The sequence below is a fragment of the Hordeum vulgare genome, chromosome 6H, assembly GCF_904849725.1.
Source record: "Hordeum vulgare subsp. vulgare chromosome 6H, MorexV3_pseudomolecules_assembly, whole genome shotgun sequence".
NCBI classification, from domain to species: domain Eukaryota; kingdom Viridiplantae; phylum Streptophyta; class Magnoliopsida; order Poales; family Poaceae; genus Hordeum; species Hordeum vulgare.
In genome coordinates this window covers 101,523,156-101,667,334 of record NC_058523.1, presented here as the reverse complement: position 1 = coordinate 101,667,334, position 144,179 = coordinate 101,523,156, and the positions used below count along the sequence as shown (strand labels likewise).

At 44.0% G+C, this 144,179-nt stretch overlaps 2 protein-coding genes across 2 annotated transcripts; one reads left to right on the top strand and one right to left on the bottom strand.

The window, feature by feature from the left end:
* The first annotated feature begins 59,598 nt into the window (after positions 1 to 59,598).
* Positions 59,599 to 62,500, top strand: LOC123401463. The gene is made up of 6 exons (XM_045095288.1): positions 59,599 to 60,176; positions 60,293 to 60,488; positions 60,586 to 60,666; positions 61,423 to 61,530; positions 61,609 to 61,878; positions 62,237 to 62,500. The coding sequence occupies exons 1-6, from the start codon at positions 59,707 to 59,709 to the stop codon at positions 62,324 to 62,326; spliced, it is 1,215 nt and encodes a 404-aa protein (XP_044951223.1). The 5' UTR covers positions 59,599 to 59,706; the 3' UTR covers positions 62,327 to 62,500.
* Positions 62,501 to 64,466: 1,966 nt separating this feature from the next.
* LOC123405164 (probable aldo-keto reductase 2) lies at positions 64,467 to 115,358 on the bottom strand. The gene is made up of 7 exons (XM_045098961.1): positions 115,089 to 115,358; positions 102,828 to 102,848; positions 102,145 to 102,160; positions 65,420 to 65,523; positions 65,112 to 65,284; positions 64,888 to 64,990; positions 64,467 to 64,814 (listed from the first exon to the last, which is right to left on the bottom strand). Exons 1-7 carry the CDS (start codon positions 115,353 to 115,355, stop codon positions 64,467 to 64,469), a joined length of 1,032 nt encoding a protein of 343 aa, XP_044954896.1. The 5' UTR covers positions 115,356 to 115,358.
* Between the last annotated feature and the right edge of the window lie 28,821 nt (positions 115,359 to 144,179).

The following is a 144,179-nucleotide window of genomic DNA, read 5'->3' as shown; positions in this document are numbered from 1 at the left end:
CATGTGGTCAACCCTCAACATGCAACAAAGAATCCATCCAAAGTTTCTATTAGCAGGGAACATAATAAGAAGTTGTTGTCGGTAGCGAGCCACCTCAAAGTTATTCTTACCAATCGATCTTTTGCGTTGTTCCTATAGGTGTCACAAAAAGCCCTAGAGTTTGTGCTAGAATAACACCTATGATACATATCAATCAACCCTAATGTCACCCAGAAACTCGAATGTCACCACAAGTATCCGTGGGTTAATTATCAGACATGCATCAAACAATTTTCAGATTCATCATATTCAATCCAACACAAAGTACTTCAAAGAGTAGCCCAAGATTTCTACTGGAGCGCTCACGGAGGGATGTGCGTCCTGTTGGCTTGTGGCCCATTTATGCCCCACTCTGGTTGTTCTTCGCTCTAGTATTTCTTATTTTCTCTCTAAAAAATCATAAAAAAGTTTCAGGCAATTCTAGGAACTTTTATTTTCTGCACCAAAAGAACACCATGGTAATTCTGTTGAAAACAACGTCACTAAGGGTTAGTTCTAAATAAATCATATAAAGTGCATCAAAATCATATAAAAGTATTGTAAACATAGGCAGATATATCATGAATACTTCATAAATTATCGATACGTTGGATACGTATCATCCACAAGTATATGAGATCAATTGTAGTCCTTTCGATAAATAGGAGTGTCGAACCCAAAGAGGAGAAGTAGGAAATGCTAAGAAGTTTCACCCAGGATATTCTCTGCTAGTGCTATGAATAACAATGATAAATAGTTTGGTAGCAAGATAATTCGTAACTAGTGAGAAGTAACAACAGTAACAAGATAGCCCAATCCTTTTTAGGCAAAGGACAGGCACGAAAGTACTCTTATATGAAGCAAGGGCTCTCGAGGACACGTGGGAATTTCTTTCTAGTCATGTTCATCATATTGAGTTGATTCACATTTGTTACTTTGATAGTTTGATATGTGCGTGGGCCGGTGCTAAGGTGTTGTTCTTACTTGAACAAGCAGTCCACTTATGATTATCCCCTCTCGCAATCATCCACGACTATGAACGAAGAATTAATATAAATATAACCATAGCATGAAACGTGTGGATCCAAATAAGCCCCTTATGAAGCAACGCACAAACTGGGGTTGAAGATTCTATCACTCTCGCAAACCATCATCTACTTGTTACTCCACAATACCTTCCCTTAGGCCCATATCATGGTGAAGTGTCTTGTAGTCGATGTTCACACGACACCACTAAGAGAAGCAACAACATACACATCATCAAAATATCGAACGAATACCAACTTCACATGATTACTTATAACAAGACTTCTCCCATGTCCTAAGGAACAATAGTAACTACTCACACCTCATCAACATGTTCAAGATCAGAGGTATAATAATGGTGATCAAGGATCTAAACATAATATCTTCCACCAAGTAAACCAACAAGCATTAACTACGAGATGTAATCAACACTACTAGTAACCCACATGTACCAATCTGAGGTTTGAGACAAAGATTGAATACAAGACATGAACTCGGATTTGAGATGAGATGGTGATGTTGAAGATGTTGATGAAGATTGGTCCTCCCACGAAGGAGGAAGCATTGATGATGACGATGGCTTCGATTTCCCTCTCCCGGAGGGAAGTTTACCTGGTAGAATCTCTCTGCCGAAGAGCAAAAGGGCCTCTGCCCAGGTTTTGGCTTCGAGACGGCGGCGCTTAGTCCCGAAAGTCTCTTATTATTGTTCTTGTAGGTCAAAACATACCTTGTAGTAGAAGGAAGGCTAGGGCACCTACGAGGGGCTCACAAGCTAACAAGGAGCGCCTAGGGTTGGGTGGGCGTGCCATCTTGGCTTGTGGCCAGCTAGTGCCCCCTCTAGTATTTCTTTGGCCCAATAATTCAAATACATTCCACAGAAATCCACCGTGAAGTTTCAGGTCATTCGAAGTGCAATGTTTTTCAGCCTTTTTCTTGGTTTTCAGGTTCAGAATTCGAGTGATATACCTTGCATATTTAGAGAGAAAAGATAGAAGAATTGTATCATAATGAGGAATAATGGAGAAAAATAACATAAATATCAATAAGAATTCATGATGCAAAATGGACGTATCAATTCCCCCAAGTTTAAACCTCGCTTTTCCTCAAGCAAAAGCCGAACTCGATAATAATGACCACATAATTTGAGAGAGAGGTGTCCATAAAAACATAATACCATCATGGGAGCATCATGAATATTAACACAGCAACAAGGTTTTCATCATATAGCTTCTCATAAAAAAGTAACAATCTATTCATAATTGTTGAAGTATGAAGCATACGCTTTATTGACAATCAGAAAACTATATCTTTAGTCTATATAAGAGCTTTCATTCTAGCAAGTTCATATACTCAACTATCATTTCATCTTCTAAGATTGCTGACATTCATTGCATATTTTTGGAGCTAATGTTTCCATCGGACACATAGGGAGATGGGGGCTTCATTGTCTTTGCCACCCAACTCATTTTCCCGAGGGATAATGTCAACAATAATGAATCATGATAACCTACATCCAACTGGATATATATATTTGGATCTTTCCCTAACACATGATGCTTGCCAACTAGAGAGTTAATAGGTAGGAATGAGGACAAACATTTATTGACTCTTGCATAAAAGTAATACATGAAAGTAAAATATAGGCCCTTCATAGAGGGAAGTAGAGGTTGTCATGTGCCTTTTAATTTTGGGACGTGCAAACTCTTAATGTAAGGGAACGTCACTTTATATTGCCCCTTGTGATAGCAAACTTTATTATGTAGTCTCTCGCTTTTATTTCTTTGCCATCAAAAGACCATACAAAGCTTATTTTCACTTGCAGTAAAAGATCATACATATTTAAGAGAAATTTTTATTGCTTCACGCATTGATGACAACTTACTTGAAGGACCTTACTCAATCCATAGGTAGGTATGGTGGACTCTCATGGAAAGAAACTGGGTATAAAGGGTTACAGACGCACAAGTAGTATGTCTACTTAGTGCGGAAAGTTTTTGGCTAGCAAAAGATCTAAAGAAAGCACCACATGTTAAACGATCCATGGCCATATACCTTCTATGTGAATGCAAGCAATCATGATCATTATGTTGTCTTCCATGTCCAACATCAACACTTGATAATTATGTAATATTTGGCGAGGGCTCACAATCATAAAATATGTCCAAGATAGTGTATTTGCATGTGAATCTCCTCTTCTCTATCATAATTTGCATGGATTGTATCAATGACTAACACTATGTTTCTTAACTTCCACAACTTTTATCACTTATACTTTTTTCTTTGTGAAGTCATTACTCCCCATGGGATTATGATATGCCTTTTCTATTTCTTTTATTCGAATGCTATGATTGATGCATGAGAATAATGCAAGCAAACTCAAACTAATCTTTATTATATAACTCTCATACTTTATTACAAGGATAAGTAGATCTCAAAGCAAAACTCTAAGGAAAGAAAATCTGAGATTTTATTTCTCTAAATCACGACATAACGAAGGATCGAACTAAGATAGATGATAAGGGTAAAAGTGATGGTGATATGATATCGCGGCACCACCCCAAGCTTGGAACAAGCTAAGGGTGGTGCCCATACCAATATACTCAAGCGTCCTCCATGGGTGATGATGGTGATGAGGTAGTAGGTTTGTCCTTCGCAATGGATAGCAGGGAAGCTTTTTAATTCCCTCATCGCATAAAGTAGCTGCTAGATCATTGCAGCGTTCTTTTGCACTCCCACCATAATGTGCTTATTTCTTGGTCCCCAAGAGATTCTTCTTGCATTACTTTCACTTGGACGAGAGATGTCCCAATTGGTAGGTATGTGCAAGCAAAGAATATTCTCAACTCCGTAGTTGTGAATCAAACTGTGAAAGTTTTGTGCATGTAACCTGTCGAGGGGCCCCCTCTGAGTAGCTTCACCTTACGCTTCCTGGGCTAGCTGAGCTCTCCTCCCCATTGGTGGGAAGGGATTCACAGAGGTGGGGATGCCTTCTAGTGTTCTGCATTACAAAGCAGGGGATGCACTTCCATAGAGTCCATAGGTCCCTTCATTGATATAACTTCCTCATCTCCTTCTCGTTCAAACTCCATCTGCAATAGCCAAGCCTGGTCCTCGATATTGTTGGAGGAGGACGAACACATAGCTTCCGCACCTTGAGAAATCTGTCACAAAAATAGCCTGAAACAAGAATAGAGGAGAAACTCGTGATGCGGTGGTCAAAAAGACGGGAGTATATACAATGTTTTTTCTAAGTCACAATACGTGTGCAGGAAGAAAACAGAGTGCGAAAGGAAACATGGGGCCCACGAGCTATCAGTTTGCGCCCACAGGGTGGGTGCTCCGTGTTGACTTGTACCTCCCTTGTGTGCCCCTTCGACTCATTTTTATTTTTAATTTTTTTCTAAAATACCAAAACCAATAGAACATATTGTTTTGGAATTTTCGGAGTCGATTTACTTAGTATCACATACCTACTCCTTTTCAGCTTTCTAGAGTGTTTCAGAAGGTCTCTCTTATGTGTTCTTCCAGGGTCATATCTTGAATAATATTAGTTTCAACATTGATGGGCGCACGTGAGATATATTGTTTAATTCTTTGCCCATTTACCACTCTTGAATTTTGGCCTTGGAGTTGTTAATTTTGATAGCACCAGAGCGGTGGACCTCTTCAACGACGTACGGGCCTTCCCATTTGGAGAGAAGCTTACCTGCAAAAAATCTAAAACAAGAATTGTACAAAACAACTAGGTCTCCTACATTGGATTCCCATTTTTGGATTCTTTTGTCATGCCATGTTTTAACCTTTTCTTTAAACAACTTGCAATTTCATAAGCTTGCGTCCTCCATTCATCTAATGAAGTAATATCAAATAACCACTTTTCACCAGCAAGTTTAAAGTCATAGTTGAGTTATTTAATTTCCCAATAAGGCTTATGTTCTAAATCAAGAGGTAAATGCTTTTCCATAGATCATTTTATATGGGGACATTCCCATGGAGTTTTTATAAGAAGTTCTATAGGCCCATAAAGGATGATCAAGTTTCTTAGACTAATTCTTTCTAGATCTATTGACAGTCTTTTACTGGATCAAATTTATTTCTCAGTTACTCAATTCAACTTGACCACTAGACTGAGGATTATAAGGTGATGCAATTCTATGGTTGACACCATATTTAGCTAGAAGTTTAAGAAAAGCACCATGAATAAAATGTGAATCACCATCAGTCATCAAGTAACTAGGGACTCCAAACCTCAGGAAGATAATATCTTTAAGAATTTTAATATAAGTGTTATGATCAACACTACTAGTTGGAATGGCTTCTACCCACTTAGTAACATAATCAACAAAAACTAAAATGTGAGAGTACCAATTAGAGGAAGGAAAAGGTCCCATATAATCAAAGTCCTAAACATCAAATGGTTACATTGCAAGTGAATAATTCATAGGCATTTCCTGGCATTTATGAATGCTATCATTTCTTTGACATTCATCACTTGAGAAGTCATACTTACGAGCATCTTTATAATGGGTAGGCCAATAAAACCAGATTGTAATACCTTGTGTGCAGTTCTGTCACCAGCGTGGTGCCCTCCAAAGGCCTCGGAATGACACTTCCGTAGGATCTATTCATGCTCATGTACACAACATCTAATAACACCATCTACTCCTTCTTTATAAAGACATGGGTCATGCCAAAAGTAATGTCTTAAACCATAAAAGAACTTTTCCTTTTGTTGGTAAATGAAACTAGGTTGTATATATTTAGCAAATGTAATTAACATAATTTGCATACCAATGAGTACTACAGGAATAATTTATAATAACTAATTGCTCATCAGGAAAATTAGCATCAATAGGCAGTGGGTCATCAAGAACATTTTCCACTCTAGACAAATTATCAGGATTTCCAGCTCCCTTTCTATCAACAATATGCAAATCAAACTCTTCGAGCAAAAGCACCACCTAATTAGTCTAGGCTTAGCATCATTCTTTTCCATAAGGTATTTCATAGCAGCATGATTAGTGTGAATGGTAACTTTGGAATAAAGAATGTAAGGTCCAAACTTATCACATGCAAAGACAACCGCTAAAAATTCCTTCTGAGTAGTAGCAAATTTCTTTGAGCACTCTCTAGAGTTTTACTAGCATAATGTGTTATATTCAATTTCTTGTCTACTATTTGCCCTATCACAACACCAACATTATAATCACTAGCATCACACACAATCTCATATGGTAAATTCCAATCAGGTGGTTGAACAATAGGTGCAGAAATCAAGGCTTTCTTGATTATTTCAAAGGCTTCTACACAATCATCATAAAAAAACAAAAGGAATATCTTTTTGAATAAGATTAGTTAGTGGTCTAGAAATCTTTGAGAAATCTTTAATAAAGCGCCTATAAAACCAGCATGACCAAGGAAATTTCTTATAACTTTGATATCTTTAGGACATGTCATTTTCTCTATTGTATCAAGTTTAGCTTTGTCTACCTCAATACCTCATTCGGTGATTTTATGCCCAAGTACTATACCTTCATCCACCATAAAGTGGCACTTCTCCCAGTTCAAGACAAGACTATTTTCTTCACATCTCTGCAAAACTCGATCAAGTCAAGCAAACATCAAAAGAAGTCCCATATACAGAAAAATCATCCATGAAAACCTCAACAATCTTTTCATAAAATTTAGAGAATATAGTAGTCATACATCTTTGAAAGGTAGCATGTGCATTGCATAAACCAAAAGGTATACATCTATAAGCATAACTTCGAAGAGGGCATGTAAAAGTTGTTTTCTCTTGGTCCTCCTTTGACACGGGTATTTTGGAGAAACCAAAATATCCATCAAGAAAACAAAAGTGTGTGTTCTTAGATAATCTCTCTAACATTTGATCAATAAAAGGGAAGGGGTAAGGATCTTTTCTAGTAGCTTTGTTTAATTTCCTGAAATCAATTACCATCCCATAGCTAGTTACTGTTCTTTGTGGGATAAGTTCATTTTTATCATTAGGAACAATAGTTATACCTCCTTTCTTAGTGACACAATGAACACGACTTACCCATCTACTATCAGCAATAGGATAACTTATACCTGCCTCTAGAAGCTTTAGTATTTTAGTTCTTACCACTTCCTTCAACTTTGGAGTTAAGCGGTGTTGATGATCAACAATAGGTTTAGCATCTCGTTCCATATTAATCTTGTGTCGACATAGAGTGGGACTAATGCCCTTAAGATAATAAAGAGTGTATACAATAGTAGCCATGTGCTTCTTCAGAGTTTTAAGTAATCTCTTTTATTCATGCTCTAAAAGGTTAGGACTCATGATAACATGATATATGTTCTTTTCATCGAGATAAGCATATTTTAAAGTAATAGATAATTTCTATAGATCAAACAAGGGATCTCGCTTGGGTGGAGGCGGATCCCCTAAGATATCAATCGACAAGTTGTGTTTAAGAATAGGCATTTGTCTCAGAAATATATCATCCATCTCATTTCTTTCATTCATATGTGTATCATTTTCATGGGCCACAAAATACTGTTCTAATGGATCGATAGGAGGCACGAAAATAGAAGCAGGACCAATTATTTATCCTTATTGGGTAATTCTTTCTCATGTTGTTGTCTCCCAAACTTAGAGAAATTAAATTCATGAAAGACATCACCAAAGCTTACTTTGACCTTCTGAGTAACACATTTAATTTCAGGATGAACAGTATTCAAGAAAGGTCTACCAAATATAAAAGTTATCTTGTTCTAAACCAAGTACCAAAAATGGTAGGGTACTTAATTTTTACACCCAAGACTTCAACATCTATAACAATCCCAAGTGGTGAAATAGTGTCTGCGTTTGCAAGTTTAATTGTGACATCAATATCTTCAATCTGAGAGGGTGCTATGTCATTCATAATTTCTTGACAGAAAGTAAAAAGGTATAGCACTAACACTGGAACCCATGTCACACAAGCCATTATAACATTGATCTCCAATCTTAACAGAAACAATAGACATGGCAACAATTGTTTTATCTTTGTCTAACTTATCATCATGCTTTCTAACCTGTTTAGCAATTCTAGCAGCTTCATCATAGAAGTAAATAACCTGACCATCAATGTTATCAACTAGGAGATCTTTAACCATAGCAACACTAGGCTCAACATTTATTTTTTCATAGGGTTTAGGTATTCTAATATAACTTTTATTAACCATAGTTGTAGCTTTAGCATGGTCCCTAAACCTAACAGGAAAAGGAGGTTTCTCAGTATAAGCAGTAGGTACAACTGGATAAACATGTGGATGGTATTTAAACTAATTCTTCTTAGGGAGATCAACATGAGTTACTTTAATGGTTTTTCAATATGTGGATGGTATTTAAACTAATTCTTCTTAGGGAGATAAACATGAGTAGAAAATGATTCACAGAAAGAAGCTACTATCTCGGAGCCAAGCCCATATTTATTGCTAAACTCATGGAAAGTATCAGTCTCCATAAATGGTTTAACACAGTCAAACTTAAGCTTTATACCTAACTCTTTAAATTTTTGGAATTCCCAATATTCAGAGTTGCGTTTAATTCTTTCTAGAAGATCCCATCTGAATTCAATAGTACTCTTCATGTAGGAACTAGTAGAACAAAACTCGAGTAGTAATTGATCACCACGAGAAAGCCAAGCATAATTTTTTTGTATAATCATTTCTCTTGAGAGCTCATGGTTGGGGAAAGTGGGCATCACATATTTAAGCCTCCCCCAAGCTTGAGTGATACTTTCTCCTTCATGGGCCAACAATTATATATAAAGTTCCGATCACGATGGACTAGATGCATAGGATAAAACTTCTGATGAAATTCCAGCTTCAAGCGATTCTAGTCCCCTGATTCAATATCATCCAATAGCCTATGCCATATCAATTCCTTTCCCTCCAAATATAAAGGGAAAACCTTCTTCTTAACTTTGTCTGTCGATAAACGTACAATCTTAAATTGTCCACAAATCTCATCGACATATATCAAGTGGTAATCATGATGAGTTGTACAATCATAAGGATTAGCCAGCAGTTATTCTACCAGACCCAAAGGGATCTCATAATAAATATTTTCAGTAGGTTCACTAGGTTGAAATACAACCTTTTCCACTTGCTTTCGAGGTGAATATGCCCTGAACAAGCCACTCAAAGGGTGACCATCCATAGTAACAAGCGACAGTAAATTTCAGCACATATCGGATTTTTTCCCTTCCCAAAGGCGCTTAACTCCCCGATAACAACGCCATAAAAGAGTTTTGATGACTCACAAGTATAGGGGATCAATCGTAGTCCTTTCGATAAGTAAGAGTGTCGAACCCAACGAGGAGCAGAATGAAATGATAAGCAGTTTCAACAAGGATATTCTCTGCAAGTACTATGAGTAGCAATCATAAATAGTTTGGTATAAAGATAATTCATAACAATTGACAAGTAACAATAGTAACAACTATGCAGCAAGATAGCCTAATTCTTTTTATAGCAAAGGACATGCCTGAAAGTACTCTTATATGAAGCAAGCGCTCCCGAGGACACATGAGAATTTCTATATAGTCATGTTCATCATGTTGAGTTGATTTGTGTTCGTTACTTTAATAACTTGATATGTGGGTGGGCCATTACTAAGCTGTTGTTCTTACTTGAACAAGCAACCCACTTATGGTTACCCCCTCTCACAAGCACATGCAACTATGAAACATGAATTAAGATAAATCTAACCATAGCATGAAACGTGTGGATCCAAATCAGCCCCTTATGAATCAACACATAAACTAGGGTTTAAGCTTATGTCACTCTCGCAACCCATCATCTACTTGTTACTCCACATTGTCTTCCCATAGGCCCATAGCATGGTGAAGTGTCGTGTAGTCGACGTTCACACAACACCACTAAGAGAAGCAACAACATACACATCATCAAAATGTTGAATGAATACCAACTTCTCATGATTACTTATAACAAGAATTCTCCCATGTCCTCAAGCACAATAGTAACTACTCACACCTCATCAACATGTTCAAGATCATAGGTATAATAATGGTGATCAAGGATCTGAACATAATATCTTCCACCAAGTAAAACAACAAGAATTAACTACGAGATATAATAAACACTACTAGTAACCCACATGTACCAATCTGAGGTTTTGAGACAAAGATTGATTACAAGAGATGAACTAGGTTTTGAGATGAGATGGTGTTGGTGAAGATGTTGATGAAAATTGGTCCTGCCACGAAGGACGAAGCGTTGGTGATGACGATGGCCCTGTTGGCCTATAGGTGCCCCCCTATGGTATATCTTTGGCCCAATAATTATTTATGTTCCTTAAAAAATTTCCCTTAAGTTTCAGGTGAGTCGAGTGAATTTTCAACTATTTTGTTGGTTTTCAGGTCTAGAATTCCAGTTTCATGTAATTTCCCTCTTTGTGATATACCTTGCATATTCAAAGAGAAAAGGCATAAGAATTGTATCATAATGAGGAATAATGGACAAGAATAAAATAAATATGGATAACAATTCATGATGCAAAATGGACGTATCAGAACCCTGTCCAACACCGATTGGACAGGGTGTGACATCCTCGACTTTTGCTACAGTGATGATTGTAATTAAGCGACAGTGATCCCGCTCTAATGATGTCACGTCATCGTGAATTATATCAATGATCTCGTGTTGATTGAAACTGAATCAAAGTTCGAAACTTAAAATTAAAGTCGGACGAGAAAGGTCTTATGTTGTTAAAATAAAAACGTTGGGGAGTTATAAAATGTCTCTAGCAAAGTATAAAAGCGAATCAGGCACTTTTGGAATTATGGATAACCCCTATATATTTAAAAGTGGAGCTTTAAATCAAATAAATAAAAGAAAGATAGGAAATGAAAATAAATAAATAAAAGAAAGAATTAAAAGTATATATAATAAATTATAAAAGAAAGTAAATAAGATTTAATAATAAAAAGAACAATAAAAAAATTAATATAATATAAATAAGTAAAAGACCCCCTGGCCCAACTAGGCCTAGTGGCCCAGCCGGCCAAGCCACCCACCAGCCCCGCAAGCAAATCCTAGCGAGCGAGACTCCGAGCTCCCTCGCTGCCGCCGCCGCCAGGGGCTCCCGCCCTCGATCCCACCACCAACCCCTCGTGGGGGCCCCACCCCACCGATGCCTCCCCTGCAGCCTCCACGAGGCTCCCCGCACCAACCCCCACCGAGAGGCTCCCTCCCTCTCCTCTCGGTAACAACCACCGACACCTCTCGGTCTCCTCCCGCACCTACCCCTTCCCCACCCCACGAGCACCCCACGAGCCCACAGCCCCTCTCTCTCCCGCAACCCCCAGCTCCTCCCCTCGGCTCCTCTCCCTCCCAGGAGCCCCAGATCGGCCTCCCTCCACCAGATCGGCACCCCTGGCCCGATCCTCTGCCCCCCACTTCCCACCGATGAAGCCCCCACGGGAGGAACACCTCACGACCGAGCCCCTTCCCCGCCGACCGAAGCCCCCACCCCCGGAACCTCGTCTCCCGTCGGCCCCCCGCGTCGGCCGGAGCCCCTCTCGGCGGCTCCATCCCGGGGGCCCTCCTCACCGGGGCCCCTCTCGGCACGACCTCGCCGGCACGTCCTCACCGGCACCACCGTCACCATCGTCACCGCATCATCCTCCTCCTCGCCGTCACCTCCGTCTCACGAGAACTCCGGCTTCACCGAGCCCTCTCATCAACGTCGGTAAGCCCCTCCTCGGGCTCCTCCCACCATCTCCTTCCTTGCGCCGTCCCGGTTCCGTTCCGACAAACGGCGTTCCGATCCGACGCCGTTAGGTTTGCGTAGGTGATCTTGGAGGTGTGTCCCTCTCTGTGTGATGTTGAGTTCTGTGTTAAACAAAGAGGTTAGAGAGAGAGTCTTTGAAAGAAATAAAACAAATGTTGTATTGCGTATGTATGTATGTATAAACGTCGTACGTATTTTGTATGTATGAGATGCACGTATGTATGTATTTGTGTATGTCGGTATATGGCGGAATACATTATTTGTACAGATACGTGTAGGTAGGAAATATGTCTATGTGTCCTAAGCCACTTACCGGTGGGGCCAACTCCCCCCGTTGTCTATGACACGGAGGCCCCACACCCCTTCTTTGAGTAAATGTAAAAATGAAAATGTAAATATAAATATAATGTTTTATTAAATAAATAAATAGATATATTATTTAATTAACTATTTGGGTAATTAGAATAATTAGAGTATGACACGTGGGTCCCCCACTAAATTAATCTGATTAATTACTATTTAATCTTAATAAAAAACTTGTGCCTATGACGTTCGGGACCCACTGGTCAGTTGACGAGTCAACTGTTGATTTCAGCATGACATCATGTTGATGTCGTAATTGCTTTTAATTAAGTTAGTTAAATCTGTTTTAATTCCTAATTATTGAATAAAACTTTAAAAATTAATATTATTTAATCCGTAAGTCAGATCAAAATATTTTCAACATGGAAGTTGATAAGCAGAACGAGACGAACCCGGATACACGGTCCATTCGTCTGTCACGCGTCCCTATCATAGCAAACATGGAACATTTCCATCGTTTTCCATATGTCCGGTAGTAGCCCGAGACCCGGAAAATATCGTCAGATATTCTTCCGGCCCGTCTATGACGGATGTTGCTGCATTAGCTCATGTCTAGCCTGCATCTTGCCATGTCATGCTTTGTGTTGCACCGTTGCTATTATTTATTGTTTCTTCCCCATCTTCTTACCGGTAGACCCCGAGACTGACGCTGCTGCCGGGTACATCTACGACCCTGCCGATCAGTCCTTTGCCACAGAGCAGCAAGGCAAGCAAACCCCCATTGATCATTTCTATATCGCCTATGTCTTTCTTCCTACTGCTTGCATTAGTATTTTGCTACTATTGTAGTTAGCTCCTATATCTGATGCATAACCTATTTTTGATGAACTGCTACTTTCGGTCATGTACCTTTAATATGTTTAGTATAGGTGGAGCAGTCATCCCCTCTGACCCCGTAGCTCAGTTGCCCCGCTTGTTTTAAAATCTCGATCCCTGATCGACGAGCCAGACCCGACACAGCACACACACACCCCTTAGTTGTACGACGCTACAGGGATACTATCGGGTACCGAGCGTGACACCTCGCTAAGTACTCCTGATGATATCTTTGTAATATAGCTAGTCGGTCATGGTTATCGAGGGTGATTCCTCTTTCACCATTCCTGACGATGCCTCTGTCGTGCAACCCCTCAAGTGTGGGACCCCCGAGGGTGATTCCTCTAAGCCCACCTTCACGGATACATCGTTCGGAATCCAACGAGGGTGATACCTCGGATTCCCCCCGATGTTACAACCAACAGTTACTCGACCTTGTTACTGGGATCATTGGTGATTAGATGTAAGACGGGTGGGTTCCTGCGAGACTGTGTCGATGGCCAATTTAAAATGTTAATGGATTTGGGTATTTGATCTGGATTGGTCGGAGACCTTTTCACACAAACCGTGTGCGTGGGAAGAATTATGGGTACTCGGCATCGCGATATCAGCCGAAGCTTTTCAGATGTCAGCAACGTAGTGGCGCGCGCCCGAGTGGTCCCGAGATGCATTGCGCTTGTGATTAAGGGATGCTAGGACTGACGTCGACCGCCCTCGCATCGTGCAGGAGCGTGAAGGGGAACTGAGCCCATGAACCCTTTGCGCTTAGGATTTAGACCGGCGGGCTGGCCTCTCTGATTAGTCTTAGGTGGGGCTGCGATGTGTCGATATTCCGAGGCCGGGCAGGACCCAGAAAAGTGTGTCCGGCCAGAGTGTTATTGAGCGTGTCTGGACATGTGGTGCACCCCTGCAGGGATGAAAATTAACTATTCGAATAGTCGTGCCCACAGTTACAGGACGACTTGGAGTTGTGCCCTGATCTTATACAACTACAATGGTTACTTAACTGGAATTAGTTGCCTCAGGATTGCTTCCTCGCAGGGAGTCGAGGGAGGATCTTTGGGCGTGACCTCACTTTAATAATGCTGCAACAATATGACTATTAATGTGTTACACCTGTTCTACTCTCGTCTATTGTTGCAAGACCCTGAACATGCTAGTCTTCGATAGGACTAGGCCTTCTCTCCCTATTCTCGCATTGCTGCAGTCAGTCCACATATAAACCCCCCCCTTCTTTGATACTGATGCATACTTAGAATAGTTCTGATGTAAGACTTGCGAGTACTTTGGATGAGTACTCACCACTGCTTTGCTCCCCCCTTGTCCCCTTGATCCGTCGGCTGCAACCAGATGATGGAGCCCAGGAGATGGAGGTCCCCGTTGACGACGACTGCTACCCCGACGGTGCCTACTACTATGTGGAGGCCGCTGATGACCAGGAGTAGTTTAGGAGGTTCCCAGGTAGGAGGCCTCGCCTCGTTCGATCGTTGTATCTTTTGTGCTAGCCTTCTCTAAGGCACCCCATGTTTATGTCTGTACTCAGATATTGTTGCTTCCGCTGACTCGTGTGTTTATCGAGCTTTCGTATTCTAGCCCTCGAGGCCCTTGGCTTGTAATATGAAGCAGATATTGTTTTATTTGTGTCTAGTGTTGTGTTGTGATATCTTCCCGTGAGTCCTTGGGTTTGATCGTACGCATTTGCGTGTATGATTAGCGTACGATTAAACCGAGGACGTCACACATGGTCAAGCTGGTGATTAGACCAAGTGAAATGGGATCCAACCATATGTAACTCACACAGAGAAAAGTTGATAATAAAGTCGTTAAAACCCTCGGCCCTAGAGCATGAGAAATTAGCATCGTCCTTGTCTGAGGGAAACCTAAGAAGGTAAAGGTCACCACCAATTCGAAATGGAAGGGAGGCATAACCAATTTTAGAAGCTAGATCCACAAGAAAATCACGAGACAAGTGATCAGGCGACCCATAAACCCCAATAAATTCCCAAGATTGTCGATGACACGATGGTGAAGGACCACAATAGCAAAGTAAACACCCGAGTTGAAGGACACAAAGTAAAGAATATCCAGATGAGCACTTAACAAAATCCCGCCCATGTGACCCCACCACGGGAGCCACTTCCAACAAAAAACACTAGCCCCTACTAGGGAGGATAAATTTGACGAAGAAAATGTATCCTTAATCACTTCCTGAAGGCACACCATATCAATATTATTAGTCCTAATATAATCCATGAGAAGGTAACAACGCTCATAGCTCCAAAACCATGCATGTTCCAAAAAAGATCTTTCATTTGAAAAAAAGTTTCTTGATGCAAAGGCTAGGTCTAGAAGGCACAATAGTAGGGGCCAGCTTCCTACGCATGGACTTTCCCACTAGATTAGAAACCAGGCCCGAAGCCGCAGGCATGCCCCCGTCAGCCACTACTGAGGTGGAGGCGAGCTCCCTGGGCTTACATGAGTTGATCAGAGTTCATGGTCATAAGGGCGAGAAGGTCACCAACGAGGTTGTGGGTGAGGCCGAAAGACGTGCCAAGGGAGGCCGACGAGTGGCGCATTCAAAGTGGTTTGTTTTACTCCAGGTGGGCATAGACGAGTATATTTACTCCTCGCGGCGGCAATGGAATACTTTTTTCTCCTCTAGTGCGAATAAGGGATTGACTGGTGCGGTTTAGAGGAGCAAAATTGGAATTTTACTCCTCTAGAGCTTTCTAGGCGATTGGTTAGATATGCTCTAAGACACAATGTTACGATGCTCCTTGAACCAATTAAAACTCAACATCACTTACATACAATACTTAAGACCAGTGATGAAGCAAGTTGAGGATGGGTAGGGAGGAAAAAGTGAGAATATGAATCCTTCATAATTTGTTCGCCATCATACCAAGGCTAGCCCCCACCCCCATCCTAGCAATGCATACCTCCACCATGGCTTAAGACAATGCATTGATGAAAAAGGGTTCCACCCCCGCTTTATATATAAAGCAACCACCATAAAAAACAAGCCGATACAAACACATGCCACTACCACACACACACTCAAGGCTAGATACATAGAGGTTGGAACAACAACACTACCCTAAACCGCTCTAAGAAACAACACTACAGAGTCGCGAGGGTCCTCACGTGTGGACTAGCCACCGCAATGAGACGAAGCCGTGAATGACGAACGATGGGCTTCTTGACGATGCCTTCAAGAAGGGAATGATACCAGAGCACCATCACCGCCAAATCCAAGGATCGGGGTTTCTCCCAGAGCAACATGACGACCAATGAGCATCATGGTGATGCCTTCAAGAAGGCGAGAACGCCAATACGCCTCCATCGCCGGCCTAACAAGTCAAAGCGAGTTTTCACTCTGGTCAACACTCACCACCACATCACCACCGAACGACACCCCTAGGAACCACGCCGCCCACATGGACATGGTCACCGCACAACGTTCGATGTGAGTACTTCATCCATGAGCACATCGTCTCCCACCACCAGGGCTACCGCCCAGCATTCGAGGTCGTCCTCCATGCAATGACAGTATGACACACCATACAGTTGTGGTTGACCGACATGGACATAAGAACTCTCTTCCGTCCCAAAGTGGCACCTTGGCTAGATTGCCAGTCCCACGGGCTAGATAGGGGGAGGAGGATCTTCGGCAGCTGCAAGCTCCAGCTTCCAGATGAAAGACACGATGTCAACGCGGAAGGATGCACCCCTGTCGCCCTCCGCCAAGATCCCTTGTAGGCCAGCACTTCCGGCCTGCACTCGTGAGTAGAGGGAAGAGCCACCAGATTGGCACCATGGCCCGCCCCAGCCAGCCGAGACGCATACCTATATCAGCCAGGGAGGAAGATGCCCCATGCGAACCGACGCAGATGAACCACCACCGAAGAGACCTGTTGTCGCCGCGTGCTGACTGATTAACCATCATGGCCACAGCAGCACTGCTGCAGATCACCCCATGTAGGGCCCATGATGGACCTAAGCCATCACCTCGTGCCTCCTGCCGCCATACAAGAGCTAGATCTGGGTGGATCTGGCCAGACCTGCACCAGCATGCCACCACCCAAATTGGGACCTCCCACGGCAGCCACACCAATGGCATTCCTCCTGCTCGTCGATGTGTCCCCACCAGGCACCCCCGCCACCGAACAAAGAGCACGCCGGTAAGCTGCTGGCCCCATAATAGCCAAGTGACCCCTCTCGGCCATATGCCTGGCGCCACCCGTAGTTCATGAGGTGAGGGGAAGAAGAGGCCTCGCCGCCGCCACTACCGGTCGGGCTTCGCCCAATAGCATCGCTAGGCGGCGGCGAGGGGGGACGATAGAGGGGAGGGGGGCTGAGTTATGGCGTCTAGCCTCCCTCCCCCCCCCCCCCCCCCCTGGCCGCTCGTGAGAGCGACATGGGAGGGAGGGGAGAGCCTTAAGACAATGTGTTGGTGTGATTTTCTATTTGAATCTTCCGCCACCGAGCTAGAGTGTAGGAGGGCACTCATCGACTCTACAACATCATCGTTGGACCCAATGGTGCCTCCCCTAGACGTTGTAGATACCCAGACCAGTTGCACGCTGAATTTCTACTCCATCATTGCAACCGAGCAAACAATGTGCTCCATCCTCACGAACAACATTGGAGGGCATTCCGAAGGGCTGCAAAACTCTCTTCTCCCAAGTACTCCATCCATTTTTTCTTAGTCCCCATAAAACATTTCTTTTATGTCAAATTTTATAAACTTTTACCAACTTTATAGAACAAAAATTCAAGATTCACAATGTAAAATCAATATCATTAGATGGATCATGGATTTGATTTCATATTGTAACTTCAGTATTGCAGATGTTGATATCTTTTATGTAAGGATGATACAATTTTACAAAATTAGACTTCACGCAAATCATATATGCAGAGTGAAAAGGAATACTCATTTTTTAGGGTGACACGAAGATGAAATTTGAAAGGAAGTGCACCACACAAGTGTTCTCCCCGGGATTGGTTGGGACCAATGGAGTCCCTATATGTGCGTTTGGTAGCTCGGTTTTTCATCAATCAGGCCCGCGCGGGAAGATTATGGCTCGTTTGTTACCTGAGTTCCTTATTGGATCTGCATTGCACGGAACTCAAATCACCTATGGTCCTATCTCCTTGGTATGATCAGATTGACAGTTTCTTCAGAGCCAGGCCCGAGCGATGCACAATGAACACACATGGATGGGACCCTTGCACGAAAGGAGGCAGGAGGGATGCAAGCTGTTTACGCTCTTCTTTGTCTACCTCCACTAAGCTCCTCCCTAATCTCCTTTCTTCCTTGTCTTCTCGAATCTACACAATGGTGCTTCGATTCGAGATATGCTCTACATGAAAAAATGCGCATTGACGCTAGGTTCCTTTTTTGTGATCAATTCAATGTTTTGTCGACCGTAAATGCTCAATTTCGTGTTCGTGTTTGGAGCTATTTTGGACGAATTTTGTCAAATTCATCGCTTATGGTCGATAGTTTGAAATTTCCTTTGACCGGAAACTTCATCATGTAGTTCCACACGACATTCATGTTATAAGTTTTCTGTTTCCACCATCCTACTGCTCTGGAGTCGTCTATGGCGTATTGTATTTCTTCTGCTCTGTCCTCTGCCTCACAGCCCTCCTATTCGTCCCTTTCAATGCTGGCGCCATTCCTCTTGACCTCTTGATGACCCACAAGTACAGGGGACCTATCGTAGTCCTTTCAATAAGTAAGAGTGTCGAACCCAACGAGGAGCAGAAGGAAATGACAGGCGGTTTTCAGTAAGGTATTCTCTGCAAGCACTGAAATTATCGGTAACACATAGTTTTGTGATAAGGTAATTTATAACGGGTAGCAAGTACCAATTGTAACAAAGGTGCAAAAAGGGGGGCCAATCCCTTTTGTAGCAAAGGACAAGCCTGGACAAACTCTTATATAAAGGAAAGCGCGCCCGAGGACAGATGGGAATTTCTATCAAACTAGTTTTCATCATGCTCATATGATTCGCGTATGTTACTTTGATAATTTGATATGTGGGTGGACCAGTGCTTGGGTTCTGCCCTTACTTGGACAAACCTCCCACTTATAATTAACCTTTGTCGCTAGCATCCGCAACTACAAAAGAAGAATTAAGATAAATCTTACCATAGCATGAAACATATGGATCCAAATCAGCCCCTTACACAGCAACACATAAACTAGGGTTTAAGATTTTGCCACTCTAGCAACCCATCATCTACTTATTAATTCTCAATGCCTTCCCCTAGGCCCAAATAATGGTGAAGTGTCATGTAGTCGACGTTCACATGACACCACTAGAGGAGAGATAACATACATCTCATCAAAATATCGAATGAATACCAAATTCAGATGATTAATTATAGCAAGACTTATCCCATGTCCTCACGAACAAGCATAATTACTCACAAAGCATATTCATGTTCATAATCATAGGAGTATTAATAATCATTAAGGATCTGAACATATGATCTTCCACCAAGTAAACCAACTAGCATCAACTACAAGGAGTAATAAACACTACTAGCAACCCACATGTACCAATCTGAGGTTTTGAGACAAAGAGCGGATACAAGATATGAAATAGGGTTTGGACAGGAGATGGTACTGATGAAGATGTTGATGTAGATTGACCCCCTCTCTATGAGAGGATCGCTGGTGATGATGATGGCTTCAATTTCCGCCTCCGATAGGGAAGTTTCCCCGGTAGAATAGCTCCGCCGGAGCTCTAGATTGGTTCTGCCGAAGTTCCGCCTCGAGACAGCGGCGCTTCGTCCCGAAAGTTCTGATATGATTTTTTCCAGGTCAAAACCCTTCATATAGAAGAAGATGGGCACCAGAGGCCTGCCAGGGGCTCACAAGCCTGCAGGGCGCACCTAGGGGGGTAGGTTGCGCCCCCTGGCTTGCGACCACCTCGTGGGTCCCCTGATGTATTTCTTTCACCCAATATTTTTTATATATTACAAAATAATTCTCCGTAAGTTTTCAGGATTTTTGGAGTTGTGCACAATAGGTCTCTTAGATTTGCTCCTTTTCCAGTCCAGAATTCCAGATGCCAGCATCCTCCTTCACGTAAACCTTGTAAAATAAGAGACAAAAGGCATAAGTATTGTACCATAATGTGTATTAACACCCCATAATGCAATAAATATCGATATAAAATCATGATGCAAAATGGAAGTATCAACTCCCCCAAGCTTAGACCTCACTTGTCCTCAAGCAAAAACCGAGATCGATAAATATGCCGACAAGTTTAGAGATAGAGGTGTCGATAAAATAAAATAAGGACATGAGGGCATCATGGTTATCTTTAGAATGGAAACACATATTGACATATAATTCATTATGCTAGAGTAACAATTCATTCACAAGGTAAAGTATGAATCAAGAACTCTATTGAGAACTAACAAACTATGATTTCAGTCATTGAAGCAATTCCAATTTATCGCAATGTAGGAAAGAGTCAATATAAGAGCTTGTAAAGCAGATCCACATACTAAATCATGTTATGGTCTTTCATAATTGCTAACACTCACGCCGTACCTATGAGGTCAAAGATTCAATCGGAAACAAAGAAAGATAGGGGCTTATAGTTTTGCCTCCCAACTATTTATCTCAAGGGTAATGTCAACAATAATAACTCATGATCACTAACATATGAGTGGATATATTTGTCTAGATCATTCCCCAACACATGACACTTGCCAAAAGATAAAGCCGAAATAAAGGAAATGGTGAAGATCACCATGACTCTTACATAAAGGTAAGTACTAGAAAGTAAAGGTAACAGATAGGCCCTTCGCAGAGGGAAGCAGAGGTTTTCATGCGCTTTTATAGTTGGATGTGAAATCCCTTAATGCAAAAGAACGTCACTTTATATTGCCCCTTGTGATAAATAACTTTATTATGAAGTCTATCGCTTTTATTTCTTCTATATCACAAGTTCGTATAAAGTTTATTTTCCTCACACTAATAGATCACACACATTTAAAGAGCATTTTTTATTGCTTGCACCGATGAAAACTTACTTGAGGGATCTTATTCAATCCATAGGTGGGTGTGTGGACTCTCAACGCAAAACTGGGTTAAAGGTGTTTGGATGCACAAGTAGTATCTCTACTTGGTGCGGAAGTTTTTGGCTGATATGGGGTGGAAGCAAGCGACACATATTGAAGGATCTATAACCATATAACTTCTATCCAGAAATAAGCAAACACAACTCATTATGTTATCTTCCCTGTCCAACATCAAATTCTTAACATATAATATTTTAATGAGTGCTCACAATCACAAAAGATGTCTAAGATAATATATTTATATGTGAACCTCTCTTTCTTCATTACTTCCTTTTAGCTGCAACAATGACCAATAGCTTTGTTTGTCAACTCACAACAAATTTCAATGGACATACTTTTTATATGTGAAGTCATCACTCTCCATAAGATCATTATATATACTCTTTTGCTTTTATTTTCTACTTCTTCCTATTTCTATTTCTCAAGATCATAGCAAGCAAGCAAAGCCCTCAACTCAAAACTACTCTTTATTATATAACTCCCGGAATTACTTACATAGGGGGGACATACAGCAAAACTCAAAACTAGATCACACTAAAACTTTATTCTACTAGATCAAGATATAACCAAAAGGATCGAACGAAGAAAAACGAAGAAAGGAAAAGGTGAGATGGTGATACGATACCGGGGCACCTCCACCAAGCTTGGCACGAGCCAAGGGGAGTGCCCATACCCATGTGTTTAGTTGTCTTTCTTCAGAGGTGGTGATTATGGAGTTGTTGGTGACGTTGAGAGCTTGTCCTCCTTCTTCCAAGGCATGGGCTTACCATCGTAAAAAGATGAACGAGTCTCCGGGATCCTCAAATCTGTAGCCAAACTCATTCTCTTTAATCCGTATTCATACTCACAGTTTGGTTTTGCTGGTCATAGATGTGTGATAACCCACAAGTGTAGGGGATCGCAACAGTTTTCGAGGGAAGAGTATTCAACCCAAATTTATTGATTCGACACAAAGGGAAGCGAAAGAATATTCTCAAGTATTAGCAGCTGAGTTTGTCAATTTCAACCACACCTGAAAGATTAGTGTCTGCAAGCAAAGTATCAGTAGCAAAGTAGTATGATAACAACGGTGTCAAAAAAAAGATCTGTTGACGGCAGACTATTCCTAACTTGTTGTATCAATGGCGCCAGTAAATAGCACGTGGACGGGGAACTATTCTTCCCCGGTAACTGTGTTGGAAAAGTTTTGCAACAGGTAACAGCAAAGTAGCAAGTAACAGCAATAGTGACAACAGTAGCAAGGAACAACAGTAGTGACAGCAGCAGCAAGTAACAGCAGTAGCGACAGTAGTAGCGACAAAGTAACATAGCAAGGATCAGTAGTAAAAGACTCGTAGGCAGTGGATTGGTGATGGATGAGTATGACGGATGTGATTCATCATGTAACAACTATAACACAGAGAGATATGTAACTGGCTCCCGTTCGTCAATCTAATGTAGGCATGTATTCCGTATGTAGTCATACGTGCTTAGGGAAAAGAACTTGCATGACACCTATTGTCCATCCCTCCCGTGGCAGCGGGGTGCTAATGGAAACTACGGGATATTAAGGTTCTCCTTTTAATAAAGAACCGGACCAATGCATTAACACTTGGTGAATACATGAACTCCTCATACTATGGTCATCTCTGGGAGTGGTTCCGGCTATTGTCACTTCGGGGTTGCCGGGTCATAACACATAGTAGGTGACTACAACTTGCAAGATAGGATCTAAAACACACATATATTGGCGACAACATAATAGGTTCAGATCTGAAATCATGGCACTCGGGCCCTAGTGACAACCATTAAGCATGGCAAAGTATTAGCAACATCAATCCGAGAACATAGTGGATACTTGGGATCAATCCCCGTCAAAACTAACTCGATTACATGATAGATCTCATCCAACTCATCACCGTCCAGCAAGCCTACGATGAGATTACTCACGAACGATGAAGAGCATCATGGAATTGGAGATGGAGGAAGGTTGATGATGACGATGGCGACGATTTCCCCTCTCCGGAGCCCAAAACGGACTCCAGATCTGCCCTCCAGATGAAGAACAGGGGGTGGCGACGCCTCCGTATCGTAAAACACGATGAATCCTTCTCTCTGATTTTTTTTCCAGGCGAGACGGAAGATATAGAGCTGAGTTTGGAGGCGGTGGTGCCACGTGGGCCCCACAAGCCCTCACGGCGCGTCCCGGGGGGTTGGTCGCGGCGTGTGAGCTTGTGGCCCACTGGCACACCTCCTCCGGTGGATCTTTGCGCATGTATTTTTCATTTATTCCAGAAAAATTCTCCGTGAATTTTCAGGACATTCCGAGAACTTTTATTTCTGCACAAAAACAACACCATGGCAATTCTACTGAAAACAGCGTCAGTCCGGGTTAGTTCCATTCAAATCATGCAAATTAGAGTCCAAAACAAGGGCAAAAGAGTTCGGAAAAGTAGATACGACAGAGACGTATCAATGTGGGCTTGGAAATGCTTGATTTTCTCGTAAAGCTTGAAGACGTGATCCCATATGTCCTTGTCGTCTAGCTTGTGCTTATGGGTAAACTCCGCGATCATCATGTGATTGGCATTGAGTCCTCGTTCCACCATCCCTTGGCACTTGAAGACTTGTTGCTCCATTGCTTCGAGCCTTGTCTCCACGCTTTTGGTCTTTTTTGGCCCCTCAACATCACGGATGTGCAGCACCCCCTCATGCATCTCAATGGTTTGAGGGTGTTGAAGCACCTCCACAAGGTAGGGGTTGATGACCCTCTCGAATAACTTGTCCTTCAAAGCACTTGAAGACGTCATGTTGATCTAAATCTGCTGCAAAAACAGCTCAAAACGAAAACACGAGATACTACCATGATACAAAGGTCAAAACCTTCGGGAGTTTACATAATCAATTTTTACCAACTCGAAAGAGTATACCACAAGAAAACGAACTCCGGAGGGTACACGGGGTGGCCACAAGCCACAAGGGTGTGCCCAGTGGGTAGGTCACGCCCCCTGGCTTGTCGCCTAGTCGTGCACTTTTCAGACTGCTTAAATTTTTCCTAATTTTTTAAATATTCCAAAATTGATAAATATTGCCATTGGAAAAGTTTTGGAGTCAGTTTGCTTACCGTAACACATACTTATTCCTTTTCGAAGTTTCAAACATTCTGATAGGTCTCCCTAATGTACTCCTCCGGGATTATGGTATTGATAATATTGCTTTCAACATTTATGGGAGTACCGGAGATATAATGTTTGATTATTTGCCCATTTACCACCTTGGGATTTGTGCCTTCGGCATTTTTGATCTTGATGGCACCAAAACTGTGACGCACTTAGTCGGAATAGAATTTTCTGGCCTTTCGACTATAGGCTGCTCAGTTCCACGGCGCCCTGATCATGAAAAAATTAGGTATTTCTCTTATCCTGGGTCCCTGTTTTTTGGTTCCGCAGAACCAAATCATGGTAACCCAGTTTCAAGAAAACCGAGAGACTTCTGTAACAACTCTTCGCTATCAAATGGTTCAACGGTCATAATATGCCTTTTCCCAGTTTTTAAAAAAGTATGGTTTCCAGTTCTTTACCTGACTGCTCCGCGTTAAGGGAAAAAGATAGGAAAAGTGCCTTTCCTTTTTTTCGGTTAAAGTGCAAGGCACTTGCAATAGGGTCCTACTTGTTTTTTTGTGGAACGCGTTTGAAGGCAGATTCCTTTAAGAAAACAGGTCGCTCGATCAAACAAAGGGAAAAATCATCAAGAATCTGATCTTGCTCTGAATCATCTACCAAGGGTTCGCTGTCAATGCAATTTGAGTTGGCCAACTCCGGTGCCTCTAAGTCAGAAGTATCTCTATTGGCAAGCTCTCATTGACATAATCCGGTGTAGGTGTAGGGAGCTGACTCTCATGTGGATCAAGAAATATCTCCGTAGTGCTCAGGACAGGCTGTGAGCATCTTATCTGCTTGGATCAGGTAACAGCTTCATTTCTTTTCAGAAGCTCAAACACAGTGTTTTCCAATATAGAAGCGGAGTAGTTCTTGTGCAATCTAGGCATAGGGCTACTAGAATCCATCACTAAAAGAGGAGTTTTCCGAGCTCTATCGACACAACAGGACTCTAGATATTGGCAACAAAAGGGCACTTACCCCTAAACTAGATTACTCTTCTTCTTCCTATGATAAAGCGGGGGCTGAAAGGGACTCTTTAAAGTACTTCAACGTTATCACTGGACTGATATACTTCCTCGATAATGTAAGGCCCTTCCCATTTAGAGAGAAGTTTTCCTGCGAAAAATCTTAAACGAGAGTTGTATAGCAAGACATGACCACCTACATTGAATTCATGCTTTTGTATCCTTCTGTCATGCCATATCTTAACCTTTTCTTTAAACAACTTAGCATTCTCATAGGCCTGGGTTCTCCATTCATCAAGCGAGCTAATGTCAAATAACCTCTTCTCACCACCAAGTTTGAAATCATAGTTAAACTCTTTAATTGCCCAATAAGCTTTATGTTCTTGCTCTAGAGGTAAGGGACATGCTTTACCATAAACCATTTTATATGGAGACATACCCATAGGGATTTTGTAAGTGGTTCTATAAGCCCATAATGCATCATCAAGTTTCTTAGACCAATTCTTTCTAGAACTATATACGGTCTTTTGCAAGATCAATTTAGTTTCTCTATTGCTCTATTCTACTTGACCACTAGACTAAGGATGATAAGGAGATGCAATTCTATGACTAACATCATACATAGCAAGCAATTTACGGAAAGCACCATGAATAAAGTGTGAACCACCATTAGTCATTAAATATCTAGGGACTCCAAATCTAGGGAAAATAACTTCTTTCAGCATTTTAATAGAAGTGTTATGATCAGCACTACTAGTTGGAATAGCTTCTACCCACTTAGTAACAGAATCAAGAGCAACTAGAATATGAGTATACCCATTGGACTTTGGAAAAGGTCCCATATAATCAAAACCCCAAACATCAAATGGTTTAGTAACAAGAGAGTAATTCATAAGCATTTCCTGACGTCTACTAATATTACCAACTCTTTGACATTCGTCACAAGACAAGACAAACTTATAATCATCCTTGAAGAGAGTAGGCCAACAAAAACCAGATTGTAATACCTTGTGTGCAATTCTATGTCCAGCATGATGTCCTCCGTAGGCCTTGGAGTGACACTTGTGTAGGATCAGTCCCTGTTAATGCTCAGGTACACAATGCCTAATATACCATCTACTCCTTCTCTATAAAGGTGTGGATCATTCCAAAAGTAATATTTTAAATCAGAGAAGAACTGTTTCTTTTGTTGTTATGTGAAACTAGGCGGTATAAATTTGGCAACAATGTAGTTAGCATAATCAGCATACCAAGGAGCACTGCGTGAAGCATTTACGACAGCTAATTGTTCATCAGAGAAGCTATCATCAATAGGTAGTGGGTCATCAAGAACATTCTCTAATCTAGACAAGTTATCTGCTATGGGGTTATCAGCGCCCTTTCTATCAACAATATGCAGATCAAATTCCGGTAGCAGAAGAACCCATCTAATAAGCCTAGGTTTAGCATCTTTCTTTTCCATAAGGTATTTAATAGCAGTGTGATCAGTGTGAACAGTTACTTTGGAATCAAAAATATAAGGTCTAAACTTATCGCAAGCAAACACAACTGCTAAAAATTCTTTTTGAGTGGTAGCGTAGTTTCTTTTAGCACTGTCAAGAGTTTTACTAACGTAATGGATGACATTTAATTTCTTATCAACTCTTTTCCCTAGAACAACACCAACAACATAATCACTAGCATCACACATAATTTCAAAAGGTAGTTTCCAATCAGGTGGTTGAACAACAGGTGCAGTGATCAAGGCTCTCTTAAGAATTTCAAATGCTTCTACACAATCATCATAAAAGACGAATGGAACATTGATACGTCCCAAATGTATCTATAATTTCTACTTGTTCCATGATCTTTTGGGTGACATTGTTATCTGTTTTGCTACACTTTCATATCACTTTACACATATTTGGACTAACCTACTAATTCAGTGCACCCAGTGCCAGTTTCTGTGTGCTGATGTCTACTTTGCAGGGGATTTTACCCAATTTTCCGAAGCCCGAAAAAATCCAGAAAATATATAAAAAATTCAGCGAACCAGAAGCTTCGGGATCACCGAAGGAGGGCCCGGGGCCTCGCACGCGGCCTGCTGGCGCGGCCAGGGCCCAGGCCGTGCCAAGAGGTCGCCTGGGTGGGCCCCACCTCCTCCGGTGCCCTCCTTTGGCCTATATTTAGTGTTCCGTGAGAAAACCCTCGCAGACTTTTTGGAATCGCGAATTTCTCCATCGTTCCGCCGCCGGAGCGCTTCCAAGATCGGGAGCGTCAGGAGACCTCTTCCCGGCACCCTGTCGGAGGGAGGATTGACCTCCGAGAGCTTCTCCACTGCCATGGACGCTTCCCGGACGTGTTGTGAGTAGTCCTCCTTGGACCATGAGTCCATGACCAGTAGCTATGTGATGTCTTCTCTCCAATCTTGTGCTTCAATGGTTAGTCCTTGTGAGCTGCCCATCATGATCAAGGCATCAATGTAATCCTCTTGCTTTTGCTATGCTCGGTTGTTGGGATCCGATGAATTATGAGATTATGTTCAGATTGTTATGAGTTATATATTTGATTATCCTTTTATATTATGTTCCTTAGTGATTCATGCATGTTCTCCGTTGCTTTTTATTGCTTTGGCCAAGTAGCAGATCGTAACTCCAAGAGGGAGTGTTATGCATGATTGTGGGTTCGGGCCCCTCGATGTCTAGCTTGAGTGACAGAAACATGAGACTAGGGGATGTGCTTGTTTCCACTAGGGAGAAAACAACGGTGCTTGTGACCACGGTTGCAAGGATTGTTTACCTTAAGCATAGTTCGTTAATGCAGTTGTCCGTTGCTTTGAGTTTACACTTTGGGTGGGCTCGCAACTTAATACTGGAGAGATATTCTAGATAGATATCTGAAGGTGGATGATTAGTAAGTAGATGTTGATGAATAAATGGTCTACTTGTCTTGGCGTACTACCCACTACTATTGAACCTCTAACTATCAAGGAGCATAATTAGCATTGCGGTGCAATCATAATTCTGTCAATTGCCCAACAGTGATTTGTTTACCCAAGCATAGTTGTTTATCGTCTTTTGGGAGAGAGACATCACTAGTGAACATCATGTGACTCCGGTCCATATCACCATCGTTGTTCACACTTCCATCATTTACCGCTTTCATTTACTTTTCCGTTGCAATCACTATTACCTTCCCGCTTGTGCTTTGATCCTTTGCAAACTACAAGGACGGAGAGATTGACAACCTCTCTGTACTCGTTGGGAGCAAATTTATTTGTTGTGTGTGCAGGTCCATGTCTTCTGCTAGCGCCAGGGTGGAATACACCTACTTGTTGAGCCTAGGAGTCCTCCTGGTTCGATAAACCTTACAGTCTCTGTGTGAGGGAAATTTGCTGCTGACTACATCTCCACCTTCCACTTGGGGTATCCAACGAGGGGTGAGAAGTATATACATCAACTCGTCATCAAGCAAATTTCTAGGGCCGTTGCCAGGGACTCCACTCTTCAAGATAGGGGAGTTGCACACCATCTTTTACCTTTGCTTTTTAGTATTATTAGTTTGCTTTCTATTTTTTATTTAGAGTCCTATACCAAAAACCACAAAAAATAGTTAATTTGCTTTTAGTTGTCAAGCATGTTAAGGTTTGATGCTTGGAAGGAATCTGAGGTCCTATATTTCCATCGAAGGAATGGAGAAAATGTGAAGGAAGCATGGGATAGAATTTCTGAAGCACACAAAAGAATTATGTCTTGGATAACTATTAAAATTGTGCTTAGAATTTTTTATCATGGTCTCTTTATATGGTGCAAACACTTTCTTGATATTATAGCTAAAGGAGATTTCTTAGAATGTGATGAGGTTAGAGATCTTGACATCATACATGGTCTATCTAATACTATTGTTTATAATCATGGTTATGACACTATTATAGATAGACTTGCTACTATTGAAGGGAAAATAGATGCTCTAGACTTAATAGAAAGAGAGAACCCCATGGTTGATAAGGAACAACTTTTGAAAATATACGATGACTGGGAACCTTTTGTTAGAATTACCATCTCTAACCAAGACTTCCTTGCCTATTGTGATATTGGATCCATGGTTTCTACTACACCAAAAGTTGTTTATGATTATCTCTGGTTAGACATGGAATTTTTTTCATCTTATCATGAACATGCTAATGGTGATATTTCTGAAATCTAGGGAAATGTAAAAGATGTCCAGTTACATTCTCTAAAAGGAATGCGACGGTTGATTTCTTCATCATGGAGCCCAACAAAGGGAATATAGTGCTTGGAAGGGACTCCCTCCGATCCGTGAGAGCCTTCATCGATGTAGGTAAAGGACACATACGCTTACGTGGGAAAGCAAAAGGTATGTACCCATTCCCTAGGAAAAATAAGGCTGAACTTGTTGAGGATCCGTTTGAAGGTTTTTACAATTCCGATGTCTTCGGAGAATATTAATCCTCCTTCTTGCATTGTGCCTAGCTCAAAGACATAAAAGAAAGTGCTTGTTGGGAGGCAACCAAATTTGTTTTTACTTTCTGTTTTAGTGGTCTTGATGTGTGTTACTACTGTAGCAACATCATTGTATCTTTATTTTTAAGCTTTGTGCCAAGTTATAGCCTCCAATTGCAAGAAAGTTCAAAATTTGTGACATGTTGTCCAGAAACAGATTATGTCTGCTTGACGGAAAAATTCGCCGAAAATCACCAAGTCATCTTTTTTATCTGAATTTTTTTGACAGCATGATCTATATAATTGTATTTCTGGAATATGTTCTGAGTTTTTGATTTGAGTTGTAGAAGTGCCCCGAATATATTATTTACTACCTGCTGTTCTCTTTTTCACATATTCTGTCATGTTTTGTGTTCTCATTGTTTTGCGAATCCTAAGCTTGCTTTTTATTTGCGAAAAACCCTTGGCATTCATAAGAAGCAGTATATTTTCATGAAAATCTTTATTTCCAGCAGGTATTGAATTATTGTATCAAGGAAACTAACTACTCTGATCAGCTTATGATGAGTTTTGTATGAAGAGAGTTTTCAAGTATGCGATGGGAGAGATGATGAAAGAAGATAAAGGAGTGTCAAGTGCTCAAGATTGGGGATGCCCCCATGCACCCCAATAAATATTCAAGGAAACTCAAGCTTCTAAGCTTGTGGATGCCCCCGTGCATCCCCTTCTCTATCAACAATCATCAGTTCGTCCATCTCCATGCTATATTTTTATCACTTCATATGATATGTGCTATGCTTGGAGTGTCCTGCTATTTGCTTTTTAGTTTTGTTTTAGTTTTGTTTTCTAGTCATAACAAGTCGGAACCTAGCCTACCTTGTTTGGGAGAGACACACGCTCCATTCCACTCTAGAACACAACATAGCTTTTCATGCTTATCTTTTTTGTGTGTTCTTCATCTTTTCGTAGCTACTATCATGCTTAGCTCTTAGTTTTCATGCTTATCTTTTTAAGAGCTATTACTTAGGTTGATTTTGGAACTCTCTTAAGTTATCATGCTTATCTTTTTTAGAGAGTTGGCTCGTTGCACTGAGTTGTGTGTCTTGCATGAGTAGGTAATTGAGGTTGCTATTTAAGTATAGTAGTAACTTGCAATAGTTTTGAGGTATTGATTTTAGCAATGTTTGGACTATTGGTTCCAAGAGCTTGAGCCTATTAGTGATAGGTGTCGTATTTTGGGAAATCCATGTGTTTTTCCAAAAACTAAAAGTTAGTTGAGAACTCTAGCTACTAAATTGATCGCTAACCTCTGGAGGGGTTGGAATATATAGATTACCCTCACATTACCATGAGTCGAGGATGCGCAAGGATAACCAAACCCCCAAACATTCCTCCTCGGGATACTTGTCTCTTTGTGAATTTCCTAACTAGACAGAGAGTTACCAATAATAAGTGTATGAGTTCCTCGGACTAATGTGAGTATTCGATTGTTGGCACTTCCACCATCCATATTTTGCTAGCCTCTTCGGTACCGTGCATTTCCCTTTCTCACATTGACAGTTGGTGCAAACTCCGCCGGTGCATCCAAACCCATGAGATGATACACCCCGTCATACATAAGCCTCATTATATCTTCCCTCAAAACAACCACCATACCTACCTATTAAGGCATTTCCATAGCCTTTCCGAGATACATTGCCATGCAACATCCACCATCTCATGACTTGATCTTCATGTCATACATGCTTTTGCTTGATCGTAGAGACACATGATAGTTGGGCCTTGCCCTTATTACTGCTACATGACACGCTAGTTTCATTGCATATCCTGCTACACTGGTAGAGGCATGCATTTGCATGCATCATGATAGTTTTCACTTGTCTTTATGTTGAGTACTTCTGATAAAGTGTGATGATTTTTCTTTCTGTTCATGTAAAACATAGAGTGTTGCCCTTAAGTGAGGAAAAGATCCCAAAGTGGACAAAAAAAGATCCCAAAGAGGACAAATGAGAGAAAAAAAAGAGCCAAAGAGGCCACAGAAATAAATAAAAAAAGATAAAAAGAAAAAGAAAAAAAAGAAAAAAGAGACAGAAAGGGGCAACACTACTATTCCTTTTAAAAGACCCACACTCGTACTCCATTACTATATTGGTACTACACAGAGATTATCATTCATGCATAATTATGTGGGGACTCTTACACTATAGAGCTTGGTTTGCATATTCGAAGGATGAGCCTCCTCAAATGAGCTCTAGGTCTTCATGAGCAAACAAGTTGGATGTACCCCCACTAGTTCCATTGGAGAGCTTACCTTAGCTCATATGTGCATCCGTTACATGGCAATCCCTACTCCTCACAACATATCTATCATTTGGCTTTCTCTCGCCTATGGTTGTCCTGATTGATGTGAGCCTTTCACACCTTTTTGTCTTCCTTCCCCATCATTATTCTATTTGCCATCCTAAGTGCCAACATATCTTGCTTACGCTCATCCATTGCATGAGTGCTCAAAATCGAAAGGGAGACAATCATTTTGACTTGTGCGTGACAAGTGGTCTCGGGATGAGTCAAAATAAGATTCCACAAGAGACTAAGTGTGAGATTTAGTAGATTGAGTTCTCAATTAAAAAAATATGTTATCTCTGAACCCATCTCCCACTTCTTGCACGCAAACACCATTTCGAGACATTCGAGTCACGGACAGCGAGAGCTCTTGCACCTTTATGTTCTTACTTTGCTAAATTCAATACTAGATATAGACTCTTGGTTGCTATTGTCTTGACTTGAATTGCATATCTCACTTGCTTTAGTTTGAAGTTCTTATATGTGTGTTAGCGTGTCACCACAAAAAATATTGTGTTATCATTTATCTACTCGAGGACGAGCATAAATTAAGCTTGGGGATACTGATACGTCCCAAACGTATCTATAATTTCTGCTTGTTCCATGATCTTTTGGGTGACATTGTTATATGTTTTACTACACTTCTATATCATTTTACACATATTTGGACTAACCTACTAACTCAGTGCACCTAGTGCCAGTTTCTGTCTGCTGATGTCTATTTTGTAGGGGCTTTTACCCAATTTTTCGATGTCCGAAAAAATCCGGAAAAATATTAAAAAAAATCAGCGAAATAGAAGCTTCGGGATCACCGAAGCAAGGCTAGAGGGAGGCCAAGGGCCTCCCAGGCAACCTGATGGCGCGGCTAGGGCCCAGGCCACACCAGGAGGTCGCCTGGGTGGGCCCCACCTCCTCCGGTGCCCTCCTTTAGCCTATATTTAGTGTTCCGTAAGGAAACCCTTGCAGACTATCTAGAATCGTGAATTTCTCCATCGTTCCGCCGCCGCAGCGCTTCCAAGATCGGGAGCGTCAGGAGACCTCTTCCTGGCACCCTGCCGGAGGGAGGATTCACCTCCGGGAGCTTCTGCACCTCCATGGAGGCTTCCCGAACGTGCCGTGAGTAGTCCTCCTTGGACCATGAGTCCATGACCAGTAGCTATGTGATGTCTTCTCTCCAATCTTGTGCTTCAATGGTTAGTCCTTGTGAGCTGCCCTACATGATCAAGGCATCTATGTAATCCTCTTGCTTTTGCTATGCTCGGTTTGTTGGGATCCGATGGATTATGAGATTATGTTCAGATTGTTATGAGTTATATATTTGATTATCCTTTTATATTATGTTCCTTAGTGATTCATGCATGTTCGCCATTGCTTTTTATTGCTTTGGCCAAGTAGTAGATCGTAACTCCAAGAGGAAGCGTTATGCATGATTATGGGTTCGGGACCCTCCATGTCTAGCTTGAGTGGCAACAATCACATCCCCTAGTCTCATGTTTGTGTCACTCAAGCTAGACATGGAGGGTCCCGAACCCATAATCATGCATAACGCTTCCTCTTGGAGTTACGATCTACTACTTGGCCAAAGCAATAAAAAGCAATGGCGAACATGCATGAATCACTAAGGAACATAATATAAAAGGATAATCAAATATATAACTCATAACAATCTGAACATAATCTCATAATCCATCGGATCCCAACAAACCGAGCATAGCAAAAGCAAGAGGATTACATAGATGCCTTGATCATGTAGGGCAGCTCACAAGGACTAACCATTGAAGCACAAGATTGGAGAGAAGACATCACATAGCTACTGGTCATGGACTCATGGTCCAAGGAGGACTACTCACGGCACGTTCGGGAATCGTCCATGGTGGTGGAGAAGCTCCCGGAGGTCAATCCTCCCTCCGACAGGGTGCCAGAAAGAGGTCTTCTGACGCTCCCGATCTCGGAAGCGCTACGGCGGGGGAACGGTGGAGAAAATCGCGACTCTGGATATATCCTTAGGGTTTTCCGTCCGAGGGGTAAATATAGGCCAAAGGAGGGCGCCAGGGGGTGGACCCTCCACCCAGGCGGCCTGGTGGCGCGGCCAGGAGGGAGCCCACGCAGGGTGGCACCTGGGTGAGGCTTGCCTCCCCTGTGGCCCACCTTGGTGCTTTGTGAAGCTTCTGTCACGCTGATTTTTATATATTTTTATCGGGATTTTTGGGGCTCTGAAAATTGGGGTGAAGTCCCTGCAATTAAAAGACATCAGCAGACAGGAACTGGCACTGGGTGCACTGAGTTAGTAGTTTTGTCCAAATATGTGTAAAAAGGTATAAAAGTGTAGCAAAACATATAACAATGTCACCCAAAATAGCAGGGAACAAAGAGCAATTATAGATACGTTTGGGATGTATCAGAAGCCGATAGGAATGATCGCCGAAGATTCCATGCTCGTCATGTCCGACGTGGCTCCATGACCACCTTCCACCTTCCACCGCACTCGTCATGGTCCACCACTGCATTTATGCTCCCCCATCATGTGCCTCAGTGCTCCTCCGCACAGGCTTTCTCTGCAGCGGTGATGTTAGCAACTAGTTCTCTGCGGCGTCGGTAAGAACGCTCGCTAGAGACTCCATGCTCATCATGTCGGATGCGACACCGTGGTCACCGTCCACTACAACTATGAGGCATAGTGTGTGTGCTAAGTGTAAGTGTTATCTCTTAATCATATCCCACGTATACAATCAAACATCGTATAGTTGCATGAGCCGAGCCAATGCAGGCAACAAAACGCGATGCGAAAATTGGTCCCCTAATGTGAGAAAACTAAATGCGGATAATCAAATAATATGCAGGTGTTGGTTTAAATCCTGCATTTGCTTAACTAGTCTCTGACGAGCCAGGCTTTAGCTAGCCATCCCCGGCTACTACGGGTGCCAAACACGCCCTATGCCTATCACCATCTAGAGTCCCTTAGATTCAAGATGATCTCCGTGCTGGATGCTCGGATAGGCTAGCTTGGTGAGCGCTTGGTATATGATTCCGGTCACCTACAATTTATGCGACTATCATATGATATACAACTTGCAGTCCATTTGCATAAATATGATGATAGTACACGTTATTCAATGAAAACGACGTTCCAGTATATAAAACATATACTAACATTTACAACTTATATATCATTTAAAGTTGATAACTAATTAATCTCATACAATATATTGCTATTCATATATTGACTTAGAATGGAGTATACACATTAAGCCACATCACTTGAAAAAACCCTTTGAATTATAACTAGGATGAATGAAGTTTGTTAAATTTTGCCGAGAGTTGTTGACAGCAGATTATGCCAAACAGATCCAGGCATCTTTTTTTATGAATTCAACTTTCTCTCTTGGATCTTCGTGCATACATTGGTATGGATATAACTATATTTGAATGCAGGTGCATTTGGACCCAAAGAAACGATAAAATCTTCACATAAATGCCCTAAAGACCCTTTACATGGAAAGACAACCATTTGAGCTCCATTCATTCATGCTATTGGGACTGAAGACTGAGAAAGCAGACCAGCTCAAGAATTGGTGCTCTTCGATGTGTCTGAAGGATCCTTCGTAGCGACAGTGACTCGTGGCTGCAACTCCTTCAGGCAAAATACCTAAGGGGTACGCCACTCCCAGCGTGTTCGCGTACGGGAGGCTCACAGTTCTGGCATGGTATACAGAAGATAAAATCTCAATTCGCCTCGGAATCTCATTTAGTATTGGGAATGGCCAGGAGACCCAGTTCTGGCTTGATCCATGGGTCGGGGATGAGCCACTCAGGACGACATTCCCCACCCTGTTCTCCATCTACACCGACCCCTCGCTCCTAGTCTCGAACGCATTCCACCAGGCCCAATGGGAGCTTAGGTTCATGTGAACATTCGACCCGATTGAAATGGCCGAGTAGGAACGCTTGCTAGACGCCTTGCCGTAGGGGCTACAGGGATACCCGGATTCAGTGGCCTGGCGTCTATCCCCTTCGTGGGAATTTTTAGCCAAGACGGCATACCGTGCGCCTCCAATGTCTTGGATGTCTCCGCTATGGAAGGCGCCCATTCCGCTAAAGATAAAGGTCTTTGTGTGGCAGCTTCTATGTAACCGACTCCCCTCGGGGATAGAGGTCCGTAAGCGGCGGGGGCCATGCAATGGCCTATGTCCATTATGCTCTGTGGCGGAGACGACGACCCACATCATGTTCTCATACACGGCGGCATGAAACATGTGGGAATTCATACGGGAGGCCCTTGGCCCCGAGCGGGAGGCCCAAGACCTCGCGAAATTTCAACACTGCAGGGCCAACCAGACTGGCCGTCGTCGCCGTGTTGGGGAACGTCGCATGGAAAACAAAAATTTTCCTACGCGCACGAAGACCTATCATGGTGATGTCCATCTAGGAGAGGGGATTTCCGATCTACGTACCATTGCAGATCGCACAACAGAAGTGTTAATAAATGCGGTTGATGTAGTGGAACGTCCTCACGTCCCTCGATCCGCCCCGTGAACCGTCCCACGAACCGTCCCGCGATCCGACCCACGATCCGCACCGATCTAGTGCCGAACGGACGGCACCTCCGCGTTCAGCACACGTACAGCTCGACGATGATCTCGGCCTTCTTGATCTAGCAAGAGAGACGGAAAGGTAGATGAGTTCTCCGGCAGCGTGACGGTGCTCCGGAGGTTGGTGGTAATCTAATCTCAGCAGGGCTCCGCCCGAGCTTCGCAGAAACGCGATCTAGAGGAAAAACCGTGGAGGTATGTGGTCGGGCTGCCGTGGCAAAGTTGTCTCAAATCAGCCCTAATACCTCAATATATATAGGAGGGAGGGGAGGGGCCTTGCCTTGAGGCTCAAGGAGCCCCAAGGGGGTCGGCCGAAGGGGGGAGGTGGAATCCTCCTCCAATCCTAGTCCAACTAGGATTGGAAGGTGGAGTCCTTCTCTTCCTTCCCACTTCCCCTTTTTTTCTCTTTGATTTTTTCTTATCCTACGCACGGGCCTTCTTGGGCTTGCCCACCAGTCCACTAAGGGCTGGTGCGCCACCCCTAAGGCCTATGGGCTTCCCCGGGGTGGGCTGCCCCCCCCCCCACGTGAACATCCGGAACCCATTCATCACTTCCGGTACATTCCCGGTAATTCCGAAAACTTTCCGATAATCAAATGAGGTCATCCTATATATCAATCTTTGTCTCCGGACCTTTCCGGAAACCCTCATGACGTCCGTGATCTCCTGCGGGACTCCGAACAACATTTGGTAACCAACCATATAACTCAAATACGCATAAAACAACGCCGAACCTTAAGTGTGCAAACCCGGCGGGTTCGAGAACTATGTAGACATGACCCGAGGGACTGCTCGGTCAATATCCAATAGCGGGACCTGGATGCCCATATTGGATCCTACATATTCTACGAAGATCTTATTGTTTGAACCTCGGTGCCAAGGATTCATATAATCCCGTATGTCATTCCCTTTGTCCTTCGGTATGTTACTTGCCCGAGATTCGATAGTCAGCATCCGCATACCTATTTCAATCTCGTTTACCGACAAGTCTCTTTACTCGTTCCGTAATACAAGATCCCATGACTTACACTAAGTCACATTGCTTGCAAGGCTTGTGTGTGATGTTGTATTACCGAGTGGGCCCCGAGATACCTCTCCGTCACACGGAGTGACAAATCCCAGTCTTGATCCATACTAACTCAACGGACACCTTCGGAGATACCTGTAGAGCATCTTTATAGTCACCCAGCTACGTTGCGATGTTTGATACACACAAAGCATTCCTCCGGTGTCAGTGAGTTATATGATCTCATGGTCATAGGAATAAATACTTGACACGCAGAAAACAGTAGCAACAAAATGACACGATCAACGTGCTACGTCTATTAGTTTGGTTCTAGTCCATCACATGATTCACCTAATGATGTGATCCAGTTATCAAGCAACAACACCTTGTACATATTCAGAAGACCCTGACTATCCTTGATCAACTGGCTAGCCAACTAGAGGCTTGCTAGGGACAGTGTTTTTTCTATGTATCCACACATGTATTGATGGGGTTATAGTCCTAGGGTAGGGTCATAGGCCTGCCCTATGAGTCCTACCCAAGGACTACCCTTCATAAGGGATAAGGCCCTTAGTCAGTTCCGACTGAATTAAGGACTTCCCATCATCCAGTCGGTGACGAATCCTCCATCATCCAGTCGGAGATGAGCATTCGGAGCGTATCAAACTTACCGACTGGATTCCACTCTGTACATCGTAACCCCCCTGGAGGGCAACGGTCATACGTTTCCATGTACCTTTATTAGCATTTAAGACATACATTACCTGTAACGTAGGCATTTATTCGCCACTACTCCACCCATGTGCACCGAACCGTTGTGAAGGGCAGCGCACTCTATATAAGCCGCCCTTCCCCACTGGTGCAGGGGTTAGCAATTCACTGTAATCCATATTCCACTCGACAACAAGCTCCCAAGAGCACTGAGACGTAGGTCTTTTACCTCCACTGTAGAGGGGCCTGAACTCATACAACCTCGCCGTAGCTAAGGCTCTGCCCATCCTTTCGTACCCTACACATCTACTGTCAGACTTATACCCACGACAGTTGGCGCCCACCGTGGGGCAGGCGTCTAAGCGCCTTCCGGCGAGTTTGCGACTACATCTTTTCGTCATGTCATCCGGTGGAGATTTGAGCATGGGTCACGAGATCCTCTTTGGCGCTCTCTCCTTCATCGTCGACGATTCGGCATGGCTTCGGGACGCCCCTCTCGATGTCGAGGCGCTCCCCCGTCGCGGGGCTACGCACTTCCGTGCCGGCGCCCGCGGTATTCTTCTTCTCCAGCAGTCGGCTCCGGTGTCGACCTACGCCGCCGTCACGCGCCGCAACAAGCGGTCCCGCCGTCCGCGGCTCCCGCGTTGGGTGCAACACGCCCAGGCGCGCCACAACGCGTCGTCACAAGTGGCGGTCCTAGAGTCGGTTGTGGTTGCGCCGCCGTCCCAGCGCTCGGACTCAGTTCCGACTGAGTTTCCTTCTGAGTACTTGGGTCGCGGGCCTGCGGCTGAAGTGCACATGGCCAACTCCCATGAAAGTCCCCGCCAAACTGGCCGGAACGAGCACGAGGTCGGCGAAACATCCGACGCTCGCCGTCAGCCCCGCCGTTCTGCCAGTCGGCACACTCGGCGGAGCAACGTGGAGGTGTTCCGCACACCCGTCCTCAACCTGACTGCCGCTGCCAAGATAGCCAATTCCCTCCAATCGACTGATTCAGAGGCTGGTAGGGGGATCGAGCAAATCCACGCCCTACTGCACACGGCGCAGGAGCAAAATTCGGCGGTCTCCCAGTCGCACAACAGGATCCACAATAGTTCTGTTCATGCGAACACGCATCGGTCAGTTCACAGCCCCGGCTCTCATCTGCGACGCAGGGGAGGCAGCCGTTCCATAAATCCCGAAGATCGTCGCCGTTCATGCACCCCTCCACAGGGTGGGCCCTACGGGCCCCGACATCATGATGATCGGCGTTCAGTCGGTGACACTTACGATCCAAGGCCCGACGTGAGAGGGCATATCACCCAGAGGAGGGTCGAAAGGGGCCGAGCCCACCGCGATGGTCTCGATATGGACCGTCCGAGTGGAAGCAGGACCATCGTCTCTGGTCCCGAGTGTTTCAGTCGAGCCATCCGTTCGGCTGACATCCCTCCCAACTTCCGATTGGCGACGGGGATCAGCAAGTTTACAGGAGAATCCAAGCCAGAAACGTGGCTAGACAACTACCGAGTGGCAGTCCAGATCGGAGGAGGAGACGACCACGTCGCCATGAAACACCTCCCTCTGATGCTCGACGGCTCGGCACGAGCGTGGCTGAACCAGTTGGCTCCCTCAAGCATCTACAGCTGGGCAGATCTGGCCCGAGTCTTCATCAGGACCTTCGAAGGGACATGCAAACGCCCTGCTGGCCTCGTGAAGCTCCAGCACTGTGTCCAGAAGCAGAATGAGCCCCTGCGCGATTTCATTCAGCATTGGACGACCCTCTACCACACAGTGGAGAACGTCACAGAGCACCAAGCAGTCTGCGCCTTCAAGGCAGGCGTGCGGTACAGAGATCTGTACCTGAAGTTCGGTCGAACCGGTGACATCTCCATGAGTAAGATGATGGAGATAGCGGCACGCTATGCAAATGGCGAAGAAGAGGACCGCATCCGTAGTGGCAAGCACAAAGCAGTCACCGATGGAGATGGGAATAACACTCGGAAGCAGAAGCAGAAAGCTCCGTCCACTCCGCAGGCAGAAGCCGCAGTTGTTACCAATGCCAAATTCAAGGGCTAGGGGAAGGCTCAGTTCACCCCCAAGAAGAAGCAGTTCAGAAATCCCATCCTGGACCATCCATGTCCGATTCACACGAAGATGGATGAAGAGGGCAACGCCATATATCCGAAGCATACCACTCGGCAATGTTGCCTCCTGATCCAGGGGTTCGGCGAAGGGCAACCGAGTGAAAAGGGCAATGAACAGGATGAGGAGGACAAGGAGGATCCGTTCCCCCAAGTCCATGCAACACTGATGATTTTTGCTGACGTTGAGAGCAAGAGTCGACTGAAGCTGGTGAACAGGGAGGTGAACATGGCCACGCCGACCAACCCCACGTTCCTCAAATGGTCTCAGACTGCGATCACCTTTGACCAGTCGGATCATCCAGCACACGTACCCACCCCAGGGAGGCAGGCTCTTGTCTTCGACCCGGTGGTGGAAGGAGTCCGACTGCGCAAAGTCCTCATGGACGGCGGCAGTGGTTTGAACATCATGTACGCTGACACTCTCAAGGGGATGGGCATTCCGATGTCCAAACTTAGTGAGAGCAGCATGCAGTTCCATGGAGTCGTCCCTGGACGAAAGGCCAAGTCACTCGGCCAGATCGCGTTGGACGTCGTCTTCGGCTCCGACAAGAACTTCCGCAAGGAAAAGTTGACGTTCGAGGTGGTGGACTTCCAGAGTGCGTACCACACAATTCTGGGTCGCCCGGCGTATGCGCGTTTCATGGCCCGTCCATGTTACGTGTACCTGAAGCTGAAGATGCCAGGCCCGAAAGGTGTGATCACTATCACAGGCAATCGGCAGCGGGCCGAGGAGTGTCTGCAGCAGGGATCGAGGATCGCCGATCAGCAGATGGCTGTCCTCGAGCTTGACGAGTACAAGAAGACAGTCGACCCCGCTAACTTGATGCGTTCGAAGAAGCCAGCTTCGGAGTCCGCATTCCAGTCGGCGGGAGAGATGAAGAAGGTCAGCATCCACCCGACGGACGACACCGCTGCCCCGATGAACATCTCCACCACCCTCGATCCTAAATAGGAAGCCGAGCTCATCCAATTCCTCCGTGAGAACTGGGACATCTTCGCATGGAAGCCCGCTGACATGCCAGGTGTACCCAGGGAGTTGGCTGAGCACCGACTGCATGTGGATCCCGCCGCTCGGCCTGTCCGAGAACGCCTGCGTCGGTCCGCCGCGCACAAGAGGTAGGCAATCGAAGAAGAGGTGGCCAAGCTTTTGGCAGCCAACTTCATTCGCGAGGTAAACCACTCCGAGTGGCTCGCCAATGTTGTCATGGTGCCCAAGAAGGACAAGTCGCTCCGAATGTGCATCGACTTCAAGCATCTCAATAAGGTCTGCCCGAAAGACCATTTTCCGCTCCCCCGCATCGATCAAATTGTCGATTCGACTGCGGGTTGCGAGTGTTTGTCATTTCTTGATGCCTACTCGGGCTATCATCAGATCCGTCTGTATGGCCCCGATGAATTAAAAACAGCCTTCATCACCCCATTCGGGTGCTTCTGCTACATCACTATGCCATTTGGTTTGAAGAATGCAGGAGCAACCTTTATGCGCATGATCCAAAAATGCCTCCTCGACCAGATCGGTCGGAATGTGGAGGCGTATATGGATGATATCGTAGTCAAGTCACGCAAAGGTTCCGACCTGCTGACTGACTTGGCAGAAACATTCGCCAACCTTCGTAGGTACGATATCAAGCTCAACCCAGCCAAGTGTTCATTCGGCATTCCCAGCGGAAAGTTACTCGGTTTCTTCATTTCCGAACGAGGGATCGATGTCAACCCCGAAAAGATCGGGACCATTGTCTGAATGGAGCGGCCGGTCAGAATACACGATGTTCAAAGGCTCACAGGTTGCCTAGCGGCTTTGAGCAGGTTTATCAGTCGACTCGGCGAGAAGGCACTTCCTCTGTACTGACTCACGAAGAAATCAGATACTTTCGAGTGGACAGACGAAGCCCAAGTCGCATTCGACGATCTCAAAGTCTTACTTTCCACCCAGTCGGTTCTTACTGCTCCGCTCAGTAAAGAGCCCCTTCTTCTGTACATCGCGGCTACAAATCAAGTCGTCAGCATTGTTCTCACAGTCGAACGGGAAGAAGAAGGCAAAGCATACAAGGTTCAGCGGCCAGTGTATTATGTCTCCGAAGTCCTGACTCCTTCCAAGCAGAGGTATCCCCACTATCAAAAACTTATCTACGGGATTTACATGACTGCGAAGAAGGTGGCTCATTATTTCCAAGACCACTCGGTGTCTGTCGTCTCTGATGCTCCGTTGTCAGAAATCCTCCACAATCGGGATGCATCGGGTCGAGTGGCGAAGTGGGCAATGGAGATGTTATACTGCGACATCAAGTTCGAGGCCAAGAAAGCTATAAAGTCTCAAGCTCTGGCTGACTTCATAGCAGAATGGGTAGAACAACAGCAACCGACCCACATTTACTCGGCTCATTGGACAATGTTCTTCGATGGGTCCAAGATGTTGAATGGCTCCGGCGCTAGCGTTGTGATCATATCGCCAAAGCGTGACAAACTCAAGTATGTGTTGCAGATACACTTTGATTCCTCCAACAACGAGGCTGAGTATGAAGCTCTCCTTTATGGACTGCGCATGGCCATCGCACTCGGCGTCCGTCGCCTGATGGTCTATGGCGATTCGGATTTGGTGGTTAATCAAGTGATGAAGGAGTGGGACGTCAGGAACCCCACCATGACCACATACTGCAATGCAATGAGGAAGCTCGAGAAAAAGTTTGAAGGTCTAGAACTCCACCATGTTCCGCGACTGAAGAACCAAGCAGCTGATGAGTTGGCAAAACTCGGATCCACTCGGAGACCAGTCCCGAGTGACGTCTGCCTCGAGCACCTCTACCTTCCCTCTGTTAAAGAAGATCCTTTCACAGAGGAACCAGTACAACCAAAGAGCTCGACATATCCGACTGAAGTCGAAGTACCTGCTGTGGTTGATTTGATCATGGAGATTCTTGCTGTCATCCCCGATTGGACTGTGCCGATCATTGCATACATCCTGAGGCAAGAATTACGAGAAGACAAAGTCCAAGCCAGACAGATCGTCCGCAGGTCAAAGTCGTTCACTGTCATTGATGGCCAGTTGTACAAGGAAAGCTTTTCAGGCGTCCTTCAATGATGCATCTCCCCTGAGGAGGGACAGTTAATCCTGGAAGAAATTCACTCGGGAACCTGCGGTCATCACGCCTCTTCAAGAGCAATCGTCGCCAAAGCATTCAGAGCTGGCTTCTTCTGGCTGCAGGCGAATGAAATGGCGAAAGATATGGTCGACCGATGTGAAGGCTGTCAGTTTTACTCTAACAAGTCCCACAAGCCAACATCTGCGTTGAAGACAATCCCTCTTGTTTGGCCGTTTGCGGTATGGGGATTAGATATAGTCGGTCCATTCAGGACAGGCCAAGGGGGATTCACACATCTGTTGGTGGCAGTCGACAAGTTCACAAAGTGGATCGAAGCCAAGCCCATCAAGAAGCTCAACGCCCTAACGGCCATCAAGTTTGTCAGGGACATCATCTCCAGATTCGGGGTACCTCATAGCATAATCACTGACAACGGAACAAACTTTGACTCGGACAGATTCAAAGGTTTCTGTACAGGCCAAGGTATCCGAGTGGATTTTGCATATGTGGCGCATCCCCAGACAAACGGGCAAGCAGAGCGGGCGAATGGACTTATTCTGCAAGGTTTGAAGCCTCGACTCCTGCGAGAGGTGGGACATGCCGCTGGCGCATGGGTCACCGAGCTACCTTCGGTGCTTTGGGGTCTCCGCACAACCCCAAATAGATCTACAGGGCGATCCCCGTTCTTTCTCGTTTACGGAGCAGAGGCAGTCCTTCCGAGTGACTTGCTTCACAACGCTCCACGAGTTGAACTCTTCTCCGAAGCTGAAGCAGAGCAAGCAAGGCAAGACAGAGTGGATCTTCTAGAGGAGGAGCGCGAGATGGCACTGACTCGCTCAACCATTTATCAACAAGATCTGCGGTGCTTTCACGCGCGACACGTCAGGAGTCGTACATTCCAAGCAGGCGACCTGGTGCTCCGAGTGGATCAGCACAGACCTCACAAGTTGGCTCCCGCCTGGGAAGGACCCTTCATCATCTCCAAGGTGTTGAACAACGGAGCATACCGACTCTACAACATCGACAGGGAAATGGACGAGCCGTGAGCATGGAACGGAGATCTCCTGAAGCGCTTCTACACGTGACCGTCGACTGAAGCAATGTAAAGAACAAGTATCGTTGAAGTAATACAAAGCAGATTGAGTTTTTGCAGATTCAAAATTCTTCCGCGGTCGCAAACTCCTGTCTCAAAAAAAAACTTAGCTGCGATCAAGAATCGCCTAAGTACAAACTTTCTCCGAGTGTGCACTAAACGTCGCACTCGGGGACTTAGCTGCGATCAAGAATCGCCTAAGCACAAACTTTCTCCGAGTGCGCACTAAACGTCACACTCGGGGACTTAGCTGCGATCAAGAATCGCCTAAGTACAAACTTTCTCTGAGTGTGCACTAAACGTCGCACTCGGGGACCTAGCTGCGATCAAGAATCGCCTAAGTACAAACTTTCTTCGAGTGTGCACTAAACGTCGCACTCAGGGACTTAGCTGCGATCAAGAATCGCCTAAGTACAAACTTTCTCCGAGTGTGCACTAAACATCGCACTCGGGGACTTAGTTGCGATCAAGAATCGCCAAAGTACAAACTTTCTCCGAGTGTGCACTAAACGTCGCACTCGGGGACTTAGCTGCGATCAAGAATCGCCTAAGTACAAACTTTCTCCGAGTGTGCACTAAACGTCGCACTCGGGGATTTAGCTGCGATCAAAAATCACCTAAGTACAAACTTTCTCCGAGTGTGCACTAAACGTCGCACTCAGAGACTTAGCTGCGATCAAGAATCGCCTAAGTACAAACTTTCTCCGAGTGTGCACTAAAGGTCGCACTCAGGGACTTAGCTGCGATCAAGAATCGCCTAAGTACTAACTTTCTCTGAATGTGCACTAAACGTCGCACTCAGAGACTTGTCTGTGATCAATAATCGCCTAAATAGAAAGCTTCCTTCGAATGTATCTTACAGATCCACTCGGAGGCTTAGCAAACCCTCATTGAGGCTCATGTAGATGTCAAGACAACTCACAATTACATGAGTGGCAGAACCTCATTGAGACTCATGTGGATGTCAAGACAACTGACAATTACATGAGTAACAACTCGCTCCGAGTACGACCTGACAGTCGCACTCGAAGACTTAGCCGCGATCACGAATCGCCTAAGGACACGATTGCCTTCGAGTGTATCCTACAGATCCACTTGGAGGCTTAGCAGACCCTCATTGAGACTCATGTAGATGTCAAGACAACTGACAATTACATGAGTGGCAGAACCTCATTGAGACTCATGTGGATGTCAAGACAACTGACAATTACATGAGTAACAACTCGCTTCGAGTACGACCTGACAGTCGCACTCGAAGACTTAGCCGCGATCACGAATCGCCTAAGGACACGATTGCCTTCGAGTGTATCCTACAGATCCACTCGGAGGCTTAGCAGACCCTCATTGACACTCATGTAGATGTCAAGACAACTGACAATTACATGAATGGCAGAACCTCATTGAGGCTCATGTAGATGTCAAGACAACTGACAATTACATGAGTAACAACTCGCTCCGAGTACGACCTGACAGTCGCACTCGAAGACTTAGCCGCGATCACGAATCGCCTAAGTACTCGATTGCCTTCGAGTGTATCCTCCAGATCCACTCGGAGATTCAGCAGACCCTCAGTAAGGCTCATGCAGATGTCAAGACAACTGACAATTACATGCTCCGCATGTTTGCCATTGGCTTCACCAAGAAACGCCAAACAAAAAACACGAGCCAAAATCGTGTCAACAACTCTTTGGCAAAGGAAGAGCAAAAGATCCGATTCAAATTCAAAGTTCGTCTAAAGATAGTTGGTTTGGTGTAGATCAAGCTTATCCACACCGAACCACGAATGTGACGGCCAACAGCAGTGGCCAAAGTTTCATACAACTAACACTCGGCATACCGAGGTAAAAGTTTTCTTAAACGTCATCAGGACTGGCACTTGGACTGGCAGGCTCCACGAAAGTGTCGAGGTCGATCCCGTCTGCGATGCGAGTGGCGCTCTCAAGGAAGGTCTCCATGAAATCTTCGAATCGAAGCTTTTTCGTGTTGGCGACTTGCAACGCCTTCAACTTCTCTTCGCGAGCCTCCTTACAGTGCACTCGGACCAGCGACAGCGCGACGTCCGCACCACAGCGAGCCGCAGACTTCTTCCACGCCTGCACTCGGTTCGGGACCTCCTCCAGTCGAGTCATCAAGCCTTCCATCTCTTGCCGAGACTCGTCTTCAGGCCAAAGCTCCTTGTCGATTCGGCCGACGACCTCTCTCAGTCGACCGATGAAAGGTCCCACTTTCCCCAGGCGAATGTGCGCTCGGAGCATATCTTGATTGGCATCCTTGCCGAGTGGAACGTTCGGAAGAATCGACCGCTCAACGTCAGCTGCTTCAGCTACAGCGTCCATGCAAAAATCTGCAAAGACAGGACGAGCAAACAGTAAGCGCAGAATGAAATACACAGTCCACAAGCACTCGGAAAAACAGAACTTACCACCGAGAAGAGCTATCATCTTCCTTGCCCAGTCACTGACGTAATTCTCCTGTGCTATTCACCGCCTGTTCAACACCTGCATCTGTCCCATCAGCTCGGTCCTTTGTTTCCCCATTTTCTCCACTTCAGCCGCCAATGCCTTGTTTGCCTCACGGGACTCCTCCAAGGACTTTTCTCGTTCAGCCAGAACATCCTTCATACCAGCCAAGGCAACCATTGCTGCATCCAGTTCCCTAGCAAACTGAACCTTTTCAGCCCTCAGAGTCTCGTACGATGATCCCATCTCGCAAATCTTCTGCAAGTCAGCGCCAAGAGACGATCAGACAAATTCAACACGGACAACAATAAAAATTCGAAGTTCTTCAGACCCCTGCCGACGCAAGCAGTCGACAGCGGTCTCGGGGACTACACCCAGTGGGTTCACTAAGAGTGACCCCACTGGCATGAAGCTCAAACAGGTCCGCCCTATTGAGATACATGACAACAAACAAGCCTATGAGGTTACTACTACCCGACCTGAGTAAAATTACTCTCGGGGACTCATCCAGTAGGTGCACTCGGAGTGCCTCCACCGGTAACATTCGAACAGATTAGTTTTGATCTGATCAAGTTAAAGAAAATGTATATAAAGACAACTTCCGGTGCAAGCACTCGACAGAAGTCTCGAGGACTACACCCACTGCGTTCACTAAGAGCGAACCCACTGCAAAAGAATCATACTGTATCCGAGTACATTACTTCAACACCTAGTGGGTTACAAGAGGAAAGTAAATACTTACTAGCCCACTTACTCGGATATCGTCCCGGAGCTCCAAGCTTCGCTTGTACACAAACGCGATGGAGTCGTACGCTCTCTTCGCATCACCCGCCATCAGCTCCGCCTGCACCATGGCTCCCTTGGCAGCTCCCACCTGATCTTCCGGGAGGCGTTGGACGTCGTACTGGAAAGTCGACGGACCTGGCACCATAGGAGATTCCTTGGGCATCCCAAGTCATGCTCCAGTCGGTTCAGCGATAAGCGTCGTTTCAGTCGACGACATCGTCTCAGTCGGCGGCACGTCCATGGTGGGAGTAGTAACCGGTGGAACAGCTTCAAGGACAGGCACCGCAGCTTGCTCGGACCTCCTCTGGTCGCCCTCCTCCACATAAATCACCTCTGAGGGAAACCCGACCGAATGGCGTGAGACCACAGGAAAAAGGCAAGACCAAAGACAGAATTCGTGATGCAATAATGTAAGCTCTCGGAATCGCCACGACGCACCTGGCTGGGATGTGACAACATTGTCCATGTCCATGGGATCGTCCCCCTGGCGTGGCGGAGAGGTGGCAGCTCTGTCGAGTAAAATTCATTCAACCAATAAGCATGAGTTCAATCAAATACTGGAAGAAGATAGAAGAACAATGCACTTACGTTGAGGTGACGGGAACTGTGACCCTCATCCGCGGCAAAACCTTCCGAGGCTTAGATCCACTCGGTTTGGCCGCCTTAGAGGGTTGGCCCGCGGGCTCAGCCGCAGAGTCCCTGGTCCTCTTTGTGCTCCGAGCACTCGGGACCACGGGAGCGGCTGGCGAGGCGCTCGGAACCACAGGAGCAGCTGACGGGGCACTCGAGGCCGCTGGAGGAGCCGACAGGGCCACGGGTTCGTGACGGTGTTTGGTTCGAAGCTCTGGCGGTGGGGGTGTCGAGTTCTGTGCCTCATCTTCCTCTTCTTCTTCTTTGGACTCCTCCTCCGTCTCCCCACTGTCGGAGACGTACTCGACACTCTCCACGCTACCCTCCTCGCTACCTTCCTCCTCCTCGGTCGGATTCCCGTTCGAGACACGAGAAAACTAGTTAGTCCACGCCTGCACGAGATACACTCGACAACATCAGACGTCAGACAGTGATTCAAGAAAGCGATAAATCTAAGACAATTGTGTGCACTCGACAAGTTGTACTCACCTCATTCGGAGGAGGGTTGTCCGCGCGGAAGGGCTTCACTCGCCGGGCCCCTCTGGGGTTATCGCAGGCGCCTGTGATGTTGAGGACCCACGACGCCACCATCTCCCCGGTCGCGCACTCGACGTTAGTCTGAGTGGAGTCCTCAGGCCCGTGTAGTGCCACATGGCGTGGTGTCGAGCTTGCAGAGGCTGGATACGCCGACCCAGAAAAACCTCCAGCAAGTCTATGTCGGTGACTCCCCTTCGGACGACGTCTACAAGCGCATCGACCAGAGGCTGGATCTGGATCTTCTCCGCCTTCGTGAGCGCGAGCTGCCTAGGCGGAGCCGGTCGGTCTAAGCTAAAAGGAGGCAGCCCAGTTGCGGCATTCGGGCACACGACGTCCTGGCAGTAGAACCATGTCGACTGCCAGTTCCTAACAGATTCAGACAACTGAAGAGCGGGATAGCTACTTTTACTTTTCTTTTGGAAGCCTAAGCCTCCGCAGAGCTGGAGGAGGTGAGTTTTGTCATCCGACTGGTTAAGTCGTTTGATGGTTTGAGATCTAGCAGAGAAGATGTGTTTGAAAAGCCCCCAATGGGGAGGACAGCCGATGAAACACTCACACAGCACGACGAAGGCAGAGAGATGAGCTATTGCGTTGGGAGTAAAATGGTGGAGCTGCGCCCCGAAGTGGTTCATTATACCTTTGAAGAAGGGATGAGGAGGCAGAGAGAAGCCTCGGTGCACGTGGCTGAGCAGCAAGACGCGCTCCCCTCCCGGGGCGCCGGCTCGGTCTCGCCCTCCACCGACAACCTCCATGTCTTGTGCGCGATCATGCCGTGCTCCACCAACTCCAGCAAGTCCCCCTTCATCACCGTGGAGGGGAGGAAATCCCCCTGGATCCAACCCGCTGGTAGCGCTCGCTGCCGCCACTGAGCAGGAGCCACCGCCTTCCCCTTCTTCTTCCGCGCCTCGAGCTTGCTAGTCTGCCCCTTTGTCATGGTGGAGGCTGCAGATCCGTGAGGGAGAAGGAGAAGGAAGGAGCTTGCGATGCGCAGGGGATGGCGAGAGAAGTGGGGCAAGTGCGAGATATCCGGCGATTGTGACGAAAAACCCTCGCTGTGGAGGTTTAAATAAGGTTCCGACTGGGTCACTAGTAGGTGGCCCCGAAATCTTATCCCCCGACCGGTTGCTGCGATATTAGTGGAGAAGATGAAGGAGCGGAAATCGAGGCGGCGGATACTACTCGATTACGATGTCGTCATCCCCGCTGAGCGCGCGGCAACCGAAATTTGAGGATCCCGAAAAATCCGCCGCTGTCAGTTGACTGGTCACGTCAAAAGATACCACGGAAGCACTCGGTCCCTGACTGTTCGTTTCACAAATACATCCACTCGGATCATTGGTCAAAGAAGATAAAATGGATCGAGGCAAACAACACCAAAGTCGCATCCGTACCAGTCGGATCTGTACTCCAAGCATCGCTTCGTCGTTCCAACCTCAATCCATTCGGGGACTAATGATGGGGTTATAGTCCTAGGGTAGGGTCATAGGCCTGCCCTATGAGTCCTACCCAAGGACTACCCTTCATAAGGGATAAGGCCCTTAGTCAGTTCCGACTGAATTAAGGACTTCCCATCATCCAGTCGGTGACGAATCCTCCATCATCCAGTCGGAGATGAGCATTCGGAGCGTATCAAACTTACCGACTGGATTCCACTCTGTACATCGTAACCCCCCTGGAGGGCAACGGTCATACGTTTCCATGTACCTTTATTAGCATTTAAGACATACGTTACCTGTAACGTAGGCATTTATTCGCCACTACTCCACCCATGTGCACCGAACCGTTGTGAAGGGCAGTGCACTCTATATAAGCCGCCCTTCCCCACTGGTGCAGGGGTTAGGAATTCACTTTAATCCATATTCCACTCGACAACAAGCTCCCAAGAGCACTGAGACGTAGGGCTTTTACCTCCACCGTAGAGGGGCCTGAACTCATACAACCTCGTCGTAGCTAAGGCTCTGCCCATCCTTTCGTACCGTACACATCTACTGTCAGACTTATACCCACGACATGTATCTAAGTCTTCATTCAATACAATTATAGCATGGATAATAAACGATTATCTTGATATAGGAATTATAATAATAACTTATTTATCATTGCCTCTAGGGCATAATTCCAACAGTCTCCCACTTGTACTAGAGTCAATAATCTAGTCCTCACATCACCATGCGAATTACATTGTAATAAATCTAACACCCATACAGTTCTGGTGTTGATCATGCTTTGCCTGTGGAAGAGGTTTAGTCAGCGGGTTTGCCGCATTCAGATCCATGTGCACTTTGCATATATTCACGTCCTCCTCCTCGACGTAGTGGCGGATGAGGTTGAAGCATCGTTTGATGTGTCTGGTCTTCTTGTGAAACCGTGGTTCCTTTGCTAAGGCAATGGCACCCGTGTTGTCACAAAACAGGGTTATCGGATTCAGTGCGCTCGGCACCACTCCAAGATCCGTCATGAACTGCTTCATCTAGACACCCTCCTTAGCTGCCTCCGAGGCAGCCATGTACTCCACTTCACATGAAGAATCAGCTACGACGCTTTGCTTGGAACTGCACCAGCTTACCGCACCCTCATTAAGAATAAATATGTATCCGGTCTGCGACTTAGACTCGTCTGGATCTGTGTCAAAGCTTGCATCGACGTAACCTTTTATGACGAGCTCTTCGTCACCTCCATACACGAGAAACATCTCCTTAGTCCCTTTCAGGTACTTCAGGATATTCTTGACCGCCGTCTAGTGATCCACTCCTGGATTACTTTGGAACCTGCCTGCCATACTTATGGCCAGGCTAACGTCCGGTCTAGTGCACAACATTGCATACATGATAGAACCTATGGCTGAAGCATAGGGGACGATGCTCATATGCTCTCTATCTTTATCAATTGCTGGGCACTGAGTCTTACTCAATCTCGTACCTTATAAAACTGACAAGAACCCCTTCTTGGACTATTCCATTTTGAACCTCTTCAAAACTTTATCAAGGTATGTACTTTGTGGAAGTCCTATCAGGCGCTTCGATCTATCCCTATAGATCTTAATGCCTAGAATGTAAGCAGCTTCTCCTAGGTCCTTCATAGAGAAACTTTTATTCAAGTAATCCTTTATGCTCTGCAAAAACTCCCCGTTGTTTCCAATCAGCAATATGTCATCCACATATAATATTAGAAACGCCACAGAGCTCCCACTCACTTTCTTGTAAATACAAGATTCTCCAACCACTTGTATAAACCCAAATGCTTTGATCACCTCATCAAAGCGTTTATTCCAACTCCGAGATGCTTGCACCAGTCCATAAATGGATCGCTGGAGCTTGCACACTTTGTTAGCATTTTTAGGATCGACAAAACCTTCGAGTTGCATCATATACAACTCTTCCTTAAGGAAACCGTTAAGGAACGCCGTTTTGACATCCATCTACCAGATTTCATAATCAAAAAATGCAGCTATTGCTAACATGATTCGGACGGACTTAAGCATCGCTACGGGTGAGAATGTCTCATCATAGTCAATCCCTTGAACTTGTGAAAAATCCTTTGCCACAAGTCGATCTTTATAAACGGTCACATTACCGTCAGCGTCCGTCTTCTTCTTAAAGATCCATTTCCTCTGAATAGCCTTGCGGCCTTCAGGTAATACTTCCAAAGTCCACACTTTGTTTTCATACATGGATCCTATCTCGGACTTCATGGCCTCCAGCTATTTGTTGGAATCCGGGCCCACCATTGCTTCTTCATAATTCGCAGGCTCATTGTTGTCCAACAACATAATTGATAAGACGGGATTACAATACCACTCTGGAGTAGTACGCGGTCTCGTCGACCTGCAAGGTTCGACAGGAACTTGATCTGGATTTTCATGATCATCATCATTAACTTCCTCCTCAACCGGCGTCACAACGACAGGGGTTTCCCCTTGCCCTGCGCCACCATCCAGAGGGATGAGAGGTTCGACAAACTCATCAAGTTCTATCTTCCTCCCACTCAATTATCTCAAGAGAAACTCCTTCTCGAGAAAAGCTCCATTCTTAGCAACAAACACTTTGCCTTCGGATTTGAGATAGAAGGTATACCCAACTGTCTCTTTTGGGTAACCTATGAAGACGCACTTTTCCGCTTTGGGTTCCAGCTTTTCGCGCTGAAGCTTTTTGACATAAGCATCACATCCCCAAACTTTAAGAAACGACAACTTTGGTCTTTTTCCATACCACAGTCCGTATGGTGTCGTCTCAACGGATTTTGATGGTGCCCTATTTAAAGTGAATGCAGTTGTTTCTAATGCATAACCCCAAAACGATAACGGCAAACCGGTAAGAGACATCATAGATCGCACCATCTCTAATAAAGTACGATTACGATGTTCGGACACACCATTACGCTGTGGTGTTCCAGGCGGTGTCAACTGTGAAACAATTCCACATTGTCTTAAGTGAGCACCAAACTCGAAATTCAGATATTCACCCCCAGATCAGACCGTAGGAACTTGATCTTCTTGTTACGATGATTTTAAACTTCACTCTGAAATTGCTTGAACTTTTCAAATGTTTCAGACTTGTGCTTCATCAAGTAGACATAACCATATCTACTCAAATCGTCAGTGAAGGTGAGAAAATAACGATATCCGCCGCGTGCCTCCACACTCATCGGACCACACACATCGGTATGTATGATTTCCAACAAGTCACTTGCACGCTCCATTGTTCCGGAGAGTGGAGTTTTAGTCATCATGCCCATGAGGCATGGTTCGCACGTGTCAAGTGAATCAAAGTCAAGTGACTCCAAAAGTCCATCTGTATGGAGTTTCTTCATGCGCTTTACACCAATATGACCTAAGCGGCAGTGCCATAAAAACATGGCGCTATCATTGTTAACTCTAACTCTTTTGGTCTCAATGTTATGTATATGTGTATTATCACTATCAAGATTCAATATGAACAATCCTCTCACGTTGGGTGCATGACCATAAAAGATATTACTCATAGAAATAGAACAACCATTATTCTCAGACTTAAACAAGTAACCGTCTCGCAATAAACAAGATCCAGACATAATGTTCATGCTTAACACATGCACTAAATAACAATTATTTAAGTTCATAACTAATCCTGATGGTAACTGAAGTGAAACTGTGCCGACGACGATTGCATCAACCTTCGAACCATTTCCCACGCGCATCGTCACTTCATCCTTCGCCAGCCTTTGCTTATTCCGCAGTTCCTGTTTCGAGTTGCAAATATGAGCAACAGAACCGGTATAGAATATCCAGGCACTACTACGAGAGCTGGTTAAGTACACATCAATAACATGTATATCAAATATACCTGATTTTTCTTTGGCCGCCTTCTTATCAGCGAGATACTTGGGGCAGTTGCGCTTCTAGTGACCCATACCCTTGCAATAATAGCACTCCGTTTCAGGCTTAGGTCCAGCTTTGGGTTTCTTCGTCGGATTGGCAACAGGCTTGCCGCTCTTCTTTGAACTACCCTTCTTTCCTTTGTCGTTTCTCTTGAAACTAGTGGTCTTATTCACCATCAACACCTGATGCTCTTTACGGAGTTCTGACCCTGCGACTTTCAGCATCGCGAACAACTCGCCGGGTGACTTGTTCATCCCTTGCATGTTGTAGTTCAACACAAAGCCCTTATAGCTTGGCGGCAGTGATTGAAGAATTCTGTCAGTGATAGCCTCTTGCGGGAGTTCAATCCCCAGCTCAGCTAGACGGTTTGAGTACCCATACATTTTGAGCACATGTTCACTGACAGACGAATTCTCCTCCATCTTGCAAGCATAGAATTTATCGGAGGTCTCATACTCTCGATCCGGGCGTTCTTATGAAAGATAAACTTCAACTCCTGGAACATCTCATATGCTCCATGACGCTCAAAGCAACGTTGAAGTCTCGGCTCTAAGCCATATAAGACTGCACATTGAACTACTGAGTAGTCCTCCTTACGTGTTAACCAAGCGTTCTTAACATCTTGGTCAGCCGTAGCGGGTGGTTCATCTCCTAGCGCAGCATTAAGGACATAATCCTTCTTCCCAGCTTGCAGGAGCAACTTAAGATTACGAGCCCATTCTACAAAGTTGCTTCCATCATCTTTCAACTTAGCTTTCTCTAGGAACGTATTAAAATTCAGGGTGACTGTCGCGTGAGACATGATCTACAACACAAATATATTCAAAGTGGACTTAGACTATGTTCAAGATAATTAGAGTTTAACTTAATCAAATTGCTTGCTAAACTCCCACTCAAAAAGTACATCTCTCTAGTCATTTGAGTGGTTCATGATCCAATTCCACTAGTTCAAGTCCGATCATCACGTGAGTTGAGGATAGTTTCCGTGGTAAGCATCCCTATGCTAATCATATAAACTATATGATTCATGATCGACCTTTCGGTCTCATGCGTTCCGAGGCCATGTCTGCACATGCTAGGCTCGTCAAGCTTAACCTGAGTGTTCCGCGTGTGCAACTGTTTTGCACCCGTTGTATGTGAACGTTGAGTCTATCACACCCGATCATCACGTGGTGTCTCGAAACGACGAACTGTAGCAACGGTGCACAGTCGGGGAGAACACAATTTCTTCTTGAAATTTTAGTGAGAGATCACCTCCTAATGCTACCGTCGTTCTAAGCAAAATAAGGTGCATAAAAGGATTAACATCACATGCAATTCATAAGTGACATGATATGGCCATCATCACGTGCTTCTTGATCTCCATCACCAAAGCACCGGCACGATCTTCTTGTCACCGGTGCCACACCATGATCTCCATCAACGTGTCGCCATCGGGGTTGTCGTGCTACTCATTCTATTACTACTAAAGCTACATCCTAGCAATATAGTAAACGCATCTACAAGCACAAACATTAGTTTAAAGACAACCCTATGGCTCCTGCCGGTTGCTGTACCATCGACGTGCAAGTCGATATTAACTATTACAACATGATCATCTCATACATCCAATATATCACATCACATCGTCGGCCATATCACATCACAAGCATACCCTGCAAAAACAAGTTAGACGTCCTCTAATTGTTGTTGCATGTTTTACGTGGTGACCATGGGTATCTAGTAGGATCGCATCTTACTTACGCAAACACCACAACGAAGATATATGAATTGCTATTTAACCTCATCCAAGGACCTCCTCGGTCAAATCCGATTCAACTAAAGTTGGAGAAACCGACACTCACCAGTCATCTTTGAGCAACGGAGTTGCTTGTAGCGATGAAACCAGTCTCTCGTAAGCGTACGAGTAATGTCGGTCTGAGCCGCTTCGATCCAACAATACCGCGGAATCAAGAAAAGACTAAGGAGGGCAGCAAATCGCACATCACCGCCCACAAAAACTTTTGTGTTCTACTCGATATGACATCTACGCATGAACCTAGATCATGATGTCACTGTTGGGGAACGTCGCATGGGAAACAAAAAATTTCCTACGCGCACGAAGACCTATCATGGTGATGTCCATCTATGAGAGGGGATTTCCGATCTACGTACCCTTGTAGATCGCACAGCAGAAGCGTTAATAAACGCGGTTGATGTAGTGGAACATCCTCACGTCCCTCGATCCGCCCCGCGAACCGTCCCATGAACCGTCCCGCGATCCGTTCCACGATCCGCTCTGATCTAGTGCCGAATGGACGACACCTCCACGTTCAACACACATACAATTCGAAGATGATCTCGGCCTTCTTGATCCAGCAAGAGAGACGGAGAGGTAGATGAGTTCTCTGGCAGCGTGATGGCGCTCCGGAGGTTGGTTGTGATCGAATCTCAGCAGGGCTTCGCCCGAGCTCCGCAGAAACACGGTCTAGAGGAAAAACCGTGCAGGTATGTGGTCGGGCTGTCGTGACAAAGTTGTCTCAAATCAGCCCTAATACCTCAATATATATAAGAGGGAGGGGAGGGGCCTTGCCTTGAGGCTCAAGGAGCCCCAAGGGGGTCGGTCGAAGGTGGGAGGAGGAATCCTCCTCCAATCCTAGTCCAACTAGGATTGGAAGGTGGAGTCCTTCTCTTCCTTCCCACTTCCCTTTTTTTCCTTTCTCTTTGATTTTTTCTTATCCTGCGGAGGGGCCTTCTTGGGCTTGCCCACCAGCCCACTAAGGGCTGGTGAGGCACCCCTAAGGCCTATGGGCTTCCCCGGGGTGGGCTGCCCCCCCGGTGAACATCCGGAACCCATTCGTCACTTCCGGTACATTCCCGGTAATTCCAAAAACTTTCCGGTAATAAAATGAGGTCATCCTATATATCAATCTTCGTCTCCGGACCATTTCAGAAACCCTCGTGACGTCCGTGATCTCATCCGGGACTCCGAACAACATTCGGTAACCAACCATATAACTCAAATACGCATAAAAAATGCCGAACCTTAAGTGTGCAGACCCTGCAGGTTCGAGAACTATGTAGACATGACCCGAGGTACTCCTCGGTCAATATCCAATAGCGGGACCTGGATGCCCATATTGGATCCTACATATTCTTATCGTTTGAACCTCAGTGCCAAGGATTCATATAATCCCGTATGTCATTCCCTTTGTCCTTCGGTATGTTACTTGCCCAAGATTCGATCGTCAGCATCCGCATACCTATTTCAATGTCGTTTACCAGCAAGTCTCTTTACTCGTTCCGTAATACAAGATCCCGTGACTTACACTAAGTCACATTGCTTGCAAGGCTTGTGTGTGATGTTGTATTACCGAGTGGGCCCCGAGATACCTCTCCGTCACACGGAGTGACAAATCCCAGTCTTGATCCATACTAACTCAATGGACACCTTTGGAGGTACCTGTAGAGCATCTTTATAGTCACCCAGTTACGTTGCGACGTTTGATACACACAAAGCATTCCTCCGGTGTCAGTGAGTTATATGATCTCATGGTCATAGGAATAAATCCTTGACACGCAGAAAACAGTAGCAACAAAATGACACGATCAACATGCTACGTCTATTAGTTTGGGTCTAGTCCATCACATGATTCACCTAATGATGTGATCCAGTTATCAAGCAACAACACCTTGTACATAGTCACAAGACCTTGACTATCCTTGATAAACTGGCTAGCCAACTAGAGGCTTGCTAGGGACAGTGTTTTGTCTATATATCCACACATGTATCTAAGTCTTCATTCAATACAATTGTATCATGGATAATAAACGATTATCTTGATACAGGAATTATAATAATAACTTATTTATCATTGCCTCTAGGGCATAATTCCAACACGCCGTCTATTCTGGCTCATCTTTGCGGCGATGGCATGGACCCTTTGGATGACACGCAATAAGATGGTGATAGAGAGGATATTCCAAAGGCAGGCGTCTGACTCCCTCTTCAAATTTCTTGCTTTTATGCAGCATTGACATCCCTTATCTAGACAGCGGGACAGGGCGCGGCTGGAGGCCACGCTGGACGTGCTTCAGGCTACGACGCGCTGCCTCGCTTCGTCATAGGCGCTCGAGCCTTCCGCCACCAGGTGGCTTTTTCCCCCTCTTTCTTCTTACTTTTCTTTGGGTTGAGCTTCTGCCATGGCCCCGACTTCTGTGGTGTTTGACTATAGAATGGTTGTATGGATCTTTGCTTTATCTATAAAACGGGGCGAAAGCCTATTTCGAGCATTGGTGCTCATCTTTTCGATCATAATCTCACGTTGGTCATGTCTACCCACTAGTTTCGGTACTAGTTTTGGTGCATCCAAGACTTGGTACTAGTTTCAGTACTAGTTTGAGTACTCACTTGAGGACCAAGACTTGGGCATCGTTCAAAACTAGTTTCAGTACACACTTGAATAATCTTAGTTGTGAACTAGTTTTAAACTGAGGTTAATTCATAACTATGACACTTTTAAAGGATTGGAGATAGTATAATTTTGTACTAAATTAGCAACACTTATTTTCGGACAGTGGAAGTACATTATAAGTTATAACATTCACTTTGTAAAATTCCATAAGAGTGACCATTTAAGTCTCCTTTACTGTGCCATAGGTGGTTGTTGCGGCTGTCTTTGGATTAGCCAGATGTGGAGTTGGTGCTATTTTTTGCTGTTCGCAGCAAGCTGTAATGGTCTTGTATGATTAATTCTCTTCTTCTATAAAGTTATGATACACATTTTGTGTACTTTCAAAAAAACTGTGCCATAAGTTAATGTAGCAAAAGAACATTTCATTTTTTTTGTGTTCTTCAACAAAATTTAACTTTTCAACTTTATAAAAAATATACACAGTTTGTATGTAAACATTAAACTCATTAAAAGTTTACTTCCTTCATTTTGAATTACTTTTCACAAAGTATAATAATATCTGCACGAAACGTGGTGAAGCCTACAATAAAAGCATGTGCATGATAATAACACATTAAGCGTATCTTAGACATGACAAATATTATGGATCTAGTCCTAAGACAATTTAAGCCTAAATATATTTTTTTAGCTAAAGCAGATAGTCATAAAATATTGAAGTAAGGGCACTAAATATAGAGAAGTGAAGGGACTTTCTTTTAAGCTGGAAATGAATGGTCTTGGAAGTTTTTTTTTGAGGAAAATGGACTTGGAAGTTGAAACAAGAAGGGACGGTTAGTTTCCAGCACAGTCCACCGCCAAGTTCCCCTCTTTCCCCTTCTCCCCTCCCCAAAACCTCCATCTTGTGACCTCCTCGCCGCCGGCCAATCGGGCATCCGCGATGGCCTACCTCCCGCCTCACCGGCGCCACTCCAGCAGCACCGAGCCCCCTTCGCCGCCCACCTCCTCCCTGCAGTCCCTCTCCATCTCCTCCAACCCTCGAGGGCGCCACCACCTCCGCCCGTCCAACAACAAGATCATCCACGCCGCGGGCTGCGTCTCCCGCTGGTCCCCGCTCCCGCCCTTCCCACCGGGCTCCGACGACGCCGAATCTTCCCGCCTCGTTCCCTTCCCCTGCGATCCCATCGAGCGAAAGACCGGCGCCAAGCCCCTCGTCCTCGCCCCCTCCTCCCCAAAAATCTCCCCCGGCTCCACGGAGGCCGCGGTCGCGGCCATCGTCGACAGGTTCTTTCCGGACCTCCTAGCCGCGGCGGAGAGGGCGACGGCGACGGCGCACGATGCGCCGCCCACGGAAGACGAGGAGGTGAAGCTGAGCCTCTTGGCAAGGGTGGGCAAGGTCCTGTTCCAACCGTGAGTCTTCTCCTACATTTGTCCACCCCACCATTCCATTTCTTGAACCTGTGCTTCGTGTCACATCACATTGATTAATGCGCAAAGGGCTGCTTTCTTTGGGTGATTTTGTGTAGCGGACCTAGCGGCGGACCCGTCTCCCTAGACTCTGTTCGCGACGCAGCAAAAGCAGGGGCAGAAGGATCCAAGAGCCAGGTCCGTAAATCGTTCTATACGAATTTGCCCGGCAAGTGTGTGGATGAGATTGGGCAATATATTGGGAAGCTGACGGATCTGGAGTTCGATTCATCAAAAGAGCACTACCATGTCAAGGTTTGGGCGTCCTGACAGTTTGAGGGTTATATATATCTGGTCAATTTTCAGACGAGTGTGAATTATTGACTTTGGGCCTGTAAATACCTCCTGATAGGTGTTTGACAAGCAGCGAAGTGATTCCACCATGTCTTGCAAATGCACCGTGCAAGAGGATGGGAAGCTTGCAATCCACAAGGTGTGCTTACCATTTTGTCTTTTCTTGGTTCTCAGAACTTAGCGTCACAGTTAACTTTTAGAACTACCAGGCATTGATTATGTGGGTATGCTTACACACTATGAAATATCGGGATTGTGCATAGTTTTATTCTTTTACGCCTGACAATTAAGAACTCCAAGACTGTCGAGATACGTAATCTATAAGCTTGTATTCATTGAGACGATGTATGCTGCTAACTTTTAGCCATCAATTGTCATGCTTGTCTTAATTCAAAGGAATTTTTGGGCAATTCAGACGAAGGCACGAGTAAATATAATCAGTTTGTATACATAAAATCATTCACTATATGTGTACCACTATATGTGGTCTTTTGATTGCCACTCAAGTAGGCGGTGTTTGCTTCTTTCTCTAAAGCAGCCGTGTCTCTTGTTTTTGGTCTATAACTTGGACAGTTAGATCTTATGTTTTCTAACTCAAAAAGCCGCAGCAATAAAACTTAGTCTGACCACATTGTTATGGAAAAGCAACTATATTTGCTTGGAATTAGTTGAAGTGAGACCGTTTCGCTGGCAGATGTTGTCTATATCTTGATGCGATTATTATTCATTTTTGCCTTGTTTCTTTTCATTCCAGTGCAGATATTGTTGGGCATAATTTCATATTTTCATTTATACCATGTATAGGGCCAGTTGGTAAGATTCTAATATGTGACCCACGTACTGTGGCTTGTGCTATTTTCTTTCTCATTAGTCTCCACTGTTACTTCTCGTGCAGGTTGAATTGAACCAGATACGGCAGCTGGTGGAAGACATATCCTGCCTGTTTAATGATCTTGATTTAAGGCTGATGTTGAGTACGAAAAGGATCCTGAAAAACATAGACGTGAGTTCATATTGGAACTGCCTTGAGACTTTCTGTTACGAGCTTATCTTGTGCATACTCATCTGATATCACTTGCAGCCTGAAGTGGAAGATGCCATAAAGAGCTTAGTATCTTCAGCCATTGTTGATCCTGATGCCAAAGGGGGACTTAGATGGGCATTTGGGAATGAGTCGATTGGTGAGAGGTTCAGCATAGTTGGAGTGTGGCATACAAGCTATAAAGCTTTCAGGAATAAAACCTTAAGGTTGAAGCTAAGGTGTGCTGACCGGTTTGACCACCGCAGCTCCACCGGAGAGATTTCCAATGAAGTTACCTTCAAGCTAACTGGCATATCCAAGAGACTGCAGGTTAGTACACAATAAATCAATTCATAAGATAATACCATTTTTTTTATCTGTGATGTTCCTTTCCAAATAATTTAGTTGAATGTGTGGCGGATCTGCATTTTATACTGGCTTTGACCTAATGCCCAAACAACAATCCTATGGTGTCTATTTCATATGCATGCGATGAGCACACCTAATATCCTGTTTTAGTACTGACATATGGGTACTCTCAATTGGAATTATCATGTCATGTGCACACCTAACATTCTGTTTTCCTACCAACACATGGGTACTCGGAATTAGCATTGTCGATCTTGTGTTTTCTAACCGACTGTGGATTGCACAGCGCAATGACTATGTCTTGTTAATCATTTATCAGGATGGGAATCAAGAGGTGGACACTCTGAAGGGGATGTTGGAGTCTGCGGTGCAGATGATCTGGGATACTGTTTTGACCTATAAGATCTAGCCTTGAGCTTGGGTATGCTGACAAGTACATCGCATTGTCATTTTGTGCTTTGGTCTTCCTTGCTACTGCAATGGGTGTGGGTTTGCTGGCCCACTTTATATAGAGTTTATTATAGTAATGAACCACTGAATTACCATGCTGGTTAACCGCACGGAAATGCGGTGCGTGCTACTACCTGCGATTTGCCATTTTCAGATTATTCGCATTTCAGTTTTCCTGCCTCACCAGTTACCAACCTAGATGGATATGCGCTTTCACGAATGAACTAGACAGATATGCGTACTCCATTGCCTTAGATTGCTGGCGGTGTCTGGTAACAACATATAGTTTTCCCTTGCGAAACAACATATAGGTTATTATTAGGCTGTGCTCTTTAAACAATTTTTTTAAGGAGCACTATAAGCATGTCACATTAGGTTGTAAACCTAGTATTGCAGGCAACATAGCATCTTTCTTAATTCTTAACATCCAATAATCTGCCAACACAACTAAAAGCATGGAAGGCATCACACTTACAAATCAATGGAATACAGTGAGTAATTTGATGGGCTACACATCTTTTTATTATGTACGACATCATAAAGGTAAACTGATTTCACATATATTCAATATGTAGACAGGACTTATGCAACAAAAAAACATGTACACATGACAGCATTGGTTGCATCCATCACACTATCACATGACCCTAGCTTTTATTTTTCCATTATTCACACCCACACATGTGAAGCTACCACAGGTAAGATTTCAATATGATGATTGTCTTGTAAACGAACCACCATGATGAAACAGAAGATCATATGTTTACGTTTTGGTATGTAAACACTAAACATAACATAAGAATATCAATTGAATATTGCAACAATATTTGATTCTTGGATGTCGAAATACTCAAACTTTCTAGATACCCCGAAGGTACATTTTGCCGTCTTTCCTGCAAATACCTCGTTGGACACATCAGATGCAATCAACGACAACGTTCTGAGACTTAACCATCGGATGCTTTCTACCTTCTAGTTTTCTCCTTGGCAAGCATCAGCGATGCACCTAGTGATGCTATATCACAACCATTACCTGTTCTTTGAGTAACTTAGGAATCTGCTAAAACATGTATAAAACACGAGTTTATGTGATCAAAGAATGCGGATACAATATCAAATGCTACTTAGAAATACCAGACAAGCGGGCGGCGGAGGACATGTTCATAAATGACAACATCTGTATATATATATATTTGCCCTTGTTTTATGCACTTGTATAGTTGGGTCTTGTGAAACTTTGGGGTTTGATGATATTTTGTGATTGTGTGTGCATACGTTTAGCAATTTAGTTCATTTTGATATACATATATTAGTGAAAAGTAAATGGCAGGGATCGGTGAGGCCGTGAAGGAACCATTAGCGTGAAGGGAAAACACCATATCCACCACAAGGAAGAAGGGAGAAAAACATCACACCCAACAGGGTTTTATAAACACATACAATTTGTAAACGGAAGCTTTATTACTCCCTTCGTTCCTAAATACTCCCTCCGTTCCAAAGTATAAGACATTTTAGAGATTTCACTATAGACTACATACGGAACAAAATATGTGAATCTACACTCTAAAATATGTCTATATATATCCGTATGTAGTTCATAGTGAAATCTCTAAAAGGTCTTATATTTAAGAACGAAGGAAGTATAAGTCTTTTTAAAGATTTTACTATGGACTACAAGTGAAGCAAAATGAATGAATCTATACTTTAAAATATGTCTACACCTGTATGTAGTCCATAATAAAATTTCTAAAAAGATTATACTTCTTTCATCCCAAAATAACTGTCTTAACTTTGTACTAACTTTAATATAAAGTTATATTAAACTTGAGACACTTATTTTGACGGAGGGAGTATTTAAAAATGAAGGGAATAGATTTCAACATACGGCGGAAAAAGGGATAAAAGCATCACAGGAAATGTGTAACTGTGAACGCATACAAGAACGGAAGGCGGACTACCACAGCACTACTCCCCACACCGAACTACTGGAACAAAATGTCAAAAGAGAAAATATCATCAAGGTAAATGGGAATGATGCATCTCAGAAACAAGTGGAGACACTATGGCTGGTAACCGACCATACAAGTGAGGTGACACAATCAGTCAGCCAACTCTCCCTTGAACGACTCGAGCGGAGGGGTATCCGAGCTCATCCACGTGTTGGCCGCATTGTAGGTCCCGGACCCTTTCACAGCGTCCGCGGCGGCGTACGATTCTAGCTCGGCCATCTCCTCCAGCGTAAGCCTGAGGGCGAGCGCCGCGAGGTTGCTGTCGAAGTTGCCCATCTTGGTAGTCCCCGGGATCGGGCAAACATCTGGTCCCTGGTGGTGAACCCGGGCGAGGGCGAGCTGCGACGGCGTGCACCCTTTCCTCGTCGCCATCTCGTCCACCCTCTCGAAGATCCGCTGGTTTTGCTTCAGGTTCTCGGCCTGGAACCGGGGCAGATTCTGCACAAACAAAAATGTGTTTGATATGTGATCACAAAACTTGAACTATATATTCAAGGTGAAAATGCATTACCTTGCGGATATCGCGGTCGGAGAGATTATCTGCCGACTTTGCTCCTGAGCCGAAGAATCCCCTGCCAAGGGGGCTGTATGCAACTATGCCGATGCCAAGCTCCCTGTAGAACGAACCAACATATAAATGTGTTGGCAATTGCAGGATAATTAAGAACTAAGAAGAGAACAATACGATAAAATGCAGTATCCAGTATGCCTGAATTGAAATGAAATGGTTTGGACCTGCAGGTAGGGATAATCTCCTCTTCAGAGTCTCTGGTCCAGAGCGACCACTCGAGCTGCACGGCGGTGATGGGATGGACGGCGTGGGCTCTTCTAATGGTGGAAGCGGAGGCCTTCGACAGGCCGACGTACTTTATCTTCCCCTCCTCCACCAGCTTCTTCAGCTCGCCCATCTACTGGCACAACAAAACAAACAGCTGGTCAGCTGTGAAAATAGGCCAATTTGATACGGCAATGCAAGTAACTGATGAACAATTGTTGTGTGTGATGATCAACGTCATCTACCTGGGTTCTGGAACAAGGCTGACCGTGATCTCGATGGGCAGACGGGTGTCGATGCGGTGCTGGTAGTAGAGATCGATGCAGTCGACTCCAAGGCGCCGAAGGCTGGCCTCGCACGCGGGGCGAATAGCTCCCATGCGACGTCGTTGAGTTGTATTTGATAGATCCCTTGGATCGTCAAGGCTAGATGTGTTCGGTGAGAGTGGTAGATTATTACCTTGTAGTGTACTCGATGAGCTCCCTCCGGTGACCATCGTGAGGTGGTGACGACGGTGGGAAGGAGAGAGAGAGGTGGTAGCGGTGGCGGTGAACTTCCCATCGCTTCAGTGCTACCCTCTAGATCGGATTAGGGTTAGGAATGGGGAACCAGTGGCGGTGGCGAACCTCGTAACTTGTGCCATGGTCCGCACCTCCTCTATATAGCACTGCGCGACACGGGTCCACCAGCCTTGCTTGGGCTGGACGCCCCTGATCAGGGCGTGGGTCAAGGTTCCAATGGGTCGTTGGGCCCATTGAACGAGAGATCAATCTAACATTCTCCTCCTTGATCTCATCATATACTTTTAACTTTTACTCGTTTCGTAACAGATCAATACATAGGGCATGTTTCATCGTCATAACTCAATAGCCGATAGAATCAGACAGCCACAATGTACCTCTCTATTTTGAAACAAATTCTTTAACCTTGGGCCCTTTATTGTACGGAAATTTTAGACTATACCATAAAACCCATGTCGACTGTGTGTTCTCCGAACACACTGGGCGATAAGCCTTTAATAAGTAGATCTGCAAACACTTGTCTGTTGCTTTTATGCTTCAAGCATTTCTCCATAATTCCGGACTTTCTCCTTCACAACACATAACTCTTTGTCAGTGTGTTTGGCATCAACACTTGACTCGTTGTGCTAGGAGCGAAAAAACTTTAAATGGTTATCGTTGTTGTCAACCATTATCAACTCCGGGTACAGGTAGCCTTAACCATTTTGCGTGTCCCTCGGCCTCATATCAAGCTATAACACATCATTGCATCACATTGATGACAACCGTTTCACTCATTTGGAGATTTTCCACACAAAACTCCGAGTATGAAAGTTAGCGACAATTGTGGATTTCGCTATACATTTCACAAGTCCTCCCTTTGTACTCACAACCTTTTGAGAGCACTTATTTCTTTCAGCATGAGGCCGATATCTTTGACTCCATTCCATTGATTTATATATGGACTGGACATTGCCAAAACAACCCGGATATATACGTGAACTGTGTCAGGGTAATATATTGAGCTTCCAACAGCTGAAGCATATGGTACCATATCCGTTTACATTCTTTTCTTGTCAACTTTTGGAACACCATAGTTTCCAGTTCCATTACCCTTGACTATTAGAACAGGCGTAGGTTTTCTCGTGTGCATACTTTAGAGATCTTTCTTAGTATGTTCATGCGACATTCCTAATACCCTTTTTATTCTTTTGAACTTTGAGGACAAGAACTTCTTCTCTCCTCCTGCAGTAGACTGACATCACCACTTGCAAGTAGGACGTCATCCACATGCACAGGAATTGGGAAACGAATTTCCCATTCTATAACTTTGCATGAATACAATTGTTCTCTCATTTTATTTACACAAAAATCTTTCGATTTAAGTCATGTTTTACACCTTTACATATTTCCTTTGGAGTCACATTTGCCTTGTAGACCCTTCATAAAGTCCATGTTAGTGAAATTCAAATGGTGGAATTTCACTAACATAGACTTTATAGTAATCACAAGTATCTGATTTTCACATTCCTAGAGACCATCAAAATCTCAGGTACTGGCACTCCTTTCATATGGGGTTGTCGTTGCTCTGTCATTGCCAAGAGGCAAATTAATTCTATAGTCACCCATTTCCAAAAGGCAATAGGTTTTACAGGGACCTGCATCACAAGATCCCTTGTAGAGCTAACAACAGGTGTTGTATAGGTCATACAACATACTCCCCCAGATTACTCCATCTTCACCAAAGAAATGGCGTATCTTTAAACTTTCTTCTTTATGGTACTTGAAGCACCATTGTTGTATTCCTTAGTCTGCTTTCAGTACTATAAAAGATCCGAAAATACAACTGTTTCTTTACTTTAGGGGTATCATAATGACGGTGTTATAATGACTGTCGTACTCCCCTTGACAATCACAGTCTTCATTAATGAATCACTTTAGATGCATAATGTGCATCACATCATCTAAAGTACAGAGGAGTCATGAAATACACTACAATGTATTTCATATCTCTTTCTTCCCCTCGAAATGTGGCAAGAACTTTTCTGCCACAATTTCGAAACCCATTTATAACTCTTGTGAATTGAGGAAATTTTGATTATCTAGTTCATTCATCTTATCACTTCATACAAAATGAAGTTATATGTTAACTAGTATGGGAGTACTTTTCCTCATTTCATTTCAGAAACTCAATAGAATTCTTTATAATTGTCACTTTTGCAAGTCACACTTGCATATCATTCTTGTCTTTAGGTTCGTCTGTTACTTTTATCCTCTTTGGATTATTGATTGCTTAATGACCGTTACATATAAGGTGTACGGTCGATACTAGGAAAGCTTAATAGCTACTCCATACTTTTCTCCCATAGTGGGACACATTAACAGCAAATGAGTCATCATAGCTATCTCCTGTCATACTAGATAAGCCCTTTTCGAAAATTTCTCCCGCTATACACGGATTGTTGACATAATACAATGTCAACTTTACCCAGTTACGCAGGTATTTTCACAGACTCTTCCCGCCATGCGGGTAATTCCCTGTAAGGGACATAAATGCCATAATTGGCTCTTTTGACTGCATATTCGATCATCAAATTCAGAAATAAATCTGAATTATCTTTGACACACATGCTTGATCCGACGTTGGTCAAATTAAACATGCATGTTGCTTGTTTCATCTCAATCATGTTGACTGAAAAAGGAGACTTCTTCATAGAGAGTACATGAAAGACATTCGTTAACCAAGACTCTCAATGATGTATCTCTTTTCTTTTCTTGAATTAATATCCAAGAGATCTTTTCTTGTGAAGCCATTCTTTAGAGAGAATATATTCCCTCAAGTTATGACCTTTCTTTCTCATCTTTCGGGTCACTAGTACCCAACCATTCGCTTTCATGAATGAAAGCATGAAAAAAAACTTTTAGTCTGGGAGAGCTTAGCCAATAAACAAAACAATAATGAGCATAAAAATAACCCTACGTTGGTCTGGTTAAAATTATGCACATTAAACCTTTTAGAACTTTCTTGTATATTCTAAATCACTGTTGTGGCAGAATTAGAATAAAACATCATCCTTCTACATTAATTCCATATCACCGTTGGGCAGAAATGGAAATAATGCATATAACTCATAAACTATGTGATGATAGAATTTCTATTGAACAACTTTACTAAGAAATAATAATCATCATCAACCATATTACATCAGAAAAAGAAATATACATTTCTCTGTCCGTGCTCTAAAAATTGATCACTTTGATACAAAATTTATCAGAGATTTAAGCTTTGAACATAAGATGACTCATACAATTACAGTATTGTTATCATCAACGTTGGTGAGAAAACAACAATACCATATTTTAACTTTAAAACAAACATCTTTCTATTGTCATAGCGGAAACTGTTTGAATCTTATTTCACCCACAGGGAAAAAACATTGCTAAGAACAGTTCTTCCAATTAAATTTTCCCGTTGGTTCCAATTTAATTGGAGGATTAAACTTTTACTTCGCAGCGGAAAAACGTGAATATAAAGCTCATGCACCTTTACAGAAAATTATTCTATTAAAATTAAAAATTCATGAACTTTTATAATCCCTTTTATTAAATCCATGAACTTTTATTTTTCTGAAAATCTTCCTTTATTTTCAGAACCATTTATTTTTCTTTTTAGGAAAAATAACATTGTTCATGTTACAAACTCTTTACAGAAAAAAGAATATTCTGTCACTTAATAAAATTCATGAACTTTATAAATACTTCTATAAATGCCATGAACTTTTATTTTTCTGAAAAAAATATTATATTTTCAAAAACTTTTATTTTTCTTTGCAGAAAAATAATGTCACTATTGTTTCTATATTTACAGAAACTTTGAACATTTTCTTTTCTATTTTCTAAACATATTTTGGTAGGAAAAAAATGCATAGAAAACCATTTTAAATCTGCCTATAATAGACAGAAATAATAATTCCTTAAAATAAAGGAAAATGGCCAGCATGGGCCGACCCGTGGCCTAATCTGGGCCGGTTCCCTTCGGCCTGGCGCATGACGTGCCTGGCGAGGCTCTTCCTGCAGCCGCCTGAGGCATGCCTCGGCCAGGGCCTTTACTTTTGGCCCAGTCCAGAGCTCAGAGGCTCTAGGGTTTTGATCTCCACCGTCCGTGGAGATCCGACGGCCATCCGCGCATGTCGCTTGGACAAAAAGGGTGAGTCGGGTGGGGGAAACCCTATCCCTCATTTCCCCTTGCCGCGCCGTTCTACTCTTCTCGTCCTCGAGCTGCTCGAGAGCAGAGGCTCTCTTGCGCGCTCCTAGCCGTTTCGGCCACCGGCGAGGCCAAGCCACCGCGCCGCGCGCGCAGCTGTAGCCACCCTTCGCTGGTGCTCTTTCCCCTCGCTTCTCTCGGCTCTTTCCCGTGGTGGCCGAGCCTCCCTCGTGCGGCGGCTCTCCTGCCCCGCTGAGGAGCTCCGCGTCAGCTGTCTCTTGCGCTCTCCCTAGCGCGGCGTCTTCTTTGAGTCACGGCTACCGCCGGCTCCTGCCTTCTCCTGCCAGGCCACCACACCACGGTGATGCACCAGGGCAGCAGCAGCGCACCGCGCCTCTCTTCGGCCGCGCAGCTCTCGGCCCTCCCTCGCGCGGCGGCTACCTTGCCCCGCCGAGGAGGGCTCAGATCTGGCCGCCGACAGCGGCGACCGAAAGGTCCCGTGCCGCGTGCGCCTTGCTGCAGCTTCCTTTCCCCGTTTCTTTTTCTTTTTTCCAACTCCATTCCCACAGAGAGAAAGAGAGAGACATGGTATGCACAGTGGCACCTCCTCTGCCCATTTTGCCGGCGAGTGCGAGCACCTCGAAGGTGAACGCATTGCTGTCAAAATGGTGGGGTGGTGGTGCCCTTTGCCCACTGGAGGGAGCATAACTGTGGCCTTTGCGCTGTTTCACCTTTTGCGCCGTTGCACCTTTTGCGCCGTTGCCTCCCCTTCACCGATGGCGCGGTTCCCTTACCGGAAGTGCGCCGCCGTCGAACGACGTGGTCGCGGTGCATGTACTTTGCCCCCGGAGGGGTGGCTTTTCTTTGCTTGGCATGTTCCCCTTCTTCTTAGCCTTTTTTTGTATGCCTTTTGGATCTCATAGGATCCGATCTTTGCCTCCGAGGAGGTAGGTTCTTCTTCCCCACACCTCGGCATGCCGATTCATGTGGGGATCGAGAGGAACAGGCGCGGCCTTGCGGCGGCGCTTCTTTGCCGGAGAGAACTCCGGTGAAGCTTTCTTTTCTTTGATCTTTGCCCTTCTCGGGTTCATATCGGGGAGAGGAAATCTTTACTTGTACATTCTTCATCCAAAACATATCAAAAGCCTCGTGGCTCATGATACCATTGATAGATCCCTTGGATTGTCAAGGCTAGATGTGTTCGGTGAGAGTGGTAGATTATTACCTTGTAGTGTACTCGATGAGCTCCCTCCGGTGACCATCGTGAGGTGGTGACGACGGCGGGAAGGAGAGAGAGAGAGGTGGTAGCGGCGGCGGTGGACTTCCTATCGCTTTAGTGCAACCCTCTAGATCGGATTAGGGTTAGGAGTGGGTAACCAGTGGCGATGGCGAACCACGTAACTTGTGCCATGGTCCCACCTCCTCTATATAGCACTGCGTGACAGGGGCCCACCAGCCTTGCTTGGGCTGGACGCCCCCGATCAGGGCGTGGGTCAAAGTTCCAATGGGCGCTTGGGCCCATCGAACGAGAGATCAATCTAACAGTATTATCTCTCATGCGACGTCGTTGGTTGTAATGGCTCTCATGCGACATATCCCAGCGCAGAAATAGCTGCCGTGCGACACTGCTGCCTAATCCAAAGACACATGTTTAAAACTCGAATCAGGTGAGCCCCTACGTAACAAAGCGAGACCCACAGCGTGGGACCCACTAACTTATCCAGCTCAGCATTGGTAGAAGAGAGGACACCGAGCCGTGCAACACCCGAGCCCTACCGCGACCTTCCCATCCTCGCCCCGCTCCCCGACGGGCACCGTTGTTGTTCTTCTTCTCCGACGATGACGGGTGCGCAGCAACGCCGTTCCGGGCCGCGACCTAGCAATTTCGAGCTCCGCTTCAGCCTCCCGCCGCTCATGGCCGCGCTATGGCACAGTGCCCATGACAAGGTGCCCTGCATGCCCACGTACCGCACCCCTGAAGCGGCTAGTCACAACGACCGACAAAAATGGCAACCTTTGGCGGGAATTCGTGAAATGCGAGAGCAAACAAGAGCAGGGTAAGGTGAGATTTTACTTCTCAATATGTCAATTTTGGTTTTTGTCCCCCAATTTCATATTTTGCATCGGATTTGGGATTTAGGGTTCATCTTTCCGATTTGAGAAATTGAAGCAATGCGCCCATTTTGAGTGGCTAGATGAGTACATAGAGCGGAATCAACTAGGGTGCATCACGGGAGCTCGATTTACCGTTGGAGGCGGAGAAGTTAGGATCGGGCCCGTGTGGATCTGGCAATTCCATTGGTGCTACTGTGGGGGATGCAGCAGGGACGGCAAAGCTGAAGAAGCTCAACAAGCAGATGAAGAAACTAATCGAATTGAAGAAGCAGGGCAATTTGATGGCCGGAATTTTTTATGTTTGTGTAATTGCTCTCGCATTTGTTTATTTGATGATAATTAGTCGTTAGTGAATAGATTGGGCATCATCTGCAATCGTAATGATATGGATGTTTGAATAAAACCGTTGCGCTGTACGAATTCGGCATGTCTTCTCCACTTTGTTTTACAGTTCTGCAGTTTGTCGTCAGTTTCAGTTTCGATGGTAGAGGGAGAAAAGGAAAAAAAAAGGGTTTGTCGACAGTTTCCCGAAAAGGCCAGGCCCATATAGAAGGTAGGCAGGGCCGATTAGAACATATCCAGGCCCGTTGATAAAAAAGGTGTAGCTAGTGCAAAAAAAAGTGCACAAGGCCAAATAGAACATATCCAGGCCCATATACTGCCGCTTGTTTCGTCAAACTCAGCCTTCATATAAAAAAGATTTGGTCAAAGTCAAACTTCATAAATTTTGACTAAATTTATAGAACAAAATATAAACATTTATTATATGAAACCAATATTAGTAGATGCATAATGATATTAATTTTGATAGCATATAGGTTTAGTATTATAGATGTTTATATCATTTGATATATATTTCGTCAAACTCAGCCTTCACGTAGGTTTACGTAGGTCATGTACGTAGGTGTAGCAAAGCCCTTATTTGCTCTATAACATGTGGTCAAAGTTAGCCTCGAAAAACGCATTTGGGGAGTAGGTTGTTATGGTGTTTTCAAAGTTTGTGCTATGGTGTTTTCAAAGTTTGTGCTATGGTATCTTGTTCCGAGCAGTTATGTGTCATTTTTATCGGGAAAAATGTTCTTCCACCTACACGAACTTTTTAGATATTAGTCTTCCTTTTTCTTTTTACATCTTTGAATCCTGGTGTGTTGGTTAGTACCGAAGCCCGAGGGAGGAGTCATGGAGGTTTTTGTATACATGCAATAACGCACTAGAGACTGTGCTTGCTGCTTGTTTGGAGGGCATTGCGCTCACTCTGGAGTGGAGTGAGGCTCCGTTTATCCTTGAGACGGACTGCGGAATACACCATATGGTGGACTATAACATCCACCCTAGCGAGATACATGCTAACTCCTTGTGTATCACATCACCTGTGCACTACACCATGCACGTTAGCCTCATGTAGAGACATGGCCTCATTGAAAATACATATTACGTTGCATAATTTTTTTGAAACATTTTGCCACACCTTGCCACACTTTTCCACAACTTACCTTAGGCAAGTTTGACCAAGTTAGGTGGGTGTTTGGTTCTAGCCACACCTAAGGTAAGCATTTTTAATGAGTACTAAATCCCACATGTCATAGACACAAAAAGTGTGGCAAGATTCCCTTAGGCAAGCCAATGTGTGGCTAACAATTTGAGCAACTCAAGTAAGGAAAGTGTGGCAAAAATAATGTGGTAAGATATGGCAAAGATAGTCACAATCCAAACAGCCCCTAATATAGTGCATAATGTATAAAACATAAAACATATAATGCATAAAACTAGATAGAAATATTACTATAAAGGGGCATCGGGTACGGGGTACCCTAGTAGCATACAACGGGCATACACCATATAGAAATACTAGATAAAAATATAAAAAGACGGGCACACACGCCCCAACTACTAGATAAAAATATAAAAAGACTCCTCGGCCAGCAGCCCGCAGAAGACTCCTTGGCCCCTCCTTCGCCGGCGCCCCTCACTCGCCGTTCTCCGGGGCCGGCATCTGGTAGGGGAGGGTGTGCATGCCGTTGGGCTCAGGGAAGATGTGGTGGAAGTTTGTGAAGATGTTGTAGGTGGTGAACACGATGAACTCGCATCCACACCAAAACACCTGGCCGAGGAGGTGGTTGCTACGGCGCCAGAAGTCCCCAGCAACGGCGCCAGAAATTCTTCTGTTGCCTCTTGAGCTTGCGTTGGTTTTCCCTTGAAGAGGAAAGGGTGATGCAGCACAGGAGCAGTAAGTATTTTCCTCAGTTTGAGAACCAAGGTATCAATCCAGTAGGAGAATCAAGCCAAGTGTCCAGAGTACCTGCGCAAACACAACGAGCTTGCTGTTGGAAATATGCCCTAGAGGCAATAATAAAATGGTTATTATCATATTTCCTTGTTGATGATAATCGTCTATCGTTCATGCTATAATTGTATTAACAGGAAACACTAATACATGTGTGAATGAATAGATCACAATGTGTCCCTAGCAAGCCTCTAGTTAGCTAGCTCGTTAGTCAATAGATGATCATGGTTTCCTGATCATAGACATTGGATGTCATTGATAACGGGATCACATCATTGGGAGAATGATGTGGTGGACAAGACCCAATCCTAAGCCTAGCACTAGATCGTATTGTTCGTATGCTAATGCTTTTCTAATGTCAAGTATCTTTTCCTTCGACCGTGAGATTGTGCAACTCCCGGATACCGTAGGAGTGCTTTGGGTGTATCAAACGTCACAACGTAACTGGGTGACTATAAAGGTGCACTACGGGTACCTCCAAAAGTGTCTGTTGGGTTGGCACGAATCGAGATCGGGATTTGTCACTCCTTGTGACGGAGAGGTATCTCTGGGCCCACTCGGTAGAACATCATCATGAGCTCAATGTGACTAAGGAGTTAGTCACACGATGACGTGCTACGGAACGAGTAAAGAGACTTACCGGTAACGAGATTAAACAAGGTATAGGTATACCGACGATCGAATCTCGGGCAAGTTCTATACCGACAGACAAAGGGAATCGTATACGGGATTGATTGAATCCTTGACATCGTGGTTCATCCGATGAGATCATCGTGGAGCTAGTGGGAGCCACCATGGGTATCCAGACCCCGCTGATGGTTATTGGCCAGAGAGGTGTCTCGGTCATGTCTGCCTGTCTCCCGAACCCGTAGGGTCTACACACTTAAGGTTCGACGACGCTAGGGTTATAGGGAATTGTTATACGAGATTACCGAAAGTTGTTCGGAGTCCCGGATGAGATCCCGGACGTCACGAGGAGCTCCGGAATGGTCCGGAGGTAAAGATTGATATATAGGACGTATGGTTTCGGACACCGGAAGTGTTTCGGGCATCACCGGTAACGTACCGGGACCACCGGGACCACCGGAGGTGGTCCCGGGGGACCACCGAAGGGGGTCTGCGACCCCAAGGGGTAAGATGGGCTAAGTGGGGGTGGGAACCAGCCCCTAGTTGGGCTGGTGCGCCTCCCCAATCAGCCCATGGCGCAGGGGAAAGAAAAAGAGGGGGGGGAACCCTAACTTAGGTGGGCCTTAGGCCCACCAGAGGGGTGCGCCACCCCCTCCTCCCCATCTGGCCGCCACTTTCCCCATCTAGGAGGGCTACCGCACCCCCTAGGGGGGGAACCCTAGGGGTGGCACCCCCTCTCCCCTTCCCCTATATATAGTGGGCACTTTTGGCCTTTGGAGGACACAGTTTTCCCTCTCCCTCGGCGCAACCCTGCACTTCTTCCTCCTCCTCTCTGCCGGCGCTTGGCGAAGCCCTGCCGGGAGACCTCGTCTCTCCACCAACACCACGCCGTCGTGTTGCTGGTCTTCTTCCCCAACCTCTCCCTCCTCCTTGCTGGATCAAGGTGCGGGAGATGTCACCGGGCTGCACGTGTGTTGAACGCGGAGGTGCCGTTGTTCGGCACTAGATCGGAATCGCTGCGAGTACGACTCCATCAACCGCGTTCTAGCAATGCTTCCTCTTAGCGATCTTCAAAGGTACGAAGATGCTCTTACCCCTCTCTCGTTGCTGGTCTCTCCATAGGAAGATCTGAACATGCGTAGGAAATTTTTTGAATTTATGCTACGTCACCCAACAGTGGCATCCGAGCCAGGTTTTCTATGCGTAGATTCTATGCACGAGTAGAACACAAAAGTTGTGGGCGATGGTTTGTCAATTTGCTTGCCGTTACTAGTCGTATTCTTTTCCGGCGGTATTGTGGGATGAAGCGGCCCGGACCGACCTTACACGTACGCTTACGTGAGACTGGTTCCACCGACAAACATGCACATCGTGCATAAAGGTGGCTAGCGGGTGTCTGTCTCTCCTACTCTAGTCGGATTGGATTTGATGAAAAGGGTCCTTATGAAGGGTAAATAGCTTTGGCATATCATCGTTGTGGCTGTCACGTAGGTAAGAAGGCGTTCTTGCTAGAAACCCAAATCAGCCACGTAAAACTTGCAACAACAATTAGAGGACGTCTAACTTGTTTTTGCAGGGTTTGACATGTGATGTGATATGGCCAAAGTTGTGATGTTGCATGTATGATGTATGAGATGATCATGTTATTGTAATAGGTTTCACGACTTGCATGTCGATGAGTATGACAACCGGCAGGAGCCATAGGAGTTGTCTTAATTTATTGTATGAGATGCAACGCCATGTGCTTGCTACTTTTACTTCATTGCTAACGGTTAGCCATAGTAGTAGTGATAGTAGTAGTTGGCGTGACGACTTCACGGAGACATGATGATGGAGATCATGGTGTCACGCCGGTGACGATGATGATCATGCGATGCCTGAAGATGGAGATCGAATGAGCAAGGATGATAATGGCCATATCATGTCACTATATGATTGCATTGTGATGTTTATCATGTTTTACATCTTATTGCTTAAAACGACGGTAGCATAATAAGATGATCCCTCCTAAAACTTCGAGAACGTATTCCCCTAAGTGTGCACCGTTGCGAAGGTTCGTTGTCTCGAAGCACCACGTGATGATCGGGTGTGATAGATTCTAACGTTCGCATACAACGGGTGTAAGCCAGATTTACACACGCAAAACACTTAGGTTGACTCGACGAGCTTAGCATGTGCAGACATGACCTCGAATACAAGAGACCGAAAGGTCGAACATGAGTCGTATGGTTGAATACGATCAGCATGAAGTTGCTCACCATGGTGACTAGTCCGTCTCACGTGATGATCAGACACGGGTTAGTCAACATGGATCATGTATCACTTAGATGACTAGAGGGATGTCGATTTAAGTGGGAGTTCATACTTAATTTGATTAAATGAGCTTAATTGTCATGAACTTAGTCTAAAAGTTGTCTTTATAAATATTGTAGATGTCCAACGTCAACCTCAACTTCAACGCATTCCTAGAGAAAAACAAGCTGAAAGATGATGGTAGCAACTATGCTGACTGGGTTCGCAACCTGAAGCTCATCCTTGAAGCAAGTAAAAAGGCTTATGTCCTTAATGCGCCGCTAGGTGACCCTCCCGCTCCCGCAGCAGCCCAGGACATTCTAAACGTCTGGCAAGCGCGGAGTGATGACTACTCTCTGGTCAGGTGTGGCATGTTATACAGTTTAGAAACGGGGCTCCAAAGACGTTTTGAGCAACACGGGGCATATGAGATGTTCCAAGAGCTGAAGCTAGTTTTTCAAGCTCATGCCCGTGTCGAGAGATATGAAGTCTCCGACAAATTCTTCAGCTGTAAGATGGAGGAGAACAGTTCTGTCAGTGAGCACATACTCAAAATGTCTGGGTTACACGGTCGTCTGACTTCACTTGGAGTCGAACTTCCGGATGATGCTATCATTGACAGAATCCTCCAGTCTCTCCCACCAAGCTACAAAGGCTTTGTGCTTAACTACAACATGCAAGGGATGGAGAGAACCATTCCCGAGTTGTACTCGATGCTCAAGTCTGCAGAAGTAGAAATCAAGAAGGAGCATCAAGTGTTGATGGTCAACAAGACCACTAGTTTCAAGAAAGCCAGGGGTAAGAAGAACTTCAAGAAAGACGGCAAAGCTGTTGCCGCGCCCGGTAAACCAGATGCCGGAAAGAAGAAAAAGAACGGACCCAAGCCCGAGACTGAGTGCTTCTACTGCAAGGGAAAAGGTCACTGGAAGCGGAACTGCCCCAAATACTTAGCGGACAAGAAGGCCGGCAACGTTAAAGGTATATATGATATACATGTTATTGATGTGTACCTTACCAGCGCTCGTAGTAGCTCCTGGGTATTTGATACCGGTGCTGTTGCTCACATTTGCAACTCAAAGCAGGAACTACGGAATAAGCGGAGACTGGCCAAGGACGAGGTGACGATGCGCGTCGGGAATGGTTCAAAGGTCGATGTGATCGCCGTCGGCACGCTACCTCTACATCTACCGTCGGGATTAGTTTTAAACCTTAATAATTGTTATTTGGTACCAGCTTTAAGCATGAACATTGTATCAGGGTCTTGCTTAATGCGAGACGGCTACTCATTTAAGTCAGAGAATAATGGTTGTTCTATTTATATGAGTGATATGTTTTATGGTCATGCTCCGCTGGTGAATGGTTTATTCTTGATGAATCTCGATCGTGATGTTACACATATTCATAGTGTGAGTACCAAAAGATGCAAAGTTGATAATGATAGTCCCACATACTTGTGGCACTGCCGCCTTGGTCATATCGGCGTTAAGCGCATGAAGAAGCTCCATACTGATGGACTGCTAGAGTCTCTTGACTTTGAATCATTTGACACATGCGAACCGTGCCTCATGGGCAAGATGACTAAGACTCCATTCTCAGGAATAATGGAGAGAGCCTCCGACTTATTGGAAATAATACATACTGATGTGTGTGGTCCAATGAACGTTGAAGCTCGCGGTGGTTACCGTTATGTTCTCACTCTCACCGATGATTTGAGTAGGTATGGGTATATCTACTTGATGAAGCTCAAATCTGAGACGTTTGAAAAGTTCAAGGAATTTCAGAGTGAGGTTGAGAATCAACGTGACAGAAAAATAAAATGTCTACGATCTGATCGTGGAGGAGAATATTTGAGTCACGAGTTTGGCACACACCTAAGAAAGTGTGGAATCGTTTCACAACTAACGCCGCCTGGCACACCGCAGCGCAACGGAGTGTCTGAACGTTGTAATCGCACCTTATTAGATATGGTACGATCTATGATGTCTCTCACCGACTTGCCACTATCATTTTGGGGATACGCATTAGAAACTGCAGCATTCACTTTAAATAGGGCACCGTCTAAATCCGTTGAGACGACACCGTATGAACTATGGTTTGGCAAGAAACCTAAGTTGTCGTTTCTTAAAGTTTGGGGCTGCGATGCTTATGTGAAGAAACTTCAACCAGAAAAGCTCGAACCCAAAGCGGAGAAATGCGTATTCATAGGATACCCTAAGGAAACTATTGGGTATACCTTCTATCTTAGATCCGAAGGTAAAACCTTTGTTGCCAAGAACGGATCCTTTCTAGAGAAAGAGTTTCTCTCGAAAGAAGTAAGTGGGAGGAAGGTAGAACTTGATGAGGTAATTACACCCCCTCTCGAACAGGAAAGTAGCGCAATGCAAGAAGTTGTTCCTGTGATGCCTATACCAACTGAAGAGGAAGTTAATGATGATGATCATGAAGCTTCGGATCAAGTTACTACTAAACCACGAAGGTCCACAAGGGTACGCTCCGCACCAGAGTGGTACGGCAACCCTGTGATGGAAATCATGTTGTTAGACAACGGTGAACCTTCGAACTATGAAGAAGCGATGGCGGGCCCGGATTCCAACAAATGGCTTGAGGCCATGAAATCCGAGATAGGATCCATGTATGAGAACAAAGTATGGACTTTGGTGGACTTGCCCGATGACCGGCGAGCCATAGAAAATAAATGGATCTTCAAGAAGAAGACTGATGCAAACGGTAATGTAACCGTTTACAAAGCTCGACTTGTCGCAAAGGGTTTTCGACAAATTCAAGGAGTTGACTACGAAGAGACTTTCTCTCCCGTAGCGAAGCTGAAATCAGTCCGAATCATGTTAGCAATTGCCGCCTTTTATGATTATGAAATTTGGCAAATGGACGTCAAAACAGCATTCCTTAACGGGAATCTTAAGGAAGAGTTGTATATGATGCAACCAGAAGGTTTTGTCGATCCTAAAGGTGCTAACAAAGTATGCAAGCTCCAGCGCTCCATCTATGTGCTGGTGCAAGCATCTCGGAGTTGGAACATTCGCTTTAATGAGGTGATTAAAGCGTTTGGGTTCATACAGGTTTACGGAGAAGCCTGTCTGTACAAGAAAGTGAGTGGGAGCTCTGTAGCTTTCCTCGTACTATATGTGGATGACATATTATTGATGGGGAATGATATAGAGATGTTGGAGAGCATAAAGGCCTATTTGAACAAGAGTTTTTCAATGAAGGACCTTGGAGAAGCTGCATACATATTAGGCATCAAGATCTATAGAGATAGATCGAGACGCCTCATAGGTCTTTCGCAAAGTACATACCTTGACAAGATATTGAAGAAATTCAATATGGAAAACTCAAAGAAAGGGTTCTTGCCAGTTTTGCAAGGTATGAGATTGAGTAAGACTCAGTCGCCGACCACGGCAGCAGATAGAGAGAAGATGAGTTCTGTCCCCTACGCTTCAGCCGTGGGCTCTCTAATGTATGCCATGCTGTGTACCAGACCTGATATAAACCTTGCGATAAGCTTGGTAGGGAGGTACCAAAGTAATCCCGGTGCGGAACACTGGACAGCGGTCAAGAATATCCATAAGTACCTGAAAAGGACTAAGGAAATGTTTCTCGTTTATGGAGGTGACGAAGAGCTCGTCGTAAAGGGTTACGTCGATGCTAGCTTCGACACAGATCCGGATGACTCTAAGTCACAAACCGGATACGTATATGTGTTGAATGGTGGGGCAGTGAGCTGGTGCAGCAGCAAGCAAGAAGTCGTGGCAGCATCTACATGTGAAGCGGAGTACATAGCTGCTTCAGAAGCGGCTCATGAAGGAATTTGGATGAAGGAGCTCATCACCGACCTTGGAGTGGTTCCAAGCGCGTCGGGTCCTATGACACTCTTCTGTGATAACACTGGAGCCATTGCCATAGCCAAAGAGCCCAGGTTTCACCGGAAGACGAAGCACATCAAGCGCCGCTACAACTCCATCCAGGACCATGTCCAAACTGGAGTGATAGATATTTGTAAAGTACACACGGATCTGAATATTGCAGACCCGTTGACTAAACCTCTTCCACGAGCAAAACATGATCAGCACCATAATGCTATGGGTGTTCGATACATCACAATGTAACTAGATTATTGTCTCTAGTGCAAGTGGGAGACTGTTGGAAATATGCCCTAGAGGCAATAATAAAATGGTTATTATCATATTTCCTTGTTCATGATAATCGTCTATCGTTCATGCTATAATTGTATTAACAGGAAACACTAATACATGTGTGAATGAATAGATCACAATGTGTCCCTAGCAAGCCTCTAGTTAGCTAGCTCGTTAGTCAATAGATGATCATGGTTTCCTGATCATAGACATTGGATGTCATTGATAACGGGATCACATCATTGGGAGAATGATGTGGTGGACAAGACCCAATCCTAAGCCTAGCACTAGATCGTATTGTTCGTATGCTAATGCTTTTCTAATGTCAAGTATCTTTTCCTTCGACCGTGAGATTGTGCAACTCCCGGATACCGTAGGAGTGCTTTGGGTGTATCAAACGTCACAACGTAACTGGGTGACTATAAAGGTGCACTACGGGTACCTCCGAAAGTGTCTGTTGGGTTGGCACGAATCGAGATCGGGATTTGTCACTCCGTGTGACGGAGAGGTATCTCTGGGCCCACTCGGTAGAACATCATCATGAGCTCAATGTGACTAAGGAGTTAGTCACACGATGACGTGCTACGGAACGAGTAAAGAGACTTACCGGTAACGAGATTAAACAAGGTATAGGTATACCGACGATCGAATCTCGGGCAAGTTCTATACCGACAGACAAAGGGAATCGTATACGGGATTGATTGAATCCTTGACATCGTGGTTCATCCGATGAGATCATCGTGGAGCTAGTGGGAGCCACCATGGGTATCCAGACCCTGCTGATGGTTATTGGCCAGAGAGGTGTCTCGGTCATGTCTGCCTGTCTCCCGAACCCGTAGGGTCTACACACTTAAGGTTCGACGACGCTAGGGTTATAGGGAATTGTTATACGAGATTACCGAAAGTTGTTCGGAGTCCCGGATGAGATCCCGGACGTCACGAGGAGCTCCGGAATGGTCCGGAGGTAAAGATTGATATATAGGACGGATGGTTTCGGACACCGGAAGTGTTTCGGGCATCACCGGTAACGTACCGGGACCACCGGGACCACCGGAGGTGGTCCCGGGGGACCACCGAAGGGGGGCTGCGACCCCAAGGGGTAAGATGGGCTAAGTGGGGGTGGGAACCAGCCCCTAGTTGGGCTGGTGCGCCTCCACAATCAGCCCATGGCGCAGGGGAAAGAAAAAGAGGGGGGGGAACCCTAACTTAGGTGGGCCTTAGGCCCACCAGAGGGGTGCGCCACCCCCTCCTCCCCATCTGGCCGCCACTTTCCCCATCTAGGAGGGCTGCTGCACCCCCTAGGGGGGGGAACCCTAGGGGTGGCACCCCCTCTCCCCTTCCCCTATATATAGTGGGCACTTTTGGCCTTTGGAGGACACAGTTTTCCCTCTCCCTCGGCGCAGCCCTGCACTTCTTCCTCCTCCTCTCTGCCGGCGCTTGGCGAAGCCCTGCCGGGAGACCTCGTCTCTCCACCAACACCACGCCGTCGTGTTGCTGGTCTTCTTCCCCAACCTCTCCCTCCTCCTTGCTGGATCAAGGTGCGGGAGACGTCACCGGGCTGCACGTGTGTTGAACGCGGAGGTGCCGTTGTTCGGCACTAGATCGGAATCGCTGCGAGTACGACTCCATCAACCGCGTTCTAGCAACGCTTCCGCTTAGCGATCTTCAAAGGTACGAAGATGCTCTTACCCCTCTCTCGTTGCTGGTCTCTCCATAGGAAGATCTGAACATGCGTAGGAAATTTTTTGAATTTATGCTACGTCACCCAACACTTGCACCCAACGCTATAAAGGGGTTGTCAATCCCTTCAAGATTGATTGCAAAGTGAGATATGAAGGCGGAAAGTGCAACGAAGTAAAAGTGTAAGGCTGAAAATATGGTGTGAAGTAGACCCGGGGGCCATAGTGTTCACTAGAGGCTTCTTTCAAAATAGCAAATATTACGGTGGGTGAACAAATTACTGTCGAGCAATTGATTGAACCGCGCAAAGTCATGACGATATCTAAGGCAATGATCATACATATAGGCATCACGTTCGAGACAAGTAGACCGATACTTTCTACATCTACTACTATTACTCCACACATCGACCGCTATCCAGCATGCATCTAGTGTATTGAGTTCATTACGAACAGAGTAACGCCTTAAGCAAGATGACATGATGTAGAGGGATAAACTCAAACCAATGATGTAACCCCTATATTTATACCCTTGATGGAAACAACATGATGCGTGCCTCGCTACCCCTTCTGTCACTGGGTGAGGTCACCGCACGGTATGAACCCAAAACCAAGCACTTCTCCCATTGCAAGAATCATAGATCAAGTTGGCCAAAGAAAAGCCACAACTCGAAGAGAATTACAAGGATATAAAATCATGCATATAAGAATAAGAAGAAACTCAAATAAGATTCATAGATAATCTGATCATAAATCCCCAATTAAACGGATCTCGACAAACACACTGCAAAAGAAGATTACATCAGATAGATCTCCATGAAGGTCATGGAGAACTTTGTATTGAAGATCCAAGAGAGAGAAGAAGCCATCTAGCTACTAGCTCTATGGTGAACTACTCACGCATCATCGGAGAGGTCATGGTGTTGATGAAGAAGCCCTCCGTATCCGAATCCCCCCTCCGGCAGGGCACCAGAACATGCCCCAGATGAGATCTTGCGGAGACAGAAGCTTGCGGCAGCGGAAAAGTATTTTCGTGGATCTCTCTCTCGCAGTTTTGGATTTTTCGGGAATTTATAGGCGGAAGAGGTAGGGCAGACGAGTCACAGGGGGCCTCTTGATAACCCATAAGTATATGGGATCAATTGTAGCCTTTCTCGATAAGTAAGAGTGTCGAACCCAACGAGGAGCTAAAGGTAGGACAAATATTCCCTCAAGTTCTATCGACCACTGATACAACTCTACGCACACTTTACGTTCGCTTTACCTAGAACAAGTATGAAACTAGAAGTAGTTTGTAGGAGTGAAAGGATAGGCTTGCAAGAAAGTAAAGAACACGTAAATAAAACTAGGGGCTGGTTAGATAAAGAAACAATTACGAGTGTCTAACGAGTGTGGAAAAGTGGTGGTAGGAGTTGCGGAATTGTCCCTAAGCAATTGACTACGTTACTAGATCGATAGCAAGTATCATGTGGGAGAGGCCTCTGCTAGCATGTCATCCCTTACTTGGAATTCTATGCACTTATGATTGGAACTATTAGCAAGCGTCCGCAACTACTAATGTTCATTAAGGTAAAACCCAACCATAGCAATAAGATATATTGGTCCCCTTCAATCCCATATGCATCAATTTCTATGCTAGGTTTGAAGCTTCTGTCACTCTAGCCTGCCAATACATAGTCCTATCAACATACAACTAACCCTATGGTGTGATCCACGCGCGTGATCATATGATGGGCACCAAAGGACAACAACATAACCACAAGCAAATTAAACCAATCATAGCAATTCATCAATCACCGATAGGACAACGATAATCTACTCATACATCATAGGATAGCAACACATCATTGGATAATAATATGTAGCGTAAAGCACCATGTTCAAGTAGAGGGTACAGCGGGTTGCGGGAGAGTGAACCGCTGAATATAGATGGGGGGAGATGATGGAGATGTTGGTGAAGATGAGGGAGGTGTTGGTGAGATCGCCGTCACACGATGATGTCCCGGGCGGCGTTCCGGCGCCGCCTGGGGAGAGGGGGAGAGAGCCCCTCTCCTTCTTCTTCTTCCTTGACCTCCTGCCTATATGGGAGAAGGGTTTCCCCTCTGGTCCATGGTATCCATGGCGGCGGAGGGGCGAGAGCCCCTCCGAGATTGGATCTTTCTCTCTGTGTCCTTCTGTTTCTGCGCTCCCAGATTCTGCGTTTCACCGTTTTTTAAATTCCTGGAGATCCCTAACTCCGATTGGGCTGAAATTTTAACACGATTTCTTCCGGATATTATCTTTCTTGCGGCGAAAGAAGGGCGCCAACCTCCTTAAGGAATGGCCACAAGCCTGCCTGCCGCGGGCCCACCCCTTGGCCGTGGCGACAGGGCTTGTGGGCACTCCGTGCATCGCCTCACGTTGATTCTTCTTCCCAAAAATCATAAATGCTCCAAAAAAATCCCAATCAGTTTTTATTATGTTTGGACTTCATTTGGTATGGATATTCTGCGAAACAAAAAACATGCAACAAACAGGAACTGGCACTGGGCATTGGATCAATATGTTAGTCCCAAAAATAGTATAAAAAGTTTTCAAAACTATATGAAAGTTGTAGAATATTGGCATGAAACAATCAAAAATTATAGATACGACGGAGACGTATCAGCATCCCCAAGCTTAATTCCTGCTCGTCCTCGAGTAGGTAAATGATAAAAAAGATAATTTTTGATGGGGAATGCTACCTAGCATAATCTTGATCATATAATCTAATCATGGCATGAATACTAAAACACGAGTGATTCGAAGGAATAGTCTATCATTTGACATAAAGACAATAATATTTCAAGCATACTAACAAAGCAATCATGTATTCTCAAAATATCATGGCCAAAGAAAGTTATCCCTACAAAATCATATAGTCTGGCTATGCTCCATCTTCCCCACACAACGTATTTAAATCATGCAGAACCCCGGTTTTAGCCAAGCAATTGTTTCATACTTTAGTGTTCTCAAGCTTTTTCAACTTTCACGCAATACATGAGCGTGAGCCATGGACATAGCACTATAGGTGGAATAGAATATGGTGGTTGTGGAGAAGACAAAAAGGAGGAGATAGTCTCACATCAACTAGGTGTATCAACGGGCTATGGAGATGCCCATCAACAGATATCAATGTGAGTGAGTAGGGATTGCCATGCAACGGATGCACTAGAGCTTATAAGTGTATGAAAGCTCACAAAATAAACTAGTGGGTGTGCATCCAACTTGCTTGCTCACGAAGACCTAGGGCAATTTTGAGGAAGCCCATCATTGGAATATACAAGCCAAGTTATATAATGAAAATTTCCCACTAGTATATGGAAGTGACAACATAGGAGACTCTCTGTCATGAAGATCATAGTGCTATTTGAAGCAAAAGTGTGGAAAGTGGATAGTAGCAATTGTCCCTTCTCTCTCATTTTTTTGTGGGCTCTTTGGCCTCTCTTTTTTTATATATATATATATTTATTTTGGTGGGCATCTTTGGCCTCTTTTTTGTAAATGGGCTTCGTTGGCTTCTTTTATTTCCTCACATGGGACAATGCTCTATTAATAATGATCATCACACTTACAACTCAATACTTAGAGCAATGATGACTCTATATGAAATGCCTTCGGTAGTGTACCGTGACAATGATCTAGCATAGCAATGACATCAAAAAAGGGACAAGCCATGGAAACATCATGCTAGCTATCTTACGATCATGCAATGGCAATATGGAAGTGGTGGCACATGTCATGAGACGAAACAGTGGTAGTTGCATGGCAATATATCTCGGAATGGCTATGAAAATGCCATAATAGGTAGGTATGGTGGCTGTTTTGAGGGAGGCTATATGGTGGGTGTAATGCACCGGCGAAAGTTGCACGGTACTAGAGAGGCTAGCAATGGTGGAAGGGTGAGAGTGCGTATAATCCATGGACTCAACATTAGTCATAAAGAACTCACATACTTATTGCAAAAGTCTATTAGTCATCGAAACAAGGTACTACACGCATGCTCCTAGGGGAAAGGTTGGTAGGAGTTAACCATCGCGCGATCCCGACCTCCACACAAAGGATGACAATCAATAAATAAATCATGCTCCGACTTCATCACATAATGGTTCACCATACGTGCATGCTATGGGAATCACAAATCTTAACACAAGTATTTCTAAAAATACACAATTACTCACTAGCATGACTCTAATATCACATATTCATGTCGCAAAACTGTTGCAAGGAATCAAACATATCATATTCAGTGATCTGCAAGTTTTATGTAGGATTTTATGACTAACCATGTGAATGGCCAACTCCTGTTAACTCTCTAAATAGGTATAAGTGAAGCATGAGAGTTTAATTCTTTCTACAAAAGATATGCCCCGCTCTAACAAATATAAGTGAAGCAAAAGAGCATTCTACAAATGGCGGTTTTCTATGTGTAGGGAAACAGGCAATCCAAACTTCAAAAGATATAAGTGAAGCACAAGAAGCATTCTATAAAGCCAACCAAGGAATATCTCATACCAGCATGGTGCATAAAAGAAAAAGGAAAAAAAACAAAAAAAACGCTCCAAGCATTTGCACATATCATGTGACGAATTAAAATATAGCTCCAAGTAAAATTACCGATAGATTGTAGACGAAAGAGGGGATGCCTTCCGGGGCATCCCCAAGCTTAGACGCTTGAGTCTTCCTTGAATATTACCTTGGGGTGCCTCGGGCATCCCCAAGCTTAGGCTCTTGCCTTTCCTTATTCCTTCATCCATCGTGCTCTCACCCAAAACTTGAAAACTTCAATCACACAAAACTCAACAAAACTTCGTGAGATCCGTTAGTATAATAAAATAAATCACCACTTCAAGTACTGTTGTGAACTCGTTTAAATTCATATTAGCATTATATCTACTGTAATCCAACTTCACCATGGTTCATACCCCCCAATACTACCCATAGATTCATCAAAATAAGAGAACAATGCATAGAAAACAGAATCTGTCAAAACCGAACAGTCTGTAGGAATCTGTATATCCCGTACATTTGTGATATCTCAAAACATCTGAAAAATTACGAACTTCTGGAAAATTTGCATATCAATCAGCAGCAAAAATAATCAACTCAAAATCTCTTCCAGAATAAAAATAAAAATTAATTTCGTGAGCAGAAAGTTTCTGTCTTTTCTCAGCGTGATCAAACAACTATCACCCAAACTAATCGTAAAGACTTTGCTTGGCACATTATTTCTAAAATACAAAGGAACTGTACAAGGGGATAATTATTTTTGTGAGGAACTTCGGTGAAAAATTCTACATTGTTTCCATGAGCATGAACACAAGTGTTCAAGGTCGACCCTCACTTCCGCAATGCATCACCTTTCAATCGCTTCTCTTTTTGAAAAAGTTTTCAGTTCCCCTATATTTTTTTGTTTTTAAACTAAATAAAAGCACTCAACAGAAATAAATGACTCTCTAAAACTTCCGGGTTGTCTCCCAGGCAACGCTTTCTTTAAAGCCATTAAGCTAGGAATAAAGTGCTCAAGTAATGGATCCACCCGGATCCCAAGGTATATCAAAGCCAACTTTAATTAGCAATGATTTAAAATTTAGTAGTGAGCACAAGGTAACATATATCATGCAATGACGAAGTCTAACTCTCTTTCTATGCATTGACATGTCATAAAAGAACAATTCGTGCACATCAAGTAAAGGCCAATACATAGCATAAGCAGTTTCTTGCAATTTTATTGTATTGGAAACATAGAGAGGTGGAGATGTAGTTCCTCTCTCATAAGAACTGCAAGTAGGAGCAGCAAGCACATGCATATTATATTCATCAAAATCATCATGTTTAACATAAGGGACTATAGCTAGCTCATCTTCATAAGCATCATTCATATTGGCAACATGGCCACAAGCATAGCATGCATCAAGTTCATCATGAAGGGATATTTCAAACGAATCCAAGGGATCATAGCATTCATCCTTCGGTAAGAACGAAGGGAAATTAAATAATGTATGATTAGAAGAGTTACTCTCATTAGAAGGTGGACACGGGTAGCTAGTCCGCTCTTCCTCCTTTTGTTCTTCGCTCTCCTCTTCATCTTTTCCATCTAATGAGCTCACAATTTCAGCATTTTCTTCTTCCATAGTTTCCTGCAAAATAATAGTCTCTTCTTGGGCAGCATAGAATTTCTCCTTAAATCGTTCAATGTGGGCATTATATTCATAATTAGCATAACAATAACGAAGCATAGCCAAATTTTCAGATCGGTAAGGAGCATCATCATTATCATCACACCCTTTAAACACAGCCTCAATTTCATAAGCACCCATAAAAGCAACAAACTCTTCTATTTGCTCCACATCATAGTAATCATATATACCATTAGCATAAGAAGCCAAGGTTCTATGATCATTAAATTCACAAGAAAAGGGAAGGTGTGGAGCCTTCATCCTAGAGCAACAAGTAACACCATATCTCTTGCATAGTTCCCAAGCATACCATTTCAACAAATGGATTCGATCCCATAAAAGTTTCCCTTTTTGAGTCAAGCGATAATCCCTAAAGTATTCACGCTGATCCAATGTGTATCCCATTATATAATTGAATGGGGCTTTCTCAGGATTATTAAAGAAGTGCATAATATTTTCCACATAACGAGTCTCGAGGGATTTAGGAGGTTCCCCATCTCCATGAGTAGCAAGTACACCTAATTGTTTTGGTATTTCGTGTTCCATATCCATAACTAAAGATACAGAACAACTTAGAAAAGCAAATAAATCTACTTAGTGATAAAGCAAACAAGCACACACGAGGATATTCACCCCACGCTATTGCTCCCCGGCAACGGTGCCAGAAAAAGGTCTTGATAACCCACAAGTATAGGGGATCAATTGTAGCCTTTGTCGATAAGTAAGAGTGTCGAACCCAACGAGGAGCTAAATGTAGGAAATATTCCCTCAAGTTCTATCGACCACCGATACAACTCTACGCACACTTTACGTTCGCTTTACCTAGAACAAGTATGAAACTAGAAATACTTTATAGGAGTGAAAGGATAGGCTTGCAAGAAAGTAAAGACCACGTAAATAAAACTAGGGGCTGGTTAGATAAAGAAACAACTACGAGTGTCAAACGAGTGTGGAAAAGTGGTGGTAGGAGTTGCGGAATTGTCCCTAAGCAATTGACTACGTTACTAGATCGATAGCAAGTATCATGTGGGAGAGGCCTCTGCTAGCATGTCATCCCTTACTTGGAATTCTATGCACTTATGATTGGAACTATTAGCAAGCGTCCGCAACTACTAACGTTCATTAAGGTAAAGCCCAACCATAGCAATAAGATATATTGGTCCCCCTTCAATCGCATATGCATCAATTTCTATGCTAGGTTTGAAGCTTCTGTCACTCTGGCCTGCCAATACATAGTCCTATCAACATACAATTAACCCTATGGTGTGATCCAAAGACGCGATCATATGATGGGCACCAAAGGACAGCAACATAACCACAAGCAAATTAAACCAATCATAGCAATTCATCAATCATGGATAGGACAACGATAATCTACTCAGACATCATAGGATAGCAACACATCATTGGATAATAATATGTAGCATAAAGCACCATGTTCAAGTACAGGGTACAACGGGTTGCGGCACAGTGAACATCTGAATATAGATGGGGGAAGATGATGGAGATGTTGGTGAAGATGACGGAGGTGTTGGTGTAGATCGCCATCACACGATGATGTCCCGGGCGGCGTTCCGGCGCCGCCGAGAGAGAGGGGGAGAGAGCCCCTCTCCTTCTTCTTCTTCCTTGACCTCCTCCCTAGATGGGAGAAGGGTTTCCCCTCTGGTCCATGGTCTCCATGGCGGCGGAGGGGTGAGAGCACCTCCGAGATTGGATCTCTCTCTCTGTGTCCTTCTGTTTGTGCGCTCCAAGATTCTGCGTTTGACCGTTTCTTAAATTCCCGGAGATCCGTAACTCCGATTGGGCTGAAATTTTAACAGATTTTCTTCCGGATATTATCTTTCTTGCGGCGAAAGCAGGGCTCCAACCGCCTTAAGAAGTGGCCACAAGCCTGCTTGCCGCGGGCCCACCCCCTAACCGCGGCGACAGGGCTTGTGGGCACTCCATGCATCGCCTCGCGTTGATTCTTCTTCCCAAAAATCATAAATATTCCCAAAAAACCCCGTAAGTTTTTATTACTTTTGGACTTCGTTTGGTATGCATATTCTGTGAAACAAAAAACATGCAAGAAACAGGAACTGGCACTAGGCACTCGATCAATATGTTAGTCCCAAAAATAGTATAAAAAGTTGCCCAAAGTATATGAAAGTTGTAGAATATTGGCATGAAACAATCAGGGCCCACAAGCGAGCAAGGCGTGGGCCCCCTGGCCGCGCCTAGGGGGCTTGTGGCGTCCCTTGGTGGCCTCTGCCTTGGTTCTCATGTTCCGTGCGTATCTTCTGTTCCAGAAAAAATCTGTTTGGAAGTTTTATTCCGTTTGGACACCGTTTAAAATCCTCCTCTGAAAAGGGTAAAAAATATGGAAAAAACAGGAACTGTCACTTGACACTGAGTTAATAAGTTAGTCCCAAAAAAGATATAAATGGCATACAAAACATCCAAAGTTTGACAAGATAATAGCATGAAACCATCAAAAATTATAGATACGTTGGAGACGTATCAAGCATCCCCAAGCTTAACTCCTGCTCGTCCTCGAGTAGGGAAGTGATAAAGACTGAATTTTTGATGTGGAATGCTACCTAGCATAGTTGTCCTTTGTAACTTCTTTCATGTGACATGAATGTTCAGATCCGTAAGATTCAAAACAATAGTTTGCTATTGACATGAAAACAATAATACTTCAAGCAAACTAGCAAGGTAATCATGAACTTTCGAAATAACAAGGCCAAAGAAAGTTATCCCTACAAAATCATATAGTCTGGCTATGCTCCATCATCCCCACACAACTAATTTAAATCATGCACAATCCCGGTATTGGCCAAGTAATTGTTTTTGCACTCTTACTTTCTCAAACCTTTTTCAACTCTCACGCAATACATGAGCGTGAGCCATGGATATAGCACTATGGATAGAGTGTGGTGGATGTTGTGAGACAAAAAGGAGGAGATGGTCACATTGAATCGGCGTATCAAAGGGCTATGGAGATGCCCATTAATAGATATCAATGTGAATGAGTAGGAATTGTCATACAAGGGATGCACTAGAGCTATAAGTATGTGAAAGCTCAAAAGGGGAACTAGTGGGTGTGCATCCAACTTGCTTGCTCACGAAGACCTAGGGCAATTTTGAGGAAGCCCGTCATTGGAATATACAAGCCAAGTTATATAATGAAGATTCCCACTAGCATATGGTGGTAACAAAACAAGAGACTCTCAATCATGAAGAACATGGTGCTATTATGAAGCACAAGTGTGGAAAGAGATAGTAGCATTGTCCCTTCTCTCTTTTTCTCTTTTTTTTGTTTGGGCTCTTTGGCCTCTTTTTTTTCTTTTTTTATTGTGGGCAACTTTGGCCTCTTTTTTTTATTTCCTCACATGGGACAATGCTCTAATAATTATGATCATCACACTTTTATTTACTCACAGCTCAAAGCTTAGAACGATGATGATTCTATAGGAAATGCCTCCGGCAGTGTACCGGGATGTGCAACAATCTAGCTTGGCGTATGACGTTGAAACATCTCGCTAGCTATCTTACGATCATGCAATGGCAATATGAGAGTAACGACACAAGTCATGAGACGGAACGGTGGGAGTTGCATGGCAATATATCTCGGAATGGCTATGAAAATGCCATAGTAGGTAGGTATGGTGGCTGGTTTGAGGAAGGCATATGGTGGGTTTGTGCACCGGCGAAAATTGCGCGGTACTAGAGAGGCTAGCAATGGTGTAAGGTGAAAGTGCATCTATACCATGGACTCACATTAGTCATGAAGAACTCACATACTTGTTGCGAAAGTTTTTATTAGTAATCGAAACAAAGTGATAAACACATACTCCTAGGGGAAGGGTTGGTAGGTGTAAACCATCGCGCGATCCCGACCGCAACACAAAGGATGACAATCAATAGATCAATTATGCTCCGACTTCCTAACATAGCGGTTCACCATACGTGCATGTTACGGGAATCACTAACTCCAACACAAGTATTTCTAGATTCACAACACCCTACTAACATAACTCTTAATATAACCAAATCCACGTCTCAAAACAAATTGAGAGGAATCAAACTTCTCTTCTACTCAATGCACATGAAGATGGAAGTTTTATTGTATCCTCTTTGGGTACCTATCACCTTTGGGACTACTTTCATAGCACAAGCCAACTACCAAGTTACGCACCGCCGTGCTCTAAAAGATCTAAGTGAAGCACATAGAGCAAAATGGCCTAGCTCAAAAGATATAAGTGAAGCACAATGAATATTCTAGCAAATTCACGATGAGTGCGTGCCTCTCTCAAAAGGTGTGCAGCAAGGATGATTGTGACACAAAAAAAAGACTCATACGATACAAGACGCTCCAAGCAAAACACATATCATGTGGTGAATAAAAATATAGCTCCAAGTAATGTTACAGATGGATTGGAGACGAAAGAGGGGATGCCTTCCCGGGCATCCCCAAGCTTAGGCTTTTAGGTGTCCTTGAATTTGGCTTGGGATGCCTTGGGCATCCCCAAGCTTGAGCTCTTTCCACTCTTTATCCCTTTGTCCATGAGAACATCACCCAAAACTTGAAAACTTCACAACACAAAACTTAAACAGAAACTCGTGATATCATTAGCACAAGAAAACAAACTACCACCTCTTTAGGTACTGTAGAAATCTTGATTTCTATTTATATTGATGTTAGGTTACTGTATTCTCACTTTTCCATGGCTAGTACCCACCGATACTATCCATAGTTTCATCAAAACAAACAACCAACACAACAAAAACATAATCTGTCAAAAACAGACTAGTCTGTAGCAATATGTATACTTCGTATACTTCTGGTATCTCCAATATTTTGAAAAATTATGACAGTTTGGGAAATTGGCATATCAACCAGAAGAAAAAAAGAAACAACTCAAAATCTATTCCTGGATAAAAATGAAAAATAATTTTGTGAGAGAAAAGTTTCTGTCTTTTTCCGGCAGGATCAAACAACCAACACCAAACTAGTCATAAAGGTTTTACTTGGCTCAAACACAAAAAGAAACACAAAAGACACAATCATAATAGAATTATGATGGCGTGGATGCAACAAAATAGAAAGAAAAAAGCAAAGATAAATTTATTCATTGGGTTGCCTCCCAACAAGCGTTATTGTTTAACGCCCTTAGCTAGGAATTGATAATTCAATGATGCTCACACAAAAGACAAGAATTGAAGCACAACGAGAGAATCATAAAGCATGTGAAAATCACATCTAAGTCTAACATACTTCCTATGCATAGGCATTTTATAGGAAAACAAATTGTCAAGACAACCAATAGTTACCATATGCAAGGAAGAAGAAAGAGACAATAGCAATCTCAACGTAATGAGAGGTGATTTGGTAACATGGAAGTTTCTACCATAATATTTTCCTATCTCATAGAAATTACATGTGGGATCATATTGAAATTCAACAATATACACTAGTGGGGACGGGGCCTATAGACCCGGCCCGTAAGGGGCTTTAGTCCCGGTTCACCAACCGGGACCAAAGGGGCGGTACTAAAGGCCTAACCTTTAGTCCCGGCCCTCTTCCAAGCCGGGACCAAAGGTGCTCCACGTGGGCGCCCCGAAGCACCCTCAGGGGCAGGCCCTTTAGTCCCGGGTCTTAACACGGACCGGGACTAAAGAGTTTCTGCAGATTTTGTTTATTTTAGGGTTTTAGGGTTGTAGGGTTTAGGTGTTTGGGAGATTGACGTGATGCCTCGTTTGGTGTTCGGGAATTAGTTTTCATATAATTCTAAATAGAAATAATTATGCATATATATATATAAGATTAACTTATCTTACAAGCGAGCATATATATACAATTATATGGAGATCTGAATTATCGGGACTAGAGCCCGTCTATTCGATTACATGGACCAACATCAGCAATGGCCCCTAGCTACACTAAATCGTCCTTTGTCATCTGTAGCTTCCGTCCTCAGAAAGGTCGCAAGCTCCTCTGCAACAGCAATCGCGCGTTGCTCTGGTAGGGACTTCTCCCTCATGGCCGTGTACTATATAAGAAGAGGAGATGAATATGAATATCAATCATGATAACAAAGAATGACGGGTAAAAATAGAGGTGTGAATGTTCATTGCTTACGTCGTATCTCTGATCCTTGTGCTCAGAGGTAAACGTGCGAATGGTCTCGCAAACATAGTATCCGCATAGATGCGTCCCCCGTGGCTGCTGGTCGCACTTTACGAGAATAGAATATATATAATCAAAATAATAATCTAGCATCATAAATGTATTGAAAATAGAAGTATATCATACTACTACTTACCTGAGCCGCTCTAAAGGTCAGCTTCTCAGGCTCTATACCGGGAGTCACGCACTTGAACCGCTTCCAAACCGTGCCCGACAAGGAAAATGATTTGCTAAGTTTTTCATTAATTGATATATCAGAAAATCATCGAAAGAGACCGATAGAGCGCAAGAATGATTGAAATTACCCTTGGAGCATGTCCTGCAGGCTTTGGAACTGTTCCAAGGGTCTCGATAATGGGTCGAAGGCATCAACTCTTCCCTTATCAATTTGAATGTCCAACAGAATCCAATGGAAGCTGCACATGTATATATATATATATGTGTCAGTAACTTATCAATTACACTTATAAGTGAATGGACACAACAGAGTAAAGACCCTCACCTGAAGTTGTATGGAAACAGTATGTGGTCATAGAAATTTTGATCTGTTAGAAACCTTAGAAGGTTTTCCTCCGTCTCCTTGGGTTTATCAGTTAGCGTCGCTATATGTATTTTATCTGGGTCAATAAACCCAATATTTAGGATGTTCCTATTTTTACATTCCAGAATCTTCATTCTGGATAATAGAGTACAAGTTATATGTAGACAATGAATTGAAATAACTAAACAAGTTATATGTAGACAACGAATTGAAAAACTTACAGACAATAGCAACTCATAAGCGATTTGTCGAGGGCGTCGACATTGTACATCTGGAAGAGTTCATCAAAGTCGATATGGATTTCTTCGGGGCGGCCGTAGTACTCCCGTGGGACACTCACCACGATCATCGTTCTCCCATTCTTTGATTCACTTAAGTACCATGTATGCAAGTAACGCATATTTGTTGGGAGATCATCTTTGCTGACCAAAGGCGCTCCCATGACAAACTGTGGCTTAGGGGCTACCACAGCCTCGTGTTGTGCTGGCGTCGTCATGTGGAGGGCTTGGAGGTGATGGAGGTGTAGGTGACCTGCGACGACTCGGAGGCGGTGTTGACCTTGGGGCCGAGCCTAGAAGCTTGATGTAGTTCTTGTCCCATAGGATGAATCCACCCAGTACTTCTCCGAGTGTCCTCTCATCTTCGGGTCCAGCTATGTCGAGCTCCATATCATGAAACCCCGCCATGATTTCATCCACCCCGACTTTAGCAAAGCCAGCTAGAATCTCACGGCCATGTCAGCGTGCATTAGGGCCAGAAGGTAAAGCTTGTCCGACGGCCACCTTCATGGATATGTTCTTGAATTTCTGATGGAGTTCACATGATGTTGACTCCTTGATTCCATCCACGGGGTAGCCGGGACCGCCCTCTATCATTCTTCGTGCATCGTCGGGCGGGGCCTCAGAATCAGCCACGCTGCTTTTCCGCTTAGATGGGGCGCCGGTAATATCGAGTGCAGGATTTTCCTGGCGTGCTACTCCTCTAAGCTCATCAATCTGCTTCTGTTGCTCGTTAATCCTCGTAAGAACTGGTTGAACTTGTCATTCTCCTCATCCCGCTGTCGCTTATTTGCTCTCGCTCGGCTTCTGTAAGTGTCTTGGTCTCTGGCAAACCCAAGCCACCACGGGTAAGAAGGACCGAAGCCTCGCGTTCGTCCTCCATGTTCGTCATTGCCGAGGACCAGTGTGAGCAAATCTTTCTCTCTATCTACAGTGAACTGTCTTTTTCCCTCCTTACTTTCTTTCACTATCTTTTTCCAATTCTCCCTGGGTATCCTAAGACCGTCACTGCAGATGAGGTCCCCTGTTTCTTTGTCGTACGAACCACCATGCGCAAGGAACCAATTTCTTGCTCTCAATTCCCACTCATCACGGAGTGGTTCAGGTATGATGCCTTTAGCTAGCAGATCTTGCTCTTTCTTATCCCACTTTGGGATGGCAGTCTTATAGCCCCCTGGCCCCAGCTTGTGGTGATATTTCTTCTTGTCGGCATTTTTCCCGACTAAAGGCCCGTGCTCGGTACGCGGCACACGAGGGGCTTTAGTCCCGGGTCGTGGCTCCACCCGGGACTAAAGCCCCTCCGCTGGCTGCACGATAAGTTTAGTCCCACCTCGCCCAGCGAGGGGCACTAACACTAGTTTATAAGCCCCGTCGCAGCATCTCCATCGAGCTCCTCTCTAAAGCAGGCTTATGGGCCTAAACAGACTGTAAATTTAAAGATTGAAACTATATTTGAAATTATGGAGAAAATTAAACCTGAATTCAAAGTGAGGTCACTTTGAATTTAGGTTTAAGTTTCTCTATAAATTCTCATATAGTTTCAATTTTTTTCTATTTTCAAAATTAATTATTTTGTTATTTTCAATTAAAAACTATGTTTATTAAAATTCTTTTTGCATATTTGAGAATTTGGCAAAACTATGATAATGAAAAGTGTTTGAAATTGAATAAATAATTCAGAACTATTTTCTATTTTCAAAATTAATTATTTTGACTATCCAAAGTGTTAACTATTTTGTTATTTTCAATTAAAAACTATGTTTATTAAAATTCTTTTTCCATATTTGAGAATTTGACAAAACTATGATAACGAAAAGTGTTTGAAATTGAATAAATAATTCAAAACTATTTTCTATTTTCAAAATTAATTATTTTGACTATCCAAACTATTAACTATTTTGTTATTTTCAATTAAAAACTATGTTTATTAAAATTCTTTTTGCATATTTGAGAATTTGACAAAACTATGATAATGAAAAGTGTTTGAAATTGAATAAATAATTCAAAACTATTTTCTATTTTCAAAATTAATTATTTTGACTATCCAAACTATTAACTATTTTTTTATTTTCAATTAAAAACTATGTTCATTAAAATTCTTTTTGCATATTTGAGAATTTGACAAAACTATGCTAATGAAAAGTGTTTGAAATTGAATAAATAATTCAAAACTATTTTTCTATTTTCAAAATTAATTATTTTGACTATCCAAACTATTAACTATTTTGTTATTTTCAAATAAAAACTATGTTTATTAAAATTCTTTTTGCATATTTGAGAATTTGACAAAACTATGATAATGAAAAGTGTTTGAAATTGAATAAATAATTCAAAACTATTTTTTATTTTCATAATTAATTATTTTGACTATCCAAACTATTATTCAAGTATGGATAATCATGACCCTTATTTGAAATTCCGTGGTATCATGACCTTATTTTTTTTGAGCTAGTTGACCCTGAAATTGAAAAGCACTACAAATGAACTCTGAAAATGTTGAAAGTTGGCATGCTATCATCATTTCACCCACATAGCATGTGCTAAAAAGTTGAGAGGGCTACGACAAAAACTGGATGCACTTTGTGTACAAAACGGACAATCTCTCTCGAAGTATCAGAGTTTCGAACGAGAACTCATCTCTTACAAAGGGATTTCATTTTTTTGAACTTATTTGAACTCCATACTTTTTGTGTGTTCAAAATGCACCATTCAAAGGCACATCACAAAATTTCAACAATTTCCGACTTCATTTGGTATTCTTCGTGCATTTACTTATTTTTTTGAGCTAGTTGACCCTGAAATTGAAAAGCACTACAAATGAACTCTGAAAATGTTGAAATTTGGCATGCTATCATCATTTCACCCACATGGCATGTGTTAAAAATTAGAGAGGGCTACGACAAAAACTGGATGCACTTCGTGTACAAAACGGACAATCTCTCTCGAAGTATCAGGGTTTCAAACGAGAACTCATCTCTTACAAAGGGATTTCCTTTTTTTGAACTTATTTGAACTCCATACTTTTTGTGTGTTCAAAATGCACCATTCAAAGGCACATCACAAAAATTCAACAATTTCTGACTTCATTTGGTATTCTTCGTGCATTTACTTATTTTTTTTGAGCTAGTTGACCCTGAAATTGAAAAGCACTACAAATGAAATATGAAAATGTTGAAAGTTGGCATGCTATCATCATTTCACCCACATAGCATGTGTTAAAAAGTTGAGGGGGCTACAACAAAAACTGGATGCACTTCGTGTACAAAACGGACAATCTCTCTTGAAGTATCAAGGTTTTGAATGAGAACTCATCTCTTACAAAGGGATTTCATTTTTTGAACTTATTTGAACTCCATACTTTTTGTGTGTTCAAAATTCACCATTCAAAGGCACATCACAAAATTTCAACAATTTCTGACTTAATTTGGTATTCTTCGTGCATTTACTTATTTTTTTGAGCTAGTTGACCCTGAAATTGAAAAGCACTACAAATGAACTCTGAAAATGTTGAAAGTTCGCATGCTATCATCATTTCACCCACATAGCATGTGTTAAAAAGTAGAGAGGGCTACGACAAAAACTGGATGCACTTCGTGTACAAAACGGACAATCTCTCTCGAAGTATCAGGGTTTCGAACGAGAACTCATCTCTTACAAAGGGATTTCATTTTTTTGAACTTATTTGAACTCCATACTTTTTGTGTGTTCAAAATGCACCATTCAAAGGAACATCACAAAATTTCAACAATTTCTGACTTCATTTGGTATTCTTCGTGCATTTACTTTTTTTTGAGCTAGTTGACCCTGAAATTGAAAAGCACTACAAATGAACTCTAAAAATGTTGAAAGTTGGAATGCTATCATCATTTCACCCACATAGCATGTGTTAAAAAGTTGAGAGGGCTACGACAAAAACTGGATGCACTTCGTGTACAAAACGGACAATCTCTCTCGAAGTACCAGGGTTTCGAACGAGAACTCATCTCTTACAATGGGATTTCATTTTTTTGAACTTATTTGAACTCCATACTTTTTGTGTGTTCAAAATGCACCATTCAAAGGCACATCGCAAAATTTCAACAATTTCTGACTTCATTTGGTATTCTTCGTGCATTTACTTATTTTTTTTGAGCTAGTTGACCCTGAAATTGAAAAGCACTACAAATGAACTCTGAAAATGTTGAAAGTTGGAATGCTATCATCATTTCACCCACATAGCATGTGTTAAAAAGTTGAGAGGGCTACGACAAAAACTGGATGCACTTCGTGTACAAAACGGACAATCTCTCTCGAAGTACCAGGGTTTCGAACGAGAACTCATCTCTTACAAAGGGATTTCATTTTTTTGAACTTATTTGAACTCCATACTTTTTGTGTGTTCAAAATGCACCATTCAAAGGCACATCGCAAAATTTCAACAATTTCTGACTTCATTTGGTATTCTTCGTGCATTTACTTATTTTTTTTGAGCTAGTTGACCCTGAAATTGAAAAGCACTACAAATGAACTCTGAAAATGTTGAAAGTTGGCATGCTATCATAATTTCACCCACATAGCATGTGTTAAAAAGTTGAGAGGCTACGAAAAAACTGGATGCATTTCTTGCACAAAACGCACAATCTCTCTCGAAGTATCACAGTTTCGAACGAGAACTCATCTCTTACAAAGGGATTTCATTTTTATGAAATTATTTGAACTCCATGCTTTTTGTGTGTTCAAAATGCACCATTCAAAGGCACATCACAAAATTTCAACAATTTCTGACTTCATTTGGTATTCTTCGTGCATTTACTTATTTTTTTTGAGCTAGTTGACCCTGAAATTGAAAAGCACTACAAATGAACTCTGAAAATGTTGAAAGTTGGCATGCTATCATAATTTCACCCACATAGCATGTATTAAAAAGTTGAGGGGGCTACGACAAAAACTGGATGCACTTCTTGTACAAAACGGACAATCTCTCTCGAAGTATCAGGGTTTCGAACGAGAACTCATCTCTTACAAAGGGATTTCATTTTTTGAACTTATTTGAACTCCATACTTTTTGTGTGTACAAAATGCACAATTCAAAGGCACATCACAAAATTTCAACAATTTCTGACTTCATTTGGTATTCTTCGTGCATTTACTTATTTTTTTAGAGCTAGTTGACCCTGAAATTGAAAAGCACTACAAATGAACACTGAAAATGTTGAAAGTTGGCATGCTATCATCATTTCACCCACATAGCATGTGTTAAAAAGTTGAGAGGGCTACGACAAAAACTGGATGCACTTCGTGTACAAAACGGACAATCTCTCTCGAAGTATGAGGGTTTCGAACGAGAACTCATCTCTTACAAAGGAATTTCATTTTTTGAACTTATTTGAACTCCATACTTTTTGTGTGTTGAAAATGCACCATTCAAAGGCACATCACAAAATTTCAACAATTTCTGACTTCATTTGGTATTCTTCGTGCATTTACTTATTTTTTTGAGCTAGTTGACCCTGAAATTGAAAAGCACTACACATGAACTCTGAAAATGTTGAAAGTTGGCATGCTATCATCATTTCACCCACATAGCATGTGTTAAAAAGTTGAGAGGGCTACGACAAAAACTGGATGCACTTCATGTACAAAACGGACAATCTCTCTCGAAGTATCAGGGTTTCGAACGAGAGCTCATCTCTTACAAAGGGATTTCATTTTTTGAACATATTTGAACTCCATACTTTTTGTGTGTTCAAAATGCACCATTCAAAGGCACATCACAAAATTTCAACAATTTCTGACTTAATTTGGTGTATTTCGTGCATTTACTTTTTTTTGAGCTAGTTGACCCTAAAATTGAAAAGCACTACAAATGAACTCTGAAAATGTTGAAAGTTGGCATGCTATCATCATTTCACCCACATAGCATGTGCTAAAAAGTTGAGAGGGCTACGACAAAAACTGGATGCACTTCATGTACAAAACGGACAACCTCTCTCGAAGTATCAGCGTTTTGAACGAGAACTCATCTCTTACAAAGGGATTTCATTTTTTTGAACTTATTTGAACTCCATACTTTTTGTGTGTTGAAAATGCACCATTCAAAGGCACATCACAAAATTTCAACAATTTCTGACTTCATTTGGTATTCTTCGTGCATTTACTTATTTTTTTGAGCTAGTTGACCCTGAAATTGAATAGCACTACAAATGAACTCTGAAAATGTTGAAAGTTGGCATGCTATCAGCATTTCACCCACATAGCATGTCTTAAAAAGTTGAGAGGGCTACGACAAAAACTGGATGCACTTCGTGTACAAAATGGAAAATCTCTCTCGAAGTATCAGGGTTTCGAACGAGAACTCATCTCTTACAAAGGGATTTCATTTTTTTGAACTTATTGGAACTCCATAGTTTTTGTGTGTCCAAAATGCACCATTCAAAGGCACATCACAAAATTTCAACAATTTCTGACTTCATTTGGTATATTTCGTGCATTTACTTATTTTTTTGAGCTAGTTGACTCTAAAATTGAAAAGCACTACAAATGAACTCTAAAAATGTTGAAAGTTGGCATGCTATAATAATTTCACCCACATAGCATGTGTTAAAAATTTGAGAGGGCTACGACGAAAACTGGATGCACTTCGTGTACAAAACGAACAATCTCTCTCGAAGTATCAGCGTTTCGAATGAGAACTCATCTCTTACAAAGGTTTATTAAAATTCTTTTTGCATATTTGAGATTTTGACAAAACTATGAAAATGAAAAGTGTTTGAAATTGAATAAATAATTCAAAACTAAAAGGTTTAGTACATTCCATGCATGCATTACATAAAAGGTTTAATACATTATTACATTATTGGACCAATATTCCTATCTATTATTTCTGTTTTCTTCTGGGTCGTAGCCATGGAGAATCTTCATCATTTAGTAGGATGCTTGGGTCAGTTTTCACTTTGAAGGGCGGAATTTCATGAAACTTATTATAATCTACTGACATATCTGTCTTGTCATCTACTCCCACGATGTTTCTTTTCCCTGAAAGAACTATGTGGCGTTTTGGCTCATCGGACGATATCTTCTTTTGCTGATTTCTTTTTCTCGTTTTTGTAGACATGTCCTTCACATAGAAAACCTGAGCGACATCATTGGCTAGGACAAATGGTTCATCCATGTACGCAAGATTGTTGAGATCCATTGTTGTCATGCCGTACTTTTGGTCTACAACTACCCCGCCTCCTGTCAGCTTCACCCATTTGCACCGAAACAAAGGGATCTTAAAAGTAGGTCCATAGTCAAGTTCCCATATCTCCTCTATGTACCCGTAATATGTTTCCAAACAGTGCCCATTCTCGTCTGTTGCATCAAAGCGGACACCACTATTTTGGTTGGTGCTCTTTTTATCTTGGGCAACCGTGTAAAATGTATTCCCATTTATCTCATACCCTTGGAAAGTACATATAGTCGAAGATGGTGGCCTGGCCAAACAGTACATCTGATCTCCAACGGTGTCGTCATTCGTGAGATGTGTCTGCAACCAACTGCCGAAAGTCTTCTCGTGTTCCCCTTTAATCCAAGAGTCAGCCTTCCCCGGGTTTTCGGAGCGTAGAATATTCTTGTGTCTCATGATATACGGAGCCACCACGGTGGAATTGTGTAGAACTGTGTAGTGTGCTTGAGAGAAAGAATGCCCGTCCATACATACTTTTGCTTTCCTTCCTAGTGTGCCTTTTCCTGTCAGCCTATCCTCATACCAAGATTTAGGAACACCAATCGACTTAAGGTCAGGAAGAAAGTCCACACAAAACTCAATGACCTTGATACTGAAAAGGACTTCAAAGAAGATTTCCTTCTCTTCCTTAGTAAGAGCGTAGCTGGCACGCCCTTGAAACTGCCCTGGATGCATGCCATCTCTTCCTTTATGATGTTCCTGGTCCTCCCGTGCTTTCGGTGTATCTTTTGACTTCCCATACAAGCCCAGGAAGCCTAGAATATTCACGCAGAGATTCTTCGTCAGGTGCATCACGTTGATTGCCGAGTGGACCTCATGGACTTCCCAGTAGGGTAGCTCCCAAAATATAGATTTCTTCTTCCACATGGGTACGCGCTTATCAGGGCCGTTAGGAACAGGTTGGCTGCCAGGACCCTTTCCAAAGATTACTTTTAAATCTTTGACCATATCAAATACTTCAGCACCAGTACGGATGACAGGCTTCCCCCGGGGTTCTGCCTTGCCATTGAAATGCTTGCCTTTTTTCTTTAAGGGATGCTTGGGCGGAAGAAAACGACGATTGTACGGGTACACATTCTTCCTACATTTGTCCAGATATATACTTTCTGTCTGATCCAAATAGTGCGTGCATGAATTGTATCCCTTGTTTGACTGTCCTGAAATGTTACTTAGAGCAGGCCAATCATTGATGGTTACGAAAAGTAACGCTCGAAGGTCAAATTCCTCTTGTTTGTGCTCGTCCCACACACGTACACCTGGTTCAGCCCACAGCTGTAAAAGTTCATCAACTAATGGCCTTAGGTACACATCAATATTGTTGCCGGGTTGCTTTGGACCTTGGATAAGCACTGGCATCATAATCAACTTCCGCCTCATGCACAACCAAGGAGGAAGGTTGTAGATACATAGAGTAACAGGCCAGGTGCTGTGACTGCAACTCTGCTCCCCAAAAGGATTCATGCCATCTGTACTCAGACCTAACCATAAGTTCCTTGCGTCAGCTGCAAATCTCGGGAACTCTCTTTCGATTTTTCTCCACTGCCGACCATCAGCGGTGTGCCTCAACTTATCGTCTTTCATACGATCTTCCATGTGCCATCGCAACAACTTCGCATGATCTTTATTTCTGAACAGACGTTTCAACCGTGGTATTATAGGAGCATACCACATCACCTTGGCAGGAACCCTCTTCCTAGGTGGCTCACCCTCAATATCACCAGGGTCATCTTTTCTGATCTTATACCGCAATGCAGTGCATACCGGGCATTTATCCATATTCTCGTACTTCTCACCGCGGTAGAGGATGCAGTCATTAGGGCATGCATGTATCTTCTGCACGTCTAATCCTAGAGGGCAGACAAGCTTCTTTGCTTCGTACGTGCTGGCGGGCAATTCGTTCTTTATTGGAAGCATCTTCTTCATCAGTACCAGCAACTTTTCGAATGACAAGTCAATCACACCGGTCTCTGCCTTCCACTTCAGCAATTCCAGTGTGCTACCCAGCTTCTTCTGGCCATCTTCACAAGTTGGGTACAACAATTTGTTGTGGTCCTGTAACATCTGCTCGAACTGCAACCTCTCCTTTTCTGTGTCGCAACCTCGCCGTGCATCAGAAATGACCCGACCAAGATCATCAACGGGCTCATCTGGTTCCCATTCTTCATCCTGATCTTCTTCTTCATTGTCTTCCATTGCGGTATCAGCATACTCAGGGAACATAGATCGGTAGTTGTCATCATCGTTCTCTTCTTCTTCATCATCGTCTTCCATCATAACCCCTCTTTCTCCGTGGTTGGTCCAAACATTATAGCCCGACATCAAACCGGACCGAAGCAGGTGGCTCTGAATGACTCTTGAGGAAGTGTAATCCTTCTCATTCCGACATTCAACACATGGACAAAACATATAGCCACCACCATGCTTGTTCGCATCGGCTGCATCTCGAAAAGAATGCACGCCTTCTTTGTAAGCGGCTGTGCGTCGATCACCGTACATCCATGGATGGCTCATCTGCGTTATACGACAGTATATCAAATACAATCACGATCCTAAAAATTAGTACCGCACGGTCTAAACGAGGAAATATAGTTGCTAACCTTTTAGAATAAGTAGAAATAAAGAGGAAGAGGTTTAAGCGTGGCTCGGGCATCTCATATCGTAGTTGTGTTCGGTGAACTGAAGCGGCATCGCTCTAACACACATTTCAACAAACACCTCTAGTGCATCCAAGAAAAATTGAGAGCTAGCACACACCCACACTCTTCCATCCAAGAAAAATGCAAGAAAGAGGGGAGAGGGGGGCTGTGGCCAATATATATAGGCAGAGGACTTATTCCCGGTTTGAGACACAAGCCGGGACTAAAGGTGGCGCACATGCGGGCTGCACACCGTGTAGCCCTTTAGTCCCGGTTTGAGACACAAACCGGGACTAAAGGCTCCTTACGGGTCGGGACCAAAGCCTCGTGGGCGGCATTGCAATTTGGGGCGACGTGGCCGAGCCTTTAGTCCCGGCCCAGAGGGAGGCGGGACTAAAGGGTCCAGGCCAAAGGCCCGTTTTCCACTAGTGATAGCTATCACAAAGGATATTATTTTCATGATCCACATGCATGCAAAGTTGACGCTCTTCAAAAATAGTGGGATTATCATCAACTAATGTCATGACTTCTCTAATCCCACTTTCAATATTATTGCAAATATCATAATCATCATGAGGCTTAAACAAATTTTCAAGATCATAATAAAAATCATTACCCCAATCATGATCATTGCAACAAGTAGTGGACATAGCAAAACTAGCATCCCCAAGCTTAGGGTTTTGCATATTTTTAGCATGATTGACACTAATAGGATTTATAGTGAAATCATTGCAACCATGCTTTCCATTCAAGGAGCCCTTGTGAATCACTTCATAAATTTCTTCATCACGATTTTCAGATTCACGCATCTCAAGCAAAACTCCATAGAGAAAGTCAAGTGCACTCAACTCACTAGCAATTGGATCAACATAATTGGATCTCTTAAAGAGATTAGCAAGTGGATGAGGATCCATATCAATAGATTTTCAGCAAGCGAAGATGCAACCATATTGAAGGCACATAGCACACAAGCAAAGGAAAGGCAAACGAAAAAGGAAAATATTTTTGTAATATTTTGTTTCTAGAAGTGGGGGAGAGGAAAACGAGAGGCAAAAAAGTAAATGCAAGAGATGAGTTTGCGACACTTACTTGGATAAGCTTCACCTAGAACAATCCTCGGTGCCAGAAATTGACACGTTGACGGGAGACTATTCTTGACTTGATCCTCCCCGGCAACGGCGCTAGAAATCCTTTCGCTACGGCGCCAGAAGTCCCCGGCAACGGCGCCAGAAATCCTTCTGCTACCTCTTGAGCTTGCATTGGTCTTCCCTTGAAGAGGAAAGGGTGATGCAGCATAGGAGAAGTAAGTATTCCCTCAGTTCGAGAACCAAGGTATCAATCCAGTAGGAGAATCAAGCCAAGTGTCCAGAGTACCTGCGCAAACACAACGAGCTTGCACCCAACGCTATAAAGGGGTTGTCAATCCCTTCAAGATTGATTGCAAAGTGAGATCTGATGGCGGAAAGTGCAAGGAAGTAAAATTGTAAGGCTGAAAATATGGTGTAAAGTTGACCCGGGGCCATAGTGTTCACTAGAGGCTTCTCTCAAAATAGCAAATATTATGGTGGGTGAACAAATTACTATCGAGCAATTGATAGAACCGCGCAAATTCATGACGATATCTAAGGCAATGATCATACATATAGGCATCACGTCCGAGACAATAGACCGATACTTTCTGCATCTACTACTATTACTCCACACATCGACCTCTATCCATCATGCATCTAGTGTATTGAGTTCATGACGAACAGAGTAACACCTTAAGCAAGATGACATGATGTAGAGGGATAAACTCAAACCAATGATGTAAACCCCATCCTTTTACCATTGATGGCAACAACACGATGCGTGCCTCGCTACCCCTTCTGTCACTGGGTGAGGTCACCGCATGGTATGAACCCAAAACCAAGAACTTCTCCCATTGCAAGAATCATAGATCAAGTTGGCCAAACAAAACCCACAACTCAAAGAGAATTACAAGGATATGAAATCATGCATATAAGAGATCAGAAGAAACTCAAATAAGATTCATAGATAATATGATCATAAATCCATAATTCATCGGATCTCGACAAAAACACCGCAGAAGAAGATTACATCGGATAGATCTCCATGGAGGTCATGGAGAACTTTGTATTGAAGATCCAAGAGATAGAAGAAGCCATCTAGCTACTAGCTATGGACCCAAAGGTCTATGGTGAACTACTCACGCATCATTGGAGAGGTCATGGTGTTGATGAAGAAGCCCTCCGTATCCGAATCCCCCCTCCGGCAGGGCACCAGAACGTGCCCTAGATGGGATCTTGTGGAGACAGAAGCTTGCGGCGGCGGAAAAGTATTTTCATGGATCTCTCTCGCAGTTTTGGATTTTTCGGGAATTTATAGGCGGAAGAGGTAGGGCAGACGAGCCACAGGGGGCCCACGAGCCTGCTAGGCGCGGGCCTCCGTGGCCGCGCCTAGGGGGCTTGTGGCGTCCCCTGTTGGCCTCTGCCTTGGTTCTCACGTTCCGTGCGTATCTTGTGTTCCGAAAAAAATCTTTTTGGAAGTTTTATTCCGTTTGGACACCGTTTAAAATCCTCCTCTGAAAAGGGTCAAAAACACGAAAAAACAGGAACTGGCACTTGGCACTGAGTTAATAAGTTAGTCCCAAAAAAGATATAAAAGGCATACAAAACATCCAAAGTTTAACAAGATAATAGCATGGAACCATCAAAAAATATAGATACGTTGGAGACGTATTAGTGGTAAGCGTCATAGTGGTTTGTGAAGGTGACGTAGAGGCCGATGACGAAGTTGTTGTGGCCGCCATCGACCTGCTCGTGGAGGTGGAACATGGGCGGAGTGCCCGGAGGGAGGTGGCAGTAGCCGGCTTGGAGGAAGAAGAGAGCCAAATCTCTAGGGTCCCTCCACCTTGAGATGGCCCACACCCTCAGGCTATCCTCAACGACGACTTCGGGCGGGAACTACATCTCCAGCACGGTGCGAGGGCGACGGTAGGTAGGGCCGTTGAACTGCATGGTGGCTCGAGTGTTGGATTTAGCTCGGAAAGAAGAAGAGGAGGAGGCTTCAGAGATGAGTGTGAGAGGGATTAGGAAATGGTGCCGTTTTATAGCCGCGTTTGCAGCCCTAGTCAATGTACATGATTGATCGTTTACTCTCCTCCGCATGGTGGCATAATTAATGGGCGTGCAAAAAAAGGGCAGAGCATCCAAAGAGGCACGGGCGGCACAGGCGAGATGCTTCGTTTTTAATCGGCGTGAGAAACCGTGTCACTGAAAAAGGAGCTGTACCACCGACACGTCCGTCCCGTGTCTAAGGTTCGTGCATGCAATTGCTAAAAATAGCTTAGATGCGACGTACGCTGCGCCCCTGCCACTATTTTAATGCGTCGCTGCGTGCATGGTGGCTAGGCTGTGTTCACTTGGCAGAATAGCTAGGCTGCAACGGCATTGCATGGCATGCATGGTGGCCCATCTCGCTGCGACGTGGCTGTGCGCACGCACGCCAGGCTCTGCCGGGCCCGATCCGCTCGGCTCAACAGTCACTAAGATGCTCCGCGCTCAACGTTATCCGCTCAGCCCCCCGGTCACTAAGATGCTCCCCCCTTCCCCTAAAAAAACTAAGATGCCCCCCCACACCCGTGGAATCTTTATAGAAGGCCTATCCCACGGTCACAGTTTGGCGTTAGGGTTAGATCGACGGTGGACGTTTGGCGTTAGGGTTAGATAGGTTTTGGAGATAGTCAACGGGGTTTTGAAAGGTTTGACCGAACATTCAAATGTGTGTAACTAATTCAAAAAAAAATCTGAAAAATGAAAAACCAACGCATATAGTCTTGTTATGTTACATAGTTATGATATAAAATGATAAACTTGATGTAATGATCTTTGCATGAAAAACCTTCACAAATTGGACTATCTCGACTCAGGTTGCATAGAGTTCAAAAGAGTGAGAAGAGGGTTTCAGGTTTTGAAAATTCAAAAAATCAGAAAACCTCACCTTAGCTTCATTTTGGAGTGACTAAGGAGGATGTGAAGTTATTTTAGCATTTTAAATTTTTAAACTTATTTTGTTGCTGACTTTGTATTAAAGGGTGTTTTTTCGAAAATAAATTAATAATATGAATACTTATTCAAAAAAAGGTGAGACTTCGTATTGATCCAATATAGGAATAATATAAGCTAAGAACATCTTTTTGGGTGATTTTGAGAAGGCGTTAGCGTTAGATGGGTTTTGGAGGCAGTCAACGGGGTTTTGAAAGGTTTGACCGAACATTCAAATGTGTGTAACTAATTCAAAAAAAATCCTAAAAAATGAAAAACCAACGCATATAGTCTTGTTATGTTACATAGTTATGAGATAAAATGATAAACTTGATGTAATGATCTTTGCATGAAAAAACCTTCACAAATTGGACTATCTCGACTCAGGTTGATAGAGTTCAAAAGAGTGAGAAGAGGGTTTCAGATTTTGAAAATTCAAAAAATCAGAAAACCTCACCTTAGCTTTATTTTGGAGTGACTAAGGAGGATCTGAAGTTATTTTAGCATAAAATTTTAAACTTATTTTGTTGCTGACTTTGTATTAAAGGGTGTTTTTTCAAAAATAAATTAATAATATGAATACTTATTCAAAAAAAGGTGAAACTTCTTATTGATCCTATATAGGTATAATATAAGCTAAGAAAATCTTTTTGGGTGATTTTGAGAAGGTTGAAAAAAACTTGCTTAGAAATGGGGTCGTTTTCCCTTACTTTGGAGCTTGTTTGGACAACATTTTTAGTGACTATGAGTTGGACTTCACAAAAAGGGTTGGATTTATGAACTAAAGTGCATAGTAGTATAAAAAACAGTGCAACATCAGAGAACAAACAAATGAACTCCAAATATATTGAAGAAAGGTTCAAATATGAATGTCGGTTCAAATTTGAATTATATTTTCAAGTCAAATCAACATCGTAGCACATAAATTTACATCAAAGAACATAAGTTTTACATTAAAGAACATAAGTTTTCACATCAAATGACAACAAACTTAAGTTTTCACATCAAATCATATCACATTTGAATGATTTCGACTCTATTTCTTTTGCTTCTTTCTACCACTCGATTTCTTCTCCTTTTTTCCACTGTTTGGTTCCACGGCGCACAGTTTGTTGATGCTGATGCTCTTGGTATTCTTGCCAATAACTCCACTAGGCCGCCTCAACTTTTGCACCTGACCATGTCCCACTTCTTCAGTTTGCACTTCTGCAGATTGAGTAGATGGCACACATTGTTCAACTTCTTCAGTTTGCAACTCAACACTTGACAGCAGAACCTCCAAACATGGCAACACAACTGTCAAAGCAGAATCGCATGGCAGCTCAATAGTTGCTTCATCTGCAACAGTTTCAGATTGCCCTAGCGCATGCAAAACAGATTCAGTAGTAACAGAAACAGTTAGCTCATGTTCAGCAGACACAGTTTCAGATTGTCCTAGCGCATGCAAAACAGATTGAGTAGTAACAGAAATAGTTAGCTCATGTTCAGCAGTAACAGTTTCAGTTTGCTCCATATCTTTGTCACCAAACATTATCTGCTTAGTTATCTTCCTTCTAAAGCCATCGAGTCTTGCTTTTTTTCACTAGCCAGCATTGTTCAACAACAAGAGGTGGGCCTTTTTCTACACGCTTCCTCCTAAAAAATAAAGCATTTCACTTCGTTAGATACTAGAACAAGTAGCAAAATCAAAAACTTGCAACAACAGTAACATAAACATACTTTGGCCTCTGAGGAGTGTAGATGCATTTGGATGAACCAATTCTGTGCCCAAGTACCTCACACAACTTGCACCTATTTTTGTTACCTTTTTGAGCCCTTTTTGGCTTTTCATTGTTTTCCTTTTCCCTTTTCCCCTTCCTACTACAACCACCTTTCTCAAACCAAGCTTTGAATCTGCTCTGTTTTGGCCTCCCAACCTTTCTACTAGTGACAGGGGGACATAAGGTAAATTCTATTTCCACCTCAGGCCACTGAGATTGGTCAGTCAGTGCAGGAATTGGACTTGCATATGCAGCTTTGAATTTTTGTACTGAATAATACTCATGCAAACATGGGTGCATATTCAACCTGAGTTTAGATGCCAAAAAAAGTATTGCATGCTCACATGGTTTTCCAGTGTGTTGCTACTCTTGGCAAGTGCACTCATGCAACTCAGTATTTACCACATGCCTCTTGCCACTATTTGTATCTCTAACTTCAGCACCCCACAAGGAAGATTTCTCAACAGATAGATGTGAAAGATTTCTACTCCTGTTGACCACGTGTTGTACCACTGCTGGAAGCTTGTCCCCTTCCAAAATATTAGCAATTTTTCGTCTCAACTCCCACAAACGCATGATCATGATCCTTATTTGGTCCACCATGTCATGCACATGCAAGTCTTTCAAATCCTTCACTTTGTTGTTAAAACTTTCTACCAAGTTGTTATTGATATGATCACATTTTATGGCAGTATTAAAACCTGATATGTACCACAACAGAGAATGGTGGTTGTTCAACCATGAAGCAAATTCATTATCACTACATGATGCCAATGTCTTACCAAGGTGATAGGAATGTGTCTCTCTAGTGTACGATCTTGCAGCTGGACACATGCGCCCAAATTCATCTCCTCTGAATTTTTTATCAGATTCATCCACATATGTCCAAAGCACTCCCTCTGCTCAGCATGGGGGAAAACATTTTTTTACTGCATTTTCCAACCCTTTACATGCATATGTATGGATGGCCAAAGGAGAAACTGACCCTATGCATCTTTTCGGTTGCATCATGAACCATATCCATGATACCTGTGTCTCTGATTGAAACATTCCTATTGCAACTGGGAACATCCAGTTGTGTCCATCTAGAGCATTGCATGCAGCCAACTGACCATTCCACTTTCCAGTCAAAAAAGATGAGTCTATGCTCAAATATGGACGACAACCTGCTTTGAATCCATCTAAGCAAGGCTTCAAACACATAAAAAACTTCCTGAAAAAACCTTGCCATCCTCTGTTACCTCTGTATCTATCTCCACCATACTTCCAGGTGGCCTCTTCTCCACCTCTGCTTTAAAACTATACAACATCCTAAATGTATTTGCCCAGTCACCATACAATGATTTCATGGCCCTTTGCTTTGCTTTCCACACTGTGGTATATTGCTGTTGGATGGGGTACGACTTCTCCAAGTCAACTTTAAGCCTCTTTGCAGTAGTGTTTGGAGTCTTGGCTAAAATAGGAGTAATCTTCTCTGTAATCCAAAGCTGTGATGTCATCTTTGAAACTCTCTGTGAAGTGGTCATACGTGTATGTTGGTGTGTTATTTGATTTACCCTTACTGTACTTCCATCAGGTTGTAGTGTGGCAGATATGTACCATTTGCAAGCATTGCCACCACCATCATAACCTTTGCACCGAGCATAAAATTTCTTTCGATCAGTCCACATAGTCTTGGCATCAAACTCTTCTTTTCACTACAAAGGTCCTGAAAGACATCCTGAACTCAATCATGCTTGGCCAGAACTTTCCCACCTCAATAACTGGGTTCTCTTTGTCATACAAACAAACCAGCTCCTTATCATCTGTATCATCCACATCATTAGCAGCCTTTCTCATCAGCTCTTCTTCATCCTCATTTGCATTTCTAGGGCCTGTGTTACCATCAGCAGACAAAGAACTGTCATCCTTCTCCTTATCTTTGTCATCAACTTGAATGCCAAACATTTCGGCCATATCAATGTCAGATATTGGTGTAATGACCAAATCTGTTTTTTCATTCAACTCTACTACATTCCAGTCAACAACAATCTTCCTAGCACCATGGGTTCCCTCCTCTCCATCTGCATCAATCCCTGTATCTTCAGCTACTACAGTCGGTTCAGTCAACAATGCCAAGATATTCTTTTGTGAAACCCACTCATCATCTTCCAACTGTGTAGCCATCTTTGATGGCACATAACCAACTCTGGAATCAGTTTGCAGATCAATTAGCTCTGCATAAAATGTTACTTCTTTGCCTGCCCACCCTTCTTGCTGATTAGTTTCAGCAACCATGGATTCTCCATCTTCAATTCTAACATATTCACCATAATAGTGGTCGAAACGTTGCAAAGATACCTCTTGTTTTGGACCCCAAACAATACTCTCCCCAATTCTCTCCACCAAATTACCCACGGCCTTCTCCTTCATGCTCTCCAATTCCGGGGATCAACATCTGCAAGTTCGACATCCAACCTTACGGTGGCATCTCTATAAATGTCTTGGACACTGCCTTCACTGAGCTTGTCTTTACAGGGAAAAAATTCCACTATAATTGCGAATGTGGTGGCAGAACCGGAACCTCCCCTGTTTTGTCAATGGCAGGCAGCGGCAGTGTAAGCTACACTCACTACCAAATCGAGTTCGATAACAGCTAAAAGAGAAAAGAAGGCGGCATTACCGATTTGAATCACTGTCTCCTCACTCCATCTCATTCAGCCCCCGCGTTCCTAACCAATCGAGATTCTAAATCGCCAAGAAACGGGAGAAACAGAGCATGAGGCCACAGATCTATCCAAAATTCTGGGAAATGGGACTATGGTTCGAAAATACTCACTCGCAATAGCTCTGCCGCTGCCGAGAAAGGCGCTCCACCACTACGGAGAAGAAAATGCTGCCTCTACCGGAGAAGATGCTCACGGCGGCGCCGCTCGGCCAGTCCAGCACGGTCACACAATCACTTGTCGAATAATGGACGGTTGACTCTTGACGACGTGGCCCTATGTGGACCCCACCAGTCAGAGCACATAACTCCCAGTTTCCTAACCAAATCTCAGCCTAACTAACAGCCAGCTAGCCCCGTAAACGGGTTGTCTTGCTTGAGCTATTTCTGCGCTAGGAGATGTCGCATGAAAGCTATTACAACCAACGACATCGCATGAGAGATAATTCAACTCAACGACGTCGCATGGGAGCTATATGCCCTCGCACGCCCGCCGGACGTACGCCGTCGAGCCGTAGAACTCCCACCCGGGCGGCGCCTCGATGAACTTGACCCCGAACTTGGTGGCCACCTGCACTCCCGCCCCACCGGTCGCCAACAACCCTCCCTGAAGCACCTTGCCGAGAAGGAGCTCGTTGGTGAAGGGGTCGTAGGCGTCGGAGGTGTCGAGGAGAGTGACGCCGGCGGCGACGGCGTGGCTGAGGAGCGCGACCATGTCCTCGTCCGGCTTGGCCGGGCCGTAGTTGGCGGACATGCCCATGCAGCCGAGGCCCTGCGCGGAGACCTCCAGCCCCTGCGAGCCCAGCTTCATCCGAGGCACCATCGGCTTGGCCATGATGAACTAGCTAGCTACTAGCTGCTCACGGGTGATGATCCTCCTGTGCTGTGTGGTTGTGCGACCTTCACGGCGCCAGAGGAAGCGCTTCTTGTAGATTTTGATTCGGCCTCCTGTCTCTGTGTGTGTGTGTGTGTGTGTGTTGACGGAAGTGCTTGCATCACGAATCAACACATATTGTTTTTCCATTTTACTCTAGTTTATATTGAATGTGACCAAAGAGATGGTAGTTTAATCAACCACGGAGCCGCCAGTAGCACTAGACTCTTGGGGTTAGGCAACGATACGGTAGAGTTACCAGGTTCATTTGGACATGGGTGTTAAACATCCTTATGTAACCGTAATAGCTAGGAGATATTGTAGATATCATATGGTCGTTGGGCTGTTAAGATTCTTCCTTGTAGGACAATCCATGCCAGCTAACCTGATGTAAATCCTGGTGTATCTTGTGCTCGCTTCTGCCCTTTATTAACACGCATCGCATCCCTGTCAGAGGCATATGCTTAATCTTTATTTTCCACATGGTATGCAGAGCCTTCTCTTCCTAAACGCATCTAGCAATGTCGAGCTCCTCATCTGTCGCCATGGTTGCGCCCTGTCTCGCCTCCCTCGGCCACACGATCTCTGAGAAGTTGACGTAGGAAAATTTCGTCGTGTGGAGGGCGCATATCCTGCCGCATGTGAAGGCGACGTGGATGATGGGGTACCTTGATGGTTCGATCAAATAACCACATGCCGTGATCATCTCGGAGATGGAGATCTCCGGGAAGAAGGAGAACAGGGCTACGCCAAACGCTGAGCATTTCGTATGGGTTATGCAAGATCAGCAAGTCCTTACTTTTCTGATCTCATCGCTCTCGCGTGAAGTTCTGCTGCAGATTAGTTCGCACACGCAACCGCCACGATTTGGAACACTCTACTGTAGAGCTTCGCCTTGCAGTAAGGGCAAGGATCATCCAGCTTCGCTTCGCCATCGAGCACACACGCAAGGGAGACATGTTCGCGGCGGCGTACTACACCAAGATGGTGAGCATCGCCGACGAGCTGGCAGCTGCTGGCAAGCCCCTGGATGAAGATGATGTTATCTCTCACATCCTGCAAGGCCTCCTCTATGAACCCAACTACAACGGCTTCGTCTCGGCCATCTCCACCCGCACCGTCTCCGGTCAACCGATCGGGCTCGCTGAGCTGTTCTCTCTGCTGCCCGCAGCCGAGTCTCGCATCGCCGCGCAGAACGCCTCTTTCTCACCAAGCCACTCCACAAATCATGCTGGCCGAGGTGGAGGCAGCGGCAACTGCAGCCGCCCTGGTGGAAACGGCGGCGGCGACGCCCATGGCTGCAACAACAACTACATTGGAGGCCGCTACTCCGACAACTCTTGCAGTGGCGGCGGCTCTGGTGGCAGTCCGCGGCAAGGAGGTGGTGACCGCGGTGATAGCGGCGACCGCATCCAGGAAAAGTGCCAAATCTGTAAAGAGATGGGGCACGACGCTTGCCGTTGCAAGAAGCGCTACGATTGCAACTACAACCACAAATTTTGTCCTTCCATCTTCTTCTAGAACACCATGCAGAAACGCACTCAAGAATAAGTCCGATGTGTTTGAGAAATTTCATCTCTTTCAGCAACACGTTGAACGTCTTTTTGATCGTAAAATCCTTGCCATGCAAACAGATTGGGATGGTGAATACCAAAAGCTTAACTATTTTTTGAGCGTATTCGTATATCTCGTCATGTCTCATGTCCTCATGCTCATCAACAGAATGGATCTGTTGAACGCAAACATAGACACATCACCGAGGTTGGTTTGTCACTCCTTGCTCATGCTTTTATGCCCCTTGAATTATGGGATGAAGCGTTCCTCACTGCAATTTATCTGATCAATCGTGTTCCTAGTCGGGTCATCCATAATCAAACACCTTTTCACTACTAGGGAAAAGCCTACCAGTAGCGCTTGAAAATCCTATAGTAGTAGCGCTGGGCCGAGCGCTACTGCTATCACGATACAGCTAATAACTAGTAGTAGCGCTGGTATGGGCAACGCTACTGGTAAGTATAGTTAGCAGTAGTGCTTCCTCCTCCAGCGCTACTGCTAAATGTAGTAGGAGCGCGTGCTCATAGAAAGCGCTGCTACTAAGCTGCGCTACTGGTAAGTATTTACCAGCGCTACTGCTAACTTTTACAGTTTTCACAGATTTGCACCCTCCATGTATTTGTGATTTATTTATACAGATTCTATACAATAGTTTCATCACATCATATTAAACATATACCCTTCTCACATATCATAAACATACAATAGTCTTGTCATAATACCATGCATCATCATCATCATCATTATCATTCAACAGAAAATATCATCACATAGTCTCGAAAACAGCGATCAATAAGTGCAATCATGTCATGTCTCGAGTAAGCGCAACTGCATGGTCATAGCACACCCACAAGTTTCATCATCTCTATCTACAACATGATGTAGAACAGAAGAGCGATCAGCATGAAGACGAGTGCGACTATGTAGTACCGACGGTGCCGCCCCTGCTCATGCTGGAGTGTCGACCACCTCAAGTAACTAATTTCTGCTTTGCTTCTGGTGTCGAACCCTCTGTGGCTAGCACCCGGGTACTTGTGCACCTGGGCCTGAGCGGCTGGCCAATGGTCGTAGACTCCTGGAACCCTCCCAACGTACACGACGTAGTAGCCCATTCGCCATCTGTGATCTAGCTAGTACCTGCAACGTGAGTTGTTGATTTGAATGATAATATGCAACATAATGTACTTAAGAAAACAAAAGGAGACATGATTACCAAAATAAAAGCAACATATAGTAAACATAAATGACGAGGTTTCTCATACCCAAACTAATTAACTAGAACGATCTACGCTAGTTCAGGACCACGGTTTAGTTACATCACATAGTTTCATCATGCATAATTTCAAAGTTTTGCCATAGAAAGACAGTACTGATAAGGTGCGCTAGTTCAGGACCACGGTTTACTTACAACGCATTGTCATTGACAATCAGTCGTCCAGGTCGGCGTTCCAATCTTTATAGCCAGGGAGGACGCAACCGAGCTTCGTGAAAGGCTTCATGTCCAGACGCTAAGCGCTTAGCAGTGCTCGGACATCAACCCGCGTGATTGGCCCGTGGTAGAACATCGCTGTTGATTCGAGGACTTGCTTCATGATCACTTGGGCTAGTTCCCACTGTATGTTATCAAATTCAGCTCGGATTCAATGATCCGGTGTCTTTCCAATGCTTGTGGCCCAGCTGACAAGCTCGGCATCTTCGGCAGTAGCTGACATGCGAAGGCGTTGATGATGCCTTCTGTACTCCAGCAGGTGATGCATGAGGTAGAATCCATCAGCCTGACTCTCATTCGGTTGCTGGATGCAGCAGAAGTCGGTCTTATGGCCGAAAGCCGGTGCTTTATTCCTGGACCTTTTCACCTTGATATATCCACCAGTCATGCTGAAGGTCCACAGGGCAGAGTCGAGAACATCCTTGACGTGCGTGTAATCCTTTTTCTTCAGGTTCTTCAACGAGTCCAAGTACACAACATGTGAGTATTCCGAGTACAGAATGATGAGGACGGCGCCGTCCCCGCTGTGCAAATTAAGTACACCTCAGTTGTGCCACCATGCTTGCAAAGGAATGATTAACATGTCGAAAGGATATGCGCAGATGACTTACGAGGGATGATAAGGCAAGAGAATCGCTTCCTTGTCCTTATTAGCGATCATGAATTCGTTGAGGTACTTGCTCGCATACTCACAGTGCTCTTTGCAAACTTCCAAGAAGCTCTCGTGCATATAGCATGGGTCCGCGATGCAGATATAGTTGATGATCTCCCTCCTGATGATGTAGTCGAGATACAACGCATACATGCGGATGAACTGGAAATCCAGCTTGGTCATGTGGAACATGTTGTAGATGTAGTCAAATCGCAGGATGAATGTATTCGCGGGCCAGGTATCGACGTACATCTTCCCACCCGACACATGAGCTGCGTAAAGCGGGTATCCTGAATGTTTCACGACGAGAAGGTTTTTCTCTCTGGCCAGCACATCTTCATGGAGTCTCTTTAGATCATTGTTCAGTATGTGATCTAGCGCTTGGGCAGGTAGGATCGGCTCGCCGGCGATGTGGACACGCGGCTTACCTTCGACAGGTATTCTGTCTACCACTAGGGGTTTTGGAGGCAGCTGGCTGCTTGAAGCACATATGGCGCCTTTAGGTCTCTTGGTCGGTCTCTTCCTTTGCTTCTTGGGGGTGGCGGTAGTGAGCCCACCATACCTTCTCTAACCACCACCCCAAGTGTCCTCGGGATAAACAGTGGACGGGCCTCGGGGGTTGCTGGGTAGAGGCAGCATCTATAGGCGTCTCCTACGAGGATGGCTTGAAGAGAGACTTTTTGCATTCCGCCTTAGGACGTTCCGGCTCCGGCAAATCAAGAAGCATGAAGTCATCATCTGCACGGTCATAGCCTGAGTCTTCGGCGTCCTGATCCATCAATCCATCATAGGCGGTATTGAAATACTAGTTCGGGTCATCATCATCATCCTCCATGTCATCATCAACATTTTCTTCTTCGACAGCAGGGGCGACATGATCTGGCACTAATGGAGGCTCTCCCTCGCGTCGTACGCTACCATCATCCTCCACGACAGGTGCATGTAATGTGGTAGGTGGGGTGGTGTTCATACCTTCTTGAGAAGTTGGCGTTGGAGTGATGATACTGGGCTCCTTGAGACGAAGAAGAGACTTCGGCCAAGTCAAGAACCAGTTCTTGTATGCGCAAATCGTCTTAGGGGTCTCGTCGTCATCGACTGGTATCGGAGGAGGCAAATCCTCGTAGCCCGCTAAGACACTGTCCACGATAACCTTGAAGACGCCATCGGGCATCTGTCGGGTGTGGAACATGCGGTCCATCGGCTTCACGATGGTTGCCTTTCCCACAACCACCTCCATGCCCTTGATGTCGTAGAGTAGGGTGCACAGGGTGTCGTCGGCTTACGAAGGAGACATGTCTGCGACATCAAACATCTGAAAGGCAACTGAAATAGAAGACTATAGACATGCTGGTGAGAAGGGCATGACGCTTAATTACCTTGAGGGCATCGAGCTCAGCCAGCGAGGAAGGCACGCCGAGCATGCAAGAGACTGAGGTCGGGCTGCTATGAACAAGAATGGGACCTTTTGCGGTTGCTTGGGCAGGTGCTGGTGCTGTGGTGTTCGCCGAGTTGCTCCCAACAAAGCTGGGAATTGGAAAGTCCTCCGGCCGTGCATTTGGATTGTTCTTCGTGTAATTGAAAACTGCCGGAATCAAGCTGGCCACCGCGTGAGTGACCAACCCACTGAGTACCCCGACCCACTCTTCTTTGGTCTCAGCTTTGGTCTTATTGACCGCAATCGCGACCTTCTCGTCGATGTTCTCCTGAGTGACAACCAACCGTCTCTTCCTTCTCTCATCTGGCTCCTCGGGGTAGCACGTCTTCCATGAGACCCCATCTCCGACGCCGTGCACACGTCCATAGGATGGCGGCTTGTCCACCGGGACCTTTTTCAGTATGTTCAGGGCCCGGTTGAATGGGGTGTCCCACTTGGGCCTTGCCGACGACTGTGACGACTCGTCGCTTTCGGCTGCCTTCTGGTGCTGCTCTTTCTGCAAAAGGAACGTGGATGGTTTACTAATGTGACAAAACTTGTAGTCAAATTGATTGGAAGCTAATTAATATGATAATGTGGTAATATAACAACTACCAGAAGTCTCATGAACTCCCTCGTGTTCGGGTTCGTGTAAAAGATCTTTCTCTCTTTGTCCCACTTGTACCGGGCCCTGATCCAGTCATGCTCCAGCGGGTCGCTGAACTCCTCCAAGGGGTTTGGCATACCGAGACTTTCACGTTCGGCGTCCTCCTTGGCCCATATTTGCCTCTTCCCCTCGTAACCACGACTTCAAGGCGGTGGGGAGGTGTGTTGCTGGCCTGGAGCGCCTTCATTTTCTCCGACTTTGCCTTGACTTCTTCTTTTTCGCAATTCTCCAGGAATTTTGCAAAGTCCTCTTCCGTTATTGTCGGATTATCAACATGAATCTTGGACCATGGTTCATTCTTCCCAACCGCTTTTTTCAGCCGAACTTTCCAGGAGGACAAGTCGTTGGTGAACGTCACCATCGCCTTCTCATTTATTTTTGTCATGACGGGATCATCCCAAGGCTCTTTATATTCCTTTTCATTCCGGCCGAGGAACATGAACCTATTGTGAAACTTCTTTAGGAGCATGTGCTCCATATGTGGTATCTGCTTCAACCTCTCGTCGTTGATGTTGGCGGTTTCCCTAAGGATGCATCCAAGTTTATTGCCCCAACACTTGCGCGCTTCCTCTGGCGCCGTTGGCTCTAACTTCTTGGGGTGAATCTCCGTGACCATAATTTGTCCGATGCCAAGCATGTTTGGTTTTCTTGTCCTCTTCTTCTTCGGTGCTTTAACGGCTAAGACATCATCGTTGCCGGTCTCGGGGGCGGTGTCGGTGCCGGTGCCAGTGCTGGTGTCGGGGTTGGGACCACTGCCGCCAGCATGCAACCCCAAGGCGTGTTCGTCTAGGTAATCGAAATAGTGATTTGCTGCCTCCATGGGGTCTGCGGAGGGAGCAGAACCACCCATGACTTCGGCGTTGGTAGACATGTTTCCTATACAACAATTGTAAATAAAAGATATAATGAAGAGAAAAAAGGGGCCTATATTTGGTCGGAATGTTGATTCATTCCCCTTCCGACAAATCCCGGGTACTCCATATATCCTTGTTTCTAGCACAAGTCATGCCGAAAAGTTCGGCATGACCTTTGCTAAAAATTGGACATATGGAGCGCGTGAAATTTGCCGGAACGGAAATGAATCAACATTCCGGCAAAACATAGGCCACTCGGACATTCCGGCCAAACAACAATTATTAATATAATATAAAGCAACATTAGATAATCACTACAGCCAAAAGCTTCATTTTGCCAAGTAAAAAATCAAACACGCCAACCACCGAGCCCCACACGCCTGACTAAAATCAAGCACTTTAACCTTGTACTAAAGTGAGTTTTATAACTAATAAACCATGGCTACCAGCAAGCACATAAACTATATCCCAGGTTTAATCACTTGAAAGAATTCTATACTGTCCAATGTTATGAATCAAATGACCAATATAGGAAAAATTCCTATGGATTCTATCCTTCAGAAGCCGTGTGAATTTCCTTTGAATCAAAGGAGTCCTTAACTTGAAATTACACATAGAACATCTGATAATTTATGATAAGAAGCCATCTAGAGCTCAAACGACATGGCACTGGCTTCAGGGCTCCACAACAGTAACCTTTACTTTAAGAGCAACATTTCACCCCTGCTCCCACGTGCTTGCAAGTGATAGCTTAAAGTGCAATGCGATATACAGATAGACAACGCATTGGAATTTATGTAGATTTGCTACATAGACAAAAACTTACGTATTCTGAGTACTTGTGTAGTTTTGAAACTTGTACAAGTGAAACTTATATGCATACTTATGAGTATTTCAACAGTGTAGCAGAGTATAGCACTTGGTCCAAATTGATTCCTTTCCTGGTTCAAAGAAATCCAACTATCATCACACAATTTTCTCTCCCCTCTCCCCTCTCTGTGGATGGACATGAGCTGGTGGAGCGCCGGCAACTCCATGAATCTGCTTTCCTCTCCCCTCTCTGTGCCCTCCTTCTCTCGCCGGCTTTCAGGTTTCACCATGAAAAACAAACTAAATGAAGAAGATGCGAACGTCCCGCCGTCTCCAGAATTCGGGACTATATGCGTTTCCTCGGCTCCCGTTTTCAATGACAAGAAGGGGGCGTCGGAGAATGGAGGGGCGCGAGAGAGGTGACGCGGAGGGCTTACTGGGGAGGAAGAGGCCGTCGTGAAGGGGTGCGGCAGCGCCTGGAGGGGGGAGGCGGCGCTGGAGGTCTCAGGCGGGCGGCGGCGGCAAAACAAGAGCGTTTGGAGAGGGGATTGATAGGGGGAGTGGAGGGAGAGGGCGGAGGAGTTAGGAAATTTTGAGCCGGGTTAACTATAGTAGTAGCGCTGGCTTTGTACCAGCGCTACCGCTAAGTGCCATAGTAGTAGCGCTGGCTTTGTACTAGCGCTACTGCTAAGCCATAGTAGTAGCGCTCGCTTTGTACAAGCGCTACGCCTAAGTGCTATAGTAGTAGCGCTGGTTTAGTACGAGCGCTACTGCTAACTAACTTTCTTTACTTTATTTTCTTTATTACTTTCTTTTTATTATTTTTCTTTATTATTTTATTTTTATTATTTTTCTTTTCTTTTATTATTTTTGTTTCCTTTTCTGTTTACTTTTCTTTTCTTTTTATTATTTGTTTTTATCCCGACAACGACGTTGTCTCCCTCTCCCCCCTATGCGCGAATATCACCAGAACCATGCATGTGGTAACATATCAGTTGACCGATAACGGTTACTTAAGTGCGTACATAAAATATATACAAATATATAAATGTAAGTTTCTGATCAGCTGCGTCGACGACGTTTCACATTGAGCTTCTTCTTCCCTTTCTTGTTAGTTTCCAAGTAAGTGAGCCCCTCCTTGTGACTTTTCCGGAGCCATGTAGTCTTGAATCTTCTTATCACGTATGCTACATCGTCATCATCATCTTCCCTCATCGGTTGCTGTATTGGTCGTAGTCTTCCTCGTTGGCGACTCCATCCATTCCGACGATGCTCCTTTTGGATCTCCTCACAACAACACGGCTGGGATTGGCGGGGTCGGTTATGAAGAAGCATTGTGTCAAGTGCTTAGCGTGTACCCATGGCTCATTTTTGGCGATGATGTTAACGTTCACGGGAGTGCTCTTCGCGTCGGGTATAGACATGGTGGTGAAATACTTGTTTTCTCTTACGACGTCCTTGGCCCATCTGACACGGAACATCGTCGCATCATGCATTCCAGCATAGTCAAGCTCCCACATCTCTTTGACCCTTCCCTAGAATCTTTCAGTTGTGCCGTTGGCGTCGGTCACACATTGAATTGTCACCCCGGAGTTCTGGTAATCACTATCCATGTCTTTGGCCTCCATGTAGAACGTGTACCCATTGATATCGTAGGACTGATAGGTCGCAATCTTGGGCGCACGGCCATGTGCTAAGGCGTGTATGAGCAATCCATCCAAACTGCCCTCTTTCGGGGGATTTTCAAGAACTTGCTCTTTGAACCAACACAAGAAAGTAGCGTTGTGCTGTACAGTAATTTCGTCGTCCGTCTTGAGCATCCCCTTATCACGGTACTTCTTTGCGATGCTTTCTTTGTGTCGTGCCACATAATCATCTACCACATCTAGGTGTTCTAGCACTACTAACTTAGCTCTGTCAAAGTCATTCCGTCGATCCGAGTAGTCCACGTGCAATTCGCTCCGGCCGTCGTTGTGACCATCTCCTTCGAGCTTCCCATCGTGCTTCTTGACGGGCAAACCAACAACTGGGTCTCTGACGCTTATATAATTCTCGCAAAAGGATACACACTCATGCGTTAGATACCCCTGGATGATCCTCCCTTCGGGACGGGCATTGTTACGAAAAAAATCCTTTGATGACCCCATTCATCCTCTCGAACGCCATCATGCTGTGAAGGAATGTCGGCCCGAGGTCGATGATGTCGCCCACGATGTGGACACATAGATGCACCATGACGTCAAATAACGCGGGCGGGAAGTACAACGCAAGCTCACATAGTATGACAACGATCTCTTCGTGTAGCCTTCGGAGCTGCTTCACACTTATGGACTTTCGAGAGATAACGTCGAAGAAGTTGCAGAGACCAGTAAGTGTCTCACAGATGTGCTTTTCCATTATCCCTCTAACGGCAACCGGGAGTATCTGCGTCATCATCACGTGACAGTCATGAGACTTCATCCTGCTGAACCTTTTCTTCTTGGGATGTAGAAATCTTCTTATCTTCCCACAGTAACTGGAACTGACTTTGATTCCCATAAGGCACTTGATGAATTAATCGATCTCCTTCGGACTTAAGGTGAAGAAAGAAGGGGGCAATAATTCTCCTCCCTCTTGTTTACTTTTTTGCCCCTTTCCTCCTCCCATGTCTCCGTCTCCGTCTGCTCCATCAACTTTTTACGGTGGAGGTCTTTCCTGATCTTCAAATCTTCCAAGTCTTTCCTTGCCTTCGGCCCAGCCTTGGTCTTCTCCGGCATGTTCATCAGTGTGCCAAGCAAGCTCTCGAGGACATTCTTCGTGATATGCATTTGATCAATGCAATGAGGCGTGTCGTGATTGGGCAAGTACTCCAAGTCCCAGAAAACAGACCTCATTTTCCATACCTTCAGCAGTGGCTCTGGCGCCTTTTTGATCTTTCCCGGCTTGGGGCATCATTCTCAGTTTCTCAACAGCGCGGCAATTTCGGCGCCGCTCCTCTTACGTGGAGGTCCTCAAAGCTCAGCCAACCCATTGAATAGATCTCCACGCTTTCTCCACGGGTCATCCTTCTCGAGCCATCTATGATGCCCCATGTACACGATTTTCCCAGACCAGCCATCTTTCGTTGACGTAAGCTGCTGAGACGTTGTATCATCCATGCACCTCGTACATCCGTTGTATACGTGGCACACCCGGCCTGCGGTGTACTCGTAACCGAGATAGCCGTGCACCGTCGTCATCAGCGCGGCTCTCATATGGAAATACTCTCCGTTGCTCGCGTCCCATGTCCACGCTGGTGATTTCCATAACGTGTCTAGCTCATCTTGCAGAAGCCCCATATACAGGTTAATACTATTTCCCGGTTGTTTCGGTCCTTGAATCAGCATGCACATATGTATGTACTTTGTCTTCATGCACTTCCATGGGGGGAGGTTGTACATCCATACAAACACGAGCCATGTGCTGTGGTTGGTGTTCTGGTTTCCAAACGGATTCATGCCATCGGTACTCGCACCAAGCACAGTGTTCCTTGGATCTTCTTTAGCAAATCCACATACGACGTTAAATGCTCTCCACTGGCTACCATCTACGAGGTGTCTCAGCCTCGGATCATCTCCATCATCGGGCTTCTTCCTCTCCGCGTGCCAGCGCATGAGCTTTGCTTCCTTAGGATCTACGAAATACCGCTGTAGATGGGGAGTGATCGGAAAGTACCATACAACTTTCTAAGGAGCTTTATTTCCTTCCTTCTTGTATCGAGAAGCATTGCACAGTGGATAGTAGGTTTTTCTGCGTGCCCCCCCCCCCGATAAATGATGCAATCGTTGATGCATGCGTGGTACCTAATGTGCGGCAAATCAAAATGGAAAATGATTTTTTTGGCCTCCTCGACACTACTTGGACACAGGTTCCCCGCTGGAAGAACTTTATTATGTAGATACTTCAAATGTTCATCGAAGCTTTTGTGTGTCCATTTGTTTTTGGCCTTCATCTTTAGAAGTCCGAGCGTTAAACTCAAGCGGGTCACCTCGGGATCGCAACTGTCATACAATGGAGTCTTCGAGTCCACTTCAAGTTGAGCCAGCTTGGCCTCCTCTCTAGAAGCAGCTCTCTCACTAGTCGTACTCTTGCGAAGGAGGTTTTGAATATGAGGGTCTTGCACGACTGCACTTAGTAGCGTCAAAGACTGCGATGTGACCATCGCCTCTTCTCCGCCATGTCCGGACTCTTCTTCGCCGTGTCCGGAATCTTCTCCGCCGCCGTCATTTCCGGACTCTTCCCCACCGCCATGTCCGGCACCATCGTCTTCGTGTCGATCGGTCATCTCTTTGTCTAGCCCCATGTCGTTATTCCCTGCCATTTGGACGTCCTCATAATCATCGTCTTCTTTACTTATCCACCTAGTATTGCCATCCATGAAACCATTCATCAGCAGGTGCGCCTTCAAAGTGCCACGATCAAATGGGTCCAAAAGGACTCCTTCCTTGCATCGTGCACACGGACATCTAATCTTAGTCCGATTATTTGCATGCATGTCCATCACCGCGGATTGCATGTAACGCTCCACCTTTCATCCACTCACCTTCATGACCGACTGCATGGTATATAACAAGCAAAAGGGTTATAAAATAAATAATGCATGCATACATGCTTCAAAGTCATAAATTTTTTTGGCATGACCTTGCCTAAAAATAGGACATATTGAGTTTGCTCGAAATTCACCGAAACGGAAATAAATCAACATTTCGGCAAAACATAAGAAAATCGAGGGCATGTCACACTCGCACAAATCTCTCCACACACACACACACACACACACACACATATATATATAGGTGTATATATATATATATATATATATATATATATATATATAGGAAAAAATACATCCTACCACCCAGGGGTAGTTACCCCACGTGTTCCATATACTACCACGCGGAAGCATATATACTAATTTATCATTCCTATTATGTTCATATACTATATATATGATTTTTCAAAGTGAGTTACATGAAAAAATTACAAGTTGATCCATAGTTTTTATTATATTTGTGAAATACGCATATATTTGTATGTAAAAAAGAGCATACAAAAAATATGATACATAATATGAAACAAATAGTATATATACTAACTAAACATGATTATATACTACATACTACGCATACATACTCTCCGATTTGATAGATACTACATACAACATACAAAACACAAGTGGTGGTAACTACCACCGGTGGTAGATAAAATTTGTCCTATATACCAAACACACATATTCTTATTCACACACATATTCCCATTCTTCAAATGAACAACTTTTTTTACTCACCTATATATCTCCCGACCCGAGAGAGATGATCATGAGAGAGTGACCGATCCAAAGAGCACGTGTGGATGGCTAAATAGCTAGCTAGATCTAGTTGTTGGGGAGTGATGACCCACAAGTATAGGGGATCAATCATAGTCCTTCCGATAAGTAAGAGTGTCGAACCCAATGAGGAGCAGAAGGATCTGACAAGTGGTTTTCAGCAAGGAAATATCTGCAAGCACTAAAATTGTCGGTAACAAGTGATTGTGTGGTGAGATGATTCGTAGCAAGCAACAAGTAACAAAAGTAGCAACGGTGCAGCAAAGTGGCCCAATCCCTTTTGTAGCAAGGGACAAGCCTGGACAAAGTCTTATAGGAGGAAAAACGCTCCCGAGGACACACGGGAATTTCTGTCATGCTAGTTTCATCATGTTCATATGATTCGCGTTCGTTACTTTGATAGTTTGATATGTGGGTGGACTGGTGCTTGGTCCCTGCCCTTACTTGGACAAGCATCCCACTTATGATTAACCCCTATCGCAAGCATCCGCAACTACGAAAGAAGAATTAAGACAAATTCTAACTATAGCATTAAACTAGTGGATCCAAATCAGCCCCTTATGAAGTAACGTATAAACTAGGGTTTAAGCTTCTGTCACTCTAGAAACCCATCATCTACTTACTACTTCCCAATGCCTTCCTCTAGGCCCAAATAATGGTGAAGTGTTACGTAGTCGACGTTCATATAACACCACTAGAGGAAAAACAACATACAACACATCAAAATATCGAACGAATACCAAATTCACATGACTACTATTAGCATGACTTATCCCATGTCCTCAGGAACAAAAGTAACTACTCACAAAGCATAATCATATTCATGACCAGAGAGGTAATTAGTAGCATCAAGGATCTGAACATAAACTCTTCCACCAAGTAATCCAACTAGCATCAACTACAAAGAGTAATCAACACTACTAGCAACCTTACAAGTACCAGTCGGAGTCGCGAGACGGAGATTGGTTACAAGTGATGAACTAGGGTTTGGAGATGAGATGGTGCTGATCCAGATGTTGATGGTGACGTGTCCCCTCCGATGAGAAGAGTGTTGGTGATGACGATGGCGACGATTTCCCCTCCGGGAGGGAAGTTTCCCCAGCAGGATCGTCCTGCCGGAGCTCCAGATTGGTTCTGCTCAAGTTCCGCCTCGTGGCGGCGGCGAATCCACGAAAAAGCTCCTCCCGGATTTTTTTCCTGGATGAAACCCTTCATATAGCAAAATACGGGGGCAAGTGGGCCAGCAGGCTGCCCACAAGCCCTCATGGCGCGGCCTGGGGGGGTGGCCGCGACATGCAGTCTTATGGCCAACCCTTGGCGCCCCTCTAGCACTTCTTCGCCCAGTATTTTTGATAAATCCGGAAAACAATCCTCATTGATTTTTACGGCGTTTGGAGTTGCGCAGAATAGGTATCTCAACTTTGCTCCACTTTCAGGCCAGAATTCCAGTTGTCGGCATTCGCCCTCTTCATGTAAACCTTGCAGAAAAAGAGAGAAAAGGCATAAGAATTGTACCAATGAAGTGAAATAACAGCCAAAGAAGCGATAAATATCAACATGAAAACATGATGCAAAATGGATATATCAACTCCCCCAAGCTTAGACCTCGCTTGTCCTCAAGCGAAAGCCTAGCTCAATAAATATGTCCACATGTTTAGGGAGAGAGGTGTCGACAAAACAAGATACGAACATGCATGCATCATGATCAAGATCAGAACATCAATATCAACATATAATCTCTCATGCTAAAGTGATAATTCCTTCACAAAGTAAAGCATGGATCAAGAACCTTATCGAGAAGTAACAACCGATAGCCTTTAGTCATTGAAGCAATTGCAATTTATCACAACATCAGAAAGAGTCAAATAAGAGCTTGTAAAGGAAATCCACATACTCAATCATTCTTTCGTTCTCTACAATTGCTACAACTCACGTGGTACTCATGAGATCAAAGTTTCAGCTGGACACAGAGAAAGATATGGGCTTACAGTTTTGCCTCCCAACTGCTTACCTCAAGGGTAATGTCAACAATAATAATTCATGAATACTTATCTCCAAGTTGACATATGAATATAGATCTTTCCCAAGCATAAGACGATAGCCAAGATAAAGGCGAAATAAGGAATTGGTGAGGATCACCATGACTCTTTCAAGGGAAAAAAGTAAAGATACAAGATAGGCCCCTCGCAGAGGGAAGCAGAGGTTGTCATGTGCTTTTGAGGTTTGGATGCGTGTCCTGTTAGTGCGGAGGAACGCCACTTTATATTGCCTCCTGTGATAAAGAACTTTATTATGCAGTCTGTCACTTTTATGTCTTCCTCATCACAGGTTCGTATAAAGCTTATTTTCCACACACTAATAGATCATACATATTAGAGAGCAATTTTTATTTCTTGCACCGATGACAACTTACTTGAGGGATCTTATTCAATCCATAGGTAGGTATGCTGGATACTCATGGCAAAACTGGTTTGAAGGTTTATGGATGCGCAAATAGTATCTCTACTTGGTGCGGGAGGTTTTGGCTAGTATGAGGTGGAAGCAATCGTCACATGCTAAGGGATCTATAATCATATAACATTGTTAAGAGCCAAGCAAACACAATTCATTACGTTGTCTTCCTTGTCCAACATCTACTTCTAGGCATGTAATAGTTTAGTGAGTGTTCACAATCATAGATGGTGTCAGAGATGATATATTTATATGTGAACCTCTCCTTCCTTATCACTTCCTATTAATTGCAACAATGACCAAGGTCTACGTTTGCCTACCCTCAACAAGTTTCAATCCTCATTCTTTTTATATGTGAAGCCATCACTTCCCATAAGATCATTGCATGATCTTTCATGCTTTTGTTCTATTGTCACTCTTTTGATCATGGCAAGAGGCAAAGCCCTTCAACTAAGACACTCTTTATTATATGGCTCACGAGCTCGAATACATTAGGGGTGACACAAAGCAAAACTCAAGACTAAAACACTAAGACTTATAAACTGCTAGATAAAAAGAAATAAAACTGAAAAGGAACAAACTAAAATAAAGGTAAAGGCAAAAGATGTGATGGTGATACGATACCGGGGCAACTCCCCCAAGCTTGGCACAAGCCAAGGGGATTGCCCATACCCAATTCCCACATGGCAGATAGTATCTCTATTGGCAAGCTGAATAGTGACATCAATAGGCTCTATCTCAAGAGGTGCAATCTCATCTTTGATTTCATCGTATAAGGATTGAGGTATTGCACTAACACTAGCACCCACGTCACATAAGCCATGATAAAAATGATCTCCTATCTTAACAGAAACCACAGACAAGCCAACAACAGGCCTATGTTTGTCTCTAACGTGAGGTTTAGCAATTCTAGCAGCATCTTCACAAAAGTGAATATTATGTCCCTCAACATTGTCGGATAGAAGATCTTTGATAATAGCAATGCTAGGTTCAACTCTAATTTGCTCACGGGGTGTAGGTGTTCTAATATAGCCTCTACGTATCACAGTTGAAGCTTTAGAATGATCCTTTATCCTAACAAGGAAAGGTGGTTTCTCAATGTAAGCACTGGGAACAACATGATCATTATAGGCAATGACTTTCTCTTCAACTGGAGTGGGTTTAACTACATTGATTTCTAAAGGAGGATGCTATTTGAACCACTTCTCTTTCAGGAGATCAATATGAGCAGCAAAAGATTCACACAATGAAGTTACTATCTCAGAGTCAAGTCCATACTTAGCGCTAAAATCACTAAAGGTATTTGTCTGAACAAAGGATTTTACGCAATGAAACGTGAAATTCATACTTGACTCCTTACCTTCTTCAAGCTCCCAATCTTCAGAGTTGCGTTTAACTCTCTCCAATAAATTCCATTTGAAGTCAATATCTCTCTTCATAAAAGAACCGGTACAAGAAGTGTCAAGCATGGTGCGATCATCATGAGAAAGCCGAGCATAGGAGTTCTGAATGATAATTTCTCTCGAGAGCTCATGATTGGGGCATGAATATAGCATTGATTTAAGCCTCCCCCAAGCTTGAGAGATGCTTTCTCCGTCACGAGGCCAAAAATTATAAATATAATTCCGATCACGATGTACTAAATGCATAGGATAAAACTTTTGATGAAATTCCAATTTCAACCGATTGTAGTCCCATGATCCAGTATCATCACATAGCCTATACCATGTCAATGCCTTATCCTTCAAATATAAAGGAAAGACCCTCTTCTTGACCTCATCCTCGGGCAAACCTGCAAGCTTACATAAACCACAAACTTCATCTACATAGATTAGATGCAAGTCTGGATGTGATGTTCCATCTCTTGTAAAAGGATTAGCCAGCAGTTTCTCAAGCATACCCGAAGGAAATTCAAAGCAAATATTTTCAGTAGATGCAGCAGGTTGAGGAGCAACTCTTTGTGCTTCCGTTCGAGGTGAATATACCCCGAACAAGCCCCTCAAAGGATTAGTATCCATAGTGACAAGTGACAATAAATTTCAGCACACTATATGAATGTTTCCTTACCAAGTTCCACTTACCAAAGGCGCTTCACTCCCCGGCAACGGCGCCAAAAAAGAGTCTTGATGACACACAAGTATAGGGGATCTATCGTTGTCCTTTCGATAAGTAAGAGTGTAGAACCCAACGAGGAGCAGAAGGATCTGACAAGTGGTTTTCAGCAAGGAAATATCTACAAGCACTGAAATTATCGGTAACAAGTGATTGTGTGGTGAGATGATTCGTAGCGAGCAAGAAGTAGCAAAAGTAGAAACGGTACATAAAAGTGGCCCAATCCCTTTTGTAGCAAGGGACAAGTCTGGACAAAGTCTTATAGGAGGAAAAACGCTCCCGAGGACACACGGGAATTTCTGTCATGCTAGTTTTCATCATGTTCATATGATTCGCGATCGTTACATTGATAGTTTCATATATGGGTGGACCAGCGCTTGGGTACTGCCCTTACTTGGACAAGCATCCCACTTATGATTAACCCCTCTCGCAAGCATCCGCAACTACGAAAGAAGAATTAAGACAAAGTCTAACCAAAGCATTAAACTAGTGGATCCAAATCAACCCCTTACGAAGCAACACATAAACTAGGGTTTAAGCTTCTGTCACCCTAGCAACCCATCATCTACTTACTACTTCCCATTGCCTTCCTCTAGGCCCAAATAATGGTGAAGTGTTATATAGTCGACATTCACATAACACCACTAGAGGAAAAACAACAAATAACATATCAAAATTACCGAACGATTACCAAATTCACATGACTACTATTAGCATGACTTATCCCATGTCCTCGGGAACAAAAGTAACTACTCACAAAGCATAATCATATTCATGACCAGAGAGGTAATGAGTAGCATCAAGGATCTGAACATAAACTCTTCCACCAAATAATCCAACTAGCATCAACTACAAAGAGTAATCAACACTACTAGCAACCTTACAAGTACCAATCGGAGTCGCGAGACGGAGATTGGTTACAAGAGATGAACTAGGGTGTGGATATGAGATGGTGCTGATGAAGATGTTGATGGTGAAGAGTCCCCTCCGATGAGAGGAGTGTTGGTGATGACGATGGCGACGATTTCCCCCTCCGAGAGGGAAGTTTCCCGGCAAGATCATCCTGCCGGAGCTCTAGATTGGTTCTGCTCAAGTTCCGCCTCGTGGCGGCGGCGAATCCACGAAAAAGCTCCTCCTTGATTTTTTTCTGGACGAAACCCTTCATATAGCAAAAGAGGGGGGCTAGTGGGGTAGCAGGCTGCCCACAAGCCCTCATGGCGCGGCCTGGGGGGGTGGCCGTGCCGTGCAGGCTTGTGGCCACCTGCACACGCCCCTCTGGCACTTCCTCGGCTCAGTATTTTTTATAAATCTGGAAAAAAATCCTCGTTGATTTTTACGGCGTTTGGAGTTGCGCAGAATAGGTATCTCAATTTTGCTCCACTTTTAGGCCAGAATTCCAGTTGCCGGCATTCTCCCTCTTCATGTAAACCTTGCAAAATAAGAGAGAAAAGGCATAAGTATTGTACCGTGAAGTGAAATAACAGACCAAGAAGTGATAAATATCAACATGAAAACATGATGCAAAATGGACGTATCAAGTATCAGTAGCAAATTAGGGTGATAGCAGCAGTAGCAACAGTAACCAGTAGCAGCAGAGTAACAGCAGTAGCAACAGAGTAACAGCAGCAACATCAAAGTAACATAGCAAGGACCAGTAGGAAAAGACTCGTAGGCATTGGATCGGTGATGGATGATTATGCCGAATGTGATCCATCATGCAACAGCTATACACGGAGAGATATGTAACTAGCTCCAGTTCGTCAATCTAATGTAGGCATGTATTCACCTGCTTAGGGAAAAGAACTTGCATGATATCTATTGTCCATCCCTCCCGTGGCAACGGGGTCCTAATGGAAACTATGGGATATTAAGGTTCTCCTTTTAATAAAGAACTGGACCAACGCATTAACACTTGGTGAATACATGAACTCCTCATACTATGGTCATCTCCGGGAGTGGTTCCGGCTATTGTCACTCCGGGGTTGCCGGGTCATAACACATAGTAGGTGACTACAACTTGCAAGATAGGATCTAAAACACACATATATTGGCGACAACATAATAGGTTCAGATCTGAAATCATGGCACTCGGGCCCTAGTGACAAGCATTAAGCATGACAAAGTAGTAGCAACATCAATCTCAGAACATAGTGGATACTAGGGATCAATCCCCGTCAAAACTAACTCGATTACATGATAGATCTCATCCAACCCATCACCGTCCAGCAAGCCTACGATGAGATTACTCACGAACGGTGAAGATCATCAAGGAATTGGCGATGAAGGAAGGTTGATGATGACGATGTCGACGATTCCCCAAAACGGACTCCAAATCTACCCTCCAGATATAGAACAGGAGGTGGCGGCACCTCCGTATCATAAAACGCGATGAACTCTTCTCCTTGATTTTTTTCCGGGCGAGACGGACTAAATAGAGTTGAGATTGGAGGCGGTGGAGCATTGTGGGCCCCACAAGCCTGCTAGGCGCGGCCAGGGGGCCCCGCGCCTGGTGGGCTTGTGGGATCACGGCTCCACTTCCTCCGCTGATTCTTGCGCCAGTATTTTTCATAAATTCCAGAAAAATTCTCCGTAAATTTTCAGGTCATTCCGAGAACTTTTATTTCTGCGCAAAACAACACCATGGCAATTGTGCTGAAAACATCGTTAGTCCGGGTTAGTTCCATTCAAATCATGCAAATTAGTGTCCAAAACAAGGGCAAAATAGTTCGGAAAAGTAGATACGACACAGACGTATCATAGCCTGCGTAATGTCTCTAGTTTCTCAGACAGTTATACTAGAGAAGAACTCTCTAATCGAAGATTTAGGAGGATCATTGAGACTACCCCAATCAGGTATATTGCAAATTCTATTGAAATCCTCTAAATCCATGGTATACGAGTTGTCATAGAGATCAAACAGTACGGATGTGTCACGGTCAGCTGAAAATTTGAATCTACGAACAAAAGAGGCAGTGAGAGCAGTATACTGTTCACATTTATCGGAGATGAATTCTTCAAGTCCAACATTGTGAACAAGTGTATCAAACTCGTCTTTGAAACCTGCATCTATCATGAATTCATCAGAAGGCCATTCACATGGTTGTACCTGTGCGTTCCTCGGTTGGTAAGGATCGGGCTCCCGAATCGCGAGACGGGGACCCCTCTTACTTGAGGAACCACCATGATAGTTTCTCCTGAACATCTTCCTTTTTTGAAATTTTTTAGTAACTCAAAGGAAAAGTGAACAAGCCTCAAAGAAACTCATAGCAAGTACTCCGACAAGTGCCTAGAAGCAATATCACGCATCAAAACTACTTGGGACCAGCTAAAATTAGCATGCAAAGTTCAAGAACAGGGTCACCAAGGCAGCAAAAATACGCAATGAATAAGGCACTAGAGAAAAAACTAATTGAACCAATGGAGGAGTCACATACTGATACGTCTCCAACGTATCTATAATTTTTTATGGTTTCATGCTATTATCTTGTCAAACTTTGGATGTTTTGTATGCCTTTTATACCTTTTATGGGACTAACTTATTTGTTTTTTCCATGTTTTTGAACCCTTTGAGAGGAGGATTTTAAACAGAGTCCTAACGGAACGAAACTTCCAAAAAGATTTTTTTTTGAAACAGAAGAAGATCAGGGAATGTGAGAATCAGGGCATGGGGCCACCTGGGACCCCACAAGCCCCCTAACCGTGGCCATGGGGGCCCACGCCTCCCAAGCTTGTGGGCTCCCTGGGCCAACTCTGCCCTAGGTCTTCCGCCTATATATTCCCTAAAATCCCAGAAAAAATCAGGAGATCATTGAAAGTACTTTTCCGCCGCCGCAAGCTTGTGTCTCCGCAAGATCCCATCTGGGGCACGTTCTCGTGCCCTGCCGAAGGGGGGATTCTGATTCGGAGGGCTTCTTCATCAACACCATGACCTCTCCGATGATGCGTGAGTAGTTCACCATAGACCTACGGGTCCATAGCTAGTAGCTAGATGGCTTCTTCTCTCTCTCTTGGATCTTCAATACAAAGTTCTCCATGATCGTCATGGAGATCTATCCGATGTAATCTTCTTTTGCGGTGTGTTTCTCGAGATCCGATGAATTGTGGATTTATGATCATATCTTCAATACAAAGTTCTCCATGATCGTCATGGAGATCTATCCGATGTAATCTTCTTTTGCGGTGTGTTTCTCGAGATCCGATGAATTGTGGATTTATGATCATATTATCTATGAATCTTATTTGAGTTTCTTCTGATCTCTCTTATGCATGATTTCATATCCTTGTAATTCTCTTCGAGTTGTGGGTTTTGTTTGGCCAACTAGATCTATGTTTCTTGCAATGGGATAAGTGCTTGGTTTTGGGTTCATACCGTGCGGTGACCTCACCCAGTGACAGAAGGGGTAGCGAGGCACGCATCATGTTGTTGCCATCAAGGGTAAAAAGATTGGGTTTTCATCATTAGTTTGAGATTATCCCTCTACATCATGTCATCTTGCTTAAGGCGTTACTTTGTTTGTCATGAATTCAATACACTAGATGCATGCTGGATAGCGGTCGATGTATGGAGTAATAGTAGTAGATGCAGAAAGTATCGGTCTACTTGTCTCGGACGTGATGCCTATATGTATGATCATTGCCTTAGATATCGTCATGACTTTGCGCGGTTCTATCAATTGCTCGACAGTAATTTGTTCACCCACCGTAATATTTGCTATTTTGAGATAAGCCTCTAGTGAACACTATGGCCCTCGGGTCTACTCCACACCATATTTTCAGTCTTACTCTTTTACTTTGTTGCACTTTCCGCCTTCTGATCTCATTTGCAATCAATCTTGAAGGGATTGACAACCCCTTTATAGCGTTGGGTGCAAGCTCGTTTGTGTTTGCGCAGGCACTCTGGACTTTACGAGATTCTCCTACTGGATTGATACCTTGGTTCTCAAACTGAGGGAAATACTTACTGCTCCTGTGCTGCACCATCCTTTCCTCTTCAAGGGAAAAACCAACGCAAGCCGAGCCTCCGTCAACGTGTCAATCTCTGGCGCTGTTGTCTGTTGCCGTAGCAAAAGAATTACTGGCGCCGTTGCTGGGGAGGATCAAGTCAAGAACTCATCCAAGTAAGTATCGCAAACTCATGTCTTGCATTTACCTTTTTTGCCTCTCGTTTTCCTCTCCCCCACTTCTGAAAAACAAAAATTTACAAAACAATATTTGCCTTTTTCGTTTGCCTTTTCGTTCGCCCTTTTCTCTCGCTTGCTCTTTGTTCGCTTGTGTGCTTGCTTGCTTGCTGAAGTCACCATGACTGAAAACACCAAATTTTGTGACTTCTCGAATACTAATAATGATTTTATTAGTACTCCGATTGCTCCCGCCACTAGTGCGGAGTCATACCAAATCAATGCCGCTTTGCTGAATCTTGTTATGAAAGAGCATTTTTCCGGCCTTCCTAGTAAAGATGCCGCATCCCATCTTAATACTGTCATTGAACTTTGCGATATGCAAAAGAAGAAAGATGTGGATAATGATGTGATTAAATTGAAGCCTTTTCCTTTCTCGTTGCGAGATCGAGCAAAAACTTGCTTTTCGTCTTTGCCCAAAAATAGTATTGATTCCTGGGATAAGTGCAAAGATGCTTATATATCCAAGTATTTTCCGCCGGCTAAGATTATCTCTCTCTGTAATGATATCATGAATTTTAAGCAACTTGATCATGAACATGTTTCACAATTTTGGGAGAGAATGAAATTGATGATTATAAATTGTCCCGCTCATGGCTTGAGTCTTTGGATTATTATACAAATATTAAACGCTGGCTTGAATTTCGCTTCTAGAAATATCTTGGACTCCGCCTCAGGTGGAACGTTCATGGGAATCACGTTAGGAGAAGCCACGAAACTCTTAGACAATATCATGACGAACTACTCTCAATGGCACACTGAAAGGTCACCTACTAGTAAGAAGGTAAACGCTATAGAAGAATTTAACTCGTTGAGTGCTAAGCTGGATGAGTTAATGAATTTGGTTGCTAGTAGAAGTGCTCCTTTAGATCCTAATGTTATGGCCTTGTCTTCCTTGATTGAGAGTAGCAACGCTAGCTTGGACGTTAGCTTTGTTGGTAGGAATAATTTTGTCAACAACAATGCTTTTAGAGGAAACTATGTTCCTAGGCCTTTTCCTAGTAACTCCTCTAATAACTTTGGCAACTCCTATAACAATACTCATGGAAATTACAATAGATTACCCTCTGATCTAGAGAGTAATATCAAAGAGTTTATCAACTCGCAAAAGATTTTCAATGCGTCCATAGAGGAAAAACTACTCAAAATTGACGATTTGGCTAAGAGCGTTGATAGAATGTCTAGTGATATTGATGCTTTGAAAGTTAGATGTGCTCTCCCAAGATCAACATGGATGAAACTTTAAAAGCTATGCGTGTTTCCAGGAGTGAGAGCAAAGCAAGAACCGCTCAAATTCGTGCTAGATTCATTTTAAGTGTGGTAGGTTTGTAACATCCCAAATTTCGGAATGTTAATATAATTAGTAGAATGATCGTTTGTTTGTTTGAGTGATTGAAACTTGAGTGAAATTTGAAACTTTTAAAAAAATTTGAATGAGAGGGAATAAAATGACTTTCGCATTTTCTTTTGAATTCCAATTTCATCCGATACAAATCACTAAGACAAGATAATATGACTTCTTCAAAATAAAGGACATGGAAAAAAGTGGTTAGTGAAAATAATTCCTTTTGCAATCTATTTCTTATTTTGGTCCTATTTTAAAGTTTAAATGAATTCAAATCCACTTGCCCAAATTCAAATCTTGAGAGGAGCAATATGACACTCCAAACCAGGGGTCATTTGAAATTATATTTGAACTTATGAAACTCACAAGACTATTTTGAAAATGTTTTATATTATGTTTCAAAAACAATTTTTTTTAATTGGTTTTCAAATTTATTTTTCTCCAAAAATAAAATACATGGAAAATAGGGTAAAATGATTCCCTTCAATATAAAAATGGAGAGGAATTAATTTGAATCCATTTTTGTATTTTCAAAATGTTTTCTTTGCCTTTTATTTAAAACAGTAGCACTGTTTGAATTTTCTGATTTTGTGAGATTTTTATTTGGCCTTGAAAATATGTTCATCTTGTAGGAAATCTTTTTCTGCAAATTTTGATATATAACATGTCTATATAAAAGTATTATAGATTTTCTTTTATTTAGTTTTCTTTCTGATTTTTGTATAATAGGAAATAAATCGCTTTTATTAGGAAAAACTGGCATGGGCCCGTACTGAATCTGGCCCAAATCCTTTTCTTCAACCTCCGGATCATCTCCTTCCTTCCTGTACGTGCTCTTCCTGCCTTCCATGGAGAATTCGAATCCGGAGGCAGATCTCCTCGTTCCTTCCTTTCCCGAGCACCCCGAGCCCCTATAAATATTCCCCTCCTCCCCCTCTCTCCGTTCCGCCCCAGAACCGCCCCCTCCCCTCGCCATCGCGACCGCACGAGCTCGCCAGAGTTCCGCCCCAGCCGAGCTCAACCGGAGCTCCTACTGCTCCTTACGTCGCCCCCGAGCCCGTGCCGACGGCACCATTTGCCGCCGGAGCTCCCCCTCCTCCACCTGGACCCCTCCACCACCTCGGCCGGCCACCGGAGCCACCTTCCCTTCTTCTTCTCCAACTCCGGCGACTAACTCCGGTGAGATTCACGAAATCCCGTATTACAGTTTTTTCAGAAAATTGCAATCTTAGAAAATTCATATCTATTAGTCTATAACTCCGAATTAGGTGATTCTTTTTGCGTTGGATCACAAATTTTATGTAGTTTCTGTAGATATATAATTTGTCTATGTTTGGCTTCATAAAATGTGAATTAGATCAGATTTGATTTAAAGCTTGTTTTGCTTATACCGAGAGTTTAAAAATAGCTTTTAAATTAATTCTTTTTGCTACTGTTTCCTATTGATCATATCTTTCAGTGGCTTAAGTTTCAATGTTTTTAAAATATTTTTACTTAGGGTTTTAAGCAAAACAGATTCTGTTTTAGCCTTTTTTTGTTTTCTTGCTATTTCTTTTGTATTAATTGTTCTTAATTTGTTTTTTTTGTAATTGTGACAAGTTATATTTTGTTTTCTGATATTTACAAGTAACTTTTCAACAACAACAAAATTTAATTTTATTTATTCTTATTTGTTTGCATGGAATCAGTTCTAGTTCTATACTAACTTGCGAATTGATTGCATTGCTAGTTCGATTTCTTATTTTGAAAATACTTATAAAATAATATTGTTTTGTAAATTTTACTTCTGTTATCTTAGTTATTTTATATTTTGTTTTCTGTTATTTTTTCTATTTTAGTGTTTTATTTTGTTGTTAAGTTTCATTAGACAAAAACTATTTAGTGTTTGATGTAGTAGAAGACTCCCTAGTCTTATTTGAAGTTTCCTTCGGATTCTTATTCGCTCTCTCTTTTGTTTTGATTGCTAGAATGATTGCTAGTATGAGTGCTTACGTGAATGATATGGTTGTTATATAGATTTCATCGGAGAGTGACGAGTAGTCTATCAAGTTATTCCTCGAGAACGAAAATTCTTCTTCGTCAACATCACCAGGCAAGTCATTTGATCATGTATCACCTATGTTTTATGCATCGTAGTTCTACCATCCTATGCCCAATTGCATGCTGAGTAGGTACTTGGAAATTATGGTTACATATTGTAGTATCATGTGGTAGGCACCCAGCAACCCCGTTACTTGGCCCGGGATGACAAATTTCATATTGCTATGCTTGAGTAGACGGGGATTCTGGTTGAGAGTTTATCACGAGTGATGCGAGAATAATTTAATAACCAAGACCGGTTAAGTCAAGACTTTTCAAGACCTCCTGATGCAATGCAACTCTGGGTGAAGGACGGTTGATCGGCTCACTGGAGAAACCAGTGGATGACCCGGGATGCTGGAGACGTGCCATGACATCTTGCGGAAAGCTTCACCCAGGCTCAAAGAGACGGACGGATATTTTCAAGACCCAAGGCTTACCTGCACAACCACAAGTCATTATGGGCTCTGGCTTGGTTGGACAACGCGGCGACTCTGGACAGGTGGTGCCAGCAGATGTAGAAGAACGGTAGGATTGTATGGGCACCGACAGGGATTCAGAGGGACCCGTTGAAAGACCATGTTTTGATCATCTGGTCTTCAAACACCCTGAAGTGCGAGGAGATACACGGAGGCGGTCAAATCTTGTGGGGAACGTGTGCAAAACTCTGCAGAGTACTCAAACCTAATCGATTAGTCGTGTCCATGGTCATGGACAACTTGAGCCAAAGGAACTGAGGTTATCTGGAATTCTCAACACAAATAATAATATTGATGTGGGTATTATTGACAACATGGGTACGAGAATTGGTTGGTGGAACCATCTCATTAACAACCAACAATGTAGTAACATTTTGCTTTTAGCCCTCTCTTGATGTAGGAGAAAACTTGCTTTTCGCTAAAAACTTATAGCCCCACCTGCCATATATGCATATAGTACAGATGATTACTTTTCACCCCTCTCTTATGTGACTTGCCGGCATATTCAATATGCTGACCTACACGGCTGCAACGTCTTATGTTGCAGATATTTTTCTTCGACGAGTAAGAGTACGATTCAGGGTTACGGTCTACACTCAACTTGCCGTTGGTGTTTATTGGGACTCCACTCCCTTGACTGCTTCCGCTGAGATATTTCAGGTATATATCAGTTTTACGCTATTTACATGTGATTGCACTTTGATATATACATTGATGTACTGTGTGTGCCAGCATACTGATCCACGGATGGCACAGAAACACAGAGGCTTGACTCATTTTGAGTCGGGTCGCTACAGACTCCCATTGAATCTTTGTTTTCTTGTGTAAAACCTAATGATGATGGGCTGGCTATTGATATGTCTCCAACGTATCTATAATTTTTGATGGTTTCATGCTATTATCTTGTCAAACTTTGTATGTTATGCATACCTTTTATATATATTTTGGGAGTAACTTATTAACTCAGTGCCAAGTGCCAGTTCCTGTTTTTTCCATTTTTTGACCCCGTTCAGAGGAGATTTTGAAACGGAGTCCAAACGGAAGAAAATCCCCGAAAAGTTTTTTTTCGGAATGGAAGAAGATCAGGAAGCTTGAGAGCCAAGGCAGGGGAGCCTCAGGGGCCCCACAAGCCCCAACCCCGTGGCCAGGGGGAGGCCACGCCATCCAGGCTTGTGGGCCCCCTGGACACCCTTTGCCCTAGGTCTTTCGCCTATATATTCCCATAAATTCCATAAAAAATCAGTAGATCATCGAAAGTACTTTTCCGCCACCGCAAGCTTCTGTCTCCGCAAGATCCCATCTGGGGCACGTTCTGGTGCCCTGCCGGAGGGGAGATTCGGATACGGAGGGCTTCTTCATCAACACCATGACCTCTCCGATGATGCGTGAGTAGTTCACCATAGATCTACGGGTCCATAGTTAGTAACTAAATGGCTTCTTCTCTCTCTTGGATCTTCAATACAAAGTTCTCCATGATCTTCATGGAGATCTATCCGACGTAATCTTCTTTTGCGGTGTGTTTGTCGAGATCCGATGAATTGTGGATTTATGATCAGATTATCTATGAATCTTATTTGAGTTTCTTCTGATCTCTCTTATGCATGATTTCATATCCATGTAATTCTCTTCGAGTTGTGGGTTTTGTCTAGCCAACTAGATCTATGATTATTGCAATGGGAGAAGTGCTTGGTTTTGGGTTTATACCGTGCGGTGACCTCACCCAGTGACAGAAGGGGTAGCGAGGCACGCATCATGTTGTTGCCATCAAAGGTAAAAAGATGGGGTTTTCATCATTGGTTTGAGATTATCCCTCTACATCATGTCATCTTGCTTAAAGTGTTACTCTGTTCATCATGAACTCAATACACTAGATGCATGCTGGATAGAGGTCGATGTGTGGAGTAATAGTAGTAGATGCAGAAAGTATCGGTCTACTTGTCTCGAACGTGATGCCTATATGTATGATCATTGCCTTAGATATCGTCATGACTTTGTGCGGTTCTATCAATTGCTCGGCAGTAATTTGTTCACCGACCGTAATACTTGCTATTTTCAGAGAAGCCTGTAGTGAACACTATGGCCCCCAGGGTCTACTCCACACCATATTTTCAGCCTTACACTTTTTAATTCGTTGCACTTTCCGCCTTCAAATCTCACTTTGCAAACAATCTTGAAGGGATTGACAACCCCTTTGAAGCGTTGGGTGCAAGCTTGTTTGTGTTTGCGCAGGTACTCTGGATTTGACGAGACCCTCCTTCTGGATCGATACCTTGGTTCTCAAACTGAGGGAAAAACTTACTGCTCCTGTGCTGCATCACCCTTTCCTCTTCAAGG

Excerpts from the sequence above, each read along its gene's own strand:
- LOC123405164 (XM_045098961.1), bottom strand. The coding sequence starts at position 115,355 with ATGAAGCTGGGCTCGCAGGGGCTGGAGGTCTCCGCGCAGGGCCTCGGC. Across the intron at positions 65,285-65,419 it reads GTCTGCCCATCGAGATCACG|ATGGGCGAGCTGAAGAAGCT; the intron begins GTCAGCCTTGTT and ends TTGTGCCAGTAG. Across the intron at positions 64,815-64,887 it reads CCGACCGCGATATCCGCAAG|AATCTGCCCCGGTTCCAGGC; the intron begins GTAATGCATTTT and ends TTGTTTGTGCAG.
- LOC123401463 (XM_045095288.1), top strand. The coding sequence starts at position 59,707 with ATGGCCTACCTCCCGCCTCACCGGCGCCACTCCAGCAGCACCGAGCCC. Across the intron at positions 61,531-61,608 it reads GGATCCTGAAAAACATAGAC|CCTGAAGTGGAAGATGCCAT; the intron begins GTGAGTTCATAT and ends TATCACTTGCAG. Across the intron at positions 61,879-62,236 it reads GCATATCCAAGAGACTGCAG|GATGGGAATCAAGAGGTGGA; the intron begins GTTAGTACACAA and ends ATCATTTATCAG.